Source organism: Mus caroli, unplaced genomic scaffold (assembly GCF_978045245.1).
Source record: "Mus caroli unplaced genomic scaffold, Mus_caroli_1 scaffold_6, whole genome shotgun sequence".
NCBI lineage: Eukaryota > Metazoa > Chordata > Mammalia > Rodentia > Muridae > Mus > Mus caroli.
The window spans coordinates 59381521-59510439 of NW_028227261.1; the positions used below are offsets into that span (position 1 = coordinate 59381521).

Below are 128919 nucleotides of genomic sequence, written 5' to 3' on the forward strand. Positions count from 1 at the left end.
CAGCTAGAGTCAAGAGCTCCAGGATACTGGTTAGTTCATAATGTTGTTCCACCTATAGGGTTGCAGATCCCTTTAGCTCCTTGGGTACTTTCTCTAGCTCCTCCATTGGGGGCCCTGTGATCCATCCACTAGCTGACTCTGAGCATCCACTTCTGTGTTTGCTAGGCCCCGGCATAGTCTCACAAGAGACAGCTATATCTGGGTCCTTTCAGCAAAATCTTGCTAGTGACATATGCTCCACTATGTTCATAGCAGCCTTATTTATAATAGCCAGCAGCTGGAAAGAACCCAGATGCCCCTCAACAGAGGAATGGATACAGAAAATGTGGTACATTTATACAATGGAGTACTACTCAGCTATTAAAAAGAATGAATTTATGTAATTCCTAGGCAAATGGATGAACCTGGAGGGCATCATCCTGAGTGAGGTAACCCAGTCACAAAAGAAGTCACATGATATGTCCTCACCGATAAGTGGATATTAGCCCAGAAACTTAGGATACCCAAGATATAAGATACAATTTGCTAAAAGCATGAAATTCATGAAGAACAAAGACCAAAGTGTGGACACTTTGCCCCTTCTTAGAATTGGGAACAAAACACACATGGAAGGAGTTACAGAGACAAAGTTTGGAGCTTTGACGAAAGGATGATCATCTTGAGGTGTTCCTGTATTTGGTTAGTGAGAATTTTATTGTGTATTTTTGCATCGATATTCATAATGGAAATTGGTTTGAAGTTCTTTTTCTTTGTTGGGTCTTTGTGTGGTTTAGGTATCAGAGTAATTGTGGCTTCATACAATGAACTGGGTAGAGTACCTTCTGTTTCTATTTTGTGGAAAAGTTTGAGGAGAATTGGAATTAGGTCTTCTTTGAAGATCTGATAGAACTCTGCACTAAACCCATCTGTTCCTGGGCTTTTTTTGGTGGGGAGACTATTGACAGCTTCTGTGTCTTTAGGGAATATAGGACTGCTTAGATCATTAATCTGATCCTCATTTAACTTTGGTACCTGGTATCTGTCTAGAAAATTGTCCATTTCATTCAGATTTTCCAGTTCTGTTGAATATAAGCTATTTTAGTAGGATTTGATGATGTTTTAGATTTCCACAGATTTCTGTTGTTATGTCTCCCTTTTCATTTCTGATTTTCTTAATAAGTATACTGTCCCTGTGCCCTCTGGTTAGTCTCGCTAAGGATTTATCTATCTTGTTGATTTTCTCAGAACCAGCTCCTGGTTTGGTTGATACTTTGTGTATTTCTTTTTGTTTCTACCAGGTTGATTTCAGCCCTGAGTTTGATTATTTCCTGCTGTCTACTCCTCTTGGGTGAATTTGCTTTTAGGTGTGCTGTCAAGATGCTCATGTATGCTCTCTCCAGTTTCTTTTTTGGAGGCACTCAGAGCTATGAGTTTTCCTCGTAGAACTGCTTTGTGTCCCTTAAGTTTGGGAATGTTTTGGCTTCATTTTTAGTAAACTCTAAAAAGTCTTTGATTTCTTTCTTTGTTTCTTCCTTGACCAAGTTATCATTGAGCAGAGTGTTGTTCTGTTTCCACATGTATGTGGGATTTCTATTATTTATGTTGATATTGAAGACCAGCCTTAGTCCGTGGTGATCTGATAGGAGGCATGTGATAATTTCAATGTTTTTTATCTGTTGAGGCCTGTTTTGTGAACAATTATATGGTCCATTTTGGAGAAGGTACCATGAGGTGCTGAGAAAAAGGTATATCCTTTTGTTTTAGGATAAATTGATCTATAGATATCTGTTAAATCCATTTGATTCATAACTTAGGTTAGTTTCACTCTGTCCCTGTTTAGTTTCTGTTTCCAGGATCTGCCCATTGATCAGAACGGAATGTTGAAGTCTACCACTATTGTTGTGCAAGGTGCAATGTGTTCTTTGAGGTTCACTAAAGTTTCTTTAATGAATGTGAATGCCTTTACATTTGGAATATAGATGCTCAGAATTGAGAGTTCATCTTGGAAGATTTTACCTTTTGAGTATGAAGTGCCCCTCCTTGTATTTTTTGATAACTTTGTGTGGAAAGTCAATTTTATTCATTATTAGAATGGCTATTCCAGCTTGTTTGTTGGGACTATTTGCTTGGAAAATTGTTTTCCAGTCTTTTACTCTGAAGTAGTGTCTGTCTTTTTCCCTGAGATATGTTTCCTGTATGTAGCAAAATGTTGGGTCCTCTTTGTGTAGCCAGTCTGTTAATTTATGTCTTTTATTGGGAAATTAAGTTCATTGACATTAAGAGATATTAAGTAAAAGTAATTGTTGCTTCCTGTTATTTTTGTTATTAGAGTTGGTATTCTGTTCTTGTGGCTATCTTCTTTTAGGTTTGTTGAAGCATTACTTTCTCGCTTTTTCTAAGGAAAAGTTTCTCTCCTTCTCTTGGAGTTTTCCTTTTATTATCCTTTGTAAGACTGGGTTTGTGGAAAGATATTGTATAAATTTGTTTTTGTTTGGGATATCTTGTTTTCTCCATCTATGGTAATTGAGAGTTTTGCTAGGTATAGTAGTGTGGGCTGGCATTTGTGCTTTATTATGGTCTGTATGATGTCTGCCCAGGGTCTTCTGGCTTTCATAATGTCTGGTGAGAATTCTGGGGTAATTTTGATACGTCTGCCTTTCTGTGTTACTTGACCTTTTTCCCTTCTTGCTTTTAATATTCTTTTTTTGTTTAGTGCATGTGGCGTTTTGATTATTATGTGACTGGAGGAATTTCTTTTCTGACCCAAACTATTTGGAGTTCTATAGGCTTCTTGTATGTTCACGGGCATCTCTTTCTTTAGGTTAGTGAAGTTTTCTTCTATAATTTTGTTGAAGATATTTACTGGCCCTTTAAGTTGAAAATCTTCATTCCCATCTATCCCTATTATCCTTAGGTTTGGTCTTCTCATTGTGTCCTGGATTTCCTGGCCGTTATGAGTTAGGAACTTTTTGCATTTTGCATTTTCTTTGATTGTTGTATCCATGTTTTCTATAGAATCTTCTGCACCTGAAATTCTCTCTTCCACCTCTTGTATTCTGTTGGTGATACTCACATCTATGGCTCCTAATTTCTTTCCTAGGATTTCTATCTCCAGAGGTGTCTCCCTTTGGGTTTTCTTTATTGTTTCTACCTCAATTTTTAGATCTTGGATGGTTTTGTTCAATTCCTTCACCTGCTTGGTTGTGTATTCCTGTAATTCTTTATGAGATTTCTGTGTTTCCTCTTTAAGGACACACAAAGACACAGGGCACCATCGATTGACCAGCTGTCAATGACAGTGTGTTTCCCCTGACTAGACTTGACTGGGACTTTAATATGGCCGAAGGTAAGGGGCACCTGAATGTCTACCGCCAGTCTCTACTGGCAGGTCTCAAGCGGACCATATGACAACCCATCAATTTGACCAAGGTATGTGAAGTTAAGCAGGGACCAGACAAGTCACACACAATCTTTCTAGAGCAGTTGACGTAGGATTCCACCAATATATACCCTATGATACCAGAAGTGAGGAGCACAAAACTACTGTGACTATGGCTTTTATAGACCAGGCTAGTAAAGATATCAGGAAAAAGCTTCAGAGGCTAGAGGAGCTACAGATAAGTCATTGAGGGATTTAGTGTAGGTTGCTGAGAAAGTTCTACCATAACAGGGAGACAGAGGAGAAGGATCAGAGAAAGATAAAGGAGGAAAAGGAAAGGGAGGTGAAAACAAAGAAAGGCAACAGGAAAGGAATTTACAGAGAATCTTGGGAAAGCAGAGAAGAGAGACTTGAACCAAAGAGAGACAGAAAACCCCTTGAAAAGGACCAGTGCACATATTTCAATGAGAGGGGCCAGTGGGCCCAAGAGTTCCCTAACAAATGAAAGCTGAGGGTAGGAAATCCCAGGCCTTGGGAAAAGTGCCCCCAAATGGTGAAGGTGTTAGCCCTGGATAAAGACAGTGATTAGGGGAGACAGGGTTTGGACCCCTTCCCTAAACCCAGGGTAACTCTGAGAGTGGAGGTGAAACCCACTTAGTTCTTGGTGAACTCAGGATCTCAACACCTGGCCCTCTTCCAAGCTGATGGCTCCATTTCCAAAATAAAAATCTTGGGTCCAAGGAGCCACTGGCACCAAAATATGTTCATGGCCTACCCAAATAACAAAAGACCTAGGGATTGGCCTGGTATCCCATTCATTTATGGTGATCCCAGTCTGTCTCTACCCTCTGTTAGGGCAAGACTTACTCTCCAAGATGGGGGCCCAGATACACTTCCTTCCTGATGGGCAACAACTTACTGGACCAAAAGAAGAGCCCATGGGTAGAAGAAAGACCTCTCCTACTGACCCCTGCAAGGAGCCAAGGCTACCTGGTTTACAGTTGGAATCAGTTTTCTCCATGAAGATCAGAGATGAGTGGGTGTTGCCATAGCGGACAGTGCAAATGTCATCTGGGCTGAACCTATACCCACCCCCAGCATGTTGGCACAGAAAGTGGAGATAATTGTCCTCACCAAAGGCTTGGAACTTGGGGCTGGCAAGAAAAATAACATCTACATGGTTAGCAGGCCAAGCTCATGTTCATGGCGCTATATACCAAGAGAGAGGTCTGCTCACATTAGAGGGAAAATAAATTAAAAAACAAGCAGGAAATCTTGGATTTCTTGGATGCACTGATGAAGCTGGCAACTGTGAGTATTTTTCATTCCCAGGGCATCAGAAGAGAAGAGACTCAGTGGCCTGGGGCAATAACCAGGCAGATCAAGTGGCTTGAGAAGTTGCTATCCAGGAGCCTATCCCAGTTATGGGCTTGCAAGAGATGTCCGTGGAGAAATGGGATGGGACTAAGGGATGGCTTCACTTAGAATATACTGAAGAAGATGATTGCTAGCCACCCTACAACTACTACCTAGAGAAGGAAGGACAGTGGTGTACACACGAAGGAAAAAATTATACTTCCCAGAAAACAAAAGTAGAGGACTTACATGACCAAATGCATAGATGGACTCATTTAGTGGATAAGAAGCTCATCCAAGCAGTCAAGGGATTTAAGGTATATGTAATGTACCTTAGGTTTTTAGCCAGAGAAACAGTAGAGCAGTGTAAGGTATGTCAGCAAGTAAATGTTTATCCAGCCACGAGCAAACAGAGCAAAACTAGGGAAGAAAAGCCTGGAGTATTTTGGGAGGTCAATTTTACTGAAGTTAAGCTAGGAAAATATGGTTACAAATGCCTTCTAGTGTTTGTGGATACTTTCTCTGAATAGGTTAAGGATTTCTCCACTAAGCAGGAAACAGCTACTATGTTAGCCAAGAAGATATCAGAGGAAATTTTCCCAAGGCTCAGCGTGCCCAAGGTAATTGAATTGAACAAGGGTCTTGTTTTTGTCTGTAAGATAAGTCAGGAATTGGCAGAGACATTGGGGACTAATTGGAAGATCCATTATCTGTAGTGTCCCCAGAGATCAGGGCAGGTAGAGAAAATGAACATAATCCTAAAAGAGACCTTAATTAAATTGTACTTGAACACTAGCAGTGACTGAGCCATGTTCTTTCCCCTGGCCCTGTTCTGAGCCTGGAACATGCCCTACCATTTTAACCTGACCGCTTTTGAGATCCTGTTTGGTACCCAACCTCTCTTGGTGTCCACTGGAGGTATCCCAAATCACTGATAGGAGCCTCTTCAGTCAATATAACATGAGATTTGGCCCAAACTGTTTGCCTTAAATGTTCCTGGTATGCCAGGAACCCCTCACTGCTTCCAGACTGGTGACTGGGTCTATATAAGGAGGCATTGGGCACATTGGAACCCCAGTGGAAGAGATCCTTCCTGGTGACGTTAACCACTTCCACAGTCCTCAAGGTGGATGGTATTGCAGCCTGAATGCATGCTTCCCATATGAAACCGGCAGACACCCACTCTCTGGGGGTCCCCTGCTGGATGGTACAGACAACAGACAATCTGCTTAAGTTCAAGATCACTGACCTTGTTCATAACAGCCTGGTGGCACCTTTAGATTCTGTTTCCTTCTTCCATCCTATATGCCTGTCCACCAAACCTGTTACAGCTCTTACTGTCTCCCTTCTGTTGAGATTGGGAGTGGACAGGGCAGTCACTGAGACCTCCGCTTTGGTCTTACAAGGGAAAAATTGTGACAGTCTGAGGGCAGCCATTGATTTAGAGAAAATTGAAACTTCCATCAGTCACCTTCAAGAATCATTGACTTCATTATCAGAAGTAGTACTACAGCTAGGCAGTGGTGGCACATGCCTTTCATCCCAGCACTTGGGAGGCAGTGGCAGGCGGATTTCTGAGTTTGAGGCCAGCCTGGTCTACAGAGTGAGTTCCAGGACAGCCAGAGCTACACAGAGAAACCCTATCTCCAAAAAAAAGAAAAAAATAATAATAAAAAAGAGGAAGTAGTACTACAGAATAGGAGGAGATTAGGCTTAATTTTTCCTCCAGCAAGGAGGGTTATGTGCTGCCTTAACTGAGGTGTCTTGCTTTTATGTAGACCACTCTGGGGTTGTTAAAGATTCAGTGGCCAAGGTGAGAGAAGGACTAGCCAAGTGGAAGAGAGAATGAGATATAATGGTGACACTCTCTCATGTTTTCTAGATAGCCAGTCATGAACAAATTCTTGTAGTCATACATTTGTTCAAGCAGTAACAAAATGCTCTAGTGTATTACAGTTATTGGCATTTATATGTTTTGCACATATATTTTAAAATAATTTTGCAGTTCCTTAGTTCTAAAAATATGTGTGCATATATTACATGTCAGATATACACAGGTGAGCATTAGAGTAGTTAAATTGAAAATGAGGAAGAACTGTTCCTTGGAACATGTGACCCACTGCAGCCTTTCAAGTTAGTATTAGTCAGGACACAGAGATAAGGTCACAGACCTAGCCAGATGTCATTGGGTATCAAGAGGTGGTCTCTTCGGGTTCCATATGCCCAATGCAGTGAGTCACAGCTAGTAATACTCTGCTATGTTTGCAGACAAGAGCTTAGCATAACTGTCCTCTGTGAAGCATATTCACCAGCTGATGGGAACAGATACAGAGACTCACGGCCAAACATTTATTGGAGTGTCTGTGGAAAATGAGGGGAAGGACTGAGGGAACAGCAATGGTCGAGGACACCACAAGAAAACTGTGTAGCAGTTTCCTCCAGGATCACAGACCATTGCTGTGACCAACAGAGAAGCTTTGATCACCTGTTTGACATCTTTGATACATGAAACCTGTGTACAGTGACTCATGAAGAGATAGGAAAAATATGTGAGTTTTGAGAGTCTCCTCACTGAGGTTACATAGGTGTTAAAAATATTGCTAGGTGGTATAATAGGGAGTGGGTTTCTCATTTAAAGAGATGCCATGAGTGTATGTGGGTATTAGTAATATATGTGGAATGGATAAAAATCTTTTCCCATTGTAGGCTGCAGCTGATGGTCTCCTATTTGGTAAATTTGTATTGCTCTATTAATACCCACATATACTTATGGGATCTCTTTAAATGAAAAACCCAATGATAAGAATAACTTTTACTACTTGTTAAGCATAGATACACCTGGACTTTGAAATCAAGCTTCATAATAATCTAATAATTTTATTATGTGTCAATACTATATATCTTAATATTCTATTATAGTAATACATTATGTCATATTACTATATTATAATTAAGAGCATGAAAAGTTACAGGGCATTCTCATTTCAGAGTACATATTCTAACCTTGATGGATTTGGGGAAAGGAGACTATAACCTCACAAATAAATTGACACTAGTGTTCCCAACTTGAGAATGGATACTAAAAAGAAAAAAATAAAGAGTTTTAAAACATATACAGCTCTAAATGCCTTTTCTCAGCTTGATAACTGCAGAACAAAGAAATGAAGAGGAATTTATACCAACAGTTTCCCAGCGGTGCCTGCTTTCTGTCATGTTGGAGGTGCTACAGACTGAAAATCTGACCACCAACACCCTGTCCCATCCTCCCCAAATAATCTCTTCTGAGAAGCTGCTGCTTTAAACATTTGAGACCAGCAGCCTGGTGTGTGCTGAGCACCTTCAATCCCAGCAGCGGGGAGGCAAAGGCAGGTGGATCTCTGTGAGTTAAGGTCTGCCTTTTCAACATAGTAGTTCAGGGGCAACCACAGCTACTTAGAAAGAAACAATTAAATCAATCAATTAATCAATCAACCAACCAGGGAGACCACTTACTGAGCCCTGCTGCCTTTCTCTTCTCACAGCTCTCACAAAGGGCCTAATTGTCCCTCCTCCTCTGCTGCCAGTGACCACAGACATTGTACCATAATCCACTTTTTAATTGGCCTCCTCATGTGAAAACTCCAACTCCCTCAGAAACCTTTAAGAATAGAAAGAATAGAATTCACTCTTTGTTAGATGGTGCCTACAGCTCTCTCTCTTCAGAACCTTGCCATGCTATCGGTGGTACTGATAATTTTCCTGGAGAAACTCTAGTCTGAAGAACAGTCTCAGGACTATACCCTTTTCTCTCAGTCCCTAAAACCTAACAAACTAACACAAACTCACACACACACACACACACACACACACACACACACACACTTACTTTTGTTTTAATTTTTGTTCTTTTGTTTTTTAAATGGAAAGCACATGAAGTCAGGTAGGTGAGTAAGGAGATGGGTAGGATTTTGGGAGGAGTTGGATTAGGTGAAAGCATTGATCAAAATATTTTGTTTACAATTCTCAAAACAAGCAGAACATTTTAAATGTTTTATAAAAAGGAAATAAAAAATGGGGGGGAGGGGAGCTTGGTGTTAGAGGCATCTGCTATGCTGTCAGAACCAAAAAGTGCTAGGTGTCACTGTCCATGGTAGTCTTACTTCTCAGGAAGGTTGCCAGCACTGGGGAAAAATTTACAAGTCAGAAGCCTTCTGGCCTGTAAATCATGATTCTCAGAAACACACAAGGGCTTAGGAGTAAAAAAAAAAAAATTCCGAGACAACAATCACACTTAACCAAGCCTTTTAACCACTTTTGGTGAGTTCTGAGAATACCTGGCCTGACATATAGCATTGGAAGCAAAATACCCGCAGGTGGGCCAGACTTGGGAGAAGGGACAGAGTGGAGCACACCAAGGAAAAGCTTATGAGGGAGGGGCCTGGAGAAGATTGGGTTAAGTGCAAAGAGGAGCAGAGAGCTCTGTGGAAGCCTCCAGGGATATGGGTGCTGATGAACTGGGTATTGACTTACAGAGAGCACAGAGGCGGGGCGGGGCCAAAACAGTGAACAAAACAGTGGACAAGGAGTTCTGGTAGGACAGAGAGAGGCACAGTCCTCAAGGAAGAGGGTTGAACTTAGCGGAGGGGCTGTCCGTGTTATCAGCACCAGGTGGTTACACAGGAAACCAGCCCCAGCTTGGACTCTCATCATGCTTGCTACTGAGGACACCCTTGAGACAGCCATTTGGGCACTGCTTCATTTCAAGACTCTGCTGCTGGCTGCTGTCACCTTCATGCTCTTGGCTTACTATCTCAAAACCCGGAGACCCAAGAACTACCCACCAGGACCCTGGCGCCTGCCTTTTGTGGGCAACTTATTCCAGTTGGATTTTGAGCAGCCACATGTAGTGATTCAGCAGGTAAGGTAGGGTGAGGGTGTCTGGCGGTGATATGACCAAATCCTGAGCTGTAGAAACAGGGATGCTGGCACTGGGAACAGCAGGATATGACTGGAGGCTGATGCTAGCTGCCAGTTAACCCAGCCAGGAGATCTCATTTGTAATCGGAGCCCCATTTTAAAAGACACTTTGTTTTGATGTCAAAAAGTCGTTTTTATTATCTTTGTATGAAATAATTCTTTTGTTATTCCATTATGGTCTGACAGCACACTATATATGATTTCAATACTTTTAAGTATGTCAAGTTGATGAATTACAGAATAGTTCATCTTGATATATAAATTCTGCTTCTGTTAAGAAATGTGTAAGCAAGTGTTCCTGAGCTTACTATGGTAAACATTCATCCAGGAAAAAAAAACTATATACTGTTCTCTTGATTGGAGTTTTGTATAATATCAGTCCTCATATATTGATAGTTGCTTATTCCACACCCTCGTTGACTGCTTGCCTATTGACTTTATCAACTACAAGGAAAAGTGTGCTGAAGTCTCTAGCTCCACTGGGAGTTTTCTTGTTTGTCCTCAGCTCTCCCTCCCCTCTTTCCTCCTTCATCCCTCTCTCCCTCCCTCCCTCCATCATTCCGTGTGTGTGTGTGTGTGTGTGTGTGTGTGTGTGTGTGTGTGTGTCTGCGTGTTCACATTTAAAATAAGCAGATGTTTTTCGTGCAGTGACCATATTCCTTTGTAATGTCCCTACTTACCTTTAATAACTTCCTATGACTACATAGAGTATACTTGGGCCCCCTTACTTTTTTTTAATTATTGGTCCTACTTCCTAGTTTCACCATTAACTGAGGAAAGTAGACCACTCAGTAGACTTACTGTTATAGGAGGGTTTTTTTCTTAACTGTATTGCTTTCTCTTTGTGTTTCTGTTCCTTTAGTCATCTATTGTCTCTTCCCAGTGTGTTTCTTGGACACTCTCCTATTAGTTTTTTTTTTTTTTTAATTTCTCTTCATTCTTTCATTGCATCTTCTTTCATTGTCTTTCTTCCAGCTGCTCTTGCTATGGAATAGGCCCATGCAGATGATGAGAGTTTATTATTACCATTTTCCACAAGAAACAAAGTGACTACAAACATAGAGTACCCCTATCTCCCCTCTATGGTACAGCTGTCTCATGTATCATCTTCACACACTGAGGACCATGTCAGACACTAATCTGCTCTTCAGTGTCCTGTGCAGATGGAACTCAAAGGCAGAAGAGCCTGTTGTCTCTGGCCCTTGCTCATCCTCCTGTAGCTATCCCTTTCTTGTTCACAGTTTCCTTTCTGACCTCAAGCACTTATTTTCTCCATCCTTTCAGAGGAGGCTGTAACAGAAGGGAAACTTCTTGGCTTTGCCCCAGGTGAATGTCCACATCCATTCCCACACTGTCTTTCCCCTGATTGTACAACACTAGGTTGGCTCTCTGTTGCACTTAATGTTTTTAATGCCCTCTCACCCCCATTTCATTCTGGCCTTTCTGGTTTCCCCAGAAGTGCTAAGCTAATTTCCCTCTGCTTTCGATAGATTTCTCTGGGATTGTAGCTTTCCTGCTTATATTGGTTGCTTTGCTTCACTTGGGGCTTTGTGCTGTTGGGTTCTTCATGGCACATTTGTGGTTTGTTATACTAGGAAGTTTCTATAATTGTTCAATAATGTGCTCATCTATCCTTTCTCTTTCCTGTCTTTGGCAGACAGCCGGACCCAGGCACAGCTGTAATATCTCTGGTGCTGGCTCTTGCTGTTTTCCATTGCTATGTTTTCTGTGCTATGCAGGGTTCACCTGCTTCTCACCCCTGCCCTGCCAGTGGTTTTTCTCACATCACTCCGCTGCTGATCTCTCCTGCACATTGAGAACCCGGGAGCTTTCTGTGCTCACATTTACCTTTGCTTCCTCTCCATACTTTTCATTTCTTTTCTGAGACATGACAATATTTTCAAAGATGTGTCACTTGATTAAAATCTTTCAATATACTAAACCCTCAAAAGGCTTGAGATGTTTCCATTTTAAGATGAGTAATTTTACTTGCAGAGGTAGCCTATTGGGGATCTTAATATTCACCTTTTTGAGTAATAATTCGAAAGTAAATTTCAATCACAAAGAGTTGATAGTATACATCTTGGGGAACCTCAGTGTGTGGGTCTCACAGAAATTTCCCCTGAAAATCTCATTCCCACACTGTGGTGAAAATGAGGATAGCTGTAGACCATCAGAATAAATGTTATACTTTACTGTAAAGCCATAAAAGTAAAGGATGTCTTCCTTCATCTTTCCTATGAAAAAGAGACACCCTTATTACCATAGGAGAAGAATAGAGATCAGAATTCCACACTGGGCTTCTTTACAGACTCTCTTTGTTACAATACAGCTGTGGAGCTCCTAGTTCCACTCAGAGACTCAGCCCAGATGTGACACCAAGGCAGAGTAAGTGACAAGGCTTCACTTATGAACCCCACTACTGCAACCTATTGAAAGTTTGGAGAAGTCTTAGCTATTTTATGGTGTTCAACAAAGACATCAGGCAAGAAAGAAGAGATGTTGTTCTGCTGGTCAGCACTTTTTAATGGCTTTCAGCTAAAGATTGCAAACTGATTGGAGTTTACCCTCTGTCCACTGCTGCTGTATTTAAACATGATTAAAAATTATTTTACTTGACTCTGGGTTATTTAAAAGTATTGATCTATATCATTCATTTGCTGCTAGGTTAGGTCTGACTACAGGGCTTAGGTGAAATGTCTAATGTCACAATCACGGTTCATGATGAAACTGAGACTGGGCTTTTCTTCCCAGTTGAACTATATTTTACCCATTTATTTTATATTTATAGATTTAGTGATCTATGGCTATAAACAAGTGAAGTAAAATAGTACTGTTCTCTTATGATTGTTTGGATTCTTTCCATTGATAAACAGTCCTCGTGTCTGTTGTACTTCACCCAGGTTTGCATGCTCCTTTTGCTTCAGGCACACTGGTGAGCTGCTGTCAACTAGCAGTTCCACTTGACACTGAACAAACCTGCTGAAGAAAATAAGGATCTGGCTTTCCAATGTTGTTTACTGGGGAAATGGCAAATAATGTGATTTGAATCTACAGATTCTCTCTGAACCTTCCTGCTTACCACTTCATGGCACAATTAGAGACTGTTTATTTGTGTACTTATTTAGTGAATAAATAATTCTTAAGTACCTACCAAGACTGTCACAATGTAAGGTGACCATATGGAGAATCCGTTCAATAATTGTGCAATCACATCAGATCTCACTGTGTGGGAGGCTCTGTAGATAGCCTCTGGATGACTGATGGCCTAAATTGGCCTGCCCTTACAAGGAGAGTTTAACAACTATCCAGTGGCATAAAAGTATAAGTCATTCTAAATGGAGGAGCTGGCAAGAGATAAAACACAGTGACAATAAAGAAGCTGGCATCTTGTTCAGTGTGTGGGAACGGTACCTCCCCTCTACCTCACAGTTTCTCGTGTTCCTCTACTGTAGATTACTGAATTATTGTAAGAATATTTTTATTATATATTTATTTTATTTTTATTTATGCATATGTGTTTGTGTGTCTGAGCATGTGTGTGTGTGTGTGTGTGTGTGTGTGTGTGCCAGATACCTGCAAAGGCCAGAAGTGGGCACTGTTAGGTCCTTGGAAATAAATTTATAAGCAGTTGTAAGCCACCAACATGGGTGCTAGGAACCAAACTGTTGTCCTTTGCAAGATCAGGAAGCTATTTTAATCACTGTGCCATCTCTACAGCCATGGAACATGCTTTAGGTAGGAACAAACTCTAAGGAGCATGAAGCAATACATGAATTATGTGTTCCCACACATTACTACTTTGCTGTTACGTAACATGCCAAATAAAATGGTGTAAACAACATTAACACGTTTTTCCTCTCACAATGGAATTAAAATCTTGAGGCCGAATTCCCAAGATGCAAAGGCTGCTTTGTACCATGAGCTCCCTTGAGAAGTCCAGTGTCTTTGTATTGCTACTCTTGATCTCAACTAGTTTTATTTGTTTGTGCTCTGGGTAGTGGGGAAGGGGGGTTGTCAAGTAAGAAACTTTGATGACCTGTGACCCAGAATTCACACATATACCCACCATATTCTTCCACTGGCCATACCTAGAACAGCTGGGGAAAGAAATATTTCTCTTTCTTCTAAACATTCCCTCTATTGAACCTTATTTCCTTATACTACATTTGGAAATTTTATTTCTATTTAATGCCACGTCTCTATTGCTTTTCTTCAATATTGTATGTCTTGTTTTAATCAATTGTTGTTCATTTTTCTTATTCAGTATACCATTTTAACCATTCTGGACTACATTATATATACAAAAATAACTTTATTATGTTATGTATATGAATACTGTGCCTTCATGTATGCTGTGCATTATATGTATGCCTTGTGTCCACAGAGACCAGAAAAGAGCATTCCATCTGCTGAAACAGGAGTTACAGACAATAGTAAGCATCTATGTGGGTGCAGGGAATAGAAGCCAGATCATCTGGAAGAATAGTCTTAACACTGAGCTATCTCTCCAACCCTGGCCTATGTTACTTTTATAGTCTTTTTAAATTATGTTTTCTTGACTTAATGCTGCAGAGTGAAAAACAGACCCTGCCTTATGGCATATTCTGAGACATCATCTGAGTCTTAATCCACATAAAACAAATGCATAGAGAACTTACTCACTGGGGAATCTCTACTTGGTTGGTAACAGTATATATAAAGTTTAGTGATAACATTCTGCTAAAGTAGAAATCTGCACAAAGGACTTATAAACTGGGAAAAGTCCTTCATCTCTGTACCTAGCTTCTAGATCCTTCTCACGTTCAAGCACCAAATCCTTGTGCTACACACTGATAGTGAGGAGTCAGCTTAAACCAAGGTTTTCACTGTTTCTAGAACTTCTTAATTGGTCATTCACTTGATTTTTATGACTGCATTGCTGATATTTCTTTTTTATTGGATATTTTCTTTATTCACATTTCAAATGTTATCCCCTTTCCCAGTTCCCGCCTCCCCACCCCCGGAAACCCCCTATCCCATCACCCATCCCCTTGCTTCTATAAGGGTGTTCTCCCCCACCCCACCCCCACTCCCTCATCTGCACCCTCACATTCCCCTGCTCTAGGGCATCAAGCCTTCACAAGACAAAGGGCCCCTTCTCCCATTGATGCCCAACAAAGCCATCCTCTGCTACATTTGCAGCCAGAGCCATGGGTTCCCTACATGTGTACTGCTTGGTTGGTGGTTTAGTCCCTAGGAGCTCTAGAGGCATCTGTTTGGTTGATATTATTGTTCTTCCTATGGGGTTGCAAACCCCTTCATCTCCTTCAGTCCTTTATCTAACTCCTCCATTGGGGACCCCATGCTCAGTCCAGTGGTTGTCTGTGAGCATCAGCCTCTGTATTTGTCAGGTTCTGGCAGAGCCTCTGGAGAAGCAGCTACATCAGGCTCCTGTCACCATGCACTTCTTGGCATCCACAATAGTGTCTGTGTTTGATAACTGTGTATAGGATGGATTCAGCAGCATTTGCTGATATCTCTTAAGACAAAATGCATTCACTCAATGTCTCTGTACTTATGACCAAAACACAACAGACTAGCTAGAGTTAAATGAAATTATTAAGGACCATGGATAAGGAACAAATGGAAGACTGAGTCTAGGCTCTGTCTTTAATGTGACTGCAAGATTCTAAGATGAGACCAAACCATTCCATATGTTTTGACACTGTCCCATAGGTACAGATCTCAAAGTGGTAGGGTAACAGTGCATGAAGATGGAGATGGGGTAGAGTCCCAAAGATACCTGAAGGAGTTGAACTCTTCTGTTTGATACCACTGTCACAGTTAAGCAAGACACCACTGTTGCAGGTAGACAAAAGGCAGAGGTGAGGTCTAAATAGTTCTGACTCTTAAAAACATAGGCAAGGGAACCTTTGATATTCCTAACACTGCCTAACACTGAAGTACATCCGTTCATTCATATTAACATATACACCTCTAACACTAGTCTGTCTAAATGCACACACATCTGCCATCCATTGACATGTTTTATACAGTGTGCACTTCATGGACACTCTTGTTCTCTCCCAAATACTTCTTTATGCTCAATACTGCTCCTCATACTCTATCTTCCACTAAACTCTAAGGTCCTATGGGCAACTCAACATTTATGCATTTGCCTTCAAATCTAACAAAATACCTGGAAACTTCTCTCCTCCAGGAAAAATCTGGGTTTTTCTAAATTGCTTCCCTACAACTTATTTGCCTTTTCAGAATGGTGAAGAAAACTTTAAATACTGTAGAACAAATATAAAGAATAAAGTAAACCACAAAGCTTACTGAGCATTCACTTTGAGGGTGTGACTGTCTGTGATCAGTAGGTTTTTGTCCTGCCTTTCACAATGCATTTGTATCCCTGAGCCTATGAACACAGAGCTCATTCAATTCTTAAAGATGCAGTGAGTGGCTGGGTGCCTGGAAATCTCATTCTTCCCCCACAAAACTCTCTGAGTAGGGTAGGGTGAATTTACTCTTTAATAACTGTGGATCTGAGTCTTAGAAGATAGCATCTACCCCAAGAACCAACTCTTAGTGAACCATAAAGCCTACATGCATATATCACCTGGATCTTCAGAGATGTCTCTACACAGATCTTCCACACTTTATTGTATTTTCCATACCTAGTCATGGTTAAATAGAAAACATTCTCTTTCCTACACCAATATTGTAATTTTTACTAAGGTTTCCATGATTGCTACAACAGACTTTTACTAGACTGCTTGACTTCTCTGGGGACTGATGCCCTTATTTCTCTGCCTTCGCTAAGTTAAAGAACTGCCTTTGTTTAAAACACTTCTAGGGAAACATTGATGGTTCTTCTAATATTATTATTGAAAATATAAATGGAAGTTTCAGAAGAAATTTCAAATACTAAAGTGAATCAGACTTTGGTGGAGGTTAGATTAGAGATATGCTAAAACATTCCTATTACGCCAAGATTCCTTTATCATACACTGATACATGGGCTCCCCACAGTGTTAGTCTCATTATTTCCCCATGTACTTCTCATGTCTGGAAGACACTAAGTAGATGGTATCATTCTCAAGATAAACTGACATTTGGTTTTGTAAGATGTACATGAAAATTGTACTGTAAAAAACATGCACAGACCTTCTTTTCCCTTGGCAGGTCACATGTGTCTTATACTCCCCCTTCACTGGACTTTAGAATGCTTCATTAAAGACCTTGCTTATGCCAGGTGTGGTGGCACACGCCTTTAATCCCAGCACTTGGGAGGCAGAGGCAGGCGGGTTTCTGAGTTCGAGGCCAGCCTGGTGTACAGAGTGAATTCCAGGCCAGGACAGCCAGGGCAATACAGAGAAACCCTGTCTCGAAAAAACCAAAAAACAAAAAAAAAAAGACCTTGCTTATTTGTTGACCCTTATGTCCTTATATATTCTTTTAGAGGCTCACTCAATTCATACTCACTTATATCAATGATTTTTCATAGATTCGTTTTAATTGAATTTCAATTTAGTTCAGAGGAGGAAAGAAAAATCTTCAGAAACATTTCCACATACTGAAGTACATCCGTTCATTCATATTAACATATACACCTCTAAACACTAGTCTGTGTAAATGCACACACATCTGCCATCCATTGACACATGAACACAGACATACTCTAACTATTGAAATGTTTTTCAGTTTGTGAAGAAGTATGGAAACCTAACTAGCCTGGACTTTGGTAACATTCCTTCAGTAGTAATAACTGGACTGCCCTTGATCAAAGAAGTCTTCACTAAGATGGAACAAAACTTTTTGAATCGTCCTGTTACACCTATCAGAAAACGTGTCTTTAATAACAATGGTAAGTTTAATTGGAAGCACTATTGACTTCAGTGGGTTATTTAAAACAAACAAACAAAAACTCTGCATGAATTTGGATGGAAAATGGAACACAGGTGTGGAAAAGTTTCATGAAGAGCTGAAGGGAGAGAGTAGGAAAAAGGATATATCCAAGATATATTGCATACATATGAAATATCCAAGAAAAGAAATTGGTGCATATAATAGTAAGTTTCTAGTAGAATATAAAGCACATGCATGGTATGTGAAAGATACCTCTATGTCTGTAATTTTACATATTCCTGTAACAAAACCCTTCATGATATGTTATCTTTAAAGTCAGCTGTTTACATTTCCTAGATGAAATCGACCATCAGGGGACTGAGAGCATCTCCCTCTAAGAGTCATAGGGAAATCACATGTCCTGCAGACTATCTCAGAATCATGGATAGGAAGTAACAGTAGCAGCTTCCTCAGCCAGACACATGTGCTCTCACTTTCCCTTTCCCACTCCAAACCTACCTTAGAAAAACAGATGTGAGGCACCCTCTTCCTTGCTGCTGCTCTTGCTTATGGCTCCTTAAAATGCATCATTAAGACTATACCACACAGGGCTCACTAGCCTTCCAAATATTGTTAGACTGGCAAGAGTGCATAAAGCAATCATTAAATCTGGTTATGTGCTTGAAAATTGAATACAGATTTCAACTCTTTTAACCTAAAAAGTCTTCACATTTAGCAATTTCCTAAATACTCCTTGAAACAGTTGACCATTAATTGTACATCATTGGCTGCTGTACATGATCTGCTATGAGAAGCACAGCCATGGTCTTAAATGGTTAATAGTGCACAAAATACATAAAAGTCAGTGTCATTTTGTGACAATTCATTGAACAAGGACATCTGAATGAATTAGCTATCCTGAATAAAATACCATCATGCTACTGGTGCAAAGTTTTATTAAAGACATACAGATTGGCTTACATTTAAAGAAAAGCTTTTGAACTAATGGTATGCATTTAATAGTTTGAAAAATATTCAATAGGAAGAGAATATCCATGATGGGATGAATAAGAAATCAAGACTCTTAAACTGCAAAGTATCAAATATGTAAAGTATGTTATCTGAAGAAAACCTTAAAGTGGACATAACACTGATGAGATTGCCACTAAGGAGCCCAGTTCTTCATTTCTCACCATAACAGCCAAAGAAGCTCTTGAGTGGTGTAGAACAGAGAAGAAGACCAAACATGACACATTTTGAGGCTCATTTATGATGCCAGATAGAGAACAGAGGAATGATAGCCAAGATATTATCATTTTAAGTTATAAAAGGGATTTGAACACTCTAGGAACAAAAATGATAGTAGGTTAGACTGATGGTGATAAATTTAATGCCACTAAATTCATGTAACTGTAAAAGGGGTGTGTGTGTGTGTGTGTGTGTGTGTGTGTGTGTGTGTGTGTGTGTGAGCGTGTATTTGTATGTCTGCGAGGAATACTCATCCTTCTTAATTTCTTAAGTTATTTTGTCATCTTTACTAAAACCTATAATTCTGCACTTTGGTCTTCCTTCTTGAGTTTCATGTGTTTTGCAAATTGTATCTTGGGTATTCTAAGTTTCTGGGCTAATATCTGCTTATCAGTGAGTGCATGTCATGTGTGTTCTTTTGTGATGGGGTTACTTCACTCAGTATGATATCCTCCAGATGCATTCATTTGCCTAAGAATCTTATGAATTCATTGTTTTTAATTGCTGAGTAGTACTCCATTGTGTAAATGTACCACATTTTCTGTATCCATTCCTCTGTTGAGAGACATCTGGGTTTTTTTCCAGCTTCTGGCTATTATAAATAAGGAGCATGTGTCCTTATTACAAGTTGGAACATCTGGGTATATGCCCAAGTACCCATAGAAGGAGTTACAGAGACAAAGTTCGGAGCTGAGACAGAAGGAAGGACCATCCAGAGACTGTCCCACCCAAGAATCCATCCCATATACAACCACCAAACCCAGACACTACTGCATATGCCAGAAAGATTTTGATGACAGGACCCTGACAAAGCTCTCTCTTGTGAGGCTATGCCAGTGCCTGGCAAATACAGAAGTGGATGCTTACAGTCATCTATTGGATGGAACACAAGGCCCCTAATGAAGGAGCTAGAGAAAGTACCCAAGGAGCTAAAGAGGTCTGCAACCCTATAGGAGGAACAACAATATGAACTAACCAGTACCCCCCAGAGCTGTGTCTCTAGTTGCATATGTAGCAGAGGATGGCCTAGTCAGCCATCAATGGGAGGAGAGGCCCTTGGTCTTGCGAAGATCATACACCACAGTACAGGGGAATGCCAGAGTCAGGAAGCAGGAGTGGATGGAGAGCAGGAGAGCAGGGTGGGGGGAGGGTATAGAGGGCTTTGGGGTTGGCATTTGAACTCTAAATGAAGAAAGTATCTAATACAAAATCTATAATTCCTTTCTTTGCTTCTTTAAAAATGTGTGCTTTTTCTTACTCTTTTATTTATTTATTTTATTGAATATTTTCTTTACATTTAAAATGTTATCCTCTTTTCCCATTTTCTCTCTAAAAACTCCCTATCCTATCCCCCATCCACCTGCTTCTATGCATCCACGCTTTGGCGTTCCTTCCTCTTGAGCTTCATGTAGTCTGTGAATTGTATTTTGGGCATTCCAAGCTTTTGGGTTGATATCCCCTTATATGTGAGTGCATAACATGTGTGTTCTTTTGTGATTGGGTTACCTCACTCAGGATTATATTTTCTAATTCCATCCATTTGTCTAAGAATTTCATGAATTCATTGTTTTTTATAGCTGAGTAGTACTCCATTATGTAAATGTACCACATATTTTTATCCATTCCTCTGTTGAAGGACATCTGAGTTCTTTCCAGCTACTGGCTATTATAAATAAGGCTTCTATGAACATAGTGGTCCATGTGTCCTTGTTGTATGTTGGAGCATCTTTTGGGTATAATCCCAGGAGTACTATGGCTGGGTCCTCAGGTAATACTATGTCCGATTTTCTGAGGGACTGACAGACTGATTTCCAGAGTGGTTGTAACAGCTTGCAATCCCAACCAGCAATGGAGGAGCATTCCTTTCTCCACATCCTCACCAGCATCTGCTGTCACCTGAATTTTTGATCTTAGCCATTCTGATTGCTATGAGATAGAATCTCAGTGTTGTTTTGATTTGCATTTCCTTGATGAATAAGAGTGTTGAACATTTCTTTAGGTGCTTCTCAGCCATTCCATAGTTCTGGCTAGGGCTTTGAGTACTATACTGAATAGTTAAGGGAGAGAGTAGAAAGCCTTGTCTAGTCCATGATTTTAATAGATTGCATTAATTTTTTTCTCCATTTAGTTTGATGTTGAGTACTGGTCTGCTGTATATTGCTTTTGCTACGTTGAGGTACGGGCCTTGAATTCCTGATCTTTCCAAGACTCAATGAAGGGGTGTTGAAACATTGTCAAATGCCTTCCCAGCATCTAATGAGATGATCATGTGGGGTTTTATTTTTTTCAGTTTGTTTATATAGTGGATTCTGTTGAAGAATTTCCATATATTTAACTATCCCTGCATTCCTGTAATAAAGCTTTCTTGATCATGATGGATGAACATTTTGATGTGTTCTTCAATTTGGTTTTCAAGAATTTTATTGAGTATTTTTGCACTGATATTCATAATAGAAATTGGTCTGAAGTTCTCTTTCTTTGTTAGGTCTTTGTGTGCTTTAGGTATAAGTGTAATTGTGGTTTCAGAGAAAGAATTATGTAGTGTTCTATTTCTGTTTCTATTTTGTGGAATAGTTTAAAGAATATTGGTATTAGGTCGTTTTTGAAGGTCTGATAGCATTCTTCACTAAACCCATCTGGTCTTGGGATTTTTTGGTTGGCAGACTTTTAATGACTGACTCTATTTTTAGGGGTTATAAGACAGTTTAGATGGTTTATCTGATCCTGATTTAACTTTGGTACCTGGTATGTGTCTAGAGAATTGTCCACTTCATCCAGATTTTCCAGTTTTGTTAAATATAAGCTTTTGTAATAGGATCTGATGATTTTTGAATTTCCTCAGTTTCTGTTGTTATGTCTCCCTTTTCATTTCTGATATTGTTAGTTTAGATACCATTCCTGTGACCTATAGTTAGTCTGGATAAGGTTTTATCTATCTTGTTGATTTTCCCAAAGAACCAGATCCTAGTTTTGTTGATTCTTTGTATAGTTCTTTTTGTTTCCACTTGGCTGATTTCAGACCTGATTTTGACTATTTCCTGCCATATACTTCTCTTGGGTATATTTGCTTCTTATTTTCTAGAGTTTTAAGGTGTACTTTCAAGCTGCTAGTGTTTGCTTTCTCCAGCTACTTTTTGGAGGCACTCAGCTATGAGTTTTCCTCTTAGCACTGCTTTCATTGGGTCCCCTAAGTTTTGGTATGTTGTGCCTTCATTTTCATTAAATTCTAAAAAGTCTTTAATTTCTTTCTTTATTTCTTCACTAGCCAAATTACATGTTTATGTTGGCTTTCTGTTGTTTTTGTTGCTATTGAAAACCAGCCTTAGTCCATGGTGATCTGATAGGATGCATGGGATTATTTCAATCTTCTTGTATGTGTTGAGGCCTGTTTTGTGATAAATTATCTGGTCAATTTTGGGGGAAGGTACCATTAGGTGCTGAGAAGAAGGTATATTCTTTTGTTTTAGCATGAAATGTTCTATAGATATCTGATAAATCCATTTGGTTCATAACTCTTGTTAGTTTCAATAGATCTCTGTTTAGTTTCTATTTCTATGAACTGTCTATTAGTGGGAGTTGGGTGTTGAAGTCACCCACTATTTTTTGTGAGAAGCATGTGTGCTTTGAGCTTTAGTAAAGTTTCTTTTATGAATGTGGGTGTCCTTACATTTGGAGCATAGATGTTCAGAATTGAGAGATCATTTTCGTATATATATTTTGTTAATGAGTATGAAGTGTCCTTCCTTACCTGTTTTGATAACTTTTGATTGAAAGTTGATGTTCTTCAATATTAGAATGACGTCTCCAGCTTGTTTCTTGAGACCATTTTCTTGAAAAAAAAAAAATGTTTTCCAGCCTTTTACTCTGAGGTAGTGTCTGTCTTTGTCATTGAGTTGTGTTTCCTGTATGCAGCAAAATGCTTGGTCTTGTTTATGTATCCGGTCTGTTAGTCTATGTGGTTTTATTGAGGAATTGAGTCCATTGATGTTAAGAGATATTAAGGAAACATGATTTTTGTTTCCTGTTATTTTTGTTGCTAGAGGTAGAATTATGTTTGTGTGGCTATCTTCTTTTGGTGTTGTTGAAACACATTAATTTCTTGCTTTTTTCTAGGGTTTAGTTTCCCTCCTTGTTTTGGAGTTTTCCATCTATTATCCTTTGTAGAGCCGGATTTATGGAAAGATAGTGTGTAAATGTGGTTTTGTCATGGAATATGTTGGTTTCTCCATCTATGTTAATTGAGAGTTTTGCTGGGTATAGTCACCTGGGCTGGCATTTGTCTCTATGGGTCTGAATTGTTGCAGGAAATATTTAAAAAGAACTGGCTTGTTCCCATGCTTATGTCAGTAACTCTTTGTCCTGGCAGCCTGGTCTGGCCAGCTATGTATTGGTGGGCAATTGCCGACCTGTTTTTATTTTGTAGAGACTCTGACTGAGAACTCTACAATCTCTCCACCCAGCTCTCTAGGTTCCCACTGGGGAGTCACTACCATGCCAGCCCTATGTTTAAAACCCCCATGGCCTTTGAGGTGTCCATCAGGCAAACTCAAGCTTTGTTGCCATAACTTTCTCTCTTGAACCCAGACAAGCCACCTCATGAAGGAAAACGCAACACAAACTTAGTTGAGAAACAATGGTAACTCAATCTCTGGGTGCAACAACTAAAACCTAATCTTGTAAGCCTTATTAAAATCTGATTCCTCCAGTGGTGAATCTTTGTGTATCTGCCATGATACCAGGAAACACTAGCAGCTTTATTTTACCTTTATGCTGTCCCCATTTTAAAAGACCTAACTCTCTCCTGCTTCATCTCTTCCTCAATCCAACCCAGAAGTCCTGCTTACTCACCCAGTGATTGCCTCCTTTATTCATTAAGGGATTAGTTCACAAGAATTCACCTGAGTATGACTCACTCCTTGTCCACAACCCCTTCCAGGAGAGTGAAATTAATATATAAACAGTACCAGGTCTATCCACAACACTTCCCCCTTTCTGTTCTAGTAAAAAGCAAAACCTTTCTCTTAAATATAAATAGAGCACAACTATTACCACTTTTGAAAATTGTAAAGTATAAGATAGATCTAACACCCAGTCCATCAATATTGTCATTAAGATAGAACACTGTCATCTATCCTATATTAAAAGACTTATCACTTTACACTGGCTTTAGATTGTAAGCCATCTGAAAATCATCCTCTCAAAGCTAAATCATCTTTCTCAATGTTAAAGAGCTTAGGTTGGCAATGATACTACCAGTCTTCAACCCTGCCAGAAATCTAAGAACAACTAATATTACCTGAATATATGAGAAGCACAAAATATAGCTTCCAAAACTTAGACAATTTATAGAGAGCACTGATCACCTAGACAGTCCCTGTACTTCAAAACATTGGAGCATTGTTCTTCTGCCTTCTGGCCAGAATCATCTGACAAACCTTTTTAATGTAGAATTTTGAAGGGATGATTGCCCTGACTTGGCAGAGATTATCAGTCGACTATTTCACATAGTGTGTCATTTTTCTGGACAACATTTTGTCTGTATATGAAATGAGGCAATTCTTGTCTAGTGGCTCTCTCACCACAACTGGAGCAACTCCATTGATGCTCAGTTTCTTCTTTGAATCCAAGAAAGGGAATGCTGTCAGGAGCAGACTTGACTCAACATCAAGTGAATAAATAACATTAAATGTCACATTCTGTAGATTTCTGACATTTTTGAAAACCAACTATCTGTGTAAAGTAACCTGGACTGTTCTCTGTTAACTATTCTCAGCTATTCCTAATTAAAATATCTGAAAAACACTCTAATAATAAACTCAGAGCCATGAATTTGTTATTTGTCCCTTAATTCACAGGCTTAATCATCTCAGATCAGTTTATAAAAACTGTTACAGAAAGACTGAGTCTAAGCCCTGTAATTTTAAACTTTCTGAATCAATAGAAGTTTATACCAATACCTTGATTTTGAATCAAAATCAATTCTGTACCAAAATAAGAAATTATGACTTCAACTTAGCAACAATTAAAAAGATTTCTCCAAAATGAGATTATGATTATGTAATCAATCTTAGCTATTCCTCCCTGTTTTAATTATGACCATTTCTACAGTCCCTAGAAAGACAACCTATAATAACCACCTCCAGCCCCAAAGCCCAGGGAATTGGGTTGCCGACTCTTCATAACTTCTTCAAGCTGAATATGGACTTTCAGATATTTTGAATGGGTTGGGGGAAAGGTAGGGAAAATAGGAAAGTTGATTGGCCTTAAGAAGGCCACACCAACAATTGTATTAGTCTCTGATGTCTGTGTCTTGACTGGATTCTGCTGAAGTCCAAGACATCAGGAGTTCAAGTAGGTTAGATCAGCATGTCTGATGAGGAGAATCACCAAGGCTGTATATTCTGTAATATACAAATCTCAAAACAAAATGTTACTATCATCAAGATAACCTTTTTGTTTGTTTCTCTGGAATCTAGTTCTTTAGGGGGTCTCCCTCTAACAAATCTGATCCATATTACTCTGAAAGGTGAATAGACACAAATCACCAGTTATAAAAATGCAAAGACAAAACCTTTCTCCCAATTCAGCATATCCTTGAGCCAGTAACCAGAAACACCTTTATTTTTACCTCTCTCCCAGTGGAATAATATAATCACAAAGCTCAACATCACACCCATTTTGAAAATTAAAACAATCCAAAACAAATAAGTAAACTAAATCACTATATGTGCCTATTCTTAGGGCTTTTCTATTTTGTCATGTAGTATAATAACCCAGAAGTCTCATGGAACCCACGCTAGACAGAATATGAGTATCCTCTAAGGCATATTAGAGAATCTTTATATCATCTTCAAAACAATTGATTCACACATCTAGCTGGGTGGAGATGTTTCAGGAGCTCTGGGCCAAAGAGTTTCCAAAAGATAATAGGCTGGCCATTTGCCCACCAGTACATGGCTGACCAGGCTGCTGAGACAGAGAGTAGCTGACACAATCGCAAAAATATGCCAGTTCCATCTTTAATATTTCCCACAACACTATATGACATATGCCAAGGATCTTCTGGCTTTTATTGTTTCTGGCAAGAAGTCTGGTGTAATTTTGGTAGGTCTGCCTTTATATGTTACTTGACCGTTTTCCCTTCCTGCTTTTAATATTTTCTTAGTTTTGTGCATTTGGTGCTCTGATTATTGTGTGACAGGAGGAATTTCTTTTCTGGTCCAGTCTATTTAGAGTTCTGTAGGCCTCTTGTATGTTTATGGGCATCTATTTCTTTAGTTAGGAAAGTTTTCTTCTATAATTTTGTTGAAGATATTTACTGGCCGTTTACATTGGGAATCTTCATACTCTTCTATACCTATTATGCTTAGGTTTGGTCTTCTCATTGTATCCTGGATTTCCTGGATGTTTTGGGTTAGTATCCTTTTGCATTTTGCATTTTCGTTGACTGTTGTGTCAATGTTTTCTATGGTATCTTCTGCACCTGAGAATCTCTCTCCTATCTCTTGTATTCTCTTGGTAATGCTTACATTATGACTCCTGATCTCTTTCCTAGGCTTTCTGTCTCCAAGTTGTTTCCCTGTGTTATTTCTTTACTGTTTCTATTTCCATTTCTAGGTCCTGGATAGTTTTGTTCAATTCCTTCACCTGTTTGTTTGTTTTCCTGTAATTCTTTAAGGGATTTTTGTATTTACTCTTTAAGGGCTTCTACATGTTTACCTGTATTCTCATGTATATTTTTAAGGGAGTTATTTATGTCCTTCTTAAAGTTCTCTATCATCATTATTATGAAAAGTGATTTTAAATCTAAGTCTTGCTTTTCTGGTGTGATTGGGGTATCCAGGGCTTGCTGTAGTGGGAGAACTGGGTTCTGATGATACTAAGCGGCCTTGGTTTCTGTTGCTTATGTTCTTGCACTTGTCTCTGGCCATATGGTTATTTCCAATGCTACCTGCCCTCACTGTCTCTGACTGAAGCCTATTCCTCCTGTGATCCTGGTTGTGTCAGAACTCCTCAGAGTCCAGCTTTCTCTGTGATCCTGTGATTCTGGGATCCTGAGATCCTGTTGTGTCAGAGCTCCTGGTAGTCAAGTTTTCTCTTGGTGTTACAGAGGTAAGTAGGAATCCAGAGGCCCCTGGGTTGCTCTGGGCTCAGGTGCAAGATAGAAGGAACCAATGCCTTTGTCTGAGCAGGATTTTGTGTTTCCCTGGTTCCTGTGGGGGTTCTGATTTATGCTGGATATTGTGAAAGATATTGTGGTCTCAACTGTGATCTTGAATACATCAGAGCTCAGTGCTCTTGGGTGTGTCTGATCTCCTGGGAGTTGAGATTTCTCTGTGATCCTGTGATCCTGTGATCCTGTGATCCTGTGATCCTGTGATCCTGTGATCCTGTGATCCTGTGATCCTGGGCATTTCAGAACACTTGGGATTCTTGTTCTTTCTGGGTTTTGTAAGAGGGAGTGCAGAGGCAGCATGCCAGGTCTGCTCTGGGTGCAGGTTCAAACTGCAAGGAACCTATGCCATTGGCTGGGTGGGGGTTCCTGTGTCCCTGGATCCCAGGGAGTCCCAGTTGCTCCAGGGGTTGGGGCAGATGTTGTGGCCTCCTTAACTGTGATCCTGTGTGTGTTGAAGTACCTGGGAGTTAAGCTTCCTCTGGGTGTTGTGAGACTGGGTGCCACTCTTTCTTATTCTTGAGTGCCTTTTTAGTATTCATTGAGACATAAATAGACTTATATGTCTGTTAATTAAATTGTGGCCTTTAGAACCAGAAAAAGTTGAATTTGAATACCTGGATGCCTATTTACCTGTTTGGTATTTATTTTTCAATTTATTATCATGACTCAGAATTTTACTAATTGAAATGGACATTTTCTTAGATGGTAATAAACATGTAGAGTTTCTGTCAGTATAAAATCATATAATGATTAAGAAGTACTTATGATCAATACATGTTAGCCATTTACATTAGGATTGTATCTAGAAAGCTATCAATTCCTATTTTGGCCTTTTTTAAATCTATACACACATCTAATACAGTTTTTCAAATACTAGTAATCCAGACAGATATATATATATATATATATATAGTTATATAGTTATAATGTTATACCAGTAAGCCAGTGCTATAATGCTGAATCTCCACTTTCCAGGATTGATCATTTCCAATGGCCAGACATGGAAGGAGCAAAGAAGGTTTGCACTGATGACACTCAAGAACTTTGGATTAGGGAAAAAGAACTTGGAGCAGCGCATACAGAAGGAGGCTGACTGTCTTGTGGAGGCCATGGGAGAGGAGAAAGGTAGGCATTTCGCAGGGTGATGCAGGAGGCTCTTGCCATTCTATTTACTGAATAAGTTTTTAATTGTCTAAAGCTTTTCTGCAGTGGGCACTGAGGACTGAATAGTGAACATATAACTGGGATCCTATCCCAGGAGGTCCACTGTTTAATGACAAAATAGAGCATTAAACAAATTGCTTAAATTAAACCTTGTTTATCTATGTGACTTCCCACATATTGACAGTGTTTTTGAATAATGCCAGGCACCAGTAGTGGGCTGTGGCCAGAGCTTTTTATATTATCTTCTGTTGTGAATATTTTATCTCACACTGAATAGAGACATCATAAAATAAAAAGAAAGAAAGAAAAGAGAGATAGGGAAAGAAGGAAAGAGAAAGAAAGAAAGAAAGAAAGAAAGAAAGAAAGAAAGAAAGAAAGAAAGAAAGAAGGGAGGGAGGGAGGGAGGGGGGAAGAGAGAAAGAGAGAAAGAGAGAAAGAGAGAGAAAGAAAGAAAGAGAGAAAGAAAGAAAGAAAGAAAGAAAGAGAGAAAGAAAGAAAGAAAGAAAGGAAGGAAGGAAGGAAGGAAGGAAGGAAGGAAGGAAGAAGGGGAGGGGAGGGGAGGGGAGGGGAGGGGAGGGGAGGGGAGGGGAGGGGAGGGGAGGGGAGGGGAGGGGAGGGGAGGGGAGGGGAGGGGAGGGGAGGGGAGGGGAGGGGAGGGGAGGGGAGGGGAGGGGAGGGGAGGGGAGGGGAGGGGAGAGGAAGGGAAGGGAAGGGAAGGGAAGGGAAGGGAAGGGAAGGGAAGGGAAGGGAAGGGAAGGGAAGGGAAGGGAAGGGAAGGGAAGGGAAGGGAAGGGAAGGGAAGGGAAGGGAAGGGAAGGGAAGGGAAGGGAAGGGAAGGGAAGGGAAGGGAAGGGAAGGGAAGGGAAGGGAAGGGAAGGGAAGGGAAGGGAAGGGAAGGGAAGGGAAGGGAAGGGAAGGGAAGGGAAGGGAAGGGAAGGGAAGGGAAGGGAAGGGAAGGGAAGGGAAGGAAGAAAGAAAGAAAGAAAGAAAGAAAGAAAGAAAGAAAGAAAGAAAGAAAGAAAGAAAGAAAGAAAGAAAGAAAGAAAGAAAGAAAGAAAGAGAAACGAAAAACTATCTTTGAAAGACTATGCCTCCCCCTCTCCCTACCTCCAGGACAGCCTTTTGACCCTCACTTCAAGATCAACAAAGCAGTTTCCAACATCATTTGCTCCATTGCCTTTGGGGAGCGTTTTGAGTATGAGGACAGTCAATTTCATGAGTTGCTGAGGTTATTAGATGAAGCCACGTGTTTGGAGGCATCAATGATGTGCCAAGTACGTTCTCTCTTTTTGCATATTTTGGAAAGACTATTGGATTGTGTCTGATACAAAAACAGGTTTTTCTCTTTGATGGGAGATTCTTTCAAACAACATACAATATCTTTAAAAGGTGAATTTGAGGGCTAAGATGCCTCAGCAGTTAAGAGCATTGACTACTCTTCAGAGGTCCTAAGTTCAATGCCCAGCAACTACATGGTGGCTCACAACGATCTGTAATAGGGTCTGATGTCTTCTTTTTTTTTTTTTTTAGATTTATTTATTTATTATATGTAAGTACACTGTAGCTGTCTTCAGACATTCCAGAAGCGGGCGCCAGATCTCGTTGCGGATGGTTGTGAGCCACCATGTGGTTGCTGGGATTTGAACTCTGGACCTTCGGAAGAGCAGTCGGGTGCTCTTACCCACTGAGCCATCTCACCAGCCCACAGGTCTGATGTCTTCTTATGGTGTGTCTGAAGACAGTGACAGTGTACTTATGCATAAAATAAATAAGTATTTCCTTTTAAAAAGTTGAACTTGATATAAATCTACTTTTAAGACATGAACTTACTACATACAAAACATTTCTAATGTTTAATAGTCTATGTTACTATTTACATGGGTACATATACATGTATGTGGGAATTTCCCTGTTTAAAAACAAATAACAATGTTTTCATTTACTAGGCTTGTCTCCTTCTATGCTTCTCTCTTTCTCCCTCAGTGATACGTGCTGAGTGTATGTTCTAGCTCATGAATTTATTTCAATATTCCTCCTTCTACACAGTGCAATGGCAGAATGGGATGTCATTTTCTCTGTAGTTATGTATTTGAGTTGTCCTAGGTTTAGGTGTTAAGTATAATATATCCATGAATATTCTTGTGGCAGTGTTCATTGAACACATTGACTCCTTGGGGTTTTGGTGTAATTTAAAATAAATTATTTAATATAATTTATTTTATAATTGCATGATTTACTCTTGCACTTTTCTTCCTTTAAACATTTTAAGTACCTTTCCTTGGTCTCATTCAAATTCACATCCTCAATTTGTAGTTAATTACTATTTCTTATGTATATGTATAGTTATGTTTCTACATATATAATAAAACGTTCTCAGTGCTTATAATGTTACTTTCAGGTGTGTTTTTAAGGATGATCATTTGGTGTTGGATAACCAATTTCTGATCTCTTCCCTGGGCAAGACTGTTTCTCTAGTTCTCATCTATCATCAGACTGTCTTGAGCCTCCAGCTCCCAAATAATGACATAGAGACTTACTATTATTTGTTAAAGCTTAATCCTTAGTGGGCTGACCCCTAACTAGCTGGTATACCCTAATTAACTCACTTATTCTAGTCCATGTTTTCCACATGACCTGTTACCCTTCACTCATCCTGGCATGTCCAACTTCTCTAAGTTTGATTGGCAAATCTTGCATCTCTCAAATTGTCTCACTTTTCCTATCCTGCCTGGAAGTCCCACTTTTCCTCTCCTGCCTCAGCTATTGGCCATCAGATCTTTATTAAACCAATCATGAGGTGATGGAGGTGCATGCTTACAAAATACTAAAACAGGCAATGATCCATAAAAATAACAATACCAAAGTCTAGACAGTACTCAGCTCTCTGCTGGTACAGAAATCAACATTGGAATGATACAAAGACAAGCATTATGCAGTGCACAAAAGATTACCCAAATATCTTCTCCTTTTAGTCCAGTAAAAGGCTCTGTCTTTAATAGCAATAAACGATATACAATAAAAACAATTATGAGAGCTATCAGGTAAGAATTACGGAGAACATAGTCCACTATCTTATCTTGGTGAGTCCAAAGTTGTGTACCTAAATCACTTTCCATCATAACTTGCATTATCAACCTAAAAACATTTTCTTAGACATTGAATCATTTTCTCAAAATCTGAACATCTTAAGCTTATATGTGAGACTATAACTATCTAGTCTTCAACTCCATCCAAGATCTGAGAAGAATAATATTACCTGAGTAAACAGGAAGTATTGAGCAAGCAGCTTTCAAAACTGCAGAAAGCACAGAGACTGATGGCTGCCTGGACAGCCACCCAACTTTCCTCTGCATCCATCTTCAGCCTACAGGCTCAGAATATCTGACAGACTTATTTGTGAAGCAGGAAATTTGAAGGACTGGCCTACTTTGTCTTGGCAAAATTTGTCACTTGATTTCCCAGTGTCCTCCTTATCCACAGTTTGGACAGCATTCTTCCAGAAGTTGAAGCAAGGGCAGTTTTCTGTCCAGTGACTAGCCTTGCCACATTTGAAGCAAACTTCATATGGAAATTCTTCAATGCCCACTATCTTCTTTGAAGTAGCATGGGGGTGCTGCCAAGAACTGACATATCTCACTGTCATAAAAAGTCTGTTATTATTAAATTGTCTTAAATGTCATATTTGGTGGGTCTCTGAAGTGTTTGAAGATGATATATCTAAAGTCTGTCACATTAGGAAAGCATTACTCATCTCCAGCTAGATACTATCTGCTTAACTTTGAGACTATCTATAGGGGATAAATAAAGCTTACATTTTAAATTAGCTAAACTAGTTCCTTAACAAGCCTACATGTTTGATTTTTGTAGGTGTCTAACTACTAACCTGCATTTCTTTTTTTTAACCTGCATTTCTTAATTATCCTAAACAGTTTGTAATAGTAGTTTTCAATAATTGCAACTTTACATTACATTTTTAAATGAGTTGCATATAGGTACAATACCTTAAGCAAGAGAGGAAACATATGTACAGTATGTTGTAACAAAAACAAACATAAATTTGTATCAGTATACAAAAATTCATACCTATGTAAAATATTTGAGACTGGTTTAGTTTAAAAGCATATTCCATAATCTACTCTCTTATCCTATCATTCCTATATCCTCCCTTTTTTCATTCCATCCCTTATCACCACTTTTCCCCCCTCACACTAGATAGAGAAAGAAACAGAGGAAAGAAAAAGAGAGAGTGTGACCCCTTAATCTAACCTCACTCACTTTGTTTTCTCCCTGAACAAAATCATTCACTACTTACATCCAATCCCCCAAATGAAGAGAAGCATCCATCACCCACTGAACAACCACAAACCACCCACCCCTTGGAGATGGAAATATCATGTTCTTCAAATTGCTTCCTGCTGTCTGGTGTCAACAGCCACTTTTGGGAGCCCTATGAAAATTGAAATGTTGGCCAAGTCCTGCAAGAGCTAGTTGTATTTTTTGCTGTCTTGTTTCTGTGAGATGGAAAAGTGCAGGGCTTAACTGAAGTCCTGACTGAAGCAGTCAGTGAGGTTGACCCACCTGAGCTAGCCACCTTGAAGTAGTACTGAATGCAAACTTTTAAGGAGAGAGCAACTAAAGTTGTCTTTGAGACTGGATTACCTGGGCTGCTTGCCTTTATTGATGTGTGGTCCTTTGTTTTGAAAACACAAAAGCTTCTAAAGTTAATATACATTTCTGCATTAACACATTTGTGGAATGAACAGTGTGTACCAATCAGCTAAAGATGATTCTCATGTTTCTTGTGTTTCTGTATTAAAATGTATGCTCTCTTAGACATCTTTTGAGGAGCATATGAAGATAACAGTTGCCGGTTGTTTTAGCTTTACCATACCTTGGGTACACATGGTTTCAGATAGAATGAATCTGAAACAGTTACTAGCCCTTTAAAAGTTCATTTTCTTATTAAGACTTTCTGTTTCTATGTGTTATTAACTTCTCTGTGATGCACCCAAAATTAGATTTATACTCACTTGTGCTATCCCCACAAGCACTTTTTCCTCATGTTTAGGAATGTCCTCACTGAAAACTAAGGACCTGGATAGCATGACTTATAGGTATGAAAAGGGGGATAAAGAATGACGAAGGATTGTATGTCCCTAAGGGGATAGGAACTCCACAGGAAGACCAACAGAGTCAACTAAACTGGACCTTTGGGGTTCTTAGAGTCTAAACCACCAACCAAAGAACATACATAGGCTGGACCTAGAACTCCCCTCATGTGGATTCCAAACAACTAGAGCAGGGGGTATCCCAAAATCTGTTGCCTGTACATTGGATATGTTCTACTATCTCAGGTGCTTTCTCTGGCCTCAGTGGGAGAGGAAGCACCTAGCCTAGCAGAGACTTAAAGTGTCAGAGTGGGGGAGATATTGAAGGAGGGGGGAGAGAAATGTGGGAGGGGTGATCAGGATGGGGGCAGTGAGCAAGCTGTAAAGTGAATTTTAAAATATTTAATTAAGTTAAATTAAAAAAAAAAGAATGGGATCACTTACACTTATTGTCTACACTATCTTGTTGTGTGTCTTGTTTTAATTCTCACTCATGGTATTTCCAAGTCGAGCAGTGAAACTACTTTCCTTACAGTAAGCAGAGCCTAGGAAGTCCATGGAGATAAGTGAGAGCCCAGCCAACTTCTAGGTGTGTGTATCATGGAGAAAATTTTTAGAAGGAAACTAGGAGGTTGCAAAAGGTGATAATAAACATTCTTGGCAGGACCAATTACATCAGGCATTCTATGAGACTATGTAAAAGCACATATTCACTATTTTCTCTATCACCCTCCACATATAAAAATGCAACATGATGTCTGCAAGCTGGTAGAAGAGTATGCAAGCAATATTTATAAGCAGTAGTTCAGTAGACCCCTAGGAGTTCTTCGTACATGGAATAGCATTCTGTGAGCAGAGAGAATGAGACTCCATTAGTAAAAAGTCAAATATTAACATTTCTTTAAATACTGATATACTTTAATGTTATTAATAATACTAAAATTATTAATATTGTTTTAACTGTTATCAAATCTGAATATAGAAGAAGTAACAACAATACATGTCTACCTTATTTTAAGTATTGTTGATGTTACAATGTGCTATATTATTTTTTACCCCAAAATATAATTGAAATTTATTGGTGATCTACTTGATTTCAGTAAAGATTGACATCTCACCACCAAAGTTGGCACCAAAGTTACCCCAAAGAAACAGGTGAAAAAACAAGATTATTTAACAATATGGAAAAGTTACTTCATAGTACCATCAATATTTTCTTATTTTCTTTATAAGCTCTACAATGTCTTTCCATCCATAATTCAATATGTTCCTGGATCACATCAAACAGTTTTGAGAAACTGGGAAAAACTGAAATTGTTTATTTACCAAATTATGGAGAGTCACCGGAAAGATTGGAATCCTGATGAACCGAGAGACTTCATTGATGCTTTCCTTACAGAAATGTCAAAGGTGAGGAGGACAAGTGGTCTGGGTCTTCCTGGGAATAAAAATATGGTTGAGAAGATTCCAACTGATCTTGCATCATGATGCCATATATTTAAGCACTGATTCACTACAAGGTGAAGCTCTGTGCCTGTTAGCCAGGTGAGCCTCTTCTGAGGATTATGGAAATTCCATCACCAAGATGCTCCAAGCTCTCAGAGGGCCATGATATTCCTTGCTATTAGCTCCTTCTTTCATCTTCAGTACCAAGCTTGGAGCATCTTTCTTCTCCCATCATCTGCTTCCAGCTTTACATTTCCTCTTCCTGGTTCTTATGTTCAAACCCTCCTCTAATAACAATAATCCAGGCTAATAGTCTCCTCTGAAATTAATCACATTGGCAAAGTCAATTTTAGTTTATCAATTGACATGCATGGGTTATAAAATGAAAATCTGGGTAGCTTTGAAGATCACTGACTAGTATGTTGTAAGAATATAAGTTAGCAATAGTATTTTAGACATGCAAGATAGCATTATGCCAGAAATATTAATAGAAATAAATTATTCACTGCATTTTGGCATAAAGTCCTGGAAAATGACAGATACTGGCATTTTATGCTCCTCCTGGTCCCTCACCTTTCAGTGACAAAAATGATTCACAAGGTAAACTAGCCATGAAACTTCAAAGCTTGTGTTTTCAAGGACTTAGTTTAAGACCAGTCATTCACCCCATCTCAATCCCTACTGCAGGGCACAAGCAAAGTTTAACTGAATGCTGGAGTTTAACATCAAAGCCTGGGTGAGGAATCTGTCTTCCTCTGCCTGTGAATCAAAACCCTCCAATGACATAAATACCAGAAAGCAGTTAGCTGCATGTATGTGTTACCTCAGTGGCATTGTGACAATACTCAACAGAAACAATTTAAGATTGAAGATTTATTTTGGGTCACAATTTCAGGGTGTTTTGATACTTTTTACAGAAAATTAATCGCAGAGCATCTGAGCTCATGGTAATAAAGGTTGTGGTGAAGTCTACACACTAATATGTACCAGGAAGCAGAAAGCAGAATCCAGGGCCTTTTTATAATTTTTATTACCTCCTCTGGTGAGGAGTCATCTAATGAACCATACTTCCTACTTCCTCCGAACCTCCAAATTAGTTCCACCAAACTAGGAACCAGATATTAAAATCATGAGTCTTTAGGGGATGCTTCAGGTTCAGATCACAACATTAATTGTGCTGCTATTATTTAAGTAGGCTTCTGGCTAGAACACATCACTACATCTGTCACAGATTCTTAAACTCAGTGGATTCCAGGTTCACTGTTTGACCAAGTGTACAGTGGGAAATGTCTAACCAACCTCTCTTCTATTTCATCTTCCTGGAATAATTCAATAGAAGCAACATTTTATCCCTAGAGTGGGAGTCAAGTTGTTTACTATATGGAGTTCAAGTGTAAGACCATCAACATCAAGAGCAATATTAACAAATTGATGCCTCAGAGAAAGTTGTGAAGTACAGTAGTATACTCTAAAGAAGTACTAATAGGTACCAAGAGCTTTTGACAATGAAAGATTAATGGGGGAGTAGGACAGCCAGTGAACATGGAGATTTTACAGAATTTCTGTAGTGAACAAAACATTTTTTGAGTATTTGCTATATTTGTTAGACATTTCTATTTCACATAATTTATCATGATTAAAATGTGTGTTGTATTATTCAGATATTTCTAGTGGAACAGAAGTGAAAGTCATTGTAATAAATCCCACATATATATGGATTACAATCTGTGTTCTAGCTTGTCCAACAATGGCTTATCTACCAACAGAAAATCCAATAATCTAGTTAGTTGTTCAGTCCATGAGGCTGGATATCCCAGCTGATCTTCAGTGTGGGCCAGAATCCCGAAGAAGCAGAGTTTAAGGAATTGACTTGCCAATAAGAGAGAATAGGGCTAGCAGGTGATAAGTGAAAACTTCCTTCTTTCATGTATCCATATAAGCTGTGATCAGAAGGTGTTGCCTAGATTTAAGATGGACCTTTGCCCCTCAAAGATCTGGCTAAAGGGGCAAGGGGGACATCTTCCTACTTTCAATGATTTAATTAAGAAAATCCTTCATGGTGTACCCAAAAACTATCACAAAAACTATGAAAAACTAAACTTTTCATGTTAAAAGAACTAAAACAGAGAAATGTAAATTGAGTACTCTGGGCCATGTGCTGTGACTGAGTGATATAACTGATACATGCAAGAAAATCCTCTTTTGTATCCAATAATCCCCATTTTTACTAAAAGCTCTTACAAAACTATAGTAATAAGAAAACAATTGTTTTGATTTTTAACCATCAAGTGCTGCTTTTAATAAAGCTCTCACTTGAATGAGAACATCACTGTCCAATGAGAGGAAAGAAAGTATCATTTAGAAAGATTCCTTCTAAATGTGTTTGCCAGTTTTTAAATTCTGTTAATGAGATAATCACAATTTTTCTAACTTAAAAAAAAAAAGATAAAACTGTCTTCTCTAGTACCGAGACAAGACTACTACAAGTTTCAATGAAGAAAACCTCATCAACACCACCCTGGACCTCTTCTTTGCTGGATCAGAGACAACAACTAGCACACTGCGTTGGGCTCTGCTCTACATAACTACAAACCCAGAAGTGCAAGGTGAGCATGTGCTGGGTGTGCCTAGACCAGGGAGAATGGGGTTTCTGAAAGTTGTTGTTTAGATGGGCCAGAAGGTAGAATAGTGGAGTGGAAAGAAATGGAACAGCTTCCCTCTTCCATGTATCCATATAAGCTGTGATCAGAAGGTGTTGCCCAGATTTAAGATGGACCTTTGCCCCTCAAAAGATCTGGCTAAAGGGGCAAGAGGGACATCTTCCTACTTTCAATGATTTAATTAAGAAAATCCTTCATGGTGTACCCAAAAACTATCACAAGTGTTCTTTTCATGTTAAAAGAACTAAAACAGAGAAACGTAAATTGAGTACTCTGGGTCATGTGCTGTGAGACGAGCTGTTTTGGAAAACGGGCATGGCCTTCACATGTCCTGTCAGGATTGTGATGAGTCATGGGTGCAGACTTTATCGTCGTCTATGCTTTAAAGAATCTTCTGTTTGAGGGTCACATAGTGAAGTCAGCCGTTATAGTTTCCAGCAAAGAGTGACAGTGGGCAATGAAAAATCCACTAAGTCCTTTCTTTCCAGCAGTGCCTTCTCATTTTGTCATGCATATCACCAAGATGCTTCAGTCTGATAACCTTGTGTCCTATTAATGCTACCTCTGCTATCCAGACTCAACCACATACATTCTGCATGGTGCCTCTGAACATTACATTTTTCCCATTGGCATTGCCCTAATCTTGCCTCTACATACAATATTGGGCTTTCCATCTACCAAAAATGTACTATCCCAAATTCTTGAGCTTTCAGAAGAATTTTCTCAGATACTGCCCCATAACATGTTTTAAAATTCTCTAAAAATGTATTGCCTAGTAAATTGTTTCCATGTTCTCCCTTGAGAGATTGCACAATGTGCCCCATTATGGGCTTTGCACATTGTTTATGACTCCACGGGAGTTTTCAGTCCTTCAGAAAGTGGCCAATCCCATCATTTTTATCTTTTTAGATTAAAAGAATAGTTTTTCCCATGGGAGATAAGAATATTTTCATGCATGGAACTTTTTTTTAATTTTGTTAATAGTTTATGAGAGAAGGATAAAGATACTATGTCACACTCAAGCCAAATATGTTGTCCTAAGATGAAAATAAGAGTAGTGATCACAATGTCTCCCATGTAGTAAAGATCAAATAGTTATTTCTTCAGCTCCATCCACTTTTTGAGACAGGGTCTTTCACTGCCTCAAACTTACCAAGTAGACAAGACACTCTTGCTAGTTGGCCATGGAAATCTACCTTTCTCTGCCTTACCTCAGTACACTGGGATTAGAAGTAGATGCCACCATACCTGTATTTTTAAAAATGGATTCTAAATAGCAAACTCGGATCTTCGTGTTTGCATAGCTATCACTTTGTTACTGAGCTTTCTTTCATGCCCAGCCTTTTTTCTTTATTGATACAAAATGTATATATTATTACATCTATATATGTTTATGTGTTTGTTATCTGAAATTCTGTTGCTGTGATATAATAGTATAACCAAACCAGTTTGTATATTTGAGAGTTTATTTTAAATGACAGAGTCTATAATTCTTCAGGATGTATGGCAGTGAGTAACATGACCAAGAAGCTGAGGTCTCACATTTCAACTGCAAACATAAAACAAAGAGAAAACTGGAAGTAGGACAAGTATAGAACCCTCAAAGCCATCCCCAGTGGCATACTTCCTCCATCAAGGCTCTACTTCCTAAAGGATCCATGGATTCCTAAACCACCTCCTAGGACTAAGTGTTTAAATACTACAGCCAATACTTTACATTTCTCAATTAATCTTCTTCATTTGGGCCATTGTTCTTTATAGACTCATGGTATGTTATGATAGGAAATGCATTTAGTCTAACTTAAAAGTCCCTGTAGACTTTAGCTGTTCAAAAGTCCAAAGTCGTTTCAGACACTGAAGGCAATCTCTTAACTGTGACCCAATGTAAAGCCCAAATGCAGATTTATAGACTTCCAGCATTCACTGGCAGGGAGTATACATTTTCATCCCTGAACAAAAGAATAGAGGTTTAGTGAGGAAATGCTTAAACAAAGAGAAATGAAATTCAAGAGGTCAAATGCCAAATACATAGAATTTCGTTTCATAGCACTAAGATGTCTCCACCCACGTGCCTTTGCTGCCTGCAACATAAACTCTCTCTAGGGATAGATCCACTCCCTATGTGAAGTCTCCTTTGTAGGGTCTTAGGGGTGCCACATCTCCAATGTGTTAGGGATTCTACTGAACTTGGGCTTCACTTTCAGAACCCTATGCAGTGGCCTTTTATAGACTTCAAATGGGGACTCCACTGTTAGATGTCATCTTTCCTCAGTAGCTATCTGAACATCCAAAGGAAGAATCATCATGCCCGGCACTCTTTCATCTCCCAAACCTCTAAAGCACTGACATGTTCAGCTGCCCTACTGTGATAGCCTATTGCCCTCTGCAGCACATTTGAAGTAGATTTTGTTTTCATGAAGGAGGTTTCCCTCCTTGTATCTTCTCCTTTTACAAATTGGAAGCTTAGCTGAGTGTTGTCTTACCCTCCATGAACCCTTCTCATGGTTCAGTGAAGAAAGTAGGCATTTCTTTAATTGATCTCTTTAAAGATTACATAAGCCTCCAATTCAGCATAGGCTTCAGAGACAACATTAAGCTTTTTAGTGCTTTTTTTCCCTCAAAGCTGTATGTTTTTAACTTCATTCTGACTACCGTGCTCTTTCAAATTGTAGAGCTAAAAGTTAATAGCCATGCCAGAGACTCAATGTTATACTTTATTAAAATGTTCATTGACAAAAAAATATAGGCCATTACTTTTAAAATTAGCCTCCAGAAAGCTCTTAAGGCAATGGCACAAGGCCAATAGACTCTTTGTCAAAGCATAAGCTGAATGGATTTACAGCTCAGTTGTTGCTCAAGCCCTCCCTACCCTCTGAAGCATCATGACCTAGAACTATATTAGTGTATTTTATACTCCTACTAGAATGGCCTATTAAGCTCTGCTTACAAGGTTGACTTCTAAATTAATGTTGCAAAGTCCTTCACATCTCTCAAAAATAAATAAAATAAAGCCTAGCATGCCCAGGTTTCCCACAGCAGCAACCCAGTTTCTTTGTATCATTTTCTGTATTAGTTATTCTTATATGACTGGATAAAACTCCATGACCAAAAGCAGTTAACAAAAGGAAAAGATACTTTTGGTTTATGGTTCCAAGAAGAGACTCTATAAAGGTGGGGAAGGCTTGGCAGCTAATAGCCAGAGCAAGAAACTAAAAATAACATCTCAGCTACATACAGGAAACAGAAAGCTATTCAAAACTGACACCAGTGACGAAATTCTTCCAGCAAAACTACACTTGCTAAAGGTTCTATAACCTCCACAAATAAGAATTGGAAGGAAGTGTTCAAATACCCGAAACTATGGGAAACATTTTTATTCAAACGCCTGCAATATGCATCTTGCATTACAATTTAAAATGCATATCTGCCTGAATATTTAAACTTTACAAATCATGCAAACCACCTTGGATAAGATTTGACTTCTGTAGCAAAGGCTCCAAAATATCAATAGATTTACATGACATTTATTGCACCTATGTTTATTTTGCAACATGCACTGTAATTAAGAGATAGGACCAACCAGAGCATTGATGGACTGTGAATGGATAAAGAATGACATTCATGACCTAGAAACACAAATCAATCATGAGAAAAAGAAATTTTGATAAGTACTCTAGCATAGATGAGCTTTCAGGATACAATGCTACGTAACCAACTGGAAGACTGTACAAACCACTCAAAAAAGTTATCTAAAATAGTTAACTTCCTAAAGACAAAATGTGGAATGAGTGTAGGGAAATACTAAACATATGTAGTGGACATTAGACTTCAGTTCCAAACAATTCCTTAGAATTTACATATATAGCAATATGATCATACTTAATAATTATGATTTGTAGCCTTAAACTTGTTATGATGATCTGTGTTTGGTGGAAGACACATTTATCTATAATACTTGAGAGTCTGAGGCAGAAGTAGCACAAGGTTGAGGTTATTTGTCTACAAAGGAAGGCTCTACCTCAAAAACAAACCATGGCTATTATGGTAATATTTTGTTAGATGCATATCCCTAATTAAGTATTTACGGATGGTAGTGCACTGATGGATGTTTATTTCTCTCACAGAAGAAACCTCTATAAACAATATCCAATAAAGGGCTTATTCCAAATTCCTTTCAACTTGTTACTGAGTTAAACAGGAAGTGAACTCCAAAACTCTCTAAACTGGATGCCACGAGGACTCCCTTTGTATCCACAGGCAAAGAACAGAGGAAGGAAGCAGGGAGCCATCTTTTTCAGAAATTGACACAAAATAAGACATAATGTCTGTTTCCACATTACAGGGAAGAACTTAGTCACATGCTCACATTGACTCAAAAAAAAATTTAGAAATGACATTTTTTAGATGGACAACAGTAGAATCTCTGTCAAGATAGAAAATGGTGAAACTATAAAGAACAGGTCTGGCAGTTTTGATTCCTTGTTATGCTTATATTAGTTCATGTAATTATCAAAACATTATTAAAATAAGTCTTATTTACTCTTAGAAGTCAGAGGAGGAAACTGAGTCAGAAAGTATATAAGTAGTTTCAGCAACAATAATTGCAACAATGCTCACTAAGATTTTGCAATGTACCTGCCACTCTGAGACATCTCCTTAGGAAATCACAGTCTGCAGTTATTCTGTAATTGAAATAATTCTGTGAAGTTCAATTACCAATGGAGTGGTGTTAGGAAGTAATTTGTCTTGTGAACTGCATCAGTGAGTTTTAAAGAGATATTAGGCCAATGAGATTGTTGATCTCATAAAGGTACCGGGCTGCAGGCCCACCATCCTCAGTTCAATCCCCAGAACCCAGATAGTACAAGAAGGAACTGAATCCTTCAAGTTTTCCTCTGAACTTCACCTTTTCCCTTTGGAACATGTACAAGTGCACACAAATAGAAAATAGAATATTTTAAAATGTATTTAAAAAATAACAGAAACAAAAGTTATTTCCTTATCCCTTAGAGAGAAGAACACAGCAAAACTGTCATCTAGAGACAGGTTAATCAATATCACATTTTAAAAAAAAACTCTCTTGACATCTTGATTGTAGATATCTGAGATTATCAAATTCTGAAAACTTGCCCCTTTTTTGTATATAAAAAAGTAGGTGAAGTGAACTTATTTGCAGAAGCCTGATTGGCTACTGCTATGAGCTTAGCCATGCTGATCACAGCTATTCACTTCTGCGTAGGTTTAAAGCTGTGGCTATGTTGTAAGCACAAGGAAAATTAGAATTGACAGTTTTTCTAAACCTTTGAGAAGGTAAGAAATATGGTGTTTCTTTGTAAACAGAAATGTAAGAAAATAACTCCAAAGTTTGTCTCTGTAACTCCTTCCATGGGTATTTTGTTCCCTATTCTAAGGAGGAATGAAGTATCTAAATGTTGGTCTTCTTTCTTCTTGATTTTCTTGTGTTTTGCAAATTGTATCTTGGGTATTCTAAGTTTCTGGGCAAGCAGAAGGAAGACCAATGTATGGATACTTCATTCCTCCTTAAAATAGGGAACAAAATACCCATGGAGGGAGTTTCAGAGACAAAGTTTGGAGCTAAGACAAAAGGATGGACCATCCAGAGACTACCCCACCCAGGGATCCATCCTATAATCATCCACCAAATGCAGACACTATTGCACATGCCAGCAAGATTTTGCTGAAAGGACCCTGATATAGCTGTCTCGTGTGAGGCTATGCCAGTGCCTGGCAAATACAGAAGTGGATGCTCACAGTCATCTATTGGATGGAACACAGGGCCCCCAATGGAGGAGCTAGAGAAAGTACCCAAGGAGCTAAAGGGATCTACAACTCTATAGGTGGAACAACATTATGAACCAACCAGTACCCCAGAGCTCGTGTCTCTAGCGGTATATGTAGCAGAAGATGGTCTAGTCAGCCATCATTGGGAAGAGAGGCCCCTTGGTCTTGCAAACTTTTTATGCCCCAGTACAGGGGAATGCCAGGACCAAGAAGCAAGAGTGGGTGGGTAAGGGAGCAGGGCGGGGATGGGGGGAGGGTATAGGGGACTTTCAGGATAGCATTTGAAATGTAAATGAAGAAAATATCTAATAAAAAATTGAAAAAAAAAAAGAGAAAATAACACCTTGGAGACAACTTCTCTGTCTTCATTAGAAAGTACCAAACCTTGAAGCTAACAGATCCCCTATTTTCTTGCAGAGAAAGTACACTCTGAGGTTGACAGGGTGATTGGACATGGAAGACAGCCAACCATAGATGACCGAGACTCCATGCCCTACACCAATGCAGTGATCCATGAGGTGCTGAGGATGAGCAACATCATCCCCATGAATGTTCCCAGGGAAGTAGCAGCTGATAGCACACTGGCCGGATTCCACCTGCCTAAGGTTACCCTGCACTCTTAGCTTCTTATCTCCAGTCCATCCTTGGCATTATGTGAAGAACACAAACATGTAGTTCTGCCCCCAAGAAATCATGTGAAATGGAAGAGAGATGGTATTCATAACAGAATGTGAGCACTCTTCCAATGTATCTAGGTGATAATTATATGTATCATGGAGAGTACAGAAAGGAACATTCCATTTGCTTAAAGTCAAATTTGCTTAAAGTTGAAAATCCTAGTCTCTTCTTGTACTAATGTGGGCTCACAGGAGTCAGCATTTCTTCGCCATATTCATGCTCAAAGGTGGTTACCCAGCTTTTACTTACTACCTCATAGTTTACAACTTTCTATCTCACAAAGAAAACCAGTCCAAAGTGAAATATTAATTATAAGAAATGGAGAAGAGAAAGTAGATAGTTGCCAAGAAAACATGTTCTGAGGATGTTTCTTATTTCAAAATGTCTCAATCCACTCTTCATAAGCATTAATCCCCAGTATACATTTGAATGTTATGGCTAGATGAAAGAAATTTACATAAGGTCTCTCTACTTTAATATAAAATGTCATAGGATTTGGGATTCACATCTAAACCTGTTCTGAATGTTCTTACTCCACTGAACTTATTACATTAAAATTGAAAGCTCTTCCTTATATTTTTCTTCATGGATCCCTCTTACATCCCTTTGTTCCCAGACCCAAGCTTAGGATCTACTCGGGATTTCTGCAAAGTGCTCTCCTGACCATATCACACTTTTTCCGTTCAAGGCACAATTATTATCCTTTCCATTCTTTCTCTACACTGTATACTGATCAAAATCAGTGTTCTGTTGTAATCTTCTAGACAATTATCCATTACTACAAATATGCTGTTCTCAGGAAAGCCTTCAGAGTTGGGATGAGAAGAGTCTACCCCAGAAACACAGATACAACCATGCCTTTATCCTCAGAGAGACAATCTAAAATAAACCTTTGCCATGGACTGTCAATTTCAACTCTAACATCAGCTCTAAACACTGAAAACCTAAGTAGATAATATACAAGTAAAGCAAAGAACCATGTTTTTTTTTAACCTTACCTGTAGCTAGTTGCAGAAGTATATGCATCTCTGCCCACTGTGTGACTCTGAAAAAATTGTTACTCTCTCAAGCATTGATTCCTACATCTCTACAATGCAGTGCATCCCATGACACAGAATAATGTGTAGCCTTCATATGAAGGAGGGACATACATGTAGAAATTCCCACTCTATATAGCAGTTATACTTTTTATTGTTCACACACCTTAGATTTTTTTCTGTCTTTAAAACATCCTGAACAGAGTGACCATCTAAGTGAAGGCTTATATATCATGAGAATGTCCAGAGGGAAGCAACCTGTTTCTGCCTAGATGTAGATAGGCTGGAGAGAGGAACAGAGCGTGAGAGGGAACAAGAGAGGTTCTAAAGGAAAAGATACAAGTTCTGAGAATAAAAAGAGTATTAGACTTTAGTCAGACAGTGTAGGAGAGGAAGTGTTCATGACAAGGTAAAAATGTTTAAAGGGATTAGAAGGATTAGAAAACTGGGTTATTTGATGAAACTAAATATCAGCCTATGGCATCTTAGGCAGTGGGGAAAACTGTCCTTGGAGAATCAAATAATGCCTCCTCCTACTAAGATTGATGGAAACATTCTACAGAATGGATCATGAAAATGATGGGAGGTGGGAGTGTGGAATGGTTAAGTTCTGTTCATGGCATATTCATTGTCAGCTGTGCTGCAGATGTGTGTCAGAGAGCACAAGGGCCTGCCCTAAAGTGAAAGTGAGAACTGGTAATTGACATGACAGAATCAAGAGAACTGAGAGAATGGTTCAGGAATAGAATGGGGTGGGTGAATCAGTGTGAGGTAAAGGCACACTCTGGGGAGTCCATACACCATGCTAGGAGCCTGGTGGGCTGGGCTAGCTTATTCTGCATGCTTGATGTTTTCCTAAACCTGCATATGGGCAGGGTTCAGAAGCTCCATACTGAGGCCTAATAATAGAAAAGCAGAGACGGTAGACACACAATTTTCTTTTGTAGACCGTCCATAGTCCTCAATGTAGGAAATGGCTTGGTTGATAGTTACTACATTTCCCATTATCTTCCCATGAATGGTTACATGTCTTTTCCCTAAGTATTTGCTGACCTATTACCACAGACTAGCATCTTATATTAAAGAAAATCTAATGTCCCTGGAATATCCTAAGGACACACATTCTATCATTGTTCTGAACTAAGGACAGCTTAGTGGAGAGCTTAGGTTGTGAACAGGAATGGAATGGTGGGAACCACCAGCCCTCACAACATGTGTTCCACAATTCAAGCCTTGTCTCTTTGCTTTCTTCTTTAGGGCACCATGGTTCTGACCAATTTGATGGCTCTTCATAGGGACCCCAAAGAGTGGGCCACTCCAAATACCTTCAATCCGGAGCACTTTTTGGAGAATGGGCAGTTTAAGAAGAGAGAATCTTTTCTGCCATTCTCATTGGGTGAGTGGTAATGAGAAGGAAACTTGTCAGAATCCCACCTCATCACTTCCCTTCTCTTCTGCCCAAAGACCTCTGCTCTAATTTGAACATCTCCTAATGTCCCCATCTTGTGCAACTCCAAGGTATTATTTGAAGCTCAGTGTTCTCTAGACCTAGCACTGCTTAATGCCTCATCTTTCTCATGATCTCCTTTGCCTCTGGTGAAAATTTTGGCTTCCCTTGTTTTCCCCACATCACTAGACAGAGAGACCAAACTCTCTGCCTCTTTACCATAATAAAATCTGAATACATTCCTTCTTTTCAAAGCCTTTAAACACCCTAATTAATTTTATGTGATTTGCACTGAAAGGTCAACATCTTAGATTTTATTGGGAGGAGTGGGGATGCTGCATGTGAAAGTGGCTACTGACTCACTCTGATGGGAATATCAAACAATAGTTGTTAACTGTCCTTTGCAAAACTGAATTGGGTTCTGTCCTATACAATAACTCCTTGAACAAGTAAGGCATTTGTCTTTTATGATTTTAATTGCATCTTTAAAAATCTAATTAGACGTATTTGTCTTCTGCAACTTGATATTCATAATGAGGGATGTAGTGATGACCCTCTTTCTTCTGTTTTTTCTCCAGCCAGTTATGAACAAATACTTGTAGCCTTGCAGTTTTTGAGCTTGTATCAAACGCCCTATTTATTGCTCTCTATATATTGCACATCTTTTTTCAAATAGTTTTACAGTTCCTTAGTTCCATAAATAAGTACTGAGCATGTATTGTGTGTAAAACACACACAAGTGAGCAGGACAGAGTGGAATAGGCAATGAGGCAGATCTCCCACTTGGATCATGTGTCTCACTGCAGCCTTTCAAGCTGGAATCAGTGAGCAGCCCCGAAATAAAGACAAAGACCTATCCAGATGTACTGGATCTGAAGCTCAATATCCACAAGGCTTTCTCACATTGAAGCTTGTGTTTCCTAACACTGCCTCCAGAAGGTGACTGCACAGAAACCACAATGGCAAACTCTGGGCTGCCCTGGGAGTGCCTGTCTGGTACTGCTTCTGCTCTTTCCCCTTCCCTGTGCTTCTAACACACCTTTGTTGATCTTTCACAATTCATTTTAATAGGAAAGCTGGCAAAATATAGGATATCTGTCGAGTCTTCCCATTCACAAAACAGTTAAAAGATTTGAATTACAGTTCAAAATCTCAGCTATGTATTTCATTTATTCTAATTATTCTTATTCCTGAAAGTGTAGAATATGACTCTTTTTTACGTTCCACCTAAATGAGCTACGTGTTGTTTCCTAGGACTTCAGTGAAAATAAAGTTAGTATATCCCCATGACTTTCACAGGAAGTTCACTCTCCAGGCCAAGTGAAGCCTGCATATGTGCAATCTCTTCATATTGCAAAAATCTTTTTCCTGTAGAAGATTCATATCTCATCCTATAATATTCTCCTATCTACACCAGCACTAAAATAAAAACAGCAACACAGAGACACCACTGGTGCTTTGTCACTGACAGTTGTATTGCTCCCTCTTAATTAGAGGGTCCATTAGCAGACAAATTATGTTGAACAATCACCAAGATAATGTGGTTGTTAGTAATCTAGTAGGAAAAGAGGATTAGTAAGTATTTAATCTTATAAACAAACTCCACTTTACAGGGGAGCTTTTTTTTTTCTTTTTACTCAAGACCATGTGCCACAACAATTAGTAAAACTGGTCAGGATTGAGTTTTCACTCCTATTTTCATTTTTTCTCTATTATATATACAAGATAGATGACCTTCCCAGTTAGAGACCTCTCTACCTTATAATTTCATGAGTTCATGTCCTATGCATTAGTTAGAATTTTGCTGCATAACAAGCATTCAAAACTACATTATTTATATAGATAAAAAACAATATCTATAGTGGTTTTCAGGTCAGTCAGTGTCTTAACTAATCTTAATCTGACATACATGTTAAACTGTCCATAACCCTCTGGGTTGACAAAGCAGCATTCTGGATTTTCTACTACAACCCTATCTTTGATGTGCAGCTCCTTTTCTTCCCAGTTCAGAGTCAATTCAGGATTTGCAGTAGGAAGTTGGGGACTCCATCCCCAAAGCACACCACAGTCAGCTGAGAAAGTAACTCCTCTTCTGTTTTTTTCCAACAGGAAAGAGAGCTTGCCCTGGAGAACAACTAGCCAGATCTGAGCTGTTTATTGTCTTCACTGCTCTTATGCAAAAATTTACCTTCAAGCCTCCAATAAATGAGAAGTTGAGCCTGAAGTTCAGAATTGGCCTCACACTTTCTCCAGTCAGCCATCGCATCTGTGCTGTCCCTAGACATTGATGCTGGAGAAGCAAAGAGAAAGGAAGGAAGAAATGACATGCACTTTCAAACCACTTGTGCCTACCAACATAGGAGGAGACAGGATGAAGGTGATGGAGAAAAGATGGGAGGAACTGGAGTAAGGAAGTTGAATCAAATTCCGGGACTGACCACCCCACCCCACCCCCACCCCCATCCCCACCCCCCACCACCCAAGTTGGTTCTGAGTATATCATTTATGAGCTCATAAAATTGCTGAAAGAGTAATTATTATTTTCATTTTTAAAGTATATATAAAGGGATCTGGTGTGTTAAAACAACTATTTAATTCATAAGTCACATTAAAAGAGGTATGCCTTCAACTTTTGTCTATCTTCTTCCTGTAGACATACAATTGTTTCTGGCTTGTTGAAATGGTTCATTTGGTAATGGTACAAAGAGAGCATCAGAGTTAGAACTGGGCATTTGGGGGCAGTCACAGAAGTAGGACATGAAGACTCTTCCATTCTGAATGTAGCTACCTCATCTTGCTCTGCATCTGAGTTCTCCTCTTGGAAGTCAGGTAGAAAGGGATGATTCACTGGTCTCAGGCAGACAAATCAAGCTCACTGAAGCAGTTTCTGCAATTTATATATTGCAGTTGGATCTTGATCTCTGATCTAGGGCTGGGTAATGTATAATTACTGATAAGCAAACCCTAGTAGCAAGTTTAGGGAGAAAATGGTAAATATATTTTGTATTCAGGTACATGAGTCAATCTGAAGCCCTTGGGATTATTGGAAGTTCTCTGCCTTTGATCCCTGATGTTGTTGATCTGGCTATAAAAGCCATGGCTCTCATCTTGAAGGGAATAAGAATCAGATTATTCTGGATCTACTTTGAATGATCATGGCCAGGGATCATTGCATGTTCCAACATGAAAGCAGTTTTATAGTTTTACAAAAAAAAAAAAAAAAAAAAAATATATATATATATATATATATATATATATATATATATATATATATATAATTTACAGAACATAAAATCCTTACACCAAGACAGAGGAGGCTTCCCTAGAGGCCTCAGATGCTCTCTGATCACATTCTAAGCTTTTTGGTTGGTGGAATGCTGGATCCAGCATGGTTGTCTGTGTAAGAGGTGGTGTGACACAGTTCCTGTCCCTAGAGTATTGTCAGACCATTGATCCCCACATATGCTGATAACTGCTGTTGGCCTAGAACTAATCTATTGTATCAACTATGAGTTTTACTTTTAATCTCTCTTTCTGGGGAAATATACTTCCCCCACTATTCAGAACTAATCATTCCATAATAAATGAAACAGATGTAGTTCTCAGGAGTACAGAATAGAGATGGTCATGAGGCTGTGGAAGATGAGGAGCAGACCTTCCCTTTAGCATTTAAAGGCACAGGAAAGGATCTAGACAACATAACCACAGAGGCCACATGACAGGTCATTTGTAGAAGTTGTTCATTGTGAGACTTGGCCTTGAATTTAGAATTATGAGGAGATACATATACCCTGCAGTCCAATGACTGCTGCATTAATTACCCAGGATGAATTTGACATAAAGAATTAAAATGATCTCAAGAATAAAAGGCAAAAATAGAAAAAGAAGGAATCTATATATAAAAAACAAACAAATGATAGATGGGTTTATCTTACAGGATGAAGGCATGTATATGACCTAGAAACAAATATTATTAGAAGAGTATATGAGGCCATGGAATTGCTAGACATTAAACAAATAATAGAGATAAAAGATGATGAACAAGCATATAAAAAGTTAGTACGTCAGGCTCCTCCCCATTTCCATCCCTGTTGTCCTAAGCTATTGTTCTCGCAGGCAAGAACACACTCAGACGACCGGATTCTTCTGCAGCAAAAGCTTTATTGCTTCTTCAGGAGGGAAGACCCAGAACCCAGAAAATGGTGCTGCTTATATAGCCCTCAGTGTGGCGTGTCAGCACCTGATTTGTTGCTTGCCCATCACCTCATTACTACGCCCCGAGATCAGCAGTGACTTGGCGTGAATTCACTCTCGCACCTGCGCACAAGGCTTGTTTACTAGTTAGGCACAGCAGAAGCCAGCGCCAACTTGTAATGGCGATTGCTAGCGGCTCTCCACATCTCCCCCTTTTTGTTTTATTAAAATGAGGCTGGATTAGGTCTGTGTAATTATGTCCATCCGCTGTGGCTCCTGTCTTAGGTCTTTCCTCTAATGTCACAGCCTTCATAGCGTAACCCTATCGCCACCGGGCCCCATGTCTTAGGTTGATCTGTGCGTGAGGAAAGTTGCCTGCCCCTGGATACCGCAGTGCTATGTGACAGTAACTAATAAATGACCTAGGGCAAACTCTATCAAAGAGGCCAGCCAAAAAATGAAGAACTCAAATGCCGACTAATCCTTGAGCATAGATAGCCAGATTTCGGGGGAGGCCCCTTGTTCAATGGCCGCAAGTGCTTGAACAATGACGACCTTGTCACGTGTTTGTTGGGCTCTGAGCTTGCAAACCAACCAGAGCATGAACACAAGTCCACAGCAGATGGCAGTACCAAATAAACCTACCCCCACTCATTCCTTAAAATAAGAAAATGCAGATGAAATCCAGGAGGAGAGGCCCTCTGTCAATGACAGGTCCACTCGCATTGAGTTGATCCTTAAAACTGCTGCCCTCAGGGCCTCAAGGGTCTCATCAAACCCCTCGGACCAATTTCCTGCAAGATACAAGGAGAGCTGTCTAGACAGATTAGCTGCACGAGTAAACTTTTCATATTGGACACTGGTAATACACAGAGCGCCCAATTTTCTTTCACAACCCAACTGGGCCAACTGGTATAGGACGCCTATCTGTTCCTCAACCAGGTCAAGGCGCTAATTCAAAATCATCACCCTCCCTTCAACTGGGAACTAGCAGAAGTTTGGACATTGATGGCATTAGTAAGATCGACTGAAAGCTGATTTAATTTTGTGCCTGTTTGGACCGTACTAGCCATAGCATACCCTGCAGCTGTAGCAGCAGCTGCACTGGCTGAAATTGCTATGATCACGGCAGCAGTAATGCCAAAATCTCTTTTTTGTCCAAACAGGGATAAGGTGGAGGGTGTTTCCACCAGAACAGGGATCCAACGTGGGATCCGGGCCACCATGGCGTGGGTGTCCTTTGTTACATCCCAACATTGAGAAATCCAACAGGAATTATTTCCACAGCTTTCAAATGAATCATTAGACAAAATAAACAAAAAGGGAGGATAGATACATACTGGAGTCGATACATAGCTGGTTGGATTAATCTATGTCTTATTTAAACCAGAGATTTCTTCAGTATGAATTATATAATTTTTGTTGGTCCATATGCCCCAATCAGGGTATAATTGGAGAGACCAGTGTAAATGGCCTTTCCTAAAGCACCTGCTTTTAAGAAAACAAGGGGATTAAGATCTGTACAGCTTCCATTAATCCCACAAAGTAGCCATTTGCAGTAAGGGCTCATTCTGCGGTCCTGCAAGAAGAGGCCCGTTCTCATTACAAACTCTTCTTCAGGCCCAAACTACATATTGGGGGAGAAGGTAAAATATTTGTGCTCATCAATCCATCTGGCTACAGACGACTGGCAGTCTGACCATGGTGGCAACTCCCCTACATCCTCTCCACCACAATGAGGAGCAATCCTGAGTTGACGAGGACGCTCCATTTCATTCCAATTGAGAGATGGGAATGTACTGTTTAGCCAGACTGTCGATTGCCACCAAAACCATGTAACATGAATAATATCATTGTTTCCTTTTCCTCGGGTTTGGGTGAAATTTACAGTCCCACTATCCAAAAATGATCCTAACATACGAATACTGAGCTGAATACAGTCCCCCTTTTGCGATAATTGAAAACATAGGGAACCCTGTTCTTGGAGGGAGCGATTTTCTCCTAACGGGACCCGCAAAGGGTCAAATGGCAAATATGGTAAGTCCAGTTTTTTATTAGTAGTAAAGAATTTTGGAAAAACTATAGCATCATGGCGAACTGGCATTGGTTTAGGGAAAGCCTAGGGAATGACCCATCTCTGTTCGCCCATCATACTAGGAACCTGAGACAAGTTCAGAATTGTCAGAATCAGGAGCAGTCCTCGGGAGGTCAGCATCTTCCACACCATCCTTGATTAATATCTTGTGGGGGAGTCGTTCCAGCAGCCAAAATGGGTTGTCTTCACTCTGTGGAAAAACACAGACAGCTCCCCTGGATCTTATTAAAATAGGATCCGGGCCTTTCCACAGATCAGATAAGACATCCTTCCATTTCACCATTTCTTTTGGTCTATCAGTGTCTGAGCTATGTCAATCAGCTGCAGAGCGACCTTGCTTGCCAAGATTCAAAAAAATTAAGTGTGAAGAGTGCCATGGATACAGCTACTCTTGGCGCTGAGGGCAGAGTCTCATCAACTCCCCCCTTTTGTTTTATAAAATAAGACTTGAGTGTATGATGGGCACGTTCAACAATGCCTTGTCCTAGAGGATTATAAGGAAGGCCAGTCAGGTGAGTGACATCCATTTGATGACAAAATTGCTGAAATTTAGTAGAGGTGTATGCTGACCCATTATCAGTTTTAAGGATTGTGGGCTTGCCCCAAGCATTTCAAGCTTCTAAACAGTGCTGTATAACATGAGAGGCTTTCTCACCTGTTAAAGGTGTAGCAAACATAACACCAGAGCAGATGTCAATGGAAACATGTAAATATTGATTTCTTCCAAAGGAGGAAATATGAGTGACATCCATTTGCCAGACCTGTAATGGCCTGATGCCTCGGGGGTTTACCCCTACATGAGGAGTAGGCAAAAATTGACAACAATTTTGACATTGGGTGAAAATGTCACGAATTTCTTTCCTGTTTAAAGTGAAACGGCGGCATAAAGTTTCAGCCGTCATGTGGAAGCGTTTATGAAACTCCCTTGCAGCCTCTGCCTGCGAGGACAGAGCAGCAGCCACGATTCTAGTGGCTTTGTCTGCCAAGTCATTTCCATGAGACATGAGGCCAGGAAGGCCAGAATGAGCCCTGACATGAGTAATATACACAAGATGTCTTCTATGTAACAGGGCAGACTGAATTTGCTGAAAAATGTGAACAAGCTTGTTAGAGGATCTAATTAAACCAGCAACTTCAAGCGTATTAACTGCATTAACCACATATAAGGAATCAGATACAATATTGAGTGGTCCCAGGAAAGTTTCAAGGACCTCCAGTACCACCAAACACTCTACAACCTGGGGTGATGTCTCATTATATTGTTTAGATGTTACTTGGCCATTTACTACATATGCACCTATGCCAGATTTGGATCCATCTGTATACACTACTACCCCATCCGGAAGTGGGTGTTTGGCTGTTATTACTGGAAACACTATGGATTGGCTTAAGGCAAACTGTAAAATTGAATGTTTTGGATAATGATCATCAATTTGTCCTGAATAGGAGGCAACCAAGACTGCCCAATCATTAGTTGTTGCTGCCAGGGTTTGAACTTGAGCAGAGGTATAAGGCACAATTTGCATATGAGGTTCTTTCCCAAAATGAGTAATGGCTGCTTTTATCCCCCGAAGTGCAAGTTGAGCAACTGCATTAGGATACCACTCAATAATTTTTGCAGGGGAGGCATTAGGGTGGACCCACAATAAGGGTCCATTTTGCCACAAGACTGCTGTTGGTAACTGTGCAGTTTTTAATATGCACAATTCAAATGACTTCGACTCGTCAATGTGTTGTAATTGAGCATCTTGTAAGGCCTTTTCTATAGTTTGTAAAGCTTGACCTGCAGCTGGGGTAAGTGCTCTGTGGGAGGAGATGTGGGTATCTCCCTCTAATATATCAAATAAGGGCTTTAATTCCACTGAGGGAATTTTCAAAAACGGTCTTAGCCAATTAATATCTCCCAGCAATTTTTGGAAATCATTCAAGGTATGTAGTTGATCTTTGCGAATCTCTAAATTTTGAGGAACAATTTTGTCAGGATAAATGATTGACCCTAGGAAGGCTCCCATTCGAGCAACTTGCAACTTTTTGGTGGCCACCTGCAATCCCCATTGCCCTAACATTTTTATTAATATAGGGTATGCATCTTGTAATAACTGTGAAATTTTATGGCAAATCAAAGTATCATCCATGTAAAGTACCAGAATTAATGATGGAAAATGATTTTTAATTGACTTAAGTTCCAATTGCACATACAGTTGACATATGGTGGGGCTATTTGCCATCCCCTGAGGTAGGACCGTCCATTGGTATCTTTGATCAGGCTCTAAATGATTAATGGCTGGGATAGTAAATGCAAATCTTTGCCTATCTTGAGGGCATAAAGGTATAGAGAAAAAAAACAATCTTTAATATCTATAATTATAATTTCCCAATTTTTGGGTAAGGCAGAAAGCAATGGTAGCCTTCCCTGAACTGGCCCAAACAGGCACATTTGTGCATTATTTGCTCTAAGATCATGTAATAAGCGCCATTTGCCAGATTTTTTCTTAATTACGAAAATAGGTGTATTCCAGGGTGAGGTAGAGGGCTCTAAATGACCCAAGCGTAGCTGTTCAGAAATCAGTTTTGTGGCTGCTTCTAATTTTTCAGAGAGAGGCCATTGAGGAACCCATACAGCTTCCTCTGTAAGCCATGGTATGGGCATGGAGCTCTCAACGGCCCCTAGGAAAAACCCAAACCTTGTCTCCCATTATTACCTTCTTGAGGGATAGGTTCCAGTCTACCCTGCTCTCCTTTCCCTAATCCTCTTCCTTCTTTATAGCCCATTTTCTTCAACATTTGAACAGCTTGTGGTGAGTATTCATTAGTCAAGGTCATTCCCAGTGCCTGTAAAATGTCTCTCCTCCAGAGATTTACTGGGAGTGGTAAAACATAGGGAGTGAATCGTCCCATTTGACCTTCAGGCATTTGCCAGCTCAAAGAACGGGAGCTAATAGTGGGGCAGGACTGATAGCCTAGCCCCCGTAAAGAATGTGATGACTGAGTAACGGGCCAGGCTTTTGGCCACCAGTAGGAAGAGATGATACTTTTATCTGCTCCTGTGTCTAAAATCCCTTTAAATTGTTTCCCTTCTATAACTAATTCTAAGGATGGCCTGGAGTCAAGAGGCATTATTAAGTAAGCAGAATCATTTCCAGTAGAACCAATCCCTCTGGCAGCTCGAGGGATACCAGAGGAAGGAAAACAGCCATGTAGGCTTGGCAAAATTATTAACTGAGCTATTCTATCCCCTTGTGAAATAGAAAAGACACCCTGAGGACAGGAACAGAGAACTTGAAGTTCCCCTTCATAATCTTGATTTACAACTCCAGGGTGAACAATAAGGCCTTGTAAGGTAAGAGAGGCCCGGCCCAGTATTAGGCCGACACTTCTGGATGGCAGAGGCCCTTTGTAGTCAGTAGGAACCAGCTGCATCCCCATTTGGGGCACCAGCATGAATCGGGTGGTGGCACGGAGGTCCAATCCAGCTGATCCTTCTGTTGCCCTGCAGACTGTGGGGTCCACCTTTTGCCTGCCAGATCCCATATGTTTTGGGGCCCTGAGACCTGGGGCCCTGATACCCGTTTTTTGGAATGGCCTCATTCTCTTCTGCTTGAGGAAATCCTGGCTGCAGGGGCCTGCCTCAAATGTCCTTGACTGAGCGACAATCTCTGGCCCAATGATACCCTTTCCCACACTTAGTACACAGTCCTGGTGCTCTCCTTTTGACAAGGGCTCTACAGCCCTTTGTTAAGTGTCCTGGTTTGCCACAATTATAGCAGAGTTTGAGCTCAGCCATGTCAGGGCACTTCTGCCCTTGTAGAATGGCAGCTGCCAAACTGGCATTAGTGAGTGGCCCTCCAAGCCCACGGCAAACCTTCAACCAGTCCTGCAATCCCTTGCTCTTTCTGAGTGTAATATCTGCCCTGCATTCCTGCGTAGCCTGTTCATAGACCAACTGTTCAATTAAAGGCATAGCTGCCTCTGGGTCTCCAAAAATTCTCCCTGCTGCTTCTGTCATTCTAACCACAAAGTCTGAGAAAACTCCTGGGTGCCCTGAGTAATCTTTATCAAATGTCCACTTGCCTCTCCCTTCCTAGAGAGTGCCTTCCATGCCTTAATGGTGGCAGCTGAGAACTGGACGTATGCTCCCCAATGGTAATTTGTCTGGTTAGTAGCATGTTGTCCCTGACCTGTAAGCAACTCAAAAGTCCATGTTCTTTGGTCCCCTTCAATGGCGGCATTGGCCTTTGCCTGTGCTTGGCAGGAGTCTTGCCACAAAGCTTTCCATTCTAGATACATTCCCATATTAGGGGCTGCAGCTTTCACTACAGTCATCCAATCCCTGGGAGTAGCAGGCCTTTCGACTTGTGCTATAGTAAAATTGGCGTTGACTCCATAGTTATGGACTGACTCAGCAAGTTCTTTAATCTGTATATACTCCACCGGAGCGTGAACTCGTCCACCATCGGCGCCTTCAAAATCCGGAAACACTTGCTGCACTTTTCTCTGTTCCTCTTTTGGAATGAATGAGTCTGAATGATACCTCTGCACATAGGGCAGAGGTGCACTAGGACCCAAAGGTCGAGGGCGGAGACCACGCAGCGAACTGACAGTTGTCTCTAGCTGTTTTTGTCTTATTCTGTGACTGATTAGCTCGTCTTTCATCTGGCTGGTATCTTTCTCCCTCATAGCGAGCCACTTCTTCCTCTAAGTCTGTTTCCTCAGAGGGGCTAATTTCCTCATCCGATTCTGAGCTACTAACAGCTAGTGCCTTGAACTCGTCTAATGGCAGATAGAAGCTCCTTCCCTTAGGTGCCTCCCCAGCTCGATCTCTCTTCGTCTCTCCCTTTCCATCCCTTTTTCTAAACTCTCCCAGGGCATTCTTTCCCTTATTTCTCTTTTCCTCAGGCTCAAGGCCCATGGAAAGGCTTTTATTCTTAGGTGCACCTTGTTTCCTCTGAACTCTTAATCTCTCTCCCCGCTCTGTCTCTGATAGACTGTCTTGGACCTCCTCCAGGACCCTCTGCCCCGCCTCAACCATTTGCTGACAATCCTCGTCTTTTAAGCACGATCTTACCAGCTTCCACAACGGCATGGTCCCTGCTTTAAGTTTGCCATTCTGCTGTTCCCTAACTAGATCTCCTTTCAGTTTCTCCCAAGAGGCGATAGTTAATGACCCTGAGTATGCAGGCACTACGAGATCTATCTCTTTAACAAAGCCCTCTACAGTCTTAGTGGCGAATTTTAGGCCACACTGCCTCAAGACCGACTGTAAGGCAGTCACCACGGAGTGGAAGATTCCCATACTGCTCGCTGCCCTTTTATCTAACCATGCCTGACTGCGACTGAGAACCAGTCAGCAGTTCCAGCGGTGGAAGCAGTACGCAATCAAAAGAAAAAGAACGAGCCCCGTGAAAACATACAAAAGGGCCTCTAACTCTGGAGAAATTTCAAGACTGAACATACCCTACAGAGCCTTACGTGCCCCGCAGTTCTGAACCCGCCCTGCGAACGGAGGGTCTCCCTTGCGCTGGTGATGGTATGAAGTTCCCGGGTTCTCGGCGCCACTTGTTTTGAACTATTGTTCTCGCCAGCAAGAACACACTCGGACGACCAGATTCTTCTGCAGCAAAAGCTTTATTGCTTCTTCAGGAGGGAAGACCCAGAACCCAGAAAATGGTGCTGCTTATATAGCCCTCAGTGTGGCGTGTCAGCACCTGATTTGTTGCTTGCCCATCACCTCATTACTACACCCCAATATGGGCAGTGACTTGGTGTGAATTCACTCTCGCACCTGCGCACAAGGCTTGTTTACTAGTTAGGCACAGCAGAAGCCAGCACCATCTTGTAATGGCGATTGCTCACAGCCCTCCACACCCTGTAATTCTTTCAGATAGAAACAATTATGGGTCAGAAGTGTGACTGGGATGACGGGCCCAAAGTGGGATCCAGTTCATGGGGAGGTCGCAAGGCCTGACACTATTACTGAGGCTATGGAGTGCTCACAAAAAAGGATATATCATGACTGCCCTCTGAAAGACCCAACAAGCAGCTGAAAGAGTCAGATGCAGATATTTGCACCCAATCAATGGACAGAAGCAGCTGACCCCTGTTGTTGACTTAGGGAAGGCTGAAAGAAGCTGAGAAAAAGGTTGATCCTGTGGGAGGACCAGCAGTCTTAATTATTCTGTACCCCTGAAATCTTTCAAACTCTGGACCACCAGACAGAGAGCATACACCAGCTGATATGAGGCCCCCAACACACATACAGTAGAAGATTTTCAAGTCTGTGCATTCAGAGATGATGCACCTTACCCTCAAGAGACTGGAGGCCCCAGGGAGTTGAGGTCAGGTGGGGTTGGGGATGAGGATATCCATGTGGAGATGGGGTGGGGTGGGGAGAAGGTGTGGGATGTGGAACTATCAGACTGTAGATGGGAAGGGGCAGGAAATGGAATATGGAGTGTAGAAAATGAATTACAAACAACATTAAATTAAAAAAATAAAGTTAGTACATCATTCTCCTAGCTACTTGGAGGATTGAAGATAACAATGCCTACTTGACTTACATAAATTTTAAATTTTTGTAAGAAATTATTTTAACCTTAGTAGTCTGTCACCTTTCTGTTCTTACATGAAAATAGATACCAAAAACTGCAGTCTGCTGTACTAGAAAACCACAACAGCTGTTCCCAATTACCCATGAAGAACAGGATGTATAAACTGAAAAGGAAATGGACTTTTTTTTTCTTTGAGTTTAGTTTCTGTTTTAAGGAAGCAGGGGTTGGGACTAATTCTCTGGGACCCACAGAATTTATATAAATTTAAGACTTTCTAAAAAAAAGTTATTAACAATTTCAAATCCTGAATGATGTAATTTTAGTAAATAAAAGTCTGGGTTCAGAGTTTGCCTCCAGGGAGTGTTCTGACCCTGGGACTCAGGTGAGATCCCCATTTTCCCTTCAGTGTCTTTCTGAGGCAGGTCTGCACAGGACAGTGATGTGTCTCTCTGAGGTGGGTCCCCACAGGGGATTGCAGGCCACAGAAGCAACAGAGCTTCTTGGACGCAGTCCCTACTGGGCCTTCATCCTCAGCCAGGAGGTAGAGCTAATCCTTAGTCCTCTGTGTTCCTCAGAAAATTGGAAATAATACTACTGGAAGATCCAGCAATATCTCTCCTGGGCATATACCCAAAAGATGTTCCAACTGGGAATAAGTGCACATGCTCCACTATGTTCATAGTAGCCTTATTTATAATAGCCAGAAGCTGGAAAGAACCCAGACGCCCCTCAACAGAGGAATGGATACAGAAAATGTGGTACAACACCATGGTGTATTACTCAGCTACTTAAAACAATGAATTTATGAAATTCTTAGGCAAATGGGTGGATCTGGAGGATATCATCCTGAGTGAGGTAACCCAATCACAAAAGAACACACATGATATGCACTCACTGACAAATGGATATTAGCCCAGAAACCCAGAATACCCAAGATACGATTTGAAAAACAGATGAAACTCAAGAAGAAGGGAGACCAATGTGTGGATACTTAGATCCTTCTTAGAAGAGAGAACAAAATACCCATGGAATGAGTTACAGAGACAAATTTATGAGCAGAGACTGTCCCACCTGGGGATCCATCCCATAAACAACCACCAAACTCAGACACTATTGCAGATGCCAACAAGTGTTTGCTGACAGGATCCTGATATAGCTGTCTTCTGTGAGGCTCTGCCAGTACCTGGCAAATACAGAAGTGGATGATCACAGTCATCCATTGGACAGAGCACAAGGTCCCCAATGAAGGAGCTAGAGAAAGTACCCATGGAGCTGAAGGGGTTTACAGCCCCATAGGAGGAACAACAATATGAACTAACCAGTACCCCCAGAGTTCCCTGGGACTAAATCACCAAAGAAAACACATGGTGGGACTCATGTCTCTAGCTGCATATGTAGCAGAGGATGGCCTAGTCGGCCATCAATGGGAGGAGAGGCCCTTTGTCTTGCAAAGATACTATACCCCAGTATAGGGGAATGCCAGGGCCAGGAAGCAGGAGTGGATGGGTTGGGGAGCAAGGGGAGGGTGGGAGGCAATTTTTGGAGAGGAAACTAGGAAAGGGGATAGCAAATATGTAAATAAATGTAAATAAAGAAAATATCTAATTAAAAAAGTCTGAGTACAGACTTTCTGATCAGAAGAAGGGAAGAGAACGAAAAGAAAGAAGGAAAAAGACTGGGAAGAAGGAAGAAAGGAAAAGAAGGAAGAATAATGAGAATCCTCCAAGAAAGAGAGAGCACTTGAACTAAAAATGCATCCACTACTGACTCTGACTCATTATTGAGTCAGCACCGCTCACATCTGCGCCCTTTTTCAGGACTCACCTCACACTGAGGCTGGACCTCAGCAGTGGAAGCCAGTGAGTCTAGTGAGTCTGGTAAATGTATAGATTCCAAATCTTTTTACCTATTCATCCCAGGATGTTAAGTTCCACAAAGAAGTAAGAAAAAAAAAACTGACTAGATGCACCTAGAGGTTAAATCTGGTCCAAGTAAAGGGAATTAGTCTTGAATCTATTACATTCCAAACTCTCTGGAAAGTACTGACCTTCTAATTGGTCAATCAGTCTTTGCAGATATAGCATCACTTTTTAGGAGTTTCTGTTCACAGTGCACATATTAAGAAGTTAAATGACAGGTTAATGTGAATACCATCCTCACATTGCTGGTGTCTGTCTCTATATGGTGTCCAAAGATGAAATTATACTCTTTCCTTGGTCTGAATTGTCCAATATACTCTTAGGCCTAATTTTCCTGATATTATTTTAATATTCCTATGCCCCCACACACACAGTACTAATTCACCTCAATAAATTCATAGGCTAATATTCCTTCTACAGATAAAACATTTGGGTAGTGACAGACAGATGGTGCTATTCATGTGTCCACTTAAGTCCAAACTCATCCTCCATCTTCAATATAGAGTCAAAAACTACTTGTAAAATGAAGTCTTCCTAGACAACAACAACAACACACCATTTCTTTTTATTATTAGATATTTTCTCTATTTACATTTCAAATGTTATCTCCTTTCCTGGTTTCCCCTCCCCCTGCTCACCAACCTACCCACTCCAGCTTCCTGGTCCTGGCATTCCCCTACACTAGGGCATGGAGCCTTCACAGGACCAAGGTCCTCTCCTCCTATTGATGTCCAACAAGGCCATCCTCTGCTACATATTCAACTGGAGCAATGGGTCCCTCCATGTGTATACTCTTTGGTTGTTGGTTTGGTACCCCTGGGAGCTCTGGGGGTACTGGTTGTTTCATATTGTTGTTCCTTCTATGGGGCTGCAAACCCCTTCAGCTCCATGGGTCCTTTCTCTAGCTCCTCCATACAACATTTCTTTATATGGTATAGAGTATGAGATCAGGGCATGATCTAATCATAACACACTAAATATAATAAATATAAAAATATTGGCACCAGAAAGCTCTTGGACTCAAGACCAATAGCATGTAGCAGGAATGAACAAGAAACTCTGGGAAGAAATTCACTGTGACTCCTAATGAAAATTTCCACTCATAAAATGTCTTATTTTTTTCTAAGCACATTAAATATGCTCTAAAAAATAAGTTTATTTCTCTTTCAAGAATTATACAAAGATTTTGTAAATGCAATTTTAATCATCATTCCTCACTTATTATGGACACTATAGTACTTCTCTCCTCTTCTCTTCTGCCTTGTCAATATGTGAATCTTCTCAACACCTCTCTCCTACAAACAGACTTAGAGCAACCATGCGGCAGTGAACATTTAAAATAAGGCAATACTTTGAAGGTTTTGGAATTAAGAAGGCAACACATCTAGCTCAAAACAGATGGGTTACTTGAACAAGGCAGATTTCTAGGATATCACAGACATGAGAAAAAGATGGCCTGGTAACTAAGAAACAAAGATAGCTTCAAAATAGGAGATGCTTCTTAGTAAGGGCAAGATAGTCTGGAGGCTGTCTCCTGATATTTAGTCATTGTCCCCTTGGGTTTATTCAAGCCTACAGGGTCAATTTATGAGCTGAGCACCAAAATAGAAAGATGAAGAATCTTATAATGGCATGCACATAGAGTCTCATGAGTTTGTTGCAGAATCAAGAACATTGCAGTGTCTTCTGGAAATAAGACTTTAGCCACTAGTCCCAGACTTTCACAGACTTCCTCCAAAATTCAGCTTTGATTCTCCATGTATCCATGGATCTTGGCATTCCAGAGATTCTACAAAACATATGGAAGTCTCTCAACTGGTGAAAAGATCCATGCCCCTACCCTATACCTACCCTTCTCTATACATGGTTTGGGAGATGAAAAATCCCTTTTGACATTTAAGATACTTCTCTGAGCCTTAAACAAGAGAGCCAGGATCCTCCCTGACTCATATAATCATTAGAAGCTGGATGACCTCTCAGATACATGAGAATCAATGTTTACTCTAGAGGGTTTTTCAGATGGTAGGTACTGCACAGAGAGGCTAAGATTAACTACACAAAATTCAGTAAGGTCAATCAATGAAACAGGTTATTAAAGTCATTGTCACTAATGAGGCAGGACAAGATCTATGGAACAATTTAGTTCTCTGTCAACAAGAGGAATTAGTCCAAAAGTTTTCTCTTTCCATTGCTCATGAGTGGAGAATGAATAAGAGAAAATCTTCAAAGGATGCTATGGAGTTGAAGACAAAGTGTTATTGAACTTGTGTGTCACTACCTGTGCTCCAAGTCAGGCCTAAACAATCTTCTTAAATAAGCCAATAAAAAGAGCTAAATTAAATGTGGGAAACAGAAAAAGGGGTATGTATTCCATGGGGGCCATATTAGGAAAAAGGACAAAGAGATCCAGAAACCATCGTAAGTCACCCTCGGGGTCCTATAATAAGATTAAAGTTTCACTAGAGAGCCAAGGATATGCACATAAAGACAGTCCCAGTCAGGGTGTGGTCACTGAACCATCTTGTCTATACTTTAGTCTCACCCTGTAAAATGATCAGACAAGTTGTTAGAATTGTGTGAAATCTCTTTCTTTTTTATTAGATATTTTCTTTATTTACATTTCAAATGTTATCCCCTTTCCTAGATTCCCCTCCAAAACTCCCCTACTCCTTCCCCCCTCCCCCTGCTCCCCAACCCACCCACTCCCATTCTTAGTCCTGGCATTCCCCTATACTGGGGCATAGATCCTTCACCGGACCAAGGGCCTCTTCTCCCATTGATGACCAACTAGACCACCCTCTGCTACAAATATAGCTAGAGCCAAAAATTCCACAGTGTGTTTTCTTTGATTGGTGGTATAGTTTGAAATCTCTTTCTAAGAGACAAATTTCTCCTCTAGCTAGGGCCTTTTCCTTCTCCCAGCATGAAATTGCTGGGGCAACTCCCCATTTGTTTGGGCTCCACTGTTTCCATAATCTGAAAGTCACATGAGAGACACAATTCATTTATATCAAGTCTATTATAGAAGAAAATAGAGAAGATGTTCCAATATATGTTCCACGTAGAGAGGTTACAAGATATCCCTAGACTATATCAATTTGATCCAAACCTTAAAAAAAGAAATGCATGCTATTTTCCTGCACTGGAGCCTGGCCTAACATCAGACTGGAGGATAAACAGTGCCCTCTAATGGAAAATATTAACCATAGTATTATTTCCCTGTAACAGAACAGACACTCACTAATCAAGGTTTTCAGATTGTGTGTCTCTACCTCCACATAGGCTGACTGTGGGTATAGACTTTTGAAAGTAGGTCCTCAGCTACAAGCTAGTCAAAGATGATCTCAAGTTAGACATGTGTAAAAACAAATACTTCTATCAATTTGTTCTTCCTTTATCATGGGTGACAACTACCACATACTCTTGACCCTATAACATTTAAAAATCATCAGAAGGTGATCCTGCAAGATCAAGTGTTCTTCCTCTACAAACACTCTTAAAATAAATGATTTCTGCCTCTTGTCAACCCCCGTTACCAGTGCATACCAGGCATATGCAAAAATTCATCTGGACAAACCAGTATTGGTTATAGAAGAACAAATGAACAAGGAATGGCTATTAATGAATCTAAAGAAAGTGTGAAATAAATTATCATTGATCTCCGGATTTGCAAAATTCTACCCTTTCCATAGCCATTGACAGTTTTATCAGATGATCAGCCTTGTAGACAGTTCATTGTATGGTATAGTTCACCTATGCTCTGTAATTAAGCCCAATAAACACACTGATTTGACAAGTTGGGAATTGACAGAGCAGTACTTTGTACTTTAATTAGTGTCCTGTCTGAGATAAAAGAGAATTTGTCTATATCTTTCCAGGACTACTTAATGTAATACCTTAGTAAATTGTACTTCAATTAAAAATGGTGATGCTGTTGTTATCTTCATTACACGCTGACTTTTAATCCCCTGAGTATGTGTGCAAGGGTGAAATAGCTAGATTACATGAAAGTTCTATTTTTATTTTTTTAAAGGATCTTTTCTATTTATACCCATATAGAGTGAAATAATTACTGGCATTCATTATCACCAACAATACGTAAAGGTTCTATAACTGTGGTGACAAGAATAAAGATCATCAAAGGAAACAATTGTGCTCCCATCATTAGCTTGGTTATTTAACTACTGAAAGAGTTGTCTTTAAGAAATTGGCATTTCCATAGAAAAGTCATGCTTGGAGAAATAGGAGGAAAAACTGGTGTGGCCAAAAGAGGAACTTAAAGTCTGACAACTTATCAAACCACCGTGTAGGAAAGACGAGACCCCAGACAGTTATATGTAATGACAAGGGGTTCTGCTCTAGCAGACCTTCTCATGAATAATGCAATACCACAACCCCCCTATTACCTGGGCCCTGATAAATTCTTGTATGAGTGTAACTTTTAAGTATCTGTGTAGAATCTCCATTTGTCAAAAGAAATCACCAACTTGTTTCTAATATGCCATGTAGCCTGCTATACCTGGCTGTACTGAAGATCTCTGTCTCAGTGGGATTCCCTAACTCTTTCATGGTAAACCCACCTATTAGCTAGGCCAATGTGTATGGGTGAGACTGGCTACTGCCTCAAGTAAACCCTCTGCAGACCAGCCCTGAGCTGCTCCGGTCGTCCTCTGTAATGCTTAATTAGTTACTAAATCCAGCTCCATCCTTTGTAATGCTTAATTAGTTACTGAATAGGTAACTTTCTTACTGAATTCCAAGTTTATCAGCTTCAAGTATTTCCTGGGATGTTGGAACACTGGTGAAGGCTTAGCTATGTCAGAATTCAATCTTTAAAGGCACTTATAATAAAATAATACTAAAAGAGAGCATGTGAATCCATACACCAGACTAACACGGGAATAGGGTATGAGTATACGGGTTATGAGAATGCCAAAGTTCCAGGAGGTGAGTTTCTGTGAAACTCTTTGCCTCATGAGTGCTCCCAGGCCTCTCTGCCTGCCAAGCAAACTTCACTAGAGTGTGCATAGCAACCAGGGGAGAAATTTACCTTCCCAAGAGGGAATCTTGTCTCCTGGAAAAAGATTCACAACATGTTATTTGAACTTACTGAGAGATTTGGATCTGAGATTAAGGTAGGTGTAACCACATCTTGGTCAGACACATTAAACATTAGCTTCATTTCAGGACCTCAATAATAGCTGTAGGGGATGAGTCAGCTACATCTCTTAGTTTCTCTTCTTATATTTATTTCTTTTTTCTCTTTATTGGATATTTTATTTATTTGCATTTCAAATGTTATTCCCTCCAGAAGCCCCCTATCCCTTCTCCTCTCCCCCTGCTTTATGCAGGTGCTTCCCCACTCACCCACCCACCCCTGCCTCCATGCTCTGGTGTTCCCCTACACTGGGTCATCAAGTCTTTCCAGGATCAAGGGCCTCTCCTTCCACTGATGTCCAATAAGGCCATCCTCTGATACATATGCAGCCAGAGCCATGGGTCCCTCCATGTGTTTTCTTTGGTTGGTGGTTAAGTTCCTGGGAGCTCTGGGGGGGTTTGATTGGTTGATATTGTTGTTCTTCCTATGGACTGCAAACCCCTTCAACTCCTTCAGTCCTTTCCGTAACTCCTCCATTGGGGACCCCGTGCTCAGTCCAATGTTTGACTTTGAGCCTCCAATTCGGTATTTGTCAGGCTATGGCATAACCTCTTAGGAGACAGCTATATCAGGCTTCTGTCAGCAAGCACTTCTTGGCATCCACAATAGTGTGTAGGTTTTGGTGTCTGTATATGGGAGGGATCCCAGGTAGGGCAGTCTCTGAAATGACCTTTCCTTCAGTCTCTGCTCCACACTTTGTCTCCGTATTTCCTCCTGTGATTATTTTGTTCCCCCTTCTAAGAAGAACCGAAGCACCCACACTTTGGTCTCCTTTCTTCTTGAGCTTCACGTGGTCTGTGAATTGTATCTAGGGTATTTCAAGCTTTTGGGTTAATATCCACTTATCAGTGAGTGCGTACCTTGTGTGTTCTTTTGTGACTGGGCTGACTCACTCAGGATTATATTTTCTAATTCCATCCATTTGTCTAAGAATTTCATGAATTCATTGTTTTGAATAGCTGAGTAGTACTCCATTGTGTAACCACATTTTCTGTATCCATTCCTCTGTTGAAGGACATCTGGGTTCTTTCCAGCTTCTGGCTATTATAAATAAGGCTGCTATGCACATAGTGGAGCATGTGTCCTTATTACATGTTGGATCATCTTTTGGGTATATGCCCAGGAGTGGTATTGCTGGGTTCTCAGGCAGTACTATGTCTAATTTTATGAGGAACCACAAGACTGATTTCCACAATGGCTATACAGGCTTAACTGTCCCACAGCCCTCCTCTTCTTATTTTAACCACATTAAATAAATCTCCTATGTTCTGTTTTACTTTTATTAATTGGCTGATTTAACTGGCTTATCCAGGAGAGATGGCCAATGGTTTCATGCTGAGGACATGCTATCATTTTTCTGTGACAGCATGGATTTATTTCTGGGTCTTCTATGTACTACACATATGCTTTTGTGCCAATACCCTACTTATTTTGTTACTATGACTTAATAGTGCAATTGTACTATGATACCTTCAGCAAGTTTTCTTCTGTTCAGGATTGGTTTGACTTACTAAAGCCTTCTGCGCTTCTATAGGACTTTATGATTTTGTGTGTGTGTGTGTGTGTGTGTGTGTACGTGTGTATGTGTGTGTGTGTGTGTGTAATGTTCAAGATCACACAGATTGATTTTGAAAATTTGAAAATACTAATTACTCTAGTTCATGAACATGAAGTATCTTTCCATTGTTTAGTATTTTCTTTAATTTCTTTCTTCTTTGCTTTGAGGCACTGTTATTCCTGGGGACAGGTTGTATTGTTTCTAATGTTATTGTGGCTAGAATTATTTCTTTAACATTAGCACCAGCCTTTCTATATTGAAGCAATTATCATTTGGATACAAGCAATCCTTTAGGATTTTTTAGAATTATGCATTTTTAAAAAGAAAGGCAGAGGGAATGAGAGGCTGATTCTTATATGTTAATAGAGCACATTGTCTCCAATGCATTCACACACACACACACACATTTTATATCAGGTTTGGTAGGAATATGAATTTAACAAACAATATTTTCAAAGAAATGCAGAAATGAAGTGATAGAGTGTTGTTTGTTCAGAAACTGGGGAGGGGGGTTATTTTCACCCGTACTGTCTTAGAAATCAGGCTGAGTTTACAAAACCTAATCTCTGTAATTATCCATAGAAGTACCAAGATAGGAAAACAATATTTTCTGTGGTTACAGGAATGACAATCAAGATTTTCCTCAATGTGCTTGTTAATGAATGTTCCTATAAAGAAGGTTTCTCATTGAATCTTCTGCAAGGGTGATTTACTGATTAGAGCTGTAATGATTATGGAGATGTTGAAGTACTACAGGCCCAGGGCCAGATATACATTATCTTGGGCTATCTTTAGTACTCTAAATAGTCACTAATATTCTACCTTTATATATGATTTAAAGTGAAATTTTTGGAATGCATAAATTTAACTGACCATTGAATTGCACCAAACTAAAGGCTGAGGTTGTTATCAGATAGTAACAGCCTCTAGCAGCGATTTCTGAGATGTTCTTCAATGTATTTGAAGAGTCCCATGATTTGTGTTATATTTTTGTTGTGTTACTATAAAACTTCATGAAACTGTTATTACATTGGAACATGGAATTTAGCTTAAAGTGGATCTGTTACTTGGCCATTATTACTCATACTTATGCCCAGAATAAACTACATCCTGCTCTTTTGCAGTAAATTTTCTGTTTTCTGTCAACAGCAATGATGCCTAAATGTGGGAAAATCCCCAAAATAAACAACTTTTCATTGGAGGGGCCAGGTAATAATATGCATCCCCTCTATCCAAACTGCCAGTATTATCTCTTCAGGGATTTTGGTGAGAATGTTTTCTGTGGCTCACATCTTCCTTGATTTGGTCAACACTCAAAGAAATTTAACTATTTTCAGATTCATACCTCACCTAATATCCCCTGACCTTTTTGTTTCTTTACTTATCTCCAAGGAGAGCAAATTCCTTTTCCAAAGTGATGATACCTGTGGCTTAGTTTAAGATAAAAACAAAAGAAGATGACACATATTCCACTATATGCTTAAAAACCATAAAGGTTACTTTCCCACCAGGAAGCTCTCATCTCCATCTAGATATCTTAGCTTCTCTTTGAAGAGCTCTCTTTATCTTAAATATCATGTTTACACTTTCATTAAACCAATTTTTACTATATCAAAAGTCAAAAGTCTTATTGTGGCATAAGGTGGTTCTGGAAGAGTCTAGAGGAATTCTCCAGACTACTGTAGATGAAATGTGCAGAGTTACTATGCCTCTGTACCAACTATGGTTTCTAGGTGTTCATGCTAGAATTCATCTTGAAGCATTGTGGATAAGATTACCTGTTCATCACTCAGCTTATTCTCTTACTAAGTGTGGCTTGCAAGTTATCTTAGTTCCCACTTAGTGTTGGAAACTATCACTAGCACCAAATGTAGAAAGTCCCTAAACTCATCCAAACCCTATTCCTTTGTAGATAAAATAATACATCATTTTCTAGGGAACATCATCATAAAAGTTATTCTCCCAAGAGTCCTAAGTCACTGTCTAGCCTATTAGAAAGCATCCTGCGATACAGTGAAGGCTGCTTGAGAAAGCAGCACATTCAGGATTCAGATCCTATTGGGAATATTTGTATCTCCTAAATCATTCAAGGGACATTCTGTTCCTTACCTTTCCTTCATGTCTTCTCTGTTTTATGTAAAGTCAATTGCTTAGACAAAGGGAACTCTGCCAGCTTCCCACACCCATGATGTTCTGAGAAAGGAGTGGATGCCTATAGCTTTTAAGACCAAAATAGGTGAATGTACACTCAATAAATTTTAATTTCATGAGAGGCTAAAACCCCAGTTGTCTTTAGACATTATTCCAGATAGGCATTAGGATCTTTGCATGATAGAAACTTAGCATAATTTCCCCAAATTAATAGTGGATGGAATAATTTCTGATCTAGGGGACACTAGGGATGTCTAGAGCAAAACAGAGCTACGTAAGATTGGTGATGACCAGAAGCCAAGTAATTATGGTAAGATCATCATTATGTCATCCAGGGTAGGAGAGAGGTGAGATTGGTATGAGGCAGGAAGCTGCTAGCTGGCATGAGCATATGGATCTATTTATTTCCCCTTATTTCATTTAGATACAAAAGCAGGCATGAGAAATGGGGTTTCACTACAATTGAAAGAATAATTTTTTTAACCTAAAGTACTATTGAGAGTGGTAGATTTGTCTGTAGTGACATTTCATTCACAGATAGTTAGCTCTAAAAATAGAAAAGGATGTTGCCTTAATTCCACATAATAAGCTCAACCTTTGAATACTTTGCTCAGCCTTACTCATAGCATAAAGAGATAAGGATAGGTAAGATTTCTACATGTTTATTATACTGGGCACAACTAGACTGCACATAATTTTGTCTTGTCTGTCTATGGTAATTATTTCCACATGTTCTTTTTCTGTCCACAGAAAAAAAGTAAGTGACAGAACCTATGACCACTTCAATGTTTTATTTATTTGCATTGGATACAAAATCATATGTAATTAGGTGGTATATCCAATTAAAGTATGTGAATAAGTACATACTTATAAATGTGAGTGTTTGGGTTATTCATTAAATAGCTTGATAAATGCACACTGTCTATAAACATGGGTAGATTAAAGTTCTTAAAACCTAGTAAAATGGTATTTTAGAAATCCCTAAGTTTCCAAGTATTTTGGTTTGGGGACTTTTGTTTGTTTTTTCGTTGTTGTTTTAACACACATTTTCCAGTGGACTAACCCTCCACAACAGGCAACAGGCACACTGGTCTTTCTTTAAAGCTATCAAATTGTCTTTCCATCCTGCCTTTGTTCCAGGACGATTTACTTTAAGGGACTATGGGCTATTGGTGTCTCCAAGTGTTCCTTCTGGGTGATTCTAATCATAGGCAATGTCCACCAGCCAGGAAGAGATCATGCAAATACCTCCACTTAGTTTCTGTGAACCAGCTCTCTAGGAGAGGGAAATGACAAGGGGGGGGGGGCAGAAGGAGGGGGAGGGGGCGAGGGGTGCTGTGAGGGGGCATTGTCAGAAGTGGTGGCATGCCAAGGGATTGGGAAAAGTGTGAAGGGACAGGGCAGAGAGCACTGGGCTGTCTGATTAGAGGTTGGGTCCTGTGCTAACAGGAAGGAGTGGCTAAGACCTAAGTGGCTAAGAGAGGGAGGGGTGGGATGTTTGTGCCTCTAGGTCTCAGGCCTTAGAGGAAAATGGAAGGGCGTGGCTGGAGGCGGGGGAGGGGTGGAGTGGAATAGATTTAGCTGAGAGCCCTGCAAAGGTAAGATCCCTGAGCCTCAGCTCAAACCCTAATTCCCCTGGAAAGTCTGCTCAAGTGCTCAAGTGCCAGCCATGCTTGAAGCCGCAGGTTCCCTGGCAGCTGCCTTCTGGGCAGCTCTCCATCTCCGGACTCTGCTGCTAGCTGCTGTCACCTTCCTTTTTCTGGCTGACTACCTCAAAAGCCGGCACCCCAAGAACTACCCACCAAGGCCACCGCGCTTGCCCTTTGTGGGCAACTTGTTCCAGATGGACTTGACACAGTTTCATCTGGCAGTTCAGCAGGTAGGAAGGGCAGAGAGTGCTGGATTTGCCCTGATCTAATCCTGAGCAGCTGGAACTTCCAAAAACAGAGGCCATAGTGGGCAGGGCCCTGTGGTTCCTGTTTGTAATCACTAACCCCAGGCCAAAGAGTTAGTTTCTAAACATTCCCTTTTAAGAAATAGACTGAGGGCTAATATCCACTATCACTGAGTACATATTGTGTGAGTTCCTTTGTGATTGGGTTACCTCACTCAGGATGATGCCCTTCAGGTCCATCCATTTGCCTAGGAATTTCATAAATTCATTCTTTTTAATAGCTGAGTAGTACTCCATTGTGTAAATGTACCACATTTTCTGTATCCATTCCTCTGTTGAGGGGCATCTGGGTTCTTTCCAGCTTCTGGCTAGTACAAATAAGGCTGCGATGAACATAGTAGAGCATGTGTCCTTCTTACCGGTTGGAACATCTTCTGGATATATGCCCAGGAGAGGTATTGCGGGATCCTCCTGTAGTACTATGTCCAATTTTCTGAGGAACCGCCAGACTGATTTCCAGAGTGGTTGTACAAGCTTGCAAACCTACCAACAATGGAGGAGTGTTCCTCTTTCTCCACATCCTCGCCAGCATCTGCTGTCACCTGAATTTTTGATCTTAGCTATTCTGACTGGTGTGAGGTGGAATCTCAGGGTTGCTTTGATTTGCATTACCCTGATGATTAAAGATGCTGAACATTTTTTCAGGTGCTTCTCAGCCATTCAGTATTCCTCAGGTGAGAATTCTTTGTTTAGCTCTGAGCCCCATTTTTAATGGGGTTATTTGATTTTTCTGGAGTCCACCTTCTTGAGTTCTTTATATATGTACTCACTGATAAGTGGATATTAGCCCAGAAACTTAGGATACTCAAGATATAAGATACAATTTGCTAAACGCATGAAACTCAAGAAGAACGAAGACCAAAGTGTGGACACTTTGCCCCTTCTAAGAATTGGGAACAAAACACCCATGGAAGGAGTTACAGAGTCAAAGTTTGGAGCTGTGATGGGCCATTTAGAGACTGCCATATCCAGGAATCCATCCCATAATCAGCTTCCAAACGCTGACACCATTGCATACACTAGCAAGATTTTGCTGAAAGGACCCAGATAGATCTGTTTCTTGTGAGACTTTGCCGGGGCCTAGCAAACACAGAAGTGGATGCTCACAGTCAGCTATTGGATGGATCACAGGGCCCCCAATGGAGGAGCTAGAGAAAGTACCCAAGGAGCTAAAGGGGTCTGCAATCCTACAGGTGGAACAACAATATGAACTAACCAGTACCCCCCTGGAGCTCGTGTCTCTAGCTGCATATGAATCAGAAAATGGCCTAGTCGGCTGTCAGTGGAAAGAGAGGCCCCATTGGTCGTGCAAACTTTATATGCCTCAGTACAGGGGAACGCCAGGGCCAAGAAGTGGGAGTGGGTGGGTGGGGGAGTGGATGAGGGAGTGTGTGGGGGACTTTTGGGATAGGATTGGAAATGTAAATTAAATAAATACCCAATTAAAAAAAAAGAAAGAAATAGACTAAGGGAACAGCCACCCAATAACTGGACCAACAACATAAGACCCACTCCAAGGGCAAACACCAATCTCTGACATTATGATACTCTATTATGCTTACAGACAGGAGCCTAGCTTAACTGTCCTCTGAGAGGCCTTGCCCAGCAGCCGACTGAAAGGAAGCACACACCAAACATTAGGTGGAGTTCAGGGGTCTCTTGGAAGAGTTAGGGGAAGGACTGAGGGCCCCTTAGGGCATGGGAACTCCACAGAAAACCAACAACTTCAACTAACATGGTCCCTTGGGAGCTCACAGGGACTGAACCACCAACCTAAAAGCATATAAGGACTGTACTTAGCCTCCCTTACAAACACACACACACACGCACACACACACACACACAGCAGATGTGCAGCTCGGTCTTCATGTGGGGCCCTCAACAATTGGAACAGGGTCTGTCCCTAAAGCTGTTGCCTGTCTGTGGATCCCATTCCCCTCACTGGGCTGCCTTGTGGCTCCCTCCTCCACTGGAGAGAAGTCTGGCCCTCCAGAGACTTTGTCTCAAGATCCTGGGATACTCAGTGGGGGCCTCCACCTTCTCAGAGGAGAAGGGTTGAGGAGCATGGGAAAGAAACTGTGTAAGTGATGCACTGGTAGGCGGAGGAGGCAGTGTTTGGGGTGGAAAGTGAATAAATTAATTAATGAGGGAAAAATGAAATGCAGTTCAATTTCCAAATAATTAGAAAGTTTCTTATTCTTCTATGTTGTGTTTGCATCATGGTCAGAGAAAACACTGTATAATATGCCAAGCTCTGTTTGATGACATAATAATAAATCATGATAAAGACAGATATGCCCTGCCACTTTAAGAAGTGTATGTAAAGCCAATGACCCAGCTTAGTTGATTAGAGTGCCTCTCCAGTTTAAAAAGGAAAAAAAAAAAAAAAAAAGTATGTGCAGATGGTCTACTCCTCTTGACTGGGGTTTTTTATAGATGTCAGTGCTCTCTTACTGAGACTTATTTTTTTCTACATCCTTGCTGACTGCTTATTCATTCATTTAGAGGAGGCTGAAGCAGGAGACTGCTTAGCTTTGCCCCACCTCAGAACGCCTTTTCCCTCTTTACCCATACTGTCTTTGCCCAAATTTTGGGCACGAGGTTGACAATCTGCTATTATCTCACTTCTTGCTGGCAAAAGGAGGGTGGGGACCAGAATTCTCTCCCAGGCTTCTTAAGAGATCCTCTTCATAACAGGTCAGCTGTGGACTTCACAAATAGGCTCAGAGACTCAGTCTAGGAGAGACACACAAGTAGAGCAAGTGACAAGTTGGCATGCACAAGCTCCGTCTCTGCAGGATTCAAATGGGTCCCATCTTTATGGTGTTTGACTACAGGATATAGAAGTAGAACAATAAAGAGATCTCTGGCCTCCTGATCTTAACTTCCCTTGGCTTTTGGCAAAAGAGAGTAACATTTAATGGAAGTTCTGCTTATAGCAAATGCTCATAAATTGCAAGAATAAAATGACATGGTTTTATTCAATCTTTCTGTGTTAAAATACTGGATTTTTTATGTCTTGCTATAAAGTCATGTGTAACCATGGAGGTTGAGTGTCTGGTATCACAGGAATAGCTCATAGTGAAACTGAAGCTGGGAAGATCCTCAGTCCAGCAATGTTTTTCATCCTTTTAGTTTGTATTTTCTATGGGCTTGCAAATTGATATCTGAGTGCAAACAAATAAAATTAAATGATATAATTTAGGTGTAGTTAAATTTTAGTTCAGGTTATTAGGAAACAATCCCACAAGCTATTCTATGTGGGAATAGAATAGCTATTGTGTTTTGTGATCCCCTCCATTTAGACTCCATGATAGGCACACATGGAGTCCCTTTAGCAATCATCTGCCAGCTTTCCATTTCCCACTGTGTAAACTGGCTGAGGGAAGGAGTAACCTGAGTTTCCTGAGTTGTTCAGGGAAATAATGACAAAACAAGAGTTTGAACCCAGCCGGGCGGTGGTGGCGTACGCCTTTAATCCCAGCACTTGGGAGGCAGAGGCAGGCAGATTTCTGAGTTCGAGGCCAGCCTGGTCTACAGAGTGAGTTCCAGGACAGCCAGGGCTACACAGAGAAACCCTATCTCAAAAAAATAAAAAAAAAAGAGTTTGAACTCTACATGAATTGACACAACACTTATTGTCTACCTATATTCTAAGTAGAAGGAAATAGCATTTGATAACATACTCGAAATATGTATTCACAGACACATTCACTCTATAGACACTAAACAAATGCTTAGCATAACAGGCAAACACAGGACAGTCTATGGTGAAATGAGTCATATGGATACTGGTACTAAATTCTACTATCATATGAAATCTAGATGAATAGGCAGCCCTGGACCTAGAATGATCAAAGTATCATTTGTGCTATACTTAAAAAAAAAAAGGTTTAATGGATGTTGACTGGAGCAAAGGGATAAGCAACTTTCAAACAATTAAAATGACACCAATTAAAAGAGGATGGGAAATGGAAGAAGCTGGACTCCGTGTGCACTTCCTCCAGCTCATAGTTTTTTAGTGTTCTCTAGAGTAGTTCATAGAATTATTGCAAAACATTATTTTTTTCTTTAACTCTTTTTTTTTAATTTGGTATTTATTTCATTTACATTTCCAATGCTATCCCAAAGTCCCCCACATGCTCCCCCACTCACTCCCACTTCTTGTCCCTGGCGTTCCCCTGTACTTAGGCATATAAAGTTTGCACGGCCAATGGGCCTCTCTTTCCACTGATGGCTGACTAGGTCATCTTCTGATACATATGCAGCTAGAGACACAAGCTCCAGGGGGTTGGGGGGGGTACTGGTTAGTTCATAATGTTGTTCCGCCTATAGGATTGCAGATCCCTTTAGCTCCTTGGATACTTTCTCTAGCTCCTAAGTAAGAGAAATTTTAACAGACTGAGGTAGGCATGTGTGATGGTTTGTATATCCTTGGACCAGAGAGTGGCACCGTCTGGAGGTGTGGCCTTGTTGGAATAGGTGTGACCTGGTTGGAATGGGTGTGTCATTGTGGGTGTAGGCATAAGATCCTCACCCTAGTTGCCTGGAAGTCAGTCTTCCACTAGCAGCCTTTGGATGAAGACGTAGAACTCTCAGCTCTACCTGTGCCATGCCTGCCTGGATGCTGCCATGCTCCCACCTTGAAGATAATGGACTAAACCTCTGAATCTGTAAGCCAGCCCCAATTAAATGTTGTTTTATTAAGACTTGCCTTGGTTATGGGGTCTGTTCACAGCAGTAAAACCCTAAGACAGCATGTGACACACAAGTTAGATAGTAGCATGCACTTCTAGGTAGCTATAATAATGAGACCCTAATGTACACTGGTACTAAGCATACCTTATAGGGTCCTTGTATGTATAAAATTGCTTAATGAATTCCAAGTCACTCTCAGGATGTCTTACATGAGTTGATGGTTATGTCATTATCTTTATTTTCCTTTTATTCATCTTTAAGAGCAGAGCAGAGCAGATTCCAGACTCCCAAGAATACAGTTACATGATCACACATCCATCAGGATTTTTGTAACTGAATACTGAATGAGACTGTCAGCCCTGTCTCTGACTCTGCCCCTCCATTTTTTTTTTGTTGCTTCCATTACCAGAGCTTTCCTCTAAACCAGTCAAACGTTTAAATAGCCACAGTTATTTTGCTATTCCTTCTGTTATCATAGTTATTTATGCAAAAAAAAATCAGTAGATACTTTTGATTACTGTGAACTCCATACTTGTAGGCCAGAGAGGTAGCTCAGTGGATAAGGGCACCGGTTGCTAAACTTGGTCATCTGACTTTACTTTCCACACCCACATGGTGAGAGGAGAAAACAGACCCCTAAAAGTTGTTCTCTTACTTTCACACACACACACACACACTAGATAGGGTCCTGAGCTGGCCCACAGGACTCTCCTTACAGCACAGGCTCAAGTGCAGTCTGGGGCAGCAGGGAGAACAAGTCATAGCAGAACAAGCTTTTAGAAACTTCCTCTTGCCATTTACAGAGTATTGTTTGAAAGGAGTGCCATGGAAACTGTAACCAAAGGTGGCATTATGCTTCCAGAAAAGTCTCAAGGGAAAGTATTGCAAGAAATGGACATGGCTGTGGGATCAGTCCTAAAAGGAAAGGGTGGAGAGATTCAACTGGTCTGTGTGGGAGTTGGAGACAAAGTCCCAGAGTATGGAGCACCAAAGTAGTTGTAGAAGACAAGGATTATTTCTTATTTAGAGATGGTGACATTCTTGGAAAGTATGTGGACTGAAATCACTGTTGAAATTGTGTGACATGAAGCTGCTCATTCTGTGGATGTTCTGAACTATTCCATCATGTAAATAATTTCCATGCCTCCCTTTTATAATACATGGGTAATGCCTAAAAAAGGATGGAAGGATGGATGGATGATGGATGGACAGATGGATGATGGATGGATGGATAGATTGATTGATTGATTGATAGACTGATTGAGAAAGAAAGAAAGAAAGAAAGAAAGAAAGAAAGAAAGAAAGAAAGAAAGAAAGAAAGAAAGAGAAACTTCTTGCTTATTCAGTGCTTCTTACAGCAGACTTGTACAGAAATTCATTGGTCTTTGTCAAGTGGCATTTGCTGTGTTCTCTGCCTTCACTAGATGGAAGAATGTTTCAGTTAGAGAATCTGCTTATTTATTGAAACTTGTGTCTTAAAGCCTTCGTTATCCTGTAAAGGACACACTGTAGATATAACTCCCACTCCTATTGATTCTTGCTAGTGAATTTGTGTAGGACAAATTCCATTCCTGAAGTGAATCTGAGTTAAGTAGCAGAGGAAAAAAAAATCAAAAACATTTCCACAAACCAAGTTTCCATTCACAGGGAAATAAGAACCTAGCGATATAATTCCAATTGGCTACACACATGACTGCCATCCCTGGACACAGAGATATGAGCCTGCTCACCTCTAACTTCTGAAATATTTTTCAGTTTGTGAAGAAGTATGGGAATGTTATCAGTCTTGATTTCGGAATCAAGTCTTCAGTGATTATAAGCAGCCTGCCTTTAATCAAAGAAGCCTTTTCTCACCTGGATGAAAACTTTATAAACCGCCCTATATTTCCTCTACAAAGACATATCTTTAATGGAAATGGTAAGTCTTTCGTGTGTTGTAAGATATGTATTGTAATGTTTATGATACATAAAGGCACATATATGCCTTATTTATCCAACAGGCACATAAACCTTCATGAAAGGTTATCTTTATGGGACCTGGATGCCACCTTTCTTGAATGAAAGCACCCGTCAGATGACTTATACTAAGTCCTAGTAAAGACTGTGCACAACCACCTGTTTTGCAAAAGTACCTCTAGATGCTTTGGTAGGAAGTAACCATGCCACAATGGGTTCTCCTTTCCATTTCACAACTGCAGCCTTCTACCCAAGGAAAAATGGATCCCCCTCTTCTACATCCTATTTAGAGATACTTATACTCTATGATTAAAATTATGGGGACTTCTCAGTTACTAGCCAATGCTATAACTTATTAGTGTGAATACTTCATATTAGCATCAATGAAGTCATAAGTTGAAAACAAAATTTGAAATCTGTTAATCTAACAAACAGCAATTTAGATGCTAATTGCTCTTTGAAATAATCCGTTAATTAATTCTACATCAATTCACTCTGTTGTCTGCTATGAGAAGCACAGTGCTAAACATATGTCTTCTCAAGGTTACTATTGCTAGGATGAAGTACTGTGACCAAAAAACTTTGGAGGAAAGTGCTTATTTGGATTATGATTCTGTACCATTGTTCACCATCAATGGAAGTTAGGACGGGAACTCAAACAGGAGAAAAACTTGGAGGCAGAAGTTAATACAGAGGCTATGGGGAAATACTGTTTACTGGCTTGCTGCTCGTGACTTGTTCAGCCTGATTTGTTATAGAACCCAAGACCACTACCCCAGGGTTGGCATTATCCACATTGCCTGGACCAAACACAAATTAAGACAATGCCCTACAGGCTTACTTGTACCCTGTCTTATGAAGGCATTTTCATAACTGTGGCTCCCTCCTCTCCAATGAATTTAGCTTGTGTCAAGTTGACATAAAACCAGGAAGCATAGTATAAGTGACTAACAGGGAGCAAAATAGATTTTAAAATGTTCTTCTGTATTATCTCTATTGGATGAAAATGAAAATCAAGGCTCCAATCCAATCACGTGGAACCTGAGACTGCATTAACTAGAGAAGCAGGCAATCCGGCCTGAGCTGGGGCACAAGTCCCTTCCGGTCCACTCTAGCACCGGGGGTGCCTTGCCAGAGGAGTCTCCGGACACCCGCAAGGACCCGCACAGGATTCCCCACGGGATCCTAAGACCTCTGGTGAGTGGAACACAACTTCTGCCAGGAGGCAGGTTCAAACACCAGATATCTGGGCACCTTCCCTGCAAGAATAGAGCTTGCCTGCAGAGAAAACTCTGACCACTGAAATTAAGGAGAGAGCCAGCCTCCCAGGTCTGCTGATAGAGGCTAACAAAGTCACCTGAGGAACAAGCTCTAACCAGAGACAACTATAACAGCTAGCTTCAGAGATTACCAGATGGCGAAAAACAAATGTAAGAATCCTACTAACAGAAATCAAAACCACCCACCATCATCAGAACGCAGCACATCCACCCCACCTAGTCCTGGGCACCCCAACACAACCGAAAATCTAGATCCAGATTTAAAAGCATATCTCATGATGATGGTAGAGGATATCAAGAAGGACTTTCATAACTCACTTAAAGAAAAACAGGAAAACACAACCAAACAGGTAGAAGCCCTTAAAGAAAAACAGAAAAACACATCCAAACAGGTGATGGAAATGAACAAAACCATACTAGACCTAAAAAGGGAAGTAGACACAATAAAGAAAACCCAAAGTGAGGCAACACTGGAGATAGAAACCCTAGGAAAGAAATCTGGAACCATAGATGCGAGCATCAGCAACAGATTACAAGAGATGGAAGAGAGAATCTCAGGTGCAGAAGATTCCATAGAGAACATCAGCACAACAAACAAAGAAAATACAAAATGCAAAAGGATCCTGACTCAAAACATCCAGGAAATCCAGGACACAATGAGAAGACCAAACCTACGGATAATAGGAGTTGATGAGAATGAAGATTTTCATCTTAAAGGGCCAGCAAATATCTTGAACAAAATAATAGAAGAAAACTTCCCAATCCTAAAGAAAGAGATGCCCATGATCATACAGGAAGCCTATAGAACTCCAAATAGACTGGACCAGAAAAGAAATTCCTCCCGACACATAATAATCAGAACAACAAATGCACTAAATAAAGATAGAATATAAAAAGCAGTAAGGGAGAAAGGTCAAGTAACATATAAAGGCAGGCCTATCAGAATTACACCAGACTTTACACCAGAGACTATGAAAGCCACAAGAGCCTGGACAGATGTCATACAGACACTAAGAGAACACAAATGCCAGCCCAGGCTACTATACCCGGCCAAACTCTCAATTACCATAGATGGAGAAACCAAAGTATTCCACGACAAAACCAAATTCACACATTATCTTTCCACAAATCCAGCCCTTCAAAGGATAATAACAGAAAAAAAAAAAAAAAAACCAATACAGGGACGGAAACCACGCCCTAGAAAAAGCAAGAAAATAATCCCTCTACAAACCTAAATGAAGACTGCCAAAAGAATAGAATGCCAACTCTAACAAAAAAAAATAAATAAATAAAAGGAAGCAACAATTACTTTTCCTTAATATCTCTTAATATCAATGGACTCAATTCCCCAATAAAAAGACATAGACTAACAGACTGGCTACACAAACAGGACCCAACATTCTGCTGCTTACAGGAAACCCATCTCAGGGAAAAAGACAGACACAACCTCAGAGTGAAAGGCTGGAAAACAATTTTCCAAGCAAATGGTATGAAGAAACAACCTGGAGGAGCCATTCTAATATGGAATAAAATCAACTTCCAATCCAAAGTTATCAAAAAAGACAAGGAGGGACACTTCATACTCATCAAAGGTAAAATCCTCCAAGAGGAACTATCAATTCTGAATATCTATGCCCCAAATGCAAGGGCAGCCACATTCATTAAAGACACTTTAGTAAAGCTCAAAGAACGCATTGCACCTCACACAATAATAGTGGGAGACTTCAACACACCACTTTCATCAATGGACAGATCATGGAAACAGAAACTAAAGAGGGACACAGTGAAACTAACAGAAGTTATGAAACAAATGGACTTAACAGATATCTATAGAACATTTTATCCTAAAACAAAAGCATATACCTTCTTCTCAGCACCTCACAGGACCTTCTCCAAAATTGACCATATAATTGGTCACAAAACAGGCCTCAACAGATACAAAAATATTGAAATTGTCCCATGCATCCTATCAGACTACCATGGACTAAGGCTGATCTTCAATAACAACATAAATAATAGAAAGCCAACCTTCACGTGGAAACTGAACAACACTCTTCTCAATGATACCTTCGTCAAGGATGGAATAAAGAAAGAAATTAAAGACTTTTTACAGTTTAATGAAAATGAAGCCACAACATACTCAAACCTATGGGACACAATGAAAGCATTTCTAAGAGGGAAACTCATAGCTCTGAGTGCCTCCAAAATGAAACTAGAGAGAGCACACACTAGCAGTTTGACAACACATCTAAAACCTCTAGAAAAAAAGGAAGAAAATACACCAAAGAGGAGTAGACGGCAGGAAATAATCAAACTCAGGGGTGAAATCAACCAAGTGGACACAAGAAGAACTATTCAAAGAATTAACCAAACGAGGAGTTGGTTCTTTGAGAAAATCAACAAGATAGATAAACCCTTAGCTAGACTCACTAGAGGGCACAGGGACAACATCCTAATTAACAAACTCAGAAATGAAAAGGGAGACATAACAACAGATCCTGAAGAAATCCAAAACACCATCAGATCCTTCTACAAAAGGCTATACTCAACAAAACTGGAAAACCTGGACGAAATGGACAAATTTTTGACAGATACCAGGTACCAAAGTTAAATCAGGATCAAGTTAACGAGCTAAACAGTCCCATATCCCGTAAAGAAATAGAAGCAGTCATTAATAGTCTCCCAGCCAAAAAAAGCCCAGGACCAGATGGGTTTAGTGCAGAGTTCTACCAGACCTTCAAAGAAGATCTAATTCAGGTTCTGCACAAACTATTCCACAAAATAGAAGCAGAAGGAACTCTACCCATCTCATTCTATGAAGCCACAATTACTCTGATACCTAAACCACAGAAAGATCCAACAAAGATAGAGAACTTCAGACCAATTTCCCTTATGAATATAGATGCAAAAATCCTCAATAAAATTCTTGCTAACCGAATCCAAGAACACATTAAAGCAATCATCCATCCTGACCAAGTAGGTTTTATTCCACAGATGCAGGGATGGTTTAATAGACGGAAATACCTCAACGTAATCCATTACATAAACAAACTCAAAGACAAAAACCACATGATCATCTCGTTAGATGTGGAAAAAGCATTTGACAACATCCAACACCTATTCATGATAAAAGTCTTGGAAAGATCAGGAATTCAAGGCCCATACCTAAATATGATAAAAGCAATCTACAGAAAACCAGTAGCCAACATCAAAGTAAATGGTGAGAAGATTGAAGCAATCCCACTAAAATCAGGAACTAGACAAGGCTATCCACTCTCCCCATACCTATTCAACATTTTACTAGAAGTCCTAGCCAGAGCAATTCGACAACAAAAGGAGATCAAAGGGATACAAATTGGAAAAGATGAAGTCAAAATATCACTTTTTGCAGATGATATGATAGTATATACAAGTGAACCTAAAAATTCTACCAGAGAACTCCTAAATCTGATAAACAGCTTCGGTGAAGTAGCTGGATATAAAATTAACTCAAACAAGTCAATGGCCTTTCTCTACACAAAGAATAAACAGGCTGAGAAAGGAATTAGGGAAACAACACCCTTCTCAATAGTTACAAATAATATAAAATATCTTGGCGTGACTCTAACTAAGGAAGTGAAAAATCTCTATAATAAAAACTTTAAGTCTCTGAAGAAAGAAATTAAAGAAGATCTCAGAAGATGGAAAGATCTCCCATGCTCATGGATTGGCAGGATCAATATTGTAAAAATGGCTATCTTGACAAAAGCAATCTACAGATTCAATGCAATCCCCATCAAAATTCCATCTCAATTCTTCAACAAATTAGAAAGAGCAATCTGCAAATTCATCTGGAATAACAAAAAACCTAGGATAGCAAAAACTCTTCTCAAGGATAAAAGAACCTCTGGTGGAATCACCATGCCGGACCTAAAGCTTTACTACAGAGCAATTGTGATAAAAACTACATGGTACTGGTATATTGACAGACATGGAGACCAATGGAATAGAATTGAAGACCCAGAAATGAACCCACGCACCTATGGTCACTTGATCTTCGACAAGGGAGCTAAAACATCCAGTGGAAGAAAGACAGCATTTTCAACAAATGGTACTGGCAAAACTGGTTGTTACCATGTAGAAGAATGTGAATCGATCCATTCCTATCTCCTTGTACTAAGGTCAAATCTAAGTAGATCAAGGAACTTCACATAAAACCAGAGACACTGAAACTTATAGAGGAGAAAGTGGGGAAAAGCCTTGAAGATATGGGCACAGGGGAAAGATTCCTGAATAGAACAGCAATGGCTTGTGCTGTAAGATCGAGAATTGACAAATGGGACCTCATGAAACTGCAAAGCTTCTGCAAGGCAAAAGACACTGTCAATAAGACAAAAAGACCACCAACAGATTGGGAAAGGATCTTTACTATCCTAAATCAGATAGGGGACTAATATCCAATATATATAAAGAACTCAATAAGGTGGACTCCAGAAAATCAAATAACCCCATTAAAAAATGGGGCTCAGAACTAAACAAAGAATTCTCACCTGAGGAATACCGAATGGCAGAGAAGCACCTGAAAAAATGTTCAACATCCTTAATCATCAGGGAAATGCAAATCAAAGCAACCCTGAGATTCCACCTCACACCAGTCAGAATTGCTAGGATCAAAAATTCAGGTGACAGCAGATGCTAGCGAGGATGTGGAGAATGAGGAACACTCCTCCATTGTTGGTGGGTTTGCAAGCTTGTACAACCACTCTGGAAATCAGTCTGGCGGTTCCTTAGAAAATTAGACATAGTACTACCGGAGGATCCTGCAATACCTCTCCTGGGCATATATCCAGAAGATGTCCCAGCCGGTAAGAAGGACACATGCTCCACTATGTTCATAGCAGCCTTATTTATAATAGCCAGAAGCTGGAAAGAACCCAGATGCCCCTCAACAGCGGAATGGATACAGAAAATGTGGTACATTTACATAATGGAGTACTACTCAGCTATTAAAAAGAATGAATTTATGAAATTCCTAGCCAAATGGATGGACCTGGAGGGCATCATCCTGAGTGAGGTAACACAATCACAAAGGAACTCACACAATATTTACTCACTGATAAGTGGATATTAGCCCAAAACTTAGGATACCCAAGATATAAGTAAGATACAGTTTGCTAAACACATGAAACTCAAGAAGAATGAAGACTGAAGTGTGGACACTATGCCCCTCCTTAGAATTGGGAACAGAACACCCATGGAAGGAGTTACAGAGATAAAGTTTGGAGCTGTGACAAAAGGATGGACCATCTAGAGACTGCCGTATCCAGGGATCCACCCCATAATCAGCTTCTAAACGCTGACACCATTGCATACACTAGCAAGATTTTGCTGAAAGGACGCAGATATATATAGCTGTCTCTTGTGAGACTATGCCGGGGCCTGGCAAACACAGAAGTGGATGCTCACAGTCAGCTAGTGGATTGATCACAGGGCCCCCAATGGAGGAGCTGGAGAAAGTACCCAAGGAGCTGAAGGGATTCGCAACCCTATGGGTGGAACAACATTATGAACTAACCAGTACCCCAGAGCTCTTGACTCTAGCTGCATATGTATCAAAAGATGGCCTAGTCAGCCATCACTGGAAAGAGAGTCCCATTGGACATTCAAACTTTATATGCCCCAGTACAGGGGAACACCAGGGCAGAAAACAAAACAAAACAAAACAAAACAAAACAAAACAAAACAAAACAAAAACAAAACAAAACAAAAAAAAAACTGGGAATGGGTGGGTAGGGAAGTGGGGGGGAGGGTATGGGGGACTTTTGGGATAGCATTGGAAATGTAATTGAGGAAAAGATGTAATAAAAATATTTAAAAAAAGAAAAAGAAAATCAAGTATGTACATTAATAAAATTGTGTAGTTTTATAAGTAAACCAATATTAAAGAAGAGGGCTTTTATTAGAAATGTCTAATGTCTATAGATTCTTGAAAAACTGAGTAAATGATATTCATTTAATGACCTGAAGAAATAATTTGTCAAGGGGACATAATATCCTTAAAAAGGCAAGAAGGACAGAGGTGTTAAAGAACTGAAAGGCATCCAGTGTGACAAACATGGTATTTAAAGGACATAATTAAGTGTACATGACACTTCTGGGCATGGTCAGAAAGAGCACAGACAGTGTTCGCTAAAATACTGATTTTCATCCTAACAGCTGGGAAAGCTTCCAAATGGTTTTGAATAGAGGTGATCTTAGGATATTGTATCAAAGTGGCGGGAAGATATTAGGAAACTTATCATTATAGATATGAAAGGTCATTACATATTCCATATTCCAGTAGCAAAAATTACTGTGGATTAGACTAGAGTGATAGCATTGAAGTCATATAGCCACAAGTCCATACATGCCTGATGAAAGCCAACACGATGTGTTCTACACGCCAGGAAAATAGGGTGCTGAGAATTCCACGAGTTTGGTGGCTAACCTTAACTTGTCAACTTAACTGCATTTGGAAGCAACTACAGTCTAAGCATTTGAGCACAAAAAAAAGAGAGAAATTTCACTTCATTCAATCATTTGAGGTGGGAAGATGCACCCTAAATCTGAATCATTTGAGATTTTGGAACCATTAAAGACTCAGCTTAAATCTGGGGCACACCCTCTGATTGCAGACCACATAAAAAAACATGGAAAAAAGGAAACTCTTGTCTTTTTCCTGCTTGGTCTCACTCTCCCTGGCAAGTTCAACTGTCCTGCTGCTGAAGAACTCCTCCACCAGATTATTCAACTGTGGCATGGACTAGCCTAGCATTTACATCTCTACTTGCCAACCAGGAAGACAGTTATCCAGGGAGGACTTGGAAACTTAAACTTCATTTGATCCCTATTCAAAATAGAAATTTTATTCAAAACAGCTTCAGTTTGGTTCCTTTTTTACAATATATCTACCAAACAAAAATGTGGATACATTAAACACAACGTGTCATGTGTTGGTTCTCGGGAGACTTAAAATTGATTACCTTGATAGCTAACTGTGTTCCCATGAAAATTTTACCTTATTCTTGTATCTCATTTTTCCATCCATTGGAATGGGTCTAGTATGTTTTGGTAATAAGCCTTTAAATTTTCTAAGAGTGCTAAATTAAAGAATATGTTAGAAGTACTTACTAAACTGTGTGATGTTGCAAGCCACCAGGAGATGCTAACCATTATGTTCTTGCTTGCTTGGTGATATTCTCTCTAGACAGCTATTAAGACCCTTATTGTCCCTTCTTCTTTACATTGCACATGTGTCCATACAGTTCATGAGATAATTTTAGAACAGAATCATAATGACATGATGCTGAATCTCTTCTTTCCAGGATTGATCTTCTCCAGTGGCCAGACATGGAAGGAGCAAAGGAGGTTTGCCCTGATGACACTGAGGAATTTTGGCTTGGGAAAGAAGAGCTTGGAGCATCGAATTCAGGAGGAGGCCCACCACCTTGTGGAGGCTATAGGAGAAGAGGAAGGTGGGAATTTCACAGGGCAGCTGCAGCAGGCTGTGGTCCTTTCATTCATTTGACAGATTCCTACTAAGTGTCTAAGTGCTTCTCCTGGGCCCTGTACTGTGCTTGGCACTGAGGATCGAACAGTGAATATCTAGATATGCACCTCCCCCAGGAGTTCTGCATCTAAATGTATAAATGGGCCATTAAACAAATTGCTGCACTTAAAGCCTGGCTGTCGGTCTGACTTTCCAGGCATAAGCAGTGTCCTTGGTACATGTCAGGCCCCATGTAGTGTGCTCTGGCCATACCTTCTTATATGGTTCTTTATGGCTGTTTTTCTGTCATATGGAATTAACAAACCAGTATCTTTGAAAGATGCACGTCTTTCTTTATTCACATCCAGGACAGCCTTTTGATCCTCACTTCAAGATCTACAATGCAGTTTCCAATATCATTTGCTCCATCACCTTTGGGGAACGGTTTGAGTACCATGATAGTCAGTTTCAGGAGCTGCTGCAGTTACTGGATAAAGCCGTGTACTTGGGTACCTCCATGATGGTCCATGTAAGCATTCTGGCTTCTTTTAAAGAGAAAATTGAACCTGGGCTTATTCAAGCACAGATAAGTTCTTTCTTTTTGTTTCCAGGACCTTTCGAAACAATAATACAATGTCTTCAAGTTGAGTTTGATATAAATTTGTCTCATCTCAAATTTATCTGTTGATTTGGAAGTTTTAGATAAGAAAATGTACTGTACAAAATATTTCTAATATTTTAATGAAGTACCAACATTAATATGCTATCCATTAATGTCCAAATTCCACTTTTTCACTCATGCATACTCCAAGTAGTCTTCCTGGCTGCTCTTCTCTTTATATGCTCCTCCTTTTAGCCTTTTGTCATTGTTCATTAATCTTTCCTCAATGATTAGACATTTGGTTGTTTCTCGTTTAAGATTGTTATTAATAGCACTGCTGTGAGCACTTTAAATGTTCTTGTGACCAAATCCACTATTTTGTCCTGTTTTTTTGTTTGTTTGTTTTGGTTTTTTTGTTTTTTTGGTTTTTTTTTTTTTTTGGTTTTTTTTTTTTTTTTTTTTTTTGGTTTTTCGAGACAGGGTTTCTCTATATAACCCTGGCTGTCCTGGAACTCACTTTGTAGACCAGGCAGGCCTCGAATTCAGAAATCCTCCTGCCTCTGCCTCCCAAGTGCTGGGATTAAAGGCGTGTGCCACCACGCCCAGCTCTTTTTTTTTTATTTAGAGTTAAAACATGTTATCATAAAAAACTTGTTCCACTATTTATATGCCCATTCCTTAAAACTATCAAAATGGTAATACCATAATGTAACCCTTTGGGGTTCAATCTTTGCTCCCATACTGGTACACTTTATGTTCCTGTGTTTATCCATATATAAATGTTCCTCTTAGAATTGCCTTAGCTGTCTCTCAAATGGTATGGTAGACTGAGCTTTCATCATTATTTCATTCTAGAAGCTTGGCATCTCCTCCCCCGCCTTTCTCTCTCTCTCTCTCTCTCTCTCTCTCTCTCTCTCTCTCTCTCTCTCTCTCTCTCTCAAATTTATTTATTAATTTTATTTATATGAGTACACCACCATTGCTTTCTTCAGACATACCAGAAGAGGACATCAGACCCCATTACCGATGGTTGTTAGCCATTATGTGGTTGCTGGGGGTTGAACTCTGGACCTCTGGAAGAGCAGTCAGTGATTTTAACTGCTGAGCCATCTCTTCAGCCCCCTCTCTCTTTTTTAATGTCCCATTTCTATTCAAGATTCTATTTGTCACTCTCTGCGTATTTGTTTAGCTTCTATAGTATTTCTTGTGATTGGATTTCAGTTTTATTACACTATAGTCTATTTGGATATAATAGACTATTTTATTCTTTTGGATTTGGTAAGACATGGGTCTTTTTATTTTACAGAAAGTCCCATGTGCTACTAAGAACAAAGAATTTGCTGTTTCATTTGGATGGAAAACTTTCCAGATATCTATTAAGTTCATTTGATCTATGGTGCAGTTTAGCTCTGAGTTTCTTCTCAGTACACTTCCTCTGCTTGGTTTATACAGGATGATCTATGCAGGCTTGGGAATGTAGTGCTGACATCACCCATAGTTATTGTATGAGGATCTGTCTGAACTTCATGTTCATTCTTGTTTCTTTTATAAAACCCACAGCCCCAAATTTTGTTGCATACATATTTACAATTTTTCTAATTGAAAAATTGTTTCTTTTCTGAATATGTAGTGGCCTTCTTTAAAGAGTGTATAACACTCTTTTAAGTATCTTCTTCAGTGCTCTCTTGGTGGTCATCACTTGACTTAGTATGTATTTTTTTGGTGTGTCCATTATTCCTCATGAGTTTTAAAACAAACCTTTGTTGAATGTGCAACACGTGATCAGTTGTTACTTACTTTCTCACACTGAAATATACCATCCCCAGCTTTCCAGGCTCTGAAGCCTGTTAATCTGGAACCTGATGTTAGTCTCCTGTTTCAGTCTTTGTATGTCCATCAGAATATTTCTACTAGAACATACATTTTAAAGTTTCATTATGTGTCTGTGGGTTTCAGCTCGTGTGTGTACATGATAGTAAGTATGAAGTCAAAAGACACCTTTGAGAATCAATACTATTCTATAGTTGTGGGATCCAGTGCTTAAACTTGGATTCTCAGACTTGTGCAAACACCTTTATCTGAAGAGCTATCTCCTGAGATGGACCCTTTGAATCCTTAAATATTGCTATTTTCCTTTACAATTTTTGTTGACCATGGAGATCTTCTTATCTGGTCGTGATTATCTGAGGATCTAAATGCCCCTTATACTTGAGTGTCCTTTCGTTTCTTTGACTTGAGGAAACTTTTTGCTATAATTTCACTGAATTTTCCATCCATCCCTTTCGTTTTCAGCTCAGCTTGTGAAATAAAATCATGAATATTTCTGGGCATAGTCTCTTGATCATATCACAGTTCTTACTTTAGTCATTATTTACATTTTTCATTACACTGTTGGAATGTAGGCTTTCCACAGCAGTGATCTCCCTTCTTGATCTTCTCTTGGGTGGAGACTGTTGCCAGGGTTTTCTATTGTGGCTTTGGGGATTTGTTTGTTCATTTATTTATTTATTTTGTATCATTTTCTTTATTTTAGATTCAAGTTCTTTTTAAGATCTTTTTGTTGGTTATTTTATTTATTTACATTTCAAATATTATCCCCTTTCCAGTTTTCCCTACACAAACATCCTATCCTTTCTCCCCTACCCCCTGCTTCTATGAGGGTGCTCCCACACTCACCCACCCACTCCCACCTCACTGCCCTAGCACTCCCCTGTGCTGGGGCATGGAGCCGCCACAGAACCAAAGGCCTCCCCTGCCATTGATGCCAGATAAGGCTATCCTCTGCTACATATGCAGCTGGGGCCATGGGTCCATCTTTGGTTGGTGGTTTAGTCCCTGGGAGCTTGGGGTGATGTCTGGTTGGTCGTTATTGTTGTTCATCCTATGGGGTTGCAAACCCCTTCAGCTCCTTCAGTCCTTCCCCTAGCTCTTCCATTGGGGACCAGTGCTCAGATGGGATGGATCCCTAAGTGAGGCAGTGTCTAGATGGTCTTTCCTCGAGTTTCTGCTACACTCTGTCCCTGCATTTCTGTTAGACAGGAGCAATTCTGGGTTAATATTTTTGAGATGGGTGTGTATCCCCATCCCTCAACCAGGGGCCAGACCTAACCAATGGATATGGTTTCTACAGGTTCTCTCTCCCCTTTTGGGGTTAATTCTCCTAATGTCATCCCTGTTGAATCCTAGGAACCTCTTGGGTCCCTGGCATCTGGGACTTTCTTGTGGCTACCCCTGGCTCCCTGCTCCTGTCTCCTTCCACAGCTGGTCCTGCTCCTCTTTTTCCCTCCCACTCCTCTTTCCCTCCCAGGTCCCTCCCTCTACCTCCCATGATTATTTCATTCCCCTTCAAATGTTAAATTCACTACATCTCTGTTTGTGGTTCTTTTTTTTTTTTAATAAAATCTCAATTTCTTTGCTGTATTTTCACCAATTCTGTCCATTTTTCATTCTGATTGCTAGATCTCTCTTCCTTTTGCTTGTTGCTTCCATGCTGCTGACTTTCACCTCTGGAGCCTATACTGGACTCCACTGCCTGTTTCTGCCCCCTTCCTGCCTCTGATCATTTTGATCAGAAAACGCTTGGACACTTCACCCAACAGTTAAAGTGTTTCCAGGTGTTTGAATTGACTTATGATTTCAGAGGTTCTGTCTTGATTTTTTCCCTTTTCTTTCTTTCTTATTTATTTATTTATTTATTTTTATTTTCATTTGTATATCTGATGGTTGGGGTATGTCTTCTGAATTCTTTGAAATGATCTTTTTTTTTTTTATTGAGAAGCCTGTTCTTGAAGGCTAGTGTCACTTTGTGAGTGGAAACAAACTGCTCTAGCAGTCATATTAAACTCTACGAATATAAAAATACACATAAAAATCAATGATATTTCACTAACATGTAACTGTTGAACTGATAATCTGCTTTACAATTCTCTGTAAAGATAAATTTATTTAAGGTAAGTGTTGAAACAATAGGTAAAATAAGTGAAGAAGTCTAGGAAAGGAAGAAAAGAGAAAAGAAGCAAGATTCACTAATGAGGCAGTGAGGAAGAAGAAAAAAGTACAAGAAATTTTTTAAGGGTGGAGAGGCTTCAAAAATATTTCTCAGCAGTGAAAAGTTCCCCCCAAAAATTAGATAAATGTTAGAGAAATACAAGTCTGAATACTACTAAATACAAGGGGAAGACACACGATATAAAAATAATTTATTGAAGAGAAATTATATTGCCTAATAATTGAAAAATAAACTTGATAAATAACATTAGATGAGTCCACGAAGGGGGTAAAAACTAAAACTTTAATTCAAAAATATGTAAATGCAAAGGTAAAAAAGGAGAGACAAAAAGGAAAAGAAATAATAAAGGTAAAGAAACTGATTTCATTGTGGTCTGGGACGTCAAAAACTGTAGAATGCTGCTTATGTGCACAACAGAGGAGGTGAGCTGAGTCTGTGACTCCTGTCTTGCCTTTGGCTTGTGCTTTTGCTGAGTTTGTGCTGCAGTGAGCATCTCACATCTTCAGATTAATCTTTACTGCATCTCTATTCTTTCCGTGGGTAACAGGGGCCACTGCTGGCCAAACTGAGCTTTGGATGTGAACAGGGCAAGACGCCCCAGATCATGTCACCTGGAGCTACTCTCAAGTGGGGGTGTATCCCTAGTGTGTTGAGAGTGAGGGAGGCAATCTGCCTTCACACATTCAAGACCCTCTGAGTACTGACCACTATTCTGTTGGAATGCCCCTCTAGGTCATGGTCATCTCAGGCATGCCAGAGTTTCTGAGTTTTATAGCAACAAACAACATAAAGCTAGTACCATGATTTCACCCGATCCATGGTCTCAGACTCAGAGCTATCAAACTCCATGGTAAATTTACGTTGATAAGGTCAATCTGTAGCCACTGCATGTGGAGCTATCTCCCTTTATGTGCTTCCCAGCCTCATCCCACTTTCTGCCACCATCAGCCTTTGGCCCTTCAGTGTCTTTGATGACACTTAGGGTCAAAATTGGGACAGCTACTGAATGCTGAACTGAACTGACAAAAATATAGTGTGTATCCTAAGTGGGAAGCAGTTGTACCAGTGAGAAATGGTCAGAGGTCAGTATGTTCTGCATGGGAGGGTTGAAATGCCTGACAGTGGGTGAAGGAAAGCAGCAGGCTAGGTGTTCCCACAGTTCCACTGTAGAAGATGAAGAGACAAAGTCAAGACTGTCTTGAAACATAGAAAGTGAGTTTATGATTGCTTTCTTCTCCCTAATTAGCTCTACAACATCTTCCCATGGATAATAAAACATCTCCCAGGACAACACCAAACATTGTTGGCTACCTGGAGAAAACTGAAATCATATATTGCTGATATAATTGACAATCACCACAAAGACTGGAACCCTGATGAGCCAAGAGACTTCATTGATGCTTTTCTCAATGAAATGGCAAAGGTGGGAAGATGTAACCTGTGTCTTTTTACAGAAAGGGTGATGTAAAGTAGCTACCTATTGATCCAGCAGCAGGCAACCACAATGGCTGGATTTTACCATACCACACATTTATTCATTCTGTCATATTTCTATACAGTCCCTATCATCCTGTCTGCCAGGCAAGCTACTTCGAAAGACAATAGAAACTTCGTTGCCTTGTGTCTCTCATCTCCTAAAGGACATTGGTGTTTGTTCCTGAAGCTCATTTGTTCTAAATTCAATGCCAAGATTGCAACATCTCTTTGCTTTCTGATCCCTTAACATCTTATTTCTTTGGTACTAAGGATAACCTTTCCCCTGAAATTAATCATATCTATAGGTAACAGGCAACCTGCAAATTCCCTCCTTTTTCTTTTTCCCATATCTGAAGTAGACGCACACAAAACAAAAGCAGCAGTTAAATTTCAGGACTTTATTTTGTTATGGGTTGGTCTAATTACCTTCCCCAATCCAAACCTCCAGACAAACCAGCTAAGTAAGTGGTAGAGTTTGACTTTTATATCTAGGTGAGGAACCTACCAATCTGTGGTCTCCATATCATCACTAGTCAATAACAGACAAAGCCAAGAAGACAGTGAATGGACATATTATTTAAGTTTGTATCCCTGTGACAACAACACATGGTAGCAAAATAAATAAATCAGAACTGTACTCTGGCTGGGTTTCAGAAGATTTTCATCTTACGTGGCAAATGGCAAAGGAGCTAAGTTCCTGGGCAGAAGGGTGTGGAGCAGGTTTTCACGGCACAGTCGATCAGGAAGCAGAAACAAGAAAGCACCATGGGTTTGGTATAATTGTCAGTTACCCTCCTTCCTCATGGGCACCTTCATGCTGGTTCCTTCAGCAAGACATTATATTCCTATTTCCAAGAACTTTCCCAAAACTATCAGTGCAAGGAACCAAATATTTAACACATGAGCCTGTGAAGGAACATCTTGAATTGTAGACATACTACAAAATGAAAACCCTTGACCCCAGCAGAATCCTGGTGATATCACTGAATCTGTCATAGGAGTTACAACTCACTGGATAATGGGCAAAGTGGTAAATATTTATTTATTTATTTATTTATTTATTTATTTATTTTTACATCTTCTTTGATATTTTATCTTCCTGGCATATCGGTGAAAGCCATATTTTTTATTCTTTTTTATTAGATATTTTCTTTATATACATTTCAAATTTCAAATGCTATCCCTATACCCTCCCCCCGCCCTGCTCCCCTACCCACCCACTCCCGCTTCTTGGCCCTGGCAGTCCCCTGTACTGGGGCATATAAAGTTTGCAATACCAGGGAACCTCTCTTCCCAGTGATGGCCTACTACACCATTTTCTGCTACATATGCAGCTAGAGACATGAGCTCTGGGGGGTACTGGTTATCATATTGTTGTTCCACCTATAGGGTTGCAGACCCCTTCAGCTCCTTGGGTGTAGAAGCCATATTTTATGCCCAGGGGAGATGGCAAATCATTTATCATGTGAAGTGCAGGTATGAGACTCATTAACATTGAGAGCACATTAATAAATGATGTTTCCAGAAGAAGTGATTAAAAGCAGTGACATTTTGTAAAGAACAATTGATGGAATCAGTAATGTTTTAAATTGGCAAGATGATGCAGATTGGAGAATAAATGAACAAAGAAATTTTATTTTAATCTTTCTGTTATAAAACCTGTTAAACATTGACTTTGAGCCTGTTGTATTCCCCAGAGATGATAATGGTGTGTTAATGGGTGTGTGTGTGTGTGTGTGTGTGTGTATTATTCTTATCATATAGACTGACATATAGACATAGGCAAGGATACAAAGTGAGTGCCCTAGGCCATACAGATACTTAGTGATATGACAGACACAGGAAGGCAAATAAGCTTTTTTATTACATTCTCTTCCCACTGTACAAAAACTTTTCCAAAAGTTCAGTAATAAGAATGGTTGCTTTGATTTTCATCTAGCCAACTGCCTCCAGGACCTCAGGATCAAAGGAATCATCATTCCAAATGACTTAATCCAGCTCCTTCCTCAGGGTAAGGACCAATGTTCTGCGATGATCACAAACCCTCTAAATAAACAAACATACACTGTCTTTTCCAGTACCCAGGCAAGACTACTACAAGTTTCAATGAAGAAAACCTTATCTGCAGCACTCTGGACCTATTCCTTGCTGGAACAGAGACAACATCCTCAACACTGCGATGGGCCCTGCTCTACATGGCTCTATACCCAGAAGTCCAAGGTGAGCATGTGCTGACCATTTCTAACCAAAGAAGAATGGGTTCAGAAGAAATGGGGCATGGTGGAGTGAGAGGGGAGTGGTGAAACACTTGGGTAGGGGCACATCTTGCACATGTTCTGTTAGTACTATGATTGTTCAAGGGGTGCAGATATTACATCTGTACCTTCAAGAATATTGGAGTTTAGAAGAAAAGACAGAAGTCAATCTAAATTGTGATAGGTTCCAGAAAGAATGGCATTACCACACAACATTAATCTACACTCTACTCCCTTTTTAGCAATCCTTCCCATTTTGGGTACTGTCCTAATTCTTTATTCTGATATCTGATATCTTGTGATACACACCTTTTTGCCAGTCTAGGAATCTGCCTGTCTCTGCCTCACAAGTGGTAAAATAACAAGCAAGTGCAGACTACCACATCTTATGTTTGTTCTGAGATTCCAACTCATGTTCACATGTTTGCATGGCAACCTATTTACTAAGTTACACACATACATTTTTAATACATGCTATATATATCATATTATATATGTGTGTATGTGTGTATATATATATACATACATACACACACAACACATATATACATATATATATAGGCTACAACTTAAAATGCCTTTCTTGCTTAAGGTATGTTTTAAGAAAGCTTAAATCAGTTACAATTAAATTCAGTTACAATTCCGGCTTACATTCTAAAACAAAAGCTCCAGAATATTTATCAATAGTTTATTGCTAAAAGTTTTTAAAATATATTTATTTATTTTGTGCATGTGTATGCAAATTTGAATGTTCTCTTTCCACATATACATATATAGATTCAAAAACAAACATCTGGAAGTTGATATTTCCTATCATGCAGGTTCCTGAGCTCAATAACTTGTCAATAGGGTTAGCCATATGTGCTAAGCAATCAACTGATATAAATTTAATTCATGTTCACTGTATAGTATTAAAAGTAGTCAACAGATGGAAGAATTCAGGATACTCATGGACTATGAGTAAAGTTTGGTACAGAAATTCAGCCCTAAAGAAAAGCATCATGATGAATGCATAAATATGGGAGACAAAATTTGTGTATATTCAACTATATAAATTCTCTAGAATGGTGAAATCTGTGGACACAGAAGGTAGAATACACAAGAGAGAAACCAAGACTTGTAAAAACATAGAATTTATTTTGCAAGATGAAATGTTCCTGCCATTACTTTTATAGCAATATAGATATACTTAATATTATTTCCCTGTACACTTAAAAATGATAAGAGCCCACATAAATGATTAGTGGCCCACATCATTAATCACAGTGAAACTGAGTGAGGCAAGTGTGTTAAAAACTCAAGATAATTATGGACATAGATATCCCTTAACTCAAAATCACTACAGTTCTTCTAATCTGATTTATGTTATATGAACTTTTTGATCAATTACATTTCTATATGTACAGTAGTGCCAGTGTTAGATATTTATATATCTCTCTCAGAAGAAAGAGCCAGGCTGGACTTTGTAAAGTTCCTAAATTTCCAAATTCTTTTCACCTTATGGCTATGTTGAGTTCAGGTGAGGGACAACAGACTCAACAGTGGCTCTCGGGAGGACTGCCTTTGCACCTACAGGAAGGAAACTGGGAAAGGAACCAAACATTGACTGTATAAGAGGTCCAAGAGTGAAAACATCACATCTATTTTGTTTTACTTGTTCCAAGAGTGAAACATCACATCTATTTTGTTTTACCTGCAAAGCTCAGTCACATTTCCTCATTTCACATGCCTTCTTATAGAATCTGGGAAATGACATTTTTTTTTGTTAGAAGACCAGGTATTATTATGAGCTTAGCCATGGAGATCCTGATTATTCAGTTCAGGATATATGAAAATTCATTGTTACACTGTGGGCTTGAAGGAAGTTATAGAACTTAGCTTCTAAACTGGGCTTTTTAAGAGGTAGAGAACTTTTATTTTCTCACAATCAAGATGCTGGGTGAAATAAAAGCAAGGACATTTGGAAGACAATTTCTATATCTTTAGAAGAAATCATTAAAATGTAAAACTTAATAGAGACTCCCATTTCCTTGAAGAAAAAGTACAGGCTGAAATTGACGGAGTGATTGGCCAGGCAAAGCATCCCAGCGTGGCTGACAGAGACTCCATGCCCTATACCAATGCTGTTGTCCATGAAATTCAGAGAATGGCCAATATTGTCCCTCTGAATATTCCCAGGGAAGTGGCAGTTGACACTACACTGGCTGGATTTCACTTGCCAAAGGTAAAGAGGCTCAGGCATGGGAGTTTTGTGTGTGTCTATTCCATACATTGCCTTGAGTCTTTGTAACTTTCCCTAGGGGACTTTCATCATGACCAATTTGACTGCACTGCATATGGACCCTAAAGAATGGACCACCCCAGACACCTTCAATCCAGAGCACTTTTTGGAGAATGGACAGTTTAAGAAGAGAGAATCTTTTCTGCCATTTTCAATGGGTGAGTTGTGATGCACTGGAGAGAGTTCAGAACTCCATCACATCCCTTCTCTCTCTTCTGGCATTGTTTCAGATAAGCCCACCCAGTATGACTCCATTTTGTAGTTGGCTTCAGCCCAGCAAGCCCACCCGTACACTGTCAATCCTCTCTCGCTTCTAAGGAATTCAGCTTCCCTTGTTATGTTTTCTACACACTGACAACAGAGACCCAATCCCTGCCTCTTGTTGACCAAGAAAGCTTGATAGCTATCATTGTGTAGGCATCTTGAGTGTCACAAGTTCTTTTTAAGTAATGCCTCCTTACAAGGAAGAGAGATGAGTATTAGTAGGTGTTTTAGGCAGAGTTTCTATTCCTGCACGAACATCATGACCAAGAAGCAAGTTGGGGAGGAAAGGGTTTATTCAGCTTATATTTCCACATTGCTGTTCATCACAGAAAAAAGTCCGGACTGGAACACAAGCAGGTCAGGGAGCAGGAGCTGATGCAGAGGCCATGGAGGGATGATTTTTACTGGCTTGCTTCCCCTGGCTTGCTCAGCCTTCTCTCTTATAGAGCCAAGATTACCAGCCCAGAGATGGTCCCACCCACAAGGGGCCCTTCCCCCTTGATCACTAATTGAGAAAATGCCTTAGAGTTGGATCTCATGGTGGCATTTCCTCAATTGAAGCTCCTTTCTCTGTGATAACTCCAGCTGTATCAAGTTGACACAAAACCAGCCAGTACAATTGACTCCTTGTCAACTTGAAACACAAACACATCACTAGTAAGCCTCAACCTTTACATTCTTATTCATCCCCAAGGTCTAAATAACTTTAAACTTCCCACACTCTTTACATATTCTTTTTATTATTATTATTATTATTACATATTTTCCTCAATTACATTTCCAATGCTATTCCAAAAGTCCCCCATACCCTCCCCCCCACTTCCCTACCCACCCATTCCCACTTTTTGGCACTGCCTTTCCCCTGTACTAGGGCATATAAAGTTTGCGTGTCCAATGGGCCTCTCTTTCCAGTGATGGCCTACTAAGCCATCTTTTAATACATATGCAGCTAGAGTCAAGAGTTCCGGGGTGCTGATTAGTTCATAATGTTGTTGGACCTATAGGGTTGCAGATCCCTTTAGCTCCTTGGGTACTTTCTCTAGCTCCTCCATTGGGGGCCCTGTGATCCATCCAATAGCTGACTGTGAGCATCCACTTATGTGTTTGCTAGGCCCCGGCCTAGACTCACAAGAGACAGCTATATCACGGTCCTTTCAGCAAACGCTTCCTAGTGTATGCAATGGTGTCATCGTTTGGAGGCTAATTAAGGGATGGATCCCTGGATATGGCAGTCTCTAGATGGTCCATCCTTTGGTCTCAGCTCCAAACTTTGTCTCTGTGACTCCTTCCATGGGTGATGTTTCCAATTCTAAGAAGGGGCAAAGTGTCCACACTTTGGTCTTCGTTCTTCTTCAGTTTCATGTGTTTTACAAATTGTCTCTTATATCGTGGATATACTAAGTTTCTGGGCTAATATCCACTTATCAGTGAGTACATATCATTTGAGTTCTTTTGTGATTATGTTACCTCACTCAGGATGATGCCCTCCAGGTCCAACCATCTGCCTAGGAATTTCATAAATTCATTCTTTTTAATAGCTGAGTAGTACTCCATTGTGTAAATGTACCACATTTTTTGTATCCATTCCTTTGTTGAAGGGCATGAGGGTTCTTTCCAGCTTCTGGCTATTATAAATAAGGCTGCTATGAACATAGTGGAGCATGTGTCCTTCTTACCAGTTGGAACATCTGTATATATGCCCAGGAGAGGTATTGCTGGATCCTCCGGTAGTACTATGTCCAATTTACTAAGGAACTGCCAGACTGATTTCCAGAGTGGTTGTACAAGCTTGCAATCCCATCAACAATGGAGGAGTGTTCCTCTTTCTCCACATCCTCGCCAGCATCTGCTGTCACCTGAATTTTTAATCTTAGCTATTCTGACTGGTGTGAGATGGAATATCAGGGTTGTTTTGATTTGCATTTCTCTGATTATTAAGGATGCTGAGCATTTTTCAGGTGCTTCTCAGCTATTCGGTATTCCTCAGGTGAGAATTCTTTGTTTAGCTCTGAGCCCCATTTTTAATGGGGTTATTTGATTTTCTGGAGTCCACCTTCTTGAGTTCTTTATATATATTGGATATTAGTCCCCTATCTGATTTAGGATAGGTAAAGATCCTTTCCCAATCTGTTGGTGACCTTTTTGTCTTATTGACCGTGTCTTTTGACTTGCAGAAGCTTTGCAGTTTCATGAGGTCCCATTTGTCAATTCTCGATCTTACAGCACAAGCCATTGCTGTTCTATTCAGGAATATTTCCCCTATACCCATACCTTCGAGGGTTTTCCCTACTTTCTACTCTATAAGTTTCAGTGTCTCTGGTTTTATGTGGAGTTCATTGATCCACTAATATTTGACCTAAGTACAAGAAGATAGGAATGGATCAATTCGCATTCTTCTACATGATAACTACTAGTTGTGCCAGCACCTTTTGTTGAAAATGCTGTCTTTTTTCCACTGGATGGTTTTTGCTCCCTTGTCAAACATCAAGTGACCATCGGTGAGTGGGTTCAATTCTGGGTCTTCAATTCTATTCCATTGGTCTCCTTGTCTGTCACTATACCAGTACAATGCAGTTTTTTATCACAATTGCTTTGTAATAAAGCTTTAGGTCAGGCATGGTGATTCCACCAGAGGTTCTTTTATCCTTGAGAAGAGTTTTTGCTATCCTAGGTTTTTTGTTATTCCAGATGAATTTACAGATTGCTCTTCCTAATTCCTTGAAGAATTGAGTTGGAATTTTGATGGGGATTGAAATGAATCTGTAGATTGCTTTTGGCAAGATAGCCATTTTTACAATGTTGATCCTGCCAATCCATGAGCATGGGAGATCTTTCCATCTTCTGAGATCTTCTTTAATTTCTTTCTTCAGAGACTTGAAGTTCTTATCATACAGATCTTTCACTTCCTTAGTTAGAGTCATGCCAAGGTATTTTATATTATTTGTGATTATTGAGAAGGGTGTTGTTTCCCTCATTTCTTTCTCAGCCTGTTTATCCTTTGTATAGAGAAAGGCCATTGACTTGTTTGAGTTAATTTTATATCCAGCTACTTCACCGAAGCTGTTTATCAGGCTTAGGAGTTCTCTGGTAGAATTTTTAGGTTCACTTATATATACTATCATATCACCTGCAAAAAGTGATATTTTGACTTCTTCCTTTCCAATTTGTATCCCCTTGATCTCCTTTCGTTTTCTAATTGCTCTGGCTAGGACTTCAAGTACAATGTTGAATAGGTAGGGAGAGAGTGGACAGCCTTGTCTAGTCCCTGATTTTAGTGGGATTGCTTCCAGCTTCTCACCATTTACTTTGATGTTGGCTACTGGTTTGCTGTAGATTTCTTTTATCATGTTTAGGTATGGGCCTTGAATTCCTGATCTTTCCAAGACTTTTATCATGAATGGGTGTTGGATTTTGTCCAATGCTTTCTCAGCATCTAACGAGATGATCATGTGGTTTTTGTCTTTGAGTTTGTTTATATACTGGATTACGTTGATGGATTTTGGTATATTGAACCATCCTTGCATCCCTGGGATGAAACCTACTTGGTTAGGATGGATGATTGTTTTGATGTGTTTTTGGATTCTGTTGGCAAGAACTTTATTGAGTATTTTTGCATCAATATTCATAAGGGAAATTGGTCTGAAGTTCTCTATCTTTGTTGGGTCTTTTTGTGGTTTAGGTATCAGAGTAATTGTGGCTTCATAGAATGAGTTTGGTAGAGAACCTTCAGTTTCTATTTTGTAGAATAGTTTGTGAAGAACTGGAATTAGGTCTTCTTTGAAGGTCTGATAGAACTCTGCACTAAACCCATCTGGTCCTGGGCTTTTTTTGGTTGGGAGACTATTAATGACTTGTTCTATTTCTTTAGGGGATATAGGACTGTTTAGATCATTAACCTGATCTTGATTTAGCTTTGGTACCTGGTATCTGTCTAGAAATATGTCTATTTCATCCAGGTTTTCCAGTTTTGTTGAGTATAGCCTTTTATAGAAGGATCTGATGGTGTTTTGGATTTCTTCAGGATCTGTTGTTATGTTTCCCTTTTCATTTCTGATTTTGTTAATTAGGATGCTTTCCCTGTGCCCTCTAGTGAGTCTGGCTAAGGGTTTATCTATCTTGTTGATTTTCTCAAAGAACCAGCTCCTTGATTGGTTGATTCTTTGAATAGTTCTTCTTGTTTCCACTTGGTTGATTTCACCCCTGAGTTTGATTATTTCCTGCCTTCTAATCCTCTTGGGTGAATTTGCTTCCTTTTGTTCTAGAGCTTTTAGGTGTGTTGTCAAGCTTCTAATGTGTGCGCTCTCTAGTTTCTTTTTGGAGGCACTCAGAGCTATGAGTTTTCCTCTTAGGAATGCTTTCATTGCGTCCCATAAGTTTGGGTATGTAGTGGCTTCATTTTCATTAAACTCCAAAAAGTCTTTAATTTCTTTCTTTATTCCTTCCTTGACCAAGTTATCATTGAGAAGAGTGTTGTTCAGTTTCCATGTGAAAGTTGGCTTTCTATTAGTTATTTTGTTATTGCAGATCAGCCTTAGTCCATGGTGATCTCATAGGATTTATGGGACAATTTCAATATTTTTGTATATGTTGAGGCTTGTTTTGTGACCAATTATATGGTCAATTTTGGAGAAGGTACCATGGGGTGCTGAGAAGAAGGTATATCCTTTTGTTTTAGGATAAAATGTTCTGTAGATATCTGTTAAGTCCATTTGTTTCATGACTTCTGTTAGTTTCACTATGTCCCTGTATAGTTTCTGTTTCCATGATCTGTCCATTGGTGAAACTGGTGTGTTGAAGTCTCCCACTATTATTGTGTGAGGTGCAATGTGTGCTTTGAGCTTTACTAAAGTTTCTTTAATGAATGTGGCTGCCTTTGTATTTGGAGCATATATATTCAGAATTTAGAGTTCCTCTTGGAGGATTTTACCTTTGATGAGTATGAAGTGCCCCTCCTTGTCTTTTTTGATTATTTTGGGTTGGAAGTCGATTTTGTTAGATATTAAAATGGCTACTCCAGCTTGTTTCTTCATACCATTTGCTTGGAAAATTGTTTTCCAGCCTTTCATTCTGAGGTAGTGTCTATCTTTTTCTCTGAGATGAGTTTCCTGTAAGCAGCAAAATGTTGGGTCTTGTTTGTGTGGCCAGTTTCTTAGTCTATGTCTTTTTATTGGGGAGTTGAGTCCATTGATATTAAGAGATATTAAGGAAAAGTAATTGTTGCTTCCTGTTATTTTTGTTGTTAAAGTTGGCATTCTGTTCTTGTGGCTGTCTTCTTTTAGGTTTGTTGAGGGTTTATCTCCTTGTTTTTTCTAGGCTGTGGTTCCCGTTCTTGTATTGGTTTTTTTCTGTTATTATCCTTTGAAGGGCTGGATTCGTGGAGAGATAATGGGTGAATTTGGTTTTGTCCTGGAATACTTTGGTTTCTCCATCTATGGTAATTGAGAGTTTGGCTGGGTATAGTAGCCTGGGCTGGAATTTGTGTTCTCTTAGTGTCTGTATAACATCTGTCCAGGATCTTCTGGCTTTCATAGTCTCTGGTGAAAAATCTGGTGTAATTCTGATAGGCTTGCCTTTATATGTTACTTGACCTTTTTCCCTTACTGCTTTTAGTATTCTATCTTTATTTAGTGCATTTGTTGTTCTGATTATTATGTGTCGGGAGGAATTTCTTTTCTGGTCCAGTCTATTTGGAGTTCTGTAGGCTTCTTGTATGATCATGGGCATCTCTTTCTTTAGATTTGGGAAGTTTTCTTCAATAATTTTGTTGAAGATGTTTGCTGGTCCTTTGAGTTGAAAATCTTCATTCTCATCAACTCCTATTATCCATAGGTTTGGTCTTCTCATTGTGTCCTGGATTTCCTGGATGTTTTGAGTTAGGATCTTTTTGCATTTTCCATTTTCTTTGGTTGTTGTGCCAATGTTCTCTATGGAATCTTCTGCACCTGAGATTCTCTCTTCCATCTCTTGTATTCTGTTGCTGATGCTCGCATCTATGGTTCCAGATTTCTTTCCTGGGGTTTCTATCTCCAGCGTTGCCTCACTTTGGGTTTTCTTTATTGTGTCTACTTCCCTTTTTAGGTCTTGGATGGTTTTATTCAATTCCATCACAGTTTTGGTTATATTTTCCTGCAATTCTTTAAGGGATTTTTGTGTTTCCTCTTTAATGTCTTCTACTTGTTTTGCAGTGTTCTCCTGTATTTCTTTAAGTCCTCCTTGATGTCCTCTACTATCATCATGAGATATGCTTTTAAATCCAGGTCTAGCTTTTCAGGTGTGTTGGGGTGCCCTGGACTGGGCAAAGTGGGAGTGCTGGGTTCTGATGATGGTGAGTGCTCCTGGTTTCTGTTAGTAAGATTCTTATGTTTACCTTTTGCCATCTGGTAATCTCTGGAGTTAGTTGTTATAGTTGTCTCTGTTTAGAGATTGTTCCTCTGGTGATTTTGTTACCCTCTATGAGCAGCCTGGGAGACTAGCTCTCTCCTCTGAGTTTCAGTGGTCAGAGCAGTCTCTGCAGGCAAGGTCTCCTCTTTCAGGGAAGGTGCACAGTTATCTGGTGTTTGGACCTCCTCCTGGCTGAAGATGAAGGCCCAAAACAGGATCTCTCCCAGAAGCTGTGTTGCTTTGGCCTGTGCAGACTGCCCTCCATGGAGTCACGGAACCAAGCTGGCTCCTGCATAACCTGAGGCAGAAGCCTCTCAGGCCGGGCAGACACCTGTGCTTTGATCAGGAAGGTGGCCAGTTGTCTGGAGCCGAAAATGGTGCCACCTCAGAGGCTCTGTGGCTCTCGCCTGTCCCAGAGACTGCTGGCCTCTGTATTCCACACTCTCACCTGTGCAGACTGCCCTCTGCAGAGTCCTGGAACCAAGCTGGCTCCTGCGGAACCTGAGGCAGAAGCCTCTCAGGCCAGGCAGACACCTGTGCTCTGATCAGGAAGGTGGCCGGTTGTCTCTGTATTTCTTTAAGTGAGTTATGAAAGTCCTTCTTGATGTCCTCTACCATCATCATGAGATATGCTTTTAAATCCGGGTCTAGCTTTTTGGGTGTGTTGGGGTGCCCAGGACTAGGTGGGGTGAGAGTGCTGCATTCTGATGATGGTGAGTGGTCTTGATTTCTGTTAGTAGGATTCTTACATTTGTCTTTCGCCATCTGGTAATCTCTGAAGCTAGTTGTTATAGTTGTCTCTGGTTAGAGCTTGTTCCTCAGGTGACTCTGTTAGCCTCTATCAGCAGACCTGGGAGACTAGCTCTCTCCTTAGTTTCAGTGGTCAGAGTATTCTCTGCAGGTAAGCTCTCTTCTTGCAGGGAAGGTGCCCAGATATCTGGTGTTCAAACCAGCCTCCAGAGGTCTTAGGATCCCATAGGGGATCCTGTGTGGTTCCTTGCGGGTGTCCGGAGACTCCGTGGTCAAGGCACCCTGTGCTGGAGTGGACCGGAAGGTTCTTGTTCCCTGATCAGGCCAGGTTATCTGCTTCCCTAGTTAATGCAGTCTCAGGTCCAGTGGAATTGGATTGGAGCAGACGCTGTGTTCCACTCACTAGAGGTCTTAGGATCCCATGGGGGAGCCTGTGTGGGTCCTTGCAGGTGTCCGGGGACTCCGCGGGCAAGGCACCCCGGTGCTGGAGTGGACCGGAAGGGCAGTCTTTACATATTCTTAAAATTTCAATCTCTTTAAAATATCCATCTCTTTTAAAATCCAAAATCTTTTTACAATTAAACGTCTCTTAACTGTGGGCTCCACTAAAATAGTTTCTTCCTTCAAGAGGGAAAATATCATGGCACAATCATAATCAAAAGCAAAAACAATCTCCAACTATCCAATGTCTGGGATCCAACTCATGATCTTCTGGGCTCCGCCAAGGGCTTGAGTCACTTCTCCATCCATGCCCTTTGTAGCACAGGCGACATCCTCTAGGCTCCAGATGCCTGTACTCCACTGCTGCTGCTGCTCTTGGTGGTCATCTCATGGTACTGGCATCTCCAAAACACTTCATGACCCCTTCAGTCCTGGGCAATCAATTGCAACTGAGGCTGCACCTTCACCAATGGCCTTCCATGGCCTCTCACAGTGACAAGCCTCAGCTGCTCTTCGTGACTCCTTCATGCCTTCAAAACCAGTACCACCTGGGTGACCCTTACACATTACCAAATCCCTCTGCAGCAGGAGTACAACCTTGGCTATCTCTGTAATACAGCCTCTGTGCTCTCAGAAAACACTTCCCAGAAGAAGTCACCTCAATGATGCTGTTCTCTTCTTAATCACCACTAATTTCTTAGCTCCAGCTAACCAGCATCAATAGTCCCAGTAATGCAAAGTTTTTGCTTTAGTAGTTCTGGTATCTTGTTAATCACAGCTGATCTTTCAGCCCCAGCTAACCAGAACTACAGAATCTTCACAATCAAAACAGCAATGGCCCTGAAAAGATTCTTTAATTTTCCCTCTGATATTTCACAAGCCAGACCTCCATCTTCTGCACTGTTCTCAACATTATCTTCCAAGCTCCTACACAACATCTGACAGAACTCTTAAAAACGAATGGATCTTCAAGCCCAAAGTCCCAAAGTCCTTCCACAGTCCTCCCCAAAACATGGTCAGGTTGTCACAGGAATACCCCACTCTGCTGGTACCAATTACTGTCTTAGTTAGGGTTTTACTGCTGTGAAGAGACACCATGACCAAGGCAAGTCTTATAAAAAACAACATTTAATTGGGGCTGGCTTACAGGTCAGAGGTTTAGTCAATTATCATCAAGGTGGGAGCATGGCAGTATCCAGGCAGGCATGGCACAGGAGGAGCTGAGAGTTCTATATCTTTCTTCATCCAGTAGGTTTTTATTTATTAAATAGTTTTAACTGGCATTTGCTTAAGTGAATGCACTTCAGTCCTATGAACACACTTCAAATAGTTCTGATCTTTTTAAATTGAAACCCCCTTTGTTAAATATAATCAGTTCATTCCCCTACTACATCACCTGACACACATGAAAGGAAATGCAGTGATAACTCTTGCTCCCTTGTGTTTTCTACCAGGCAAGTTATTGTAGTAGTATTGTGAAATGAGTAATCAAATGTTCTAGTATATTGTAAACATTGGGTTATATATGCTTTGTATATGTCTTCTCAAGTAATTTTGCAATTTCTTAATTCCATAAATATGTTCTAAGCATATATTGTCTGCCAAACATCCAACTTGAGAGCATGAAAGTAACAGGATAGAAGATGAGGCAGATGTACTCCTTGGACCATGTGTCCCACTGCAGCCTTTCCCATTGGAATTAGCAGACACAGACTAGCCAGATGTGCTACAGCTGGAGCTCAATGTCCACCAGATGTTCTCACACTGAAGCTTGTCTGTCCTAACATTCCCTCCAGAAGGTGACTGAATGGTACACAAAAGCCACACTGGAATGCTTGACAAGATCAACAAGTTTGCTTGATTATCGAGGGTAATGTCATGTCTCATGACATTGGGGCTCAGGAAGGGAGAATCCTGAAGTTGCCCTCTTGCCAATCTGGATCTAAAGTCAGTGTTTCTCAGTGCTAAGCTGCCCCGGGTGTGTCTGGCCAGAATGGTTCTGATCTCTTTGTATTTTCACCTGGGCATGTCTGTCCCTTTGTTCACTGTTCACACTCCCTTTAATAGGACATGGGGACTCTGTCCAGGCTTCCTGTTTATGAAAACATGAAAGACTTTAATTATAGTAGAAAATCTCAACTACATAGCTCACCTATTCTAACTATTCTAAGTTAATTAATCAGATTCATGTAATATGAAAAGTCTAGGAATATTAGCCTTCTTACATCCCAAATATATGCTTTTGGTGATAATTCCTAAGACTTTGGTGAGAGGAATGTGAGTAGATCCCCACAGGGAAATGTTTCTCCTGTCCACTGCTGCCCATGTACATGCTTTCTCTTCACCTACAGTGGAAAGTGCTCTTCCCAGTTTAATCTGTTCTTCCATCTTCTCCAGTTGTAAACAAAATTATACTGTGTTACTAAGAATGAGGTCAGTTGTGTAAGATAATCACCCCAGGAATGTTGTTACTGATAACCAGGTAGGGAAGAAACACACGTTTACTTTCATCCTCTAAGCAAACTCGAAACAGGAAGAGATAAAAACAGAGTTCTTTCTTATTCAAAACCACATGCCCAAAGAATTGACAGAACAACCAAGTGGTGGTAGCACACGGCTTTAATCCCAGCACATGGGAGGCAGAGACAGGTAGATTTCTAAGTTCGAGACCAGCCTGGTATACAGAGTGAGTTCCAGGACAGCCAGGGATACACAGGGAAACCTGTCTCTGAAAACAAAACAAACAAACAAACAAACAAACAAAGATGCAATGCAATCCCCATCAAAATTCCAACTCAATTCTTCAATGAATTAGAAAGGGCAATCTGCAAATTCATCTGGAATAACAAAAAACCTAGGATAGCAAAAACTCTTCTCAAGGATAAAAGAACCTCTGGTGGAATCACCATGCCTGACCTAAAGCTGTTCTACAGAGCAATTGTGATAAAAACTGCATGGTACTGGTATAGTGACAGACAAGTAGACCAATGGAATAGAATTGAAGACCCATAAATGAACCCACATACCTATGGTCACTTGATCTTTGACAAGGGAGCTAAAACCATCCAGTGGACAAAAGACAGCATTTTCAACAAATGGTGCTGACACAACTGATGGTTAACATGTAGAAGAATGCGAATTTATCCATTCCTATCTCCTTGTACTAAGGTCAAATCTAAGTGGATCAAGGAACTCCACATAAAACCAGAGACAGTGAAACTTCTTGAGCAGAAAGTGGGAAAAAGCCTCGAAGATATGGGCACAGGGGAAAAATTCCTGAATAGAACAACAATGGCTTGTGCTGTAAGATTGAGAATTGATAAATGGGACCTCATAAAATTGCAAAGCTTCTGTAAGGCAAAAACCACCGTCAATAAGACAAAAAGGCCACCAACAGATTGGGAAAGGATCTTTACCTATCCTAAATCAGATAGAGGACTAATATCCAATATATATAAAGAACTCAAGAAGGTGGACTCCAGAAAATCAAATAACCCCATTAAAAATGGGGTGCAGAGCTTAACAAAGAATTCTCACCTGAGGAATACCGAATGACTGAGAAGCACTTGAAAAAATGTTCAGCATCCTTAATCATCAGGGAAATGCAAATCAAAACAACCCTGAGATTCTACCTCACACCAGTCAGAAAGGTGACAGCAGATGCTGGCGAGGATGTGGAGAAAGAGGAACACTCCTCCATTGTTGGTGGGATTGCAAGCTTGTACAACCACACTGGAAACCAGTCTGGCAGTTCCTCAGAAAATTGGACATAGTACTACCGGAGGATCCAGCAATACCTCTCCTGGGCATATATCCAGAAGATGTTCCAACCGGTAAGAAGGACACATGCTCCACTATGTTCATAACAGCCTTATTTATAATAGCGAGAAGCTGGAAAGAATCCAGATGCCCCCCAACAGAGGAATGGATACAGAAAATGTGGTACATTTACACAATGGAATACTACTCAGCTATTAAAAAGAATGAATTTATGAAATTCCTAGGCAAATGGATGGACCTGGAGGGCATCATCCTGAGTGAAGTAACCCAATCACAAAAGAAGTAACATGATATATCCTCACTGATAAGTGAATATTATCCCAGAAACTTAGAATACCCAAGATATAAGATACAATCTGCAAAACACATGAAACTCAAGAAGAACGAAGACCAAAATGTGGATGCTTTGCCCCTTCTCAGAATTGGGAACAAAACACCCAGGGAAGGAGTTACAGAGACAAAGTTTGGAGCTGAGACGAAAGGACGGACCATCTAAAGACTGCCATATCTGGGGATCCATCCCATAATCAGCCTCCAAATGCTGACACCATTGCATACACTAGCAAGATTTTGCTGAAAGGACCCTGATATAGCTCTCTTGTGAGACTATGCAGGGGCCTAGCAAACACAGAAGTGGATACTCACAGTTAGCTATTGGATGGATCACAGGGCCCCCAATGGAGGAGCTAGAGAAAGTACCCAAGGAGCTAAAGGGATCTGCAACCCTATAGGTGGAACAACATTATGAACTAACCAGTACCCCGCCGGAGCTCGTGTCTCTAGCTGCATATGTATCAGAAGATGGCCTAATCGGTCATCAGTGGAAAGAGAGGCCCATTGGTCGTGCAAACTTTATATACTTCAGTATAGGGGAACGCCAGGGCCAAGAAGTGGGAGTGGGTGGATCGGAGAGTGGGGTGGGAGGGTATGGGGAGCTTTTGCAATAGCACTGGAAATGTAAATGAAGAAAATAACTAATAAAAATAAAAAATTAAAAAATAAATTAAAAAAATGGCAGAACAGTGGGTGAGGCTTATCTTTTTACTTGTAGTTTAGTTCTCCTTGTATTCTACTGAAATTATAACTTTCTATCACAATTGTGGGCACATTCACATTAAGACTCACAAAGGTAATGTTCTTATATCAGTTAGATACATAGTACTGCTTGTTTAGCAAGCAGTCACAAACTGTATTAGTAAGAACCTGTTACTGCTAACAGATTTCCACATGAGATCAGTGGCTTAGACAATCTTGGCTATCTTGCTTTATATCTTATCCTGAATGTTCATACAGTTGTGATAACAATCTCTTGAGATATCATGGAAGCACAGAGGCCTGATCAGTCCAAGCTGGGAACTGTAACTCCATGACAGGACTCTCTGCTTACTTGGCTTACCTCACATCCAGGTCTTTCATATTATTTCGACATACACTGTTATTCCATAGAAAGAACCAGAAGTTCTAGAAAATAACAAAATTCAGCCCTGGTGAAGGGAAACCTAACTATAAGTCTAGAGCACACTGTTATCCAAAAATCGGAAAATTCCAGTATGAATGACCAATATAGCAATGGGTTGTAATAGTTACTGATATTCATGAGTAATTAAATATATAGAGGGGTAAGGCAGCATTAGATTGTCAACACAGAGCCTGAAGAGATATCTCAGTGCTCTAAGAGCACTGGCTGCTCTTCCAGAGGACCCAGGTCTGATTCCTAGTAACCACATGAAAGCTTACCACCATCTATAATCTCAGTCTCAGGGGATCTGACACCTTCTTCTGGCCTCAGTGGGCATTACATACATGTGGTGCAAAAAATTTTGAAAGAGAAATATCAGTGGAAACAAACAGATGAACAGTGTCAAAATATTTTCACTTATAAAAATTAAAAAGCTGTTTAAGGAAAACCAACTGCCAGCAGAAAGGGTAGATGAGAACACAGTGTAGCCTAAGTGGCATCCTCCCAACAAGGAAGATGCTCATGGCCCATTGTGCCCATAAGATAAGGAGATACTTAGAAAAATACCTCTTATAATCCTAAGAAAAGAAAAACTTAAAAGGTTGAGGAATCATCACGTGTCTGGAGGACCAAAGAGACAGCACAGATAAGCCAAGCATGTGACACCAAGGGTGTCCTGCCAACAGCTGGCAAGCCTAGTGGCATCTGTTAACCATCCTATCATAAAAGTTCCAATGTGTAACCAGAATCCTAAGCTAGAAAATGATCTGGAGCATGAGGTAGCCCCAACAAAGTTTTTTCTGGAAATTAAACTAAATACAATAAAGATAGATAGTTAATTTTGTATTTCCTCTGATGATGCAGGGAAGAAGAGCTGAGCTATGTGACATGTCTTCAGGCTGTGGACATGAGTGCTGAGATGATATAAGAAAGTGAAGGAGAATCACGAGTAGTCAGACAACTGAATCTGGCTGATCATGGGCTCAGTTCTGGTCACACAGAACTGAATTCTTAGTGTTCAGAAAACAGCTGTTTCTAAGGCTGGAAACAGTCTGCATTTGGTACTGAGCAAATCTCTAATGCTCGTGCAGGTAGGGAGAAGCAATCTCCACTTTCTTTGCAGGATGGAGACCTGTCAGAGCAGAGATTCTAGAAGAGAAGCTAAGCAGTTTGTGCTCTATAAGAGGACAGCCCCTGCTTAGGGGACAGAATTACCATGCAAGGCATTGCTGCTCCTGGATGTTATAAGGGAATAACTGAAGACTTCTGGATGCCATTTTGGAACTCTGTGGGAGGATTGCTGACTGTTGTCAATTTGATCCTCTTATCTTGTCATCTTCATCTTTGAAAGGGACAATGACCAGGTTTAGATGTGCACTTATTAAATGATAGGCATGCCTGTCTGTACAGTTAAGCAGGAATGTGACTCCACATTTAAGACAGGAGACAGATATAAAATGAATGCAGAAACGTCAAGAATTATTCTGTTTCTAGTTGCCAGGTATGGATTTACCTGGCAGTACAGTTCCAATTAACAAACTAGAACCTTTGCAAGGGCAGCCTCTATGTCCCTGACTTTCTTGTTAGGAACTCATCTTTGACACCTGCTTACACTTTGAAATCTTATTTAATGCTCTAAGATATGTTCTACTTTATTTTACAAATGTAGATACATGTCTCCATGTATGCACATATATGAGCTGTGTTATGGTACCCATAGAGGCTAAAAGTGGGCATTGAATCTCTTAGACCCAGAGTAGCAGGTGTCTGTGAGCCTCCTGAGGATGGTGCTGAGATTTGAACTCCAGTCCTCTGATAGAGTAGTAAATAAACTTAATCATTAGCTACTTCCTTGTAAGGGTTATAAACATTCGATGATTTAGCAATGCAGCCATTGCATGGTGTATCATTTACATTTATTAAATGAATTTGAAAAGACTTGAGTCTAGTCACACATTCTCTCAGACAGCTCAGGCTCCTCCCTTCTGTTGTCCCACAAGAAGACATTTGACCTATGATTCTGAAGTTCCATATTCAGGGGAACATTCCACATTCAATCACTGTGAGACATAAAGAGCTAGACATACAGCCCAGGGTCCATTTAGGATTTGCAGGCTGAAACTCAAAACACCAGTTCCTGCAGGTACCAAGGCTAGCTGAGAAAGTATCTCATCTTCTGTTTTATTTCCTGTAGGAAAGCGAGCTTGCCTCGGAGAACAATTGGCCAGGTCTGAGCTCTTTATTTTCTTCACTGCCCTTGTGCAAAAATTTACCTTCAAGTCACCAGTCAATGAGAACCTGAGTCTGAAGTTCAGATTAGGCATCACCATTTCCCCAGTCAGCTACCGCATCTGTGCTGTCCCTAGACAATGATGCTGGAGAAGAAAAGGAGAACAGAAAGAAGTGAAGAATGCACTGCGTCACTGAGCCACTGCCCATATATGGAGGGCAAGAAGGAAGGTGACTGGGAAAGTTGGAAGGAATTAGACTAAGGTCAGTGGACCTATATTCTGGACTGCTGAGACCTCCAAATTGGTTGTGGATAAATCACTTACATGCTCAATGATAAATCTTTTCCTCTACAACTGCAAAGAGAACTGTGTTTCCTCCTAGTGAAAAGTGCTTGTAAGCAGGAAATGATGGTATACCAACCGCATAGAAATCACTGTCATATCATAGAATTATATCTTCAGTGTGCTTCCTGCCTGCTTCATAAATGTGCACTTGCTTCTAGATGTTAAGTTGGTTCCTTTGAGACTAATACAGAGATCTTTCCTCTATCTCACAGCCCATGGAAGCCTGCTGAGCACAGAACCTACCCCCAGTGGCACATTTCCTCCAATAAGCCTATAGTTACTTCAACAAAGTCTGATAATCAACTCTGTCTAGAAGATTGTGATATGCAGTCATTAGAACCAGGCCATAAGTGGAGTCTGAAAACAAAAGAGATCATATGGCACTTTTTAAAATTAAAGGAGTTTGTGCCCAAGATAAGACCAAAGTTTACTTGTGCAAAAAGCATGCTTCTGTATGCTTTTCACAAAGTGAAAAAAAAAATTCTTGGTATGATTCTAATAGACTTATGTGCCCCCTATATACAAGTTTACTCCAATAACTTTATAGGATGGATTTCTTTCTACAATCCAGAATAAGTCACTTATCAGTTATTGATTCATGAGTGGTGACAGAAAGCTTAGTTCATAGTTTCATCTGATGGAATGAATAAAATTCAGAACTGAGAAATCTTCCTATCTTCAGACTCCATAAGAACACAAAACAAGGTTTTTCTAGCCTCAGTCTGTCTACCATATGGCATTACTTGAAACATCTATGTCTATTCGTCTCTATTAGACAGGGCACAACAGACCACACAAAGTCCAGCTTGGTGAGCCAGGAATCTTATTGGGGCTATGAGAAGAACACAGGTGATTCCAAAGATACTGGAACCAAAAAGTCCCCTGCTTAATTTACAGGCAGCATCTGTACAACTGAAGAGTCTCGTCCCCATTCCCAATCCCAGCAACTGTTCACTCTTTGTGTAACCTGAGAAGCTGGTGAGCTGCCACGGACCAGGCCCAGTCGGCCCCCCTCAATCCATGAGAATCAGGGGTTCTGGCAGATGGGCATAGAGTTGGCAAGAATTGGGGTAACAAACAGACTGGACCCAAGGGAGTATGCTGGATCTGAATATACTTTGTCAAATCAAGCATCAAACTTTTTATACAGAAGAAAATAGGGAAGTTAGGTGACACATCAGCAAGGTACAATGAGGTTCCCTGAAGCTTATGTAAAACAGAGGAATACAAACACAGAAGGACTGGCAGGAACCAACTGGGATAAAATTCAATGTTAACAACTGGGAATCAAAAGCAGCCCCACCTAAGGTCCACTTAATCTTAGAAGTCAGGGGCAAGGGCTTCATGCCCTCATCATAGTTCCTATTCTAGTCTATTGTATAGTCCACCTTCCCCCTTAGGCCATAGTAAATACTTGTGTATGGGTGTAACTCAGCTATCTGTAGTTCTAAGTATCTACTTTGGTTCCTCCTTACATCACAAACTTCCTTCTTCCTAGGTAATGGTAAATTCCTGTGTAGGGCAGTGACTTAGCTATCCATGCCCAGGGTCAGATCAAGGACTGCCTAGAATCTAACTTAACTATATGTCAAAAACTCAATCCTTAGGAGCACTTATAATAAAGCAATATTAAGGGAAAGCACACAGATCCATTTACCAACTAAAGCAAGGACATTGAAGCATTCGTTATACAGGATGCCACGTTTCCAGGAGACTAAGTTTCCGTGAACTTTTCGCCTCAGGACAGCGCCCAGGTTTTTGGGGCCTGTCAAGCTTGTCACTACCAGAGTGGATGTAGCAGTGAGCCTTCTCACTTCCTTGAGGCAACATTAATAGCTCTCCCATAGTAATCATTGCTATGATGAAACACCCTTTGGAGTATGACCCTTTGGAGTATGAACCTTTGGCTGCTTAGTCACGAGATGCTGAAACCATTTTAGGAAGGATTAGGAAGTATGACTTTGTTAAAGTAACTATGGCCTTATTTGAGGAAATGTGTCACTGGGGGTGGGTTTTTCAACCTCAAAGCCATGTCTAGTGTTTTTATCTTTCTCTGCCTGTGGATCAGGAGGCTAAACTCTCAGACACTCCTCTAGCACCATGTGTTCTGGCTTGCTACCAAACTTCCCACCATGACAATAATAAACTAACTCTCAGAAACTGTAAGAAAAGCCCCTATTAAATGCTTTCCTTTCTAAGAGCTATCTATCTTGGTCATAGTATCTCTTCATTGCAAGGAAACTCTAAGAGAAGTAGGAAAACCACTAAGACTGTGTCCCAAGTGCTAGTCTAGTGAAGGAAGCCAAGGCAGGAACTGAAAATAGACAGGAACTCATAGCCAAGAGCTGATACAAAGGCTATGGAGCATTGTGATTTACTAGCTTGCTACTCATGACTTGCTCAGCCATCTTCCTCATGAAACCAGGACCACCAGCACAGGGGTAACACTAGCCATAATAGGATGGCCCTCCCTCATCAATTACTGATTAGAAAGAGCATTACCTTGCCTACAGACTGATCTTAGGAAGGCATTTTCTCAATTGTGATTCCCTCCTCTCAGATGATTTTGGCTTGTGTCATTGATATAAAAGCCAACACAATAAACAACAAATACAACAAGCAAGGCTTAATGGTGTGTGTGTGTGTGTGTGTGTGTGTGTGTGTGTGTGTGTACAAAAGATCCTGTGTAACACTTCACATGTAAGGAGGTCAGAGGGAATCTTGTAGCAGTTGTCCTATACATCCACAATTTGGGTTCTTGAGATTGAAATCAAGTTGTCAGGCTCAGCAGCAAGTGTCTTTACCGCTGAGCTAGCTTACATACTCAGGGGCATTAGAGAACTGAAATTATACTCATTTCCATTTTGCTATATTCATAGTAGTCAATGAATGGAAGCCACCAGAGTATTCATATGCCATGAATAGATAAACAATCTGTGGAACATAGATGAGACAGATGGGAAATTCATTCCTGAGGAATGAAATCCTGATGAATGGGACAGTATACATGGACATTCAGAACATTATGCAAATCAACCAACCTCAAAACCACAAATCCTGTTCTAATAAAATTAAATGGTGAAACTTGTAGACACAAAGGTATAAGATAGAGATGGGTAAGTTAGGACTTCTTTGATGGACATGTAGTTCATTTTCAGGACAGCAAAGTTCTGGCCGGTATTTGTACAATTTGAACATATTGAACACTATTGGATTGTACATTTAACATGGCAATAAGAGATGTGATTGTTGGCACACATCATGAGTCACTGTACTCATGAGACTGAGATAGGACTATTTTATATTCAAGGTTGTCTTAGTTAGGGTTTTACTGCTATGAACAGACACCATGACCAAGGCAAGTCATAAAAACAACATTTAATTGGGGCTGGCTTACAGGTTCAGAGGTTCAGTCCATTACCATCAAGGTGGGAGCATGGCAGGCATGGCACAGGCAGAGCTGAGAGTTCTACATTTTCATCCAAAGGCTGCTAGTGAAAGACTGACTTCCAGGCAACTAGGATGAGGGTCGTAAGCCCACACCCACAGTGACACACCTATTCCAACCAGGTCACACCTCCAAATGGTGCCACACCCTGGTCAATAATATACAAACCATCACAAAGGTGATCTTGGCAAATCTTAGATTTATATGTTCAAGGACATCTCAGTATCTTCCTGTGATTATGTGCATAGGCATGCAGTAGTTCTCTGTTTTTGCCTGGTAGAATATCAACTGTGACTAGGGACATGCCAAGCTTAGTTAGAAAATTCCACTTCACAAGCCCCCAAACATGGAATTTTAACTGTGACAGACATTTGATGCACCTGAACTAACATCGCAGTGAAGATTGTTTCTAACGCACTGATTCCCACAGACATGGTTCCAGCCTGTCCATACAGTCCCATGACAGAGAGCTTTCTGTCTCATGGAGAGAGCATGTCCGAAGTGAAATATTAATTATTGGACAGGGCAGCAAAAAACATATTGTAATGGGGTGCTGCCTTGTTGTGCCAATGTCACGTGATAAGATATAATGGTAACAAAGCGCAATCATGTGTTGTAGATTCTCACTTCTTTCAAAATATCTTACTCCCTTTTCAGAAAAACTATCAGTACCCATTTTATAGATCAGTTTGTTGAGTATCAGTAAAATTAAATTTGAAAAAAGAACTCTCTAGTACAATCTAACAAGATTTGAGATCTAGAACTAAATGTTCTGCTTGTTGGTACTGCTCAGTGATTCTTCCTGAGGACTCACTGTTGGGAGCCATTAAGACAACACAATTATCCTGATCTCTGATTTGGGCCTCTTCCCCCGAGAAGAAAAGGGGGTCAAAAGCGGGCCGCTGACACGCCGATTCCGAGAACAACCACAGAATGTTCCAGTCCTGACCACATCCTGATACCACCAAGTTCCTGCTTCCCCGTGTAGCTGCCAAAAAAAAAAAAAAAAAAAAAAAAAAAAAATTCTATTGCCCCCATTCCCACTGATAAGTACTTCTCCTTTTGCTTGTGCAATTCTATTGCCCCACTCCTCCCGCTGATAAGTACCTGTACTTCCCCTTTTGCTTGTGCAATTCTACTGCCCCATCCTTCCTGCTGAAAGGCACTTCCCCTTCTGCTTGTGCATTTAAACCTTGGGTCTGGCTAATACATTGGGGCCTTGATGCAACTCAGAACGTTTCCATGTCATTATTCGCACAAGGTTCTCATCTCTCTCTACCCCCCAATTTGGTTCTTAGGAGAAGGTCTCCTTGAGACCCTCGAATAACTGGACCTGCTGGATGGGTCAACTCACTGCTTTGATACTATTGTATTTTCCACCATGGATCCATATCAAATTCTGTATCCTCATGGGCTAAATTCTGCTAACACTTCTTTGACTCTTAAGATATCCTCAAAGATTTCCTTTTCCTGGTCTTCTCCCCACTGGGTCTAATTCACAATTGCAATTCCTTTCCTTCTTTCTTTTCACCATGACGTCATCAGAGGTTGGACTTTCTAAGAGCTGTTAAAAAACAAAAACAAAAACCTGAGGTTTCAGCTCAGCATAGCAGTGAGGGAGTGGCAGAGCAGACCCCTTGAAATCATGATGACCAGAAGGATTTTTTCCTTTTCCCTTTTTATGGATCCAGTCCTCCAGATGTGGGTGTCATCTACAACCAAGAGTTCTCTCTGTAGTTAATTCCTTCTGGAGATGTTCCCATGCATATTTCCAAAAGTGCATCTTGCTAATATCCTAGATACTTCTCAACTTTTCGAGCTGACAAGGTCACCCCCACAGGTAGGCGCTGAGGGTCTATGAACTTGGTTGTCATCTCCAGAACATGCTTTTCTCTGACTGACCATAGCTATAATCTAGAACACATCCAGAGGTTACAAATAGAGACATTCATGTCACTTCAGAAAGACAGGCCAGTGTAGTATACATCTTCAAACAGTTCATTGTGAAATGTCAATGATTCCAAATGCTGAGAAGCTGCCTAATATGTAAGAGAGGCTAGAAGCTGTGGCTATGTCAGATAGACCTTGTCTTAGTTGAGGTCTTATTGCTCTGAAACGACCCCATGACCACAAGAACTCTTATAGGGTAAAGCATTTAATTGCAGCTGACTTACAGTTCAGGTTTAGTTTACTATCAGCACAGCAGAAAGTATGGCAGCATGCAGGAAGGCATGGTACAGGAAAGGTATCTTAATCCAAAGGCAGCAGGATGAGGCAGTGACACACTTCCTCCACCAACACCAGACATACTCTAACAAGGCCACACTTCCTAATAGTGCTGCTCCCTGTGGAGTCATTTTTATGGAAACCACCACAGACTTGGAACCAAAGGTACCAGAGTTATAGATGTATCTCTTTCTACTGTGTTTTCTGATACATTAGACTCCCATAGTTTTAGTTTCCTTCACCTACAGAATTCATTTAAATCTCCCACAGTATCTAGGTGGAGGAGAAGAAAATCGTGACATAATTCAAGATTGACCCAAACAATATTGCTTAAAGCCTTAAAATGTTGGGTGACTCTTAACAACACTCCAAGAAAAAATGACCACTTAAAAGTCAGATGGATATACCGTAGAAAATACTGGTACTGTGTGGGAGCAGATGACCTGGAGTTAGGAACAGTATTTGGAGGGATAGATAATGGTTCCAAGGAAAGAGAATTGCAGCTGAGAAGCAAAGCATGATTGAGGGTTAGTTCAAAAACATGGGGGAAGAAGAAAGTTTCAGCATTTAAATGGGCGCTGGAATGAATAGAAAATGGTCTTTTCAAGAAAGTGAATGCCACCTCTGGTGGCTTGAAAATGCTTGGCCCAGGGAGTGGCACTATTAGGATATCTGGCCTTGTTGGAGAAGGAATGCCATTTTTATAAGAAGTGTGTCACTGGGAGGGTGGGCTTTGTGACCTACTCATAGATGTCTGGAAGACAGTATTCTCCTGGTTACCTTTGAATCAAGATGTGGAGCTTTCAGCTCCTCCTCCAACACCATGTCTGCCTGAATGCTGCTATACTTTCTGCCTTCATGATAATGGATTGAATCTCTGATCCTGCAAGTCAGCCCCAACTAAATGTTGTCATTTATAAGAGTTGCCTTGATCATAGTGTCTCTTCAAACCAGTGAAAACCCTAAGACACTAACCAGGCATAAGAGGAAGCAGGCCCTGGAGGATGAGAGATTATGTGCCAACATTGATGGAAAGATACTACAGAGTATGGTGTAGGTAGGCAGTCTGGCATGGTTAAGTTATATTCACAACATTCTAGATTGTCCACTATGGGGCCAAAGATGTGGGTCTAAAGGAGCACTGGGAAGCATGAATTAGGATGGCAGGGTAGAACAGGGGTGGCTGAATCAAGAAAGTTTGAAAGAATGGGTCAGGTCCCTGTTGGGTATGTGAGTCCGGTGTGAGAAAAAGGTATACTTGCACCATGCCAGGGTGCCTGATTGATTTGCTTACTCTGATACCTAGATGTGTTCCTAACCTTGCTAAGAGACTGGGTCCTGAGGCTTCTATTCTGAATGCTAACTATGGAGATGGGGAGGTGAAAGGCATGTCATTTCCCTTTGCAGACTAGACATGCCACTTTACCACTGCAGTAAGTATCTGAGTTAATTTTTATTCAACTAGTTACAACATCTTCACCAATTGATGCTTATATTCCTCTCCTTAGACCCATATGAAACTCTCCTATAGATGACTTACACTCTGCAACAAAATGATGTCTAAGGTCTCTGGAAAATTCCCAGGGGGCACTTATAAAATGATCTAGACTAAGGATGGAATCTTGAAGGAGCTGAGGATGTGAACAGACTTAGGCATGGGAGTTTGATATCAATCAGCTCTCTCTGTGTGTGCCTATTCTGTACATTGTCTTGAGTCTTTGGTATCTGCTTTAGGGGTCCATGGTCCTGACCAATTTGACTTAACTGTAAGTGGACCCCAAAGATTAGGCTACTCCAGATGTGGTCATTCCAGAGCACTTTTTGAAGAATGGAGAGTTTTAAAAGGGAGAATCTTTTCTGCCACTCTCAATCGGTAGGTTATGACCAGGACAGAGTTCCAAGAGCTTTCCATCCTCTATACTGTGTAGTCAGCCCCTCTAATTGGGATATCATCAGATAACCCATGGTGGCTCAATTTACTTTGCTTGCAACCCAGCATTCTCTGAACCTGACACTGCTTTCAGACCTGCCCTATTTTTCACCTCCCTTTGCTTCTGCTGGGGATTTCAGCTAGCCTTATTTTGTTGTTGTTGTTGTTGTTTTTCCACAAAACTAAGAAGAGAAACCCAGATTCTGCCTTTTGCTCGCAGACAAAGCTAGACATCTGTCATCATTACAGATATATTTAAACATTCAAAGTTCTTTTTAAGGAGTGAACCTTTACAGGGATATAGAGATGAGTTTTAATAAAGGAATGGGGAGGAGGTGTGAATAAGGGACTACCTACTTCTGACAGTGTGAACCTCAACAATAGTTTTAATGGATTGGCCCCTGTCCTATAAATACTCCCTCAACAGATTTTTTTATTATAATCCCTTTTTAAATATCTAGTAATGTCTCTGCATATATTGGAAGGCAGGCAAGGGGATCCAGTGTTAAATCTGTCTCTTCAACTTTCTAGCCAACCAGTTACTGAAGACTGTGGTCATAGTTTTGGGAAATGAACAACTCAGCGTCCCCATGTATTCCAGGTATTGGCTCACATATGTTATCCATGTTTTTCAAATAACTTTGCAGTTCCTTAATTCCAGCAATATGTTCTGAGGATATATTGCATGACAAATATACGCATGAAAGTAGTAGAATAGACAATGAGGCAGAGCTGTCCCGTGTCCCACTGCAGCCTTAAGCACTGCAGAGATGAGGACACAGAACTAGCCAGATGTGCTGCAGCTGGAGCTCCAGATGAAAACCAAATGTGGTACAGAAGCCACACAGTGGATTGTGGGCTGCCCTTCATGTGTCAGGCTGGACTGGTTCTGACCTCTTTGTCTTCCCTCCTGGGCTTGTCTGTCCCCTCGTTCACTGTTCACAACTCCCTTTAACAGGGAAGCTGATAGGAGATGAGAATGCTGTCCAGTCTTACTGTTTATGAATAGATAAAAAGTTTTGAATTACAGCATAAAATCTGATACATACTTCACATGTTCTAATTATTCTTGGTTTTTGAATCAGATCCTGAAAGCCTAGAAATATGACTCTTGCTATGTTGCACATAAGTGACCATGTGCTGTTTCCTCAGAGTGTGGTGAGAGGAATGTGAGCAAATCCCCATCCAGGGCTTCCACAGGATGATATTCCTCTAGGCCCACTGCTGCCCATGTACATGTCTTCTCTTCATAGTGCAAAATCCTTTTCCCATCGTGGCCATCATGCCTCACCCAGTTTAAACTGTTCTCCTATCTGTATCAGCTGTAAAACAAAAAAGGCAACACAGAAAGACTCACTAGTGCTATGCTATTAGGAATGTTATTACTTACTCTTAATTATAGACTTCAGGAGCAGGCAAATTATCTCAGACAATCACTACAGAATTGTAATTATTAGTAATTAAGGGAATTAGTGTTTACACTCTTACCATAAGAAAACTCTAGTGGCGCTGGGAAGATGGCGCAGCAGATAAGAGCTCTGGGTGTTCTTCCAGGGGTCCTGAGTTCAATTCAATGCATCCACAAGGCAGCTCATAATATAATGAGATACGATGTCCTCTTCTGGCATTCAGATGGACATGCAGTCAAAAGCACCCATATATGTTAAATAAATACATCTTTTTTAGAAAGTTAAAAACAAGAAAAGAGCTAAGAAAAGAGTTCTGTGCTACTCAAGACCACATGCCCACAGAATTGGCAGGAAAGGCCCCCGGTTTAATGTGAATTCACTGACTTTGTATTATTTGTATCAGATAAAATCTTGCTATCTATATAGCAAGCACCACAGACTGCATTATTTAGGAACAACCCATTAATATTCAAAGGTATCCAGGCCAGGTCACTGCGTTGGTTCTTCTTGGCTAACCTGACTTATATGAGCAGGAATTCAGCTTATTGGCTGTTGCTCTAGGATGGCCTCAGTGCAACAATGTTGTTCTTCACAGCGTATTTCTCATTCTCCATCAAAACAGCAGAAAATTCTTTATTAAAAAATATTCGTTTATTTATTTATTTACTTTCACTTATCCACTTTACATCCCACTCCCTGCTTCCGGTCACCTCCCTCCCACAAACTCTTCCCCATACTTCTTTCCCTTCTCTGAGTGGGTGGGATCCCCTGGGTATCCCCTTACCCTGGCACGTCTAGTCTCTGTGAGGCTATGTGCACCCTCTCCCACTGAGGCCAGATAAGGCAGCCTAGCTAGAAGAATATATCCCAGGTACAGGCAATAGCTTTTGGTATAGCTCCTGCTCTAGTTTTTCAGGACCCACATGGACATTTGGTTCAAAAGCTGCACATCTGCTACATAGATGTAGGGAGGTCTAGGTCCAGCCCATGTATGCTGTTTGTTTTGTGGTTCAGTCTTTGAGAGCCCCAAAGGTCCTCCTGTGGAGTTCCTATCCCCTTCAGGGCTTCAATCCTTCTCCCTATTCTTCCACCATTCCCTTCAGGTCTGCAATCTTTCCCAAGCTCCATTCACTATTTGGCTGTAGGTATCTGTATCTGTCTAAGTTAGCTGCTGAGTATGTTTCAGAGGACAGTCATGCTAGACTACGTAAAGCAATTGCACTAAATTAGAGTCAAAACAAGGCTTCCCACTCTCTCTATCTATTCAGTATAGTACTTGAAGTTCTAGCCAGATCAATAAGACAACTGAAGAAGAGCAATTGGATCTTGGAATTGGAAACTGGAAAGGAAGAAGTCAAAGTACCACTATCTGTAGATGATGTGATAGTATACATAAGTGACCCCAAAAATTCTACTGGAGAACTGCCACAGCTGATAACACCTTCAGCAAACTGGCTGGATATAAATAAAATTAACTAAAAAAATCAGTATTCATCCTTTATACAAATGATAAGTGGGCTGAGAAATAAATTAGGGAAACAATATCCTTTACACTAGCCACAAATAATATAAAATACCTTGGTATAACTCTAACCAAGCAAGTGAAAGATCTGTATGGAAAGAACCTCAAGCCCCTGAAGAAAGAAATTGAAGAAGATATCAGAAGATAGAAAGATATCCCATGCTCATGAATAGGTAGGATCAACATAGTAAAAATGTCCATCTTACCAAAATCCATTTACAATTTCAATAGAATTCCAATCAAAATTTCAACAAAAATTTTATAGACCTTGAAAAAGTGAGTATCAGTTTCATATGAAAAAAAAAAAAAAAAAAACAGGATAGACAAAACACACAGGCCTGGTGAGGTTCAGACTAGGGGCCCATTACACATGACTTCCTCTGCATTCTGATAGCCTTTCCAAGTTCCAAGGCCAGACCTCATTTAAGGGGAGGGAATTTACTACAGTCTTTGGTTGGAAAACATTGATGTTACAGGGCGCATAATATGGAACCCAGGGAAGAGGAAAGTTAGACTTGCTTTATTCTCATTATTGCTTTCTGTTAGAGGGGAATTATAAAATCCAATTGCCTAATGAGGACCAGTTAAACTGAAGAAGAGGGCCAAATCTGGAGACTCCTATAGCTTAAGAAAACATAAAAAGGACACACATTCATCACAGAAAAAGAAAAACAATGCTCAATTGTTTTAAATACATTAAAAAAAAAGATAGTGTCATGAACTCTGAAGTGTGCTGCAGTGCATTTTGGAATAATATGAAATGGTCACTTGGGGAATAGAGGAGTGGAATCAGAATCATCGGGATTGGCATCACATTGATTCTCAATGTGAGCCCAGATAGTCACTCAAGAGATTCACAAGCCTTATGTATAAAAATGAATATAGATGTAAATGTGTGTATACATGCATTTAGTTAAGCACACTGTATAAATTCATTCCCAAGTTCTACCCTCTGACGAAACCTAGAGTCCCAGCACCCACAGAGATACAAGTGTGTCTCATGCCAGGTCCTATCTCCTACATATCATCAATCAGCAAATGAAAAAAGACTTCTGGAAAAGTGACAAATTCCAGGGCTGGCTTAGGCAAATATATGCATGAAAACATAATTATACCAAGGAGTCAGGCAATTTCTGCTGAATGACCACTGCTTTCCAGATTAGGACTGTCGGTGGCACCAAACAAGTAATGATTAACAACTCAATATAACCTTGTGACATATAATATTCCTTGTTAGGAATTCAAAAGTTCAAACTAATATTCATGACAGTAAATATGAGGAGAGAGCAAGCACTTGCATGTTAACCCATGTAGGAGGTTCATAGAACTCTCAACATCACAAGTTGGCACCTAGATACAGAAGATAATTTGAAGTGGAAACTTTGCTGATTAAACTTAATGAAGATCAGTTTGTTGATGGTTTCAAAATAGTTCTATTTATTGTAAAAAAAAAATATATATATATATATAGAGAGAGAGAGAGAAAGATTTTGGTAGACTCCAGCCTTATCAAGTGTTCCCGCCCAAAAAATCTCAAGCCTAAATGCTGTCAGGTAGATGTGATGAGAATACGGCATGCGGTCATTCTGTTCTCCCGACAGAGAAGATGATAACAGCACTAATCAGGTCATGAAGAAGATACTGAGGCATTTTGTAAAAGACACCCTTTTTAATCTTTCAAAACACCTGAACTTTGAATGATGTGAAAAGCTTAAGGAATTACAGCAGCGTGAAAGGGACTAAAGGGACCACGCGTACACACTCGCACACACACTCAAAGGAGTTATGGGGACACCTGCTAAACTAAGATCTGGACTTACAGTAAACCCATCTGTGCTGGTTTTCTCTAATGATTATGTTAGCAAATCCTCTGTGAAAACACATTTTATGTTTTCATGAGAAACATTAACTTTTAAGTTACTCTAGGAACCTCAAAATCATTTTAGAGTCTGTTCAAGTATTTTGTAGATTTTTTGTCACTAAATAATGAAAGACACATGGGGAAAGTATCAGAGCAAAGACAAAACTATCATCAAAGTTCTATTAAAATTCTTTTTAAATTATTGTTTTCTGTTTTTTATAATGGACCATATCACCTGAACATGATCTACTATACAAATGAAATGCTTTTTATTTTCTGCACAAACTGTCAAATTGTTTGACTTCTTCAAATTGAATTTGTAGCCAAATCTGTATGTAAGGGATATTTCATATTAAATTAGTATACATTCCCATTAAAATCTAGGAAAATTCCATAGCTTGATTGGGCCATGTGGGTGGAAAGTGGAAAAAGTTGTCTGAACCTTTGTCCTTGTGACCTAAGCTATTGAATGGCATGTGACTAGAGAAGTAGACACTGGAAGCTATGGAAAACTGGAGATTTCAGACACCACATTAGAACCAAAGTTCCAGATTAAAGAGAGATCACTCAAAGAGAGAGGCGCCAAGGCAGTTTAAATAGAGGGCCATCTGTGTCACTGAGGTCTCTCGAGATGAAGTAGGATAATGTGTAGCTACTAGGAAGGCAAGAGACTTTTGCCATCTTGACAAGTCTGCAGGAATGGTCACGTTTCCTAAGATATAGGAAAGGGGACAAAACGCATGAGTACTCAGGCCATCTTAAGTCTGTCACACTTCTTGTCACACAGAACACTGCTATTCTAAAAACAGCCACCAATAAATGCAGCAGTGCATTTATTTTATACAAGTGAATTGAGGAGGTACATTGTCTATAGCTGACCAAGGAGGCATGGTTACCTAATATCAGGAGGAGTTCTCTATAGAAAAGCAGCCTCAGGCAAGCTCAGAAGGAAGTTGCCACTGATAAATTCTCTCTATATAATAGTCAGTTGTTCCTAAACCCTCATACTTGAAGCAGAGGAAGGCTCTGCCATAGCTTTGAGCCTCAATTGGAGAAGACTTTGCTATGCCCATGTATCTGAGTGAAATTGGGGCCCTTGACATGGATGTATGCACCCTGACAACACATATTTACTCAAGACTTCACCCATTCCTGTGATAGTTGGTGGTATGTCAACTTGACACAAGCGACAGTCCTTTTAGAAGAGGTAACTTCCATTGAGAAGATGCTCCTATGGGCTTGTTATATCAAGCTGAACATCAACTTCAATCACTGCTAACATCCTCCTTCCACAGACGTCTATTTGATTTTTTTTTAAACTGGATAATTTCTTTATTTACATTTCAAAAGTTTTTCCCTTTCCAGGTCTCCCCTTTGGAAACCTCCATCCCATCCCCTCTCCCTCTGCCTCTATGAGGATGTTCATCCATACACTTACTCCTGCCTTCACGCCCTGGCATTCCCCTACACTGGGGCATCAAAGACCCTCAGGCCCAAGGGCCGCTCCTCCCACTGATGTTCAACAAGGCTCTGATGCATAAGCGGCTGGAGCCATGGGTCCTTCCATGTGTACTCTCTGGTTGGTGGTCCAGTCCCTGGGGTCCTGCCCGAGGGATCTGGCTGGTTGACACTGTTGCTACCCCCATGGGGCTGCAAACCCCTTCAGCTCCTTCAGTCCCTTCTCCAACTCCTCCATCAGGGATTCATGCTCAGTCCAATGGTTGGCTTCCAGCATCTGCCTCTGTATTTGTCAGGCTCTGAAAGAGCCTCTCAGGGAGACAGCTATATCAGGCTCCTATCAGCAAGTACTTCCCAGCACCCACAACAATTTCTGGATTTGGTGACTGTATGCCCAGGTGGGGCAGTCTCTGGACAGCTTTTCCTTCAGTCTTTGCTCCACACTATCTTCATATTTCCTCCTGTGAGTATTTTGTTCCCCCTTCTAAGAAGCACTGAAGCATCCACCCTTTGGTTTGACTCTGACTGGCTGAGTATTCACTGGAAAGTGGTGCACAGGCAATATGTGTCAGAGCTGAATCATGGGTGTGGCATCAGAGCTTCATCATAATGGTTCTCTTCTCTGGCATGTCTGTAGCTGCCTCATCATGCTCTTCTCTCTGGAAGTTAGCAGAGTTGGGATGATTCTTCATTCACAGGCAGGAAAAGCAAGTAGCACTGAAGCAGTCTCTATGGTTTGCATGTGGTTGAGTGACCTCGACCTTGGACCAGGATTGGCACAGTGTCATCACAGATAACCAAACCCTGGAAGTAGGTTTGTGGAGCCAATGCAAATGATGTTCTGGCTCCTTAGTAACTCCTTGCCTTGAAACCCCCACAGACATTCTTTCACAGCCTTTGCACAGAGGACTTGGCTATGTGGAGTGTGAACCTTAGTTACAACTGGCCTTAAGCTTTGACGGTTTACATCACCAGCTGTAACTCACTGGCCCCAGGAGAGTTATTTAAGAAAATGGCATCAGAAATGACAGAATCCAGCTGGATCTAGTTTCTCACTGAAGGAGATAAAGGCCCTAAGGAGAGAGCCTGGGGCCTCTAGCCTCAGTGTTTTGACCCCAATCCTAGTTTAATCTAGGGACACTGAAATAAGCCATATCAAAAGACCTCACCTTCCCTGCCCCATTCCTAAATACATCTAAAGAAATTTAAATAGCTAAAAAGAAGAAAGGTTAAAAGGCCATGGATTTTTTTTTTCTGGTTTGTTGGGACTCAGACAAAAGTCCCTTAAAGTGATAGAAACAGAAAGGAAAGGAAAAGGCTGTTAAGAGGGACAGTGACATCAACCTTAGCTGTCACAAGCAAGGAAAGAAAAGGAAGAAAAGGTTGGTTTTCCCCATTAATTTGTTAACTTTATGTCCCAACATCGCCCCCTTCTCCTCCCAGTGCCCCCTTCCACAGCTCTCTCAGAAGGAGAAGCACACCACCACATATTACCTCTCCCTGGC

General features: G+C 40.3%; 2 protein-coding genes and 1 pseudogene across 5 annotated transcripts; all 3 read left to right on the forward strand.

The window, feature by feature from the left end:
• Positions 1 to 9325: 9325 nt before the first annotated feature.
• On the forward strand, positions 9326 to 48654 carry LOC110293363 (cytochrome P450 2J3-like). Its single transcript, XM_085838426.1, has 9 exons — positions 9326 to 9611; positions 17360 to 17522; positions 27903 to 28052; positions 29205 to 29365; positions 34433 to 34609; positions 37110 to 37251; positions 43525 to 43712; positions 46080 to 46218; positions 48379 to 48654. Exons 1-9 carry the CDS (start codon positions 9402 to 9404, stop codon positions 48555 to 48557), a joined length of 1509 nt encoding a protein of 502 aa, XP_085694552.1. The 5' UTR covers positions 9326 to 9401; the 3' UTR covers positions 48558 to 48654.
• A 22907-nt stretch (positions 48655 to 71561) lies between these two features.
• LOC110292766 (cytochrome P450 2J3-like) lies at positions 71562 to 113357 on the forward strand. Of its 4 annotated transcripts, XM_085838427.1 has the most exons (10): positions 71562 to 71819; positions 72778 to 72810; positions 78295 to 78462; positions 87124 to 87273; positions 87656 to 87816; positions 93144 to 93320; positions 95452 to 95593; positions 97665 to 97852; positions 97929 to 98067; positions 113179 to 113357. In XM_085838427.1, the coding sequence occupies exons 4-10, from the start codon at positions 87177 to 87179 to the stop codon at positions 113355 to 113357; spliced, it is 1083 nt and encodes a 360-aa protein (XP_085694553.1). In that variant the 5' UTR covers positions 71562 to 71819; positions 72778 to 72810; positions 78295 to 78462; positions 87124 to 87176. The 4 variants fall into 4 exon arrangements, with proteins under 4 accessions (XP_085694553.1, XP_021015977.1, XP_021015979.1 ...); XM_021160318.2 differs by lacking the exon at positions 72778 to 72810 and having other exon boundaries at positions 71562 to 71771; positions 78300 to 78462; XM_021160320.2 differs by lacking the exons at positions 72778 to 72810; positions 97929 to 98067 and having other exon boundaries at positions 71562 to 71771; positions 78300 to 78462; positions 113179 to 113286.
• Positions 74889 to 77606, forward strand: LOC110292346 (10 kDa heat shock protein, mitochondrial pseudogene; annotated as a pseudogene).
• Positions 113358 to 128919: the final 15562 nt, after the last annotated feature.

Coding starts and splice junctions, on each gene's coding strand:
- LOC110293363 (XM_085838426.1), top strand. CDS start 9,402: ATGCTTGCTACTGAGGACACCCTTGAGACAGCCATTTGGGCACTGCTT. Junction 34,610..37,109: donor TCCTTACAGAAATGTCAAAG/GTGAGGAGGACA, acceptor TGTCTTCTCTAG/TACCGAGACAAGACTACTAC. Junction 46,219..48,378: donor TTTTCTGCCATTCTCATTGG/GTGAGTGGTAAT, acceptor TTTTTCCAACAG/GAAAGAGAGCTTGCCCTGGA.
- LOC110292766 (XM_021160318.2), top strand. CDS start 71,562: ATGCTTGAAGCCGCAGGTTCCCTGGCAGCTGCCTTCTGGGCAGCTCTC. Junction 93,321..95,451: donor TTCTCAATGAAATGGCAAAG/GTGGGAAGATGT, acceptor TGTCTTTTCCAG/TACCCAGGCAAGACTACTAC. Junction 98,068..113,178: donor TTTTCTGCCATTTTCAATGG/GTGAGTTGTGAT, acceptor TATTTCCTGTAG/GAAAGCGAGCTTGCCTCGGA.